The following is a 141,940-nucleotide window of genomic DNA, read 5'->3' as shown; positions in this document are numbered from 1 at the left end:
TCTGAAGATTAACACATCACATTCCAGAATGAACTATACTCTCTTGACCTCACAGTCTAATGCTAACAGAAGATTACTTGCTTTCAACTGATAGAAACTGACCAATTGTTCCCCCTTAGTCAGGTTTCCCTTTATTTTTTTTGTTCGCTTTTTGGCGGTACTTGGGTTTGAATTCAAGTCTTCCTGATGTTTGCCAGAGAAGTGTTCTACCACTTAACCCACACTCCCAGTCCTTTTTGCTTTATTTTTCTTTTCTCTCTTTTTTTTTGGAGGGGGCTGGGGATGGGGTGGTACTGGAGTTTGAACTCAGGGCCTCATGCTTGCTAGGCAGGCACTCTACCACTTGAGCCATTCCACCAGCCTTTTTTGTTCTGGATATTTTTAACTACTTGCCCAGGCTGGCTTCAAACTGTGATCCTCCTGATCTTCACCCCCTGAGTAGCTAGGATTACAAGCATGAACCATTACACCCTAAGTTTCCCTGTTTTTTTTTTTCAGGCCCATAGATTCTTGCTTGCCCTCAAATCTAAGCAAGCACTAAAAAAAGTAGAATATGCCCCTCCTGGGAATCTGCTGACCACAGTGAAACACCATTCTGTCTGATCCCACTAGTCATTTTCTTGCTTGTCCAGCTTTCCCTTCAAAGTTTGCTTATTTTTGCTTGCCCTTCTTTTACCTTATGAAAGAAAACCTTTTTTTTTTTGTTTGATTTTGAGCCCCTGAAAAATTTCTGACATTGGAGCTTTCTCCCTATTTGCAGTGGTCTTTCTAGTTAAAATCCCTCTCTAAGTCTGGATTTGTTTTTATTGGACAAAACCAAGCACAGGTACCAGGTCCCTTTCCTCATTATGGAATGCAGTCTCAAAAGAACCTTGAAATTGGATGCTATAATCCACACTTTTTACAGATGATGTTTATGAGGTCCAAAGATGTTAGATAACTTTCCAAAGTTCACACCACTAGAAAAAAAGCAGCCCTGGATTTTTTTTTTTTTAAGTTAAGTCTTTGGACTCCAGAACTCATTCTAGCTATTCCTTAACAAGTGTTTACATTAAAAACTATTGGAGTGCTGAGAGTGGTGGTGCACATCTGTAAACCAAGCCCTTGAAAGGCTGAGGCAGGAGGATAGAGAATTCCAGGCAAACCTGGGCTACATAGTAAGACTCTGTCTCAAAAAATAAACAAATAAAAAACACTGGAGAATATAACCAAAGATGGAAAATCAACCAAGAATGAAAAAAAAAAAAAGTTGCCCCAATAGAAAAATGAGTAAAACATAAGAACAAACCATTGACAAACTGACTAGCAAACACAGCAAAGTCTGTTCCTTCTCAATCCCGTAGTAATTTTTTAAAATCCTATTTTTGTTTTTGTTGTACTGGGACTTGAACTCAGGGCCTTGCATTTGCTAGGGCCCCCAGCCACTCCATCAGCCCTTTTTTGTGATGGGTTTTTTCAAGATGGAGTCTCTCGAACTATTGCCTGGCTGGCTTCAAATCACGATTCTCCTGATCTCTGCCTCCTGAGTAGCTAGGATTACAGGTGTGAGCCAGTAGTGTATTTTTCAAATACAGTTTGCAGTTATGCTTGGGCAGACCTGGACTAAGATCCTCCTATTTACACTTTGCATAGAGCAATGACAGGGGCACACAATCATATCCACCTTCTATTGGTTGAGTTGGAGTCTCACTAACTTCTTTTGTCTGGGCTGACCTTGAACTGTGATCCTCCTAAATAGCTAGGATTACAGGCATGAACCACTACTTTTGTGGGAAAGATGCAAAAGATTGATAATAGGTGAAATAGGTAATTCACTAAAGTTGATGAAGTATCAGTTGGCTCAACCATGGACAGTTTGGCATTACCTTTTGACTTAGAGGAACTTTAAAGGTATAATTGGACTGGTATCCAAAAAAGTATATATATGTCCTCATGCTTGCTAGGCAGGTACTCTACCACTTGAGCCATACCTCTAGCCCCAAAGAGGTCTATTCAAGATGATTCTTGGAAACCACTGGTTACAGTTACCAAAAAAAGTTGAAATGACCCAAATATCTATCCATAATAACAATAATAAATAATAGCAATGGCTGACACTTATTGAGTATTTACTTTGTGTGAAATACTGTTCTCTGTACTTTCCATGTTTTTTAATTTTTTATGTGGGTACGTGTGGTGCTAGGGATCAGATCCAGGGCCTGTACATGCTAAGCACACACTTTACCACTGACTACACTCCCCCACTCCCTACATGTTTTATCTTGTAAAATCTTTACAGTTCTGTGACATAGGTCCATTGAGGCCATGTTAGAGGTTCATTATACCCATGTCAGAGGCAAGGAGTCTTAAGGCCCAGAAAAAAGCAGCTAAATATATTATGATACATCTATACTGTGGAATACAAAATAGTCTTTAACAATGATGCATAGTTTAACAATTGACAAGAAAGAGGCTTATGAGATTGGATGGAAAAATTGGTTATAAGACAGTCTCATTTATGTAGCATTGCATATTATATAGATAAGTGGGCTATCCAAAATGTTAACAGTGGTTATTAATTAGAAAAATTTAAGTAAGTTGGTATTTTGTACTTTTAAAAAATATTGCTTGGACTTTTTTATACAGAATAACTATTTTTTAAAATAAATTTCTGCCACCAGTGGATGGTATTTTATTATGACAGCCTAACAGACTAGTACAGGATGCTTCAAGTGTTTAGTGGTAGAGACTAGAACTTGAGAAAGCCCTGTTATTTTATTTTCTTTGACAGTACTAGGGTTTGAACTTACGGCTTCACACTTTCTAGGCATGTGCTCCATCGCTTAAGCCACATCTCTAGTCGAATAACTATTTTGCATGATAGAAAAATACAAAAGATACCATTTCATTTCAATATTGTGTGTGTGTCTGTTTATACTAGGGATTGAACCCAGAGCTTCATAAGCCCTCTGCCACATGAGCCACACTTCTAGCCTTCAACTCTCTTTTTTTCTTTTAGAAAACTGCTTCCTCATTTTCTCTTGTTAACATCAGAAAGAAGGTTTTTCTTTGTGTGAAAATAGTCCAGAGTTATGATATCTGAAGTCAGAAAGAACTAGAATTAACTATATAGAAAAAGGATTAAAAAAGTATATCTATATATATATATGTATATATACTCATATAGATATATATAATTTATATACAAAACATGTATGTACATGCACAAAAATATATAACATGTTATACATACATATATATATATACAGGTATATATGTACGTGTATTAATATATATATGTTATGTATGCATATATGTACATATATACCTGTATATGTAACATTATACATATGTAAATATGTGCATACAACTTGTTCAAAACACATTGTGTGCTTTCCAAGGAGAGTTTAGAAATAAATCAACACTTTGGGTACTCCCCAGACAATTTATCCTAATAATTCTAAGAACAATAAACTTAAAGTTTCCTTCCCTACCCCTACCCAAGCCCTAGCTACTTAAAAACAGGAAGCTGCTGACCTGGCATAACCTCACGAATAACAAATCAGGTTTCACTTTACCATTTGTTATTGGCTTTTCTTGCAAATAATTTACATGAATAACTCACATTCACCTGATTTATCAAAAAATGCTTTTTGATTTAGTTATTTAATTAAGACTTTCCAAGTAGGAAGTCAAAAGTATGGTTCAGGATAGGGATGTAGCTCTGTGATAGAGTGCTTGCCTAGCATGTGTGAGGTCCTGGGTTCCATCCCCAGCGCCGCAAAAAATAAACAATAACAAAAACAAACCCCAAAACGACCATGAGCCAGTTTTTGAGCCCAGCTTGGTGGTGCATGCTTCTAATCCCAGCACTTGGCTGATGCAGGAAGATCTCAGAGTTTGAGGCCAGCCTGGGCTATGTGTGAAGACACTGTCTTTAAAAAAAAAACCAAATGAACGGTGTGGAGTTGCTGCTCTGTATTTGAGGAGAGTTGGTTCCAGACCTCTATCAGATAACCAAAATCTTCTGATGCTTAAATCCTTTTTATAAAATGCTATAGTATGGCGTCTCGGCCTTTTGTCTAAAATCAATTATAAAGTGGCATAGTATTTACTACTTATGGCAAATACCATGCTCAGCCCTATCTATAAACTTTAAATACCTCTAGATTACTTATAATACCAATATAAATGCTATATACATATTGTCATGCTTTATTTTAGGGAATAATGACAGGAAAAAGAAGTTTGTACATATTTAATGCAGGTGAAGTTTTTTCTGAGTAGTTTCCATCCACACCATAGATACAGAATCCATGACACAGAGGGCTGACTGTACCTCACCCAGTCCGTTGCCTATAGTGGGTACTTAAGAAAAAAATGATCTGGTGGGTTCAAATTGAAAAAAATTTAAAACGTATGTTATAAATAATGAATTTATTTGTTTTTGTTCCATAGAAAATAAGATCACAGGTTCATTACTGCCCTTTCTCGATGAGTCTCTTCTTGAAAATCTTGGAGTGAGGTAAGAATGTAATGAAACATTGTATTCACTTGTGAGAGATAAAGCCCAAGAAGATCTCCAATATTAGCTATCCTCAGTTAAATCTGCACAGTGTTTTAAAACAGAACCTGCTATTTGTTTGTGCTGTGCAAATCCTGTGTTTAATATTACAAATGATTCCTGTTTTAAAGAATTTTGCACATAGGCTTTCATGAAGTTCGTAGTGCCTGACGTTTTACTTTCAGATTCAAAACAATTAAATTATACACATAAGAAAATATGTGGGACACCATAGGAAGAAGAAAGTATTAGCAAGATAATGAAGGTCTTCCAAATCTGTCAGGATTAGAATCGACCCCTGCGTGTAAAATGTTGATTAACATTTAAATTAACCCTTTAAATTTATACGCACACACACTTAGACATCTGTGTGTGACGAGAGGGGCTGGGGTCTAAATTAGAGTGGGGCTACTGTAAAGATCTCATTTGAGCATCTGGTGTTTACATATTCCTTAAAATGGAGCTTTTGTTTCTGTTAAGGAATTGGCAACAGTGATGAAATATGGTCTTTTCTGCAGGAATTTCCTTTATTTAAATGTTGTTTGTGGCAACAGTAACCAAAGAATCAAAACAAAGGGTTATACTGAATTACTCATGCACTATTGCTTAGGATTTGATAATGAAAGTAGATTATGAAAAAAATACCGCTTTAGGATGATTAGAACTAGAATCTTCGGGGACCTCAAAGTCTCTCTTACTACCTATTTCTGTGGGTAGTTGTTGCTTACCACTTGAGCTAAATGGAATTTGTTCTGCTAGTCTTTTTTTTTTTTTTTCTCAATGGAACCATGTGCTTCTTTGGGGACCCAAACACTGTGGACTCATTCATCAAATATTTATAGCAGGCTCACTCTATGTTGGGCATTTTTCCAAGAACTTGGGGCACAAAATTGCAGAAAGTATACTGTATAGCACACCTCTGTGCCCTGCCTTCTGACTTGGATTGTGTAGGACTCCTTAAAGTTGTGTTATCCTGTATGGTAGCCACTAGCTACATGTTTAAATTAATTAAAATGAAATTTAAAAGTTAAATTCTTCTGTTAGACCTATATTTCATGTACTCAACTGCCACTTTATACCTGCTGGCTACTGTGTTGGACAGAGCAGATAAAGTCTTCTTCCATCATTTCAGAAATTTCTGCTGGACTCAGAGGGTGCCAGTGGAATCAGTCCAGTTGCTCACAGTGAAACCAGTGCCACAGCTTGTTGCTGTACAGCCTGAGCAGAATCGTATTTGGCAGGGATTAGCTCTCTTGTCCTGCGAGGGCACTTTTCCAGCTGAATAACAATGGTGTCTTTTAATTGTGAGTGTTTTTCTCTTGAGGGCCTTTCAGTCAGACCCTCTTCCAGGGAGATGGAAACTGGATACCATTATTTCCATTTTGAAGTTGGATAAACTCAGTAAAGAGATCTGCCTGGCCACAGAAGCTGTACTCTTACTCTTCCTAGCCTAGCAAGTGCAAGGCCCTGAGTTTAAGCCCCAGTACTGCTAACAACAAAGAAAATCTCTGTGTGTGCCTGAATGTCTTAAACATCTCTCCTGGCTAATTGTCATCTGGCTGATTTTCCCTTCTAGCCCCTGGAGAAAACAGGACTGGGGTTAGACCTTCCAGCACATAAGAAACTCTGGGTAAAAAACCAAAACCCTGCAAGTGTGCTGCTTTAATTATTTATCAGCTGTACTAATGGCTGTACACATCCCAAGAAAATCATCCGTAGATTTTGTTATCACCATGGATCTCAAACACAGAGGCCAGTTGTGGTGCTTCTGACTTCAAGTCCATGTATGTCTTTGAGCAAAAGTGTTGTTAGTTTGTTTTTTCAGCCTGATAAGTTAGTAGATCAGTAAAGGCTAAGTCCTTACCTGCTGGTTTTGTTGACACTCACCCAGGTGTTCAGCTAATACACCTTGACTAATGAACAATTGTAGATGAAGTAGGACACTGAATTACAAGATTATGAGCTGTTCATGTTTAATTCCTGTTATTCCTCAAACTGGAGCATTATGAGGAATTACAAACAATGGAAGATGAGTATAAAGCCAAAACCTTCCTGTAGACACTTACTTGAGTCATGCCTGGTATTCATAAATAAGTCCAGGACTGTGAAAGTAGGTATTGACTTCAGATTGGTTAAAATCTTTTCGATTCAGGCGTTGCAGTTCATGCTTATAATTCCACCTACTCAGGAGGATAGAGAGTTCAAAGCCAGCTGGGACAAAATTAATGAGACCCTAGAAACAAATACAAACAAAAGGACTAGGGGCATGACTCAGAGTTAGAGGGTTTGCCTAGCAAGCTGGAAGCCCTGGGTTCAATCCCCAGGACTGCACACTCACACAAAATTGTTTGAAATATAAACTGAGCATCAGTAGAGAGGGAGAAGATGTTGGAGTCTGAGTTTGCCAAGAGAGAAAGGAATCAAGAGTAGAACCCTGGGGTAGATCTCCCTTGATTCAGCGGAGCTTCTCCTAGGAGCAAAGGAGCAAAGTTTCCAGGAGGAGTATGTTTGAGTTATGATTGTTCTTCTAACTTAACCTCTCCATTAGAGTGGATAATATAGAGCTGATTATGTACTACTGTATACTCCTGGGGTTATTGTTGAGGAAATAATGATAGATTTGTCTATCCCATTCCAATTTTAGCTCCTTTGGGGAGAGGAAGAAGCTGCTTTATTATATCCAACAGTTGAGTCAAACTCACATTGAGATAATGAAGGTAAGAAGAATCTGAGTTTACTGTGTTTTTTTGATATAAAGTAATATAACTCAATCATGTAAAATTCATTTTAAAAAGAATAGAAGGAAACCTCAGCAATAGGATTGTGAGTAATAGAACTTTACTTTTCTAAACTTTCTGCATTTTCTAAGATGAGCAGTGTACTTAAATCAGAAGAAAAGCTAACATGTATTTTTATTAGCATATTATAGTTGTACTGGAGATACAGCATGACATTTACAAAAGTGCTTATAATATAAAATGCATTAAGCATCCAGAAAAGCATAAATAGACCTGCTCCTAGTTTGATAAATCTCAACATTTTGTCTAGTTTGTTTCAAACCTATTATTTTTAGAATAAAATATTACAAATTACTAATGGCCTCTTTTGCACCCCTCTTATATTCTATTTCTTTTTCTCAGCAGAAATAAACTTCATTCAGAAATTTGATATTTGTCATTTTCATGAATGTTTTTTAATTTCACTACATACTTATATGTATTTACCCATAAGCAATGTTTACTTTGCTGGGGATCAAACCCAGGGCCTTGCCCATGTTTAGGCAAGTGCTCCACCACTAAGATACATCCCCAGCCCTATTATATTTTTGGTAATCACCTACGTTGATACAAATAGCCCTTGCAGCCCACAGTCATAGGATAAGTTTTTTCTTTTTGGTGATGGTACTGGGGTTTGAACTCAGAGCTTCATGCTTACAAAGCAGGAGTTCTAACCCTTGAGCCATTCCTCCAATCCATTTGCTCTCATTATTTTAAGGATGGATTTTCAAGAACTAGTTGCCTAGGCTGGCCTTGAACCACGATCCCCTCAAGTAGCTAGGATTACAGTTGTGAGCCACTGGTGCTCAGTTAGTCATAGAATAACTTTTAGAAGGCAGAGATCAGGAGGATCGAAGTCCAGGCAAATAATTCTCAAAACCCTATCTCAAAAAAAACCTATCATGAAAAAGGGCTGGTGGAGTGGCTCAAGGTATGGGCCCTGAGTTCAAACCCCAGTACCACAAAAAAAAAAAAGTTATAGTAAATTTTGTCAGTGTTGGTAAGCTTTCTCTTAACTTACTAGTCCAAAACTAGATATATTCCTAAAGTCTAATCTATCAGTAATTCTTTATTCTCTCTTAATCCTATTCAGATATCAAAAGCCCTGTTTTTCAGACTGCAGTATCCAAAAATAACTTTAACAAACATTTCAGCTACCCAGCCTAGAAATTCTGATTCTGAAATCTTAGAGAACAGTTCCTAGAATGTGCATTTTACAAGCTCTTCAGGGTGATTCCAATATCATCTGAAAACATGTTTCTTGATTGGTTGGTGGCAGGAAATGCATCTTATTGTTCATCCTTTTGACATCCCTAGGTTAAGAAAACTTATTTTCAGACCTGGAAGACGGTCTAGGTAATCTCATTCTCCTTTTGTACTTTATTTATTTATGCAGTGCTGCAGATTGAACTCAGGGCCTCACACATACTAAGGCAAGTGCTCTACCACTGAGCTTCTTCTAAGCCCTAAGCCCTAGTCTTCTGTTTTTCCATTAAAAAGAAAGTTATTTAATCTCATTTGAAAGTTATAAATTACAGTTGTTGAAAATAGAATTTAAAGTTTTGAAGCATGTTAGTGAGTCACCATCAAGTAATGAAATCAGGGCCTTAAATCACATTAACTTCTTAAGCAAAACAATTGAACAAAGAACTGACCTCATTGTCCACTCAAATACAGCTCTCAAAGATTCTTACACTAGTTTACTTATCTTTTAATTGCTTTCTTGAGATATAATCAGAATATTTTAGGACATACTCATTTAAAGTATGCAAATTGAGCTGCAGAGGTAGCTCAGTGGTAGAGTGCTTGCCTAGCATGAGGGAAGCCCTGGATTTGATCCTCAGCATTGCAAATGTAAATAAATAGATAGCAATAAAGTATACAAGTCAGTTTTTTTAGATAGTTCACAGAGATGTTCAATCATTGCTGTAATCTAATTTGACTTCTAAGGATCCTTTATATATTCTGGACACAAGTTCTTTTCAGCAATATAATAGGCAGATATTTAATATTTATTTAGGGTGAAATAAATGTGTTAAGAACAGTTATCCTGAATTCTTTTTTATAAAGTGGTTTGAATTTATTTTGCTTTTAACATATTTAGGGTGCAATAAATGCATTAAGAATAGTTATCATCTGAAAAATTGGTGAAGGCTTTTAGGCTTTAAGTAGATTTAAAATAGATTATAGAATTTTTTTTGACAGTCTTTAATAATAAATAGGTTCTTATTTATTTGTGGTGGTTACATTGATATTTTGTAAGGGGAGATCATAGACCCAGACATGATTTTCAAATATGTAAAGATTGTGGAAATTTTTATCTGAAAAGTATATTCGCAGGATTTAATCATAACATTCATGGTTCATTCTAGTCCTAAGATGCTTTGACATCATTTTGGTGAATAATTAGAGGTGACCAAACTTGATATAGTTTGTAATAATTATAAAGTGGTTCTATAGAGCAGGATGAAAAATTGATACTCCCCAAACATCAACCAAATTTCTAATAATTGTTAATGTTGTTTCACAAAGTCATAAATTCTCACCATTACTTGACTGAAGCTAGCCAAGGTGAAATGTGTTGGGCTTTTGTTTTGTTTTTTGTTTTGGAAGCACTGGAGTTTGAACTCAGGCTTCACACTTGCTAGGGAGGTGCTCTAATGCTTGAGCCATACCTCCAGCCTGAGCTGAACTATTTTTAAAGGAAATTCATTCCTATTCCCATGTTCAAATGTTGGTCCAGATAATCCTGACCCCTATAGGTTTCTTTTCAGTACTGAGCTTCTGTAATTAATATTTTATATATTTCTCTGGTATTGATGTGGTATACTTTAAATATAATGGTCCAGCATGTTAACATATATTACTTTGCAATAACAGCTCAACAGTAGTTGTTCAGACATGTTTGAGTTTCTAGTGGGTGTCAGGCAATACGGTGTGTGATGGATTCTGAGAATATAGTAGTAAACCCACAGGGTTCTTCACCTCCCCAAACTCCATATACTTTGTTGCTGCTTTGTTTGGTGCTAGGGATCAAACCCAGGGTCTTCCACATGCTGAGCATATGCTCTATTACTTAGTTATACCCCCAGCTCCTCCATACTCTTTAAAGGAACTTGTTGAAACAATTTAAAGAATTTGCAGGTCATGGGTTAGATAGCTTATCAGATTTCTTCTTTATTCTATAGTCTTCTCTTTAAAAGGCAGTTATTGAGCTGGAGTGCATCTCAGAAGTAGAAAGCCTGGGTTACGCCCTGGGGTTCAATTTCTAGTGTGTGCACACCTGTGTGCATGCACACACACACACAAACACAAAAGCAGTTATTGTGGACAGATAAGAAATTTGTGTCTTTATTTAAACATTCATAGAAAACATAGAAAAGTATTAAATCTTCACCCATACTTAAAGCACATATTTAAGGCTGGATATGGTGGCTTATGCCTGTAATCCCAGAATTTGTGAGGCTGAGATAGGAGGATCACGAGGCCAGCCTGAGCTACATAGAGAGTCCCTGTCTCATAAAACAAAAACAAGCCAGTTGCAGTTGTTCACATCTGAAATCCAAGCTACTTCAGGGGTGGAGATCAGAAGGATTGGGGTTCAAAGTCAGCTGAGCAAAAAAAGTGAGACCTCTTCCCATCTCAACAAACAAGCTGGATGTGATGGTCTATAGTCCCAGCTATGCAGGAGATCATAGATAAGAGAAGGATCACAGTCTGAGGCCAACCCTGGGACAAAAACGTGAGACACTATTCAAAAAACAAGTAAAGAAAAAAAAGGGGAGGTGGAGGTTGGGACCTGGCTCAAGTGGTAGAGTACCTGCCTAGCAAGTGCAAGTCCCTGAGTTTAAAACCCCAGTACTACCAAAATTAAAACAAAACAAAACAAAAAAACCCTGTTAAAACTTAGAGTAATGAATAATTGTGAAATTTGAAATTTGTCTTTACTAAGTGTTTCTGAGTAACCCTTAAGTGCTATAGAAATTTGTCTTCCTGTGTAATTTCTTATATAATGAGAGGTTTTTTCTCTTTATTGTTTCCCTCCTTCCCTCCCTTTCTTCCTCCCTCCCTCCCTTCCTTCCTTCCTTCCTTTTTTTCCTTCTTTCTGTGTACTTTTCTTTCCAAGGATTTTAATAGTGGGCACAGTATAGACATGTTTAGAATAAAATTTAAGACAGTGCCAGAAGTAATACGGCTTACATGCTCTGAATGAATGTGTTTTTTTTTTTTTTTTATTCATATGTGCATACAAGGCTTGGGTCATTTCTCCCCCCACCCCCTCCCTTACCACCCACTCTGCCCCCTCCCTCTCCCCCCTACCCCCTCAATATCCAGCAGAAACTATTTTGCCCTTATTTCTAATTTTGTTGTAGAGAGAGTATAAGCAATAATAGGGAGGAACAAGGGTTTTTGCTGGTTGAGATAAGGATAGCTATACAGGGAGTTGACTCACATTAATTTCCTGTGCATGTGTGTTACCTTCTAGGTTAATTCTTTTTGATCTAACCTTTTCTCTAGTTCCTGGTCCCCTTTTCCTATTGGCCTCAGTTGCTTTTAAGGTATCTGCTTTAGTTTCTCTGCGTTAAGGGCAACAAATGCTAGCTAATTTTTTAGGTGTCTTACCTATCCTCACCCCTCCCTTGTGTGCTCTCGCTTTTATCATGTGCTCAAAGTCCAATCCCATTGTTGTGTTTGCCCTTTATGCATTTTTTAATTGGTGTTTTATTTTGTTTTTGTGGTGTTAGGGAGTCATTCGACCACTGAACTACTCCCCTCAGCCCAATGAGTGTATTTAATTGAATACAAAACTGATTTATTCATGGCTAATGAAATATGTACATAATGCAAAGATCAAAATCCTTATCTTTCTGTTGTTAAAATATACCCAGATCCAATATACTTGATATATCTGATACCTAAATAAGGTAATGATATTATTATCTTGTCATTTTTCTTCATATTATTCTTACTTAATTAGATAGCTCTGACTTTGTAAAGTACTTAGGAATAGCTACACAAATATTTTAGATGGAGTTATGTATTATTGTTGAGACTAATTTAAGCATAATTTTCCAGGTAATTAATGATCCTATCCATGGCCACATTGAGCTCCACCCTCTCCTTATCCGAATCATTGATACACCTCAGTTTCAGCGACTTCGGTATATTAAACAGCTGGGAGGCGGTTATTATGTTTTTCCAGGAGCTTCACACAATCGATTTGAACATAGCCTAGGGTAAGAAGGGAAGGGACCTGGGAATTTTCAGTTTTTAATTACCTCCTCTGTCTCATCAAATAGATGTCTCATTTTATTTATTGGAGAATAAACAGTTTTACGGTAATTACTATTATAATATCCTTTATTAATAAGAAAATTGTGGCTTTTTATTTACCTTACTATATTTTGTTTATTTTGTGTATGTTTTAAACCACCTCACATCCTTCCTGAAAAGGTAATGTCTGGGCATGTAGTTCAAAAAAAAGGTAATGAAAATATCTATTGACGGGTCAGTTGGATTAAATATTTGTCTTTAAATATTATTTATAAGCTAATAAGTTTGATTACTGATGTATCTAACTAACTCTGCAAACCTTCCTTCCTTTATTTAATTTTCCTGTAGTCCCTATTTAGTCTTTTCTGCTCATTTCTCTTCTTGCTGGTACTGGAGTTTGAATTGAGGGCCTTGCACTTTCCAGGCAGGTGCTCTACCATTTGAGCCACACCCCCAGCCCTTATTTCTTTTCTTTAGAGACAGGTGTCCTTATGTATTCCATGCTGGCCTCCAACTCTGATTCATTGTTTTCCAAGTGCTAGGTTTATAGGTGTGCACCACCATGCCTGACTCCTGTGTAGTCTTATACAGATTCACTCTTCACAACTATATAATTTTCTTCTCTATCAGGGAATATGTAAGTTAGAAAAGCATTCATAAGCTTAGAGAAAGTGGAGCCTCTGTTATGACAGTGACGTTGAGGCTTTGGTCTGCTTTCCCAATTATAAAACATAGAACCAAGAAACGTGAGCAGAGAAGCACTGGACAGTTTTCCAGATTTTCATGAAGTACTCAGTGTATTTATTACTGTGTGTGTTTTTGTTTGTTATATGGCTTTTCTTTTTCCCTTTCTTAATTTCTTTCCCTCCCTTCCTCCCTCCTTTCCTCCCTTTTCTTTAGACAGAGCCTCCATATGTAACCCAGGCTGGCCTTGAACTCATGATTCTGCTTCAGCCTCCTGGATTATAGATGAGTGCCACAATGCCCAGCTGTATATAAAATTTTTAATTAGCTAAAACTCAAGTATCTATACCCACAAGTCACAGCAATTATTTGTTGAACACGTACTAGACCCTCCTTACTAGACAAGGTAGCAGTTGTCTCCACCCATCTGGAGCTCAGAGTTAGAGAGGAAAGAGTATATTCCTTCAGGAGTCACTTTCAGAGGGAAGTGTTAAAAGTACATTTGACAGTTGTTAAGCACTTTTTTTTTCAGTGCCGGGGATCAAACTCGTACATGTTAGGCAAGTGCTGTACCACTGAGTAACATCCCTGTGCCCTGTTAAGCACTTTTTCTTAAGTCTGTGTTGTAAACATTATAAAGGCAGAGGTTTTTGTTGTTTTTTTAGATTGTTGTAAACTACACAGAAAATAAAATTTCCCATTTTTAAGTGTATAGTAGGGTTGAGTACATTTATGTTGTTGTGCAGTCAGTTGCCAGAACTCTTTTCATCTTCCAAAACTGAAACTGTATACAAACTAAACAACAGCTCCCTAGTTCCCCCTTCTTCCAACCCCTAGCAACCACCATTCTTTCTGTAGGAGTTTAACTATTCTAGGTACCTCATCTTAATATTGTGTCTTTTTGTGACTACCTTACTTCACTTAGCATAATATCCTTGAAGTTTATCCATGTCATAGTTTGTGTCAGAATTTTCTTTTTTAAGGGTGAACAATATTACATTTCATTTATCCCATTCATTCTTTGTGTGTGTGTGTGTGTGTGTGTGTTTTGGTTATTTTTTTCATACAGAGTCTCGCTATGCAGCCTAGACTGTAAATGAACTTGCTATGTAGCCCAGACTCTTTAAATTTGCTCTGTAGTGCCGCTTGGCTTTGAACATACTGTAACCCAACTGGCCTTGGACTCATGATCCTCTTGCCTCCAACACCATGCCCAGTTACTCCATTCATTCTTTGATGGACACTTGGGTTGCTTCTACCTCTTAATTATTGTGAAGATAGTACTGCTGTGAACATGCTTCAGCAAACATCTCTTCAAGACCCTAGTTTTGCACAGGTGCAGTGGCTCACGTCTATAATCCCAGTTCCTTGGGAGGTAGATAGCAGGAAGATCTTGGTTCAAGGCCAGCATGGGCAAAAAGTTAGCGAAATTCCCCCATCTCAACAAATAAACTCAGGCATTGTGGTGTATACCTTGTAATTCCAGCCACAAGGGATGAATAACTAGGAGGGGTTTCAGTCCAGGACCAGCCCAAGCAAAAAACATAAGACCCTATCTGAAAAAATAACTAAAGCAAAAAGGGCTGGAGGTATGGTTCAAGTGGTAGAGTGCTTGCCTAGCAAGCACAGGACCCTGGTTTAAATCCCAGTACCACCCCCACAAACAAACAAAAAACTCTGGTTTTAATTCTTTTGGTTATATACTAGAAGTGGAATTGCTGGATCATATAATAATTCTTTTTTGTTTTGTTCTGTTTTGGTGGAAGGAATTGAACTCAGAGCCTTGTGCATGCCAAGCACACACTCTGCCACTGAGCCCTCTATTTTTCTTTTCCTTTTTTTGGTGGGACTGGAGTTTGGACTCAGGGCTTCACGCTTGCAAGGCAGATGCTCTACCACTTGACTCACACCTCCAGTCCATTTTGCTCTGTTATTTTGGAGATAGGGTCTCTCAAACTATGTGCCTGGGTTGGCAAACCTTGATCCTCCCCATCTCAGCCTCCCAAATAGCTGGGATTACAGATTTTAGCCACAGCAACCAGCTATTTTCTATTTTTTTGTGGAACCAATAGTCACTGTTTTCCATAGCATCTATCACATCATGATTCCTATTAACAATGCACAGGCATTCCCATTTCTCCATAGCCTGGCCTACACTTGTTATTTTTCTCTTTTTGTATCTTAACAGGTATAAGATAGTATCCATTCTGTGTTTTGTGCTGCAGATTAAACCCAGGGCCTCACACATGTGAGGCCAGCACTCTACCTCTGAGTTATACCATGGGCTGTTCTCCTTCGTTTTTATTTGGTTTGCATTTTCCTAGTAATTAGTGCTGTTGAGGCAGAGGTCCTGCTTGTGGGATTCTGTTTGTAACATGTTCTAAAATAGACTGCTCTGTAAGTTTGCACTAAGATAGTTTGAGAAATCTATTGATTTTATCTTCACTTTATCTTCAATATGCTGTAAGCATAACAAAGTCAACTCAAAGAACTTTAAAGTCCTTAAGTTGCAGAGGTGTCACTTATCTTTCAAACTGAAGAGTGACTTTTTGGTTTTGTGCCCTACAGGGTAGGTTATCTAGCAGGATGTCTAGTTCGTGCACTGTGTGAAAAGCAACCAGAGCTGCAGATAAGCGAGCGAGATATGCTCTGTGTTCAGATAGCGGGGCTTTGCCATGATCTCGGTAAGCTGCACAAAGAGCCACAATTGTTATGTGAAATCGTAACATATGTCACTTCACTTTGAGATTTAAAACTCAGACTAACGAAAGAAACATCTAAGTTGTGTTTTAATTTGTTAATGACATTAATATAAAATGTGACAGTGCTTCTTCCTATAATGATTCATAAACACAGAACATTGCTTTTTACTTTCTTCTAGTATTTCAGTGAATTTCTCATGTTAAACTTTGCTATAAGTTATATGAAAGGGCTTTCTTTTTTGGCAGTACTGGGGTTTGAACTAAGGGTTTGCCTTTGGTAGACAGGTGCTCTACAGCTTGAGCCATGCCTCTATCCCTGAAAGGGCTTTGATAGTGAGTTTTTCTTACTACTGTATTTAGGAGATGTGGATTTGATTTTTCTATTTGATTTTGCAGTGCTGAGGATCTAATTCAGGGCCTCACACTTCTTAGATCAGAGCTTTACCAGAGCCACACCCTTCTCATCAACCAACATTGCCATTTTTCTTTTACTTCCTTGGTCAAATCCTTTCTTCTCATACCTAGAACAGATTTAGAGAATTCTTTTTCTTCCCTGATCCACATGAAGTCTTGGGCCATTTAAATTCAAATTCAAGTAGAAGAGTCAGCTGAGGTAGCTCACAGCTACTTGGGAGGCAGAAATCAGTAGGATTATAGTTCAAGACCAACCCAGCGCCCCACTCCCCCCAAAAAATAGTGAGACCCCATGTCAACAAATAAGCTGGGTGTGGTGCTGTGCATCTGTAACCCCAGCTATGTGGAAGGTATAGGTAAGAAGATTGAGCTCCACATCTGGCCAAACCCTTTCTCAAAAAAAACCAAAACCATTTCTCAAAAAAACCCATCACAAAAAACGGCTGGGAGCATGGCTCAAGTGGTAGAGTTTCTGCTTAATAAGCACAAGATCCTGAGTTCAAGCCTCAATACTGCTCCCCCACAAAGTAAGTAAGTAAATAAATAAATAAATAAAATTCAAGGATAATAATATTGTCCTTTTCCTTTGACAAAGAGAAAGGGACTGTCTCTGACCTCTTTATTAATCACAGAAGAGTGTTTCAATAGCTAGATACTTAAAGAATAGTGCAGGCTACCTCTTTGTTCCCCAGACATTTTGGTAGGACCAATACCACTTCTTAGGTGATTATTTTTTTTATTAATTTATTTTTGTGTGTATGAGAAGGGATCAAACCCAGGGTGTCGTATATCCAAAGTGCTGGCTCTACCACTAAGCTACACCCCCAGGTCTAAATAAATAAATTTTGATTTTTATTGTGAAAAAAACCCATAGCATTCCTTTTAGTTAACACAAAACTGTCCTTTCATCAAATTTATGTAAGCTCTGGTGACTGAAGACTTCCCTAAGGAGGTTTCCTATATGATTTTGCCTCTTATTTTATTGTTTTAGAAAATAGGAAGAACAAATTAGTTCCATTTTGTGATTTATTTATAGATTATTAGTTTAAATTAAAAACATTTTAAAACAATTCAGTTTTTTAACAGTTTACAAACATTTTTCTTGTTCTAAGGCTGCTCTTGTTTTTAAGGTCATGGGCCATTTTCTCATATGTTTGATGGAAGATTTATCCCACTTGCTCGCCCAGAAGTGAAGTGGACGGTATGTATTTATACATTCCATAGTCAGTAGGAAGAAATCACCATTTAAGTAGGTGATTCAGTTAAAATATCTGTTTAGTTCCCTGCTGTGGAACTTTCTCATTACGGTTCTCAGGGTGCTTTCATTGCTGTATATGTATATGTGTATATACATATAGTTATTGTGCATGTATACATGTATATGTGTTTCACTTGTTTGACAGTAGTCTATAAAGAAGAAATTCATTATCTCTCTTTTTATAAGTAAAGGAACTTGAATCTTTCAGAAGTATATTGATGTGCCAAAACAAAGCTATTAAATGACGGAGCCAGTACTAGAAAACCAGCTTTCCTCCTTGTCAATTTAATATTCTTTCTACTCAGTCACACTACTGTAAAATAAAACAATTAATGGCCATCTCCAGTTTTTGTTCATTTGGTATGACCATGAAATAGCTGATAGCAGCCAAGTGTCATCCTGCATATTAAGTGAACCATATTATAATTAGGCATTTGCAGGTGGCTAACCTATATTTTTTTAATCAGTTTTTTAGAAGTAAAGTTAGGTTAGCCTTCCATTTCCTTTCTTTTTTTTTTTTTTTTTCCAGTACTGGGGCTTGAACTCAGGGCCTTCACCTTGAGCTACTCCACCATCCCTATTTTTGTGAAGGGTTTTTCGAGATAGGGTCTCATGAATTATCAGTCCAGGCTAGCTTCGAACCGTGATCCTCCTGATCTCTGCCTCCTGAGTAGGATTACAGGCATGAACCACTGGCACCCGGCTCACTCTTTTTTCTTTTTTTAAACTGTGCTAGGGATTGAACCCAGGGTCTTGTGCACGTTAGGTAAGTGCTATACCACTGAACCACATCCTCAGCGCTGGCCTCCCAGTTTCTACCACACGGTATATCTGGAACCTGGAGAAGAAAAGGAGAGTAATATATATTGAAAGCTTCTTACATGTCAACCTCTATTTTTTCTCTCCTCCTTCCCCTTTTTTTGAAATATAATTCAGATATAATATATTGTACAGTTCTAAAGTGAATTTTGACAAATGTACCATGACATTCAGTTAGGATATAGAACATTTTCATTTTTTTTGGAAAATTCCCTCCCACCCATTTTTGTGTGATGCTGAGATGTGCTCTGCTACTTAGCTACACCTCCACACTTTCCCTCTGCCTCTTTTTAGTCAATTCTCACTCCTCATCCACCATCACCTTCTGATTTTCATAGGCAGAGGTTAGTTTTGTCTGTTCTTAGACCTGATAGAATCAGAGAGTAGGGACTCTTTTGTATCTTACTACTCAACATGTTGGCTTTGAGATTTGTCCATGCTATCAGCATCAGAAGCTGATCTCTTTTGGTGAGGTAGCATTCCACATAATGAATAAGTCACACTTTGTCCTTTTTCCTTTTGTTGGAATTTGGTTTATTTGCCATGTTTGGCTATTATATATATAAAGTTGCTATGTGTGTTATTGTACAAGAATTTTGTGAAAATTTTTTTTTCATGTCTCTTAGGTAAAAATACCTGGGACTAGAATGCATGTCTAAGTTTATAAGAAACTACTACACAGTCTTGCCAACATTTCGTCTTATGTTTAATTTATTAATTAACTTATTTTATGTATGTATGGTGCTGGGGACCAAATCCAGGGCCTTGTGTGTTAAAGCAAGCACTCTGCCACTGAGCTCTACCCCAGCCCTGACATTTTATCTTTTAGAGTAGCCCTCTGAATGTCAGTGGTACCTCAGGGGTTCAGTTTGTATTCCATGTCCTGTAGTTTGTATTGAACTTGTTGTTGATATATCTTTTATATGTATATGTGAGGAATTCTTCTAATGTTTTACCAATTTGAAAAAATTGGTTAGGGTTCTGGGGGTGTGGCTCGCTGGTAGATTGCTTGCCTAGCAGGTGAGGCTCTAGGTTCGATCCCCAGCACCACAAAAAAAGAAAAAAAAGGAATTTTTTCTTTTGATTTTTTTTTTGCCCATTTATTATTGTAGAAATTTATAGATAGAGATATAGTAAGATATATGCATTGTGAATTTTCCCCTAGATTGGGCTTGCAAATTCATTTTTTAATGACTTTGAAAAACAAGTTTTTAATTTTGAAGAAGTAAGTATTCTGATTCTTCAGGCCAGTAAAATGGACAGTCTTTCACCTGTTTTATTGCTTTGGGGTCCGCCCTCAGGTTAAGAGCCATAAAACTGGAATATTGCATGGAGTCTTTCTCATCCAAGTGTTGACTTTCCTCTAACAGCTGTTTGCTTTTGGCTGTTGTTCATTACCTTCTATTTCTCCAGATATAATTGTTTTCTCCAAAAGGGTTGATCTAATAGAATCTACTTGGCTGTTATCAAGTCTTTTTTTCTTTTCTTTTTTGTATTGCTGGGGATTGAACGCAGGGCCTTGTGTGTGCTAGGCAACTGCTCTACCATTGAGCTACATCTCCAACCTTAAAAAAAAATTTTTCCCTTTCACATTTAAGACCTTAGCTCATGTGGAATTATTATTATTATTATTACTATTATTTTGGCATCCTGAGGTTTTTTAACTTAGGGGCTCATGATTGCTAGGAAGGTACTCTACCACTTGAGCCACTCCGCCTTTTTTGCGTTGGGCATTTTTAAGATAGGGTCTCAATTTTTGCTTGGACTGGCCTTGTTCCTTAATCCTCCTGATCTCTGCCTCCCAAGTAGCTAGGATTACAGGCATGAACCACTGGCACCCAACTGGAATTAATTAATTTTTGTGTATGTAAATAGTAGAAATCTAATTTCTCTCTTCTCCTTTTTTTAATATGGGTAATTAAATGGTTGGGTTTTTTTTTTGGTTTGGGTTTTGGTTTTTTTAGCAGTGCTGGGGATTGAACCCAGGGCCTTACACATGCTAGGCAACCATTCTACCACTGAGTTACAGCTCCAGCCCAGCAGGGATAATTTTTTATTGAATAGTTCATCCTTTCTATTGTACCACTGACCTATTGTACAACTCCAGTATTTTTTATTTTTTATTTTTTTATTATTCATATGTGCATACAATGCTTGGGTCATTTCTCCCCCCTGCCTCCACCCCCTCTCTTACCATCCACCCTGTCCCCTCCCTCTCCCCGCCACCTCCTCGATACCTGACAGAAACTATTTTGCCCTTATCTCTAATTTTGTTGAAGAAAGCAACTCCAGCATTTTTAAACTTCCCATATATGATGAATCTTTCTAGATTCTATACCATTCCACACTTTCTTAACTGTTATTATTCTGTAATAAATCTCTGTACTTAGAAGTACAACTGTTCACACCATTTCACACAATAGTGTCTTTGGCCCTTTGCTTTCCCATTATGAAATTTGCAATTTTCTCCTAGAAAGTCTTATATATATCCTTTGTTGTATTTACTCCTAAGTTTCTTATAATTTATTTTGGTTTTTCATTAACTATGCTACTTTTATGAAACTTAAATTTTTTGGTACTAAAACATTTATAAGCCATTGACTTATGTATTTGAAACTACTATTTCACTAAGCCCTTATTTATTTTAAAAACTTTGTCAATTTTTTATTTATTTATTTATTTTTGTTGTTGTTTTGTTCTTTCAGAACAGAGTCTTGCTATATAGCCTAGGCTGGCCTCAAACTCACAATCCTCTGTAGATTCTTTTCAGTTTTCACTGTAGGTCAATATCTGCATATACTAGTATTAAAGTGTTTTTCTTCTTTTCGAATACTCGTGACATGTATTTACTTATTGCTTTTCCATACTTTTTGGACTTCCAGTAAAATGTCAAGTAGAAGAGAATATTAGATAATTTTATTTTATTGTTAGTTTTAAGGATAATACTTTTTCAACTATTAATTCGGTTTTATAAGCATTCTATTTTCACATAGAAAAACTGAATTATTATCACAGAAAATAATTCTCATAAACCCAGTTTTGCCACATGTTAATGTTTTGCTGTGTTTATTTTAACATACTTTTTTTTTGACAGTACTGAGGTTTGAACTCAGGGCCTTGTGTTTGATAGGCAAGCTCTCTACCAGTTGAGCCATGCCTCTAGCCCTTCTGGCTTTAGTTATTTTTCAGATAGGGTCTTGTGCTTTTTGCATCTGAGATTTTAATCCACCTACCTATGGCCTCCCGCATAGCTGCAGTTACCACCACACCCAGCTTGTTTGTTGAGATGGGGGTCTCAGTAACTTTTTGCCCAGGATGGCCTTGAGCAGCAGTCCTCCCTATCTCTGCTTCCCCAGTAAGCTAGGATTACAGTTATGTGCCACCACACCCAGTCTTGATGTGTCCTTTTTTTTTTTTTTTTTTTTTTTTTTTGTGGTACTGGGTCTTGAACTCAAGGCCTACACATTGAGCCACTCCACCAGCCCCTTTTCTTTCTTTTTTTTTTTTTTTTTTGTGATGGGTGTTTTCAAGATAGGGTCTCACAAACTATTTGCCTGGGCTGGCTTCAAACCACAATCCTCCTGTATCTCTGCCTCCTGAGTTGCTAGGATTACAGGCATGAGCCACCAGTGCCCAGCTGATGTGTCGTCCTTCTTAATGTATTGCATCAGAGGCACATAAAATTTATTAAGCCATTACTGGTAATATTAACTTTGATCACTTGATTAAGCCAGCATCTGTCAAATTTCTGTACTGTAAAGATACCATTTTTCCTCTTTGTAATTAATATGTATTTTGATTCAGTGTCCTAGTTCTAGGATCTTTCAGGTTTTGTTTTTCTTCTTGAGTCAGTTTTGTTAAGACCTGGGACAGAGCAGGTGTCTCCAGAGGGTGTTTGACCTATACAGTGATTACAAATGAGTGAGTGATCAGAGGCCTGAGCAAACGGGCCCATTGGAAGCTTCAACCCCAATCTGGACTTCAGAGCTCTGAGGAAGGTACTTGGCTCTATTGGGAAGATTGTGGTTACCCCTGTCACCACTAGATGGCAGTGCAGGCAGAGCTTTTAACTGCATGTTCCAACACTGAAGGAAAAAAACAGAACTAGATTTTAAAGTGATATTTGTTTAAGTGGAATCTTACCTGTATGACCTAGTAATATTCTTCTGGGTACCATAAATGATTATATCCTATAAAATTTATTTTATGTATTTATTTATGAAATAATGAGCATGGTTTGTAAAAATGTGGTAGACTGGGAAAATATCAACAAAATTTGACAGGTTTTAAAAACTGTCAAACTACAGTTGGAAACTAGGTAATTAACATTCAGCAAAACCCTATCTCTGAATTACCTAGAATCAAAAATAAGTTGCATGCAGGGTCCTGATGGGCTAGAGTCTGTAACAGGCCATATTGTCCTGACTTCTCCTAGCACGAACAGGGCTCAGTCCACATGTTTGAGCATCTCGTTAATTCTAATGGACTCAAGGATGTCATGGAGCACTATGGTCTTGTCCCCGAGGAAGACATTTGCTTTATCAAGGAACAAATTACAGGACCACTTGATTCACCAACCAAAGACTCTTCGGTAAGTTTGCTTTCATTCAAATTTGAACTGACTAGTGCTTTTCATTTCATCTAGTCCTTATAGCTACACATTTGTCTATTTTGTAAGGGCTAACTGACAAAATAAAAGTTGTGTATTTCTACCTTCTAATGCAAAAAAAAATTTTTTTAAATACTTTCCCCATGTCTTAACCAGTTCTCTAGACATTACCTCCCCAAATGTTGGTGCACATCTATAAGCCCAGCACTTGGGAGGCAGAGGCAGAAGGATCCATACATAAAAGTAACCATCTTTTGTTTGGTTTTGTTTTCTGTAATTCTGGCTACTTGGGAGGCTGAGATCAGATGGATCAAGATTCAAGGCTAGCCTGGGCAAATAGTTTGTGAGACTGCATCTCCAAAATAACCAGATCAAAATGGATTGGAGGTGTGGCTCAGTCAGTAAAGTGCCGGCTTTGCCAGGGCAAAGCCCTAAGTTCAAACCCCAGTACCACCAAAAAAGAATAAAAAAGAAATTGAAAAATAATTTCCTCTGAGATTTTTAGGGTTTTTTCCCCTTAAATGCATATTAATCTGGTTGTAAGATATAAAATAAAGAGGTGGATTTTGCAGTAAATACCCTAACTGAAAAAAGAAATCAAGTTCCAAAAATGCTATGAATAGTGATGTTATTTAGACTGAATATGTAGCTACTTTTAAAGATACTAGTGATTCTTTTGTTTGTTTTTTCTTGTTTTGTTTGTTTTTGAGGCAGAGTCTTGCTCTGTACCCTGGTTGGCCAGGAACACACTATGTAGTCCACACTGGCCTCTAACTTGCCATCCTCCTGCTTCAGCCTCCCAAGTGCTGGGATTACAGGTGTACATCACTATCCCCAGTGAAAGACAGTATTATTTTATAGCATTTATTCAAGTGTTATCATTTAACAAGCATTTTTACCAGTTCATAATTAAATACTGTATTTTCAAAAGCTTTTAAGCCAAGAAACAACAAAGTTGTTGATTGTGGGAAATGTAATATTGTTAGGATTCTTTCAATGGCACTTGAAGAGTTTGCATTTTATTTATGTACTATTTATTTATTTATGTGTTATTGTGGTAATGGGGATTGAACCCAGGTCCTTGCACATACTAAGCATACACTGTACCAGCTACATCCCCAGCTGGAAGGTTTAATGTTAATAGGTTATCATATATGTTGGCATTTCTTCTTCCTTTCTACTGTATAAGAATCAAGTGGAAAAAGAAAAAGTAAAATGTTCTAATTTATTTCTTATTCCCAATTAAGTATCTGTTCATAATTTGCAGATTAATGTAAATTGTTTTGCTTGAAATGGATTTAGTGTTTATCCTCAAACTTTTGATGGGTTTTCTTGTCTTCCAGTGGCCATATAAAGGACGTCCTAAAGAGAAGAGCTTCCTTTATGAGATAGTGGCTAATAAAAGAAATGGCATTGATGTGGATAAATGGGATTATTTTGCCAGGTATGCACAGAACACCTCAGAAAACTTGGTCCAAGTCTTTGTATAAGCTTAGTGTTAGTATTCAGGTTCAGTTTCCTTGTTGAAAAATTCCATCTCTCTGCTGTGGGATTTTCTAGGGACTGCCATCATCTTGGAATCCAAAATAATTTTGACTACAAGCGTTTTATTAAGTTTGCCCGTGTCTGTGAAGTGGGAAATAGGAAACATATTTGCACTAGAGAAAAGGTAAGCTACATGAGAGGAAACTAGAGGAGTATAATTCCTGGTCTGAACTACTGCAGTTGGAAAAAGTGGTAAATTGTTGATCTCTTTTCATAATGCTTAGCATTTGTCAAGTTTCTTAAGGCTCTTTTCACTTCTACTGCATTGTTAAATAGTTACAGTAAAATTTAATTCAACATCTATTATGTCTTGTGCTGGGCACTGTTTTATGTGCTTCAATCCTTACAATCCTATGAGTTAGAAACTAATTATTCCATTTGTCTTAAGTCTGTTTTCTTTTGCTATATCAAAATACCTGAGCCTGGGTAATTTATAAAGTCAGAGGTTTATTCAGCTTACAATTCTGGAGGCCCAAGAGCTTGGCACTAGTATCTACTCAGCTTCCGGTAAGAATCACGTGCTGCTCCATGCATAGTGGAAAACCAGACAAACAATAGGTACATGCTAAAGAGAAGGAAGAGAAGTGCCAGGCTAGCTTTGTAACAACCTGTTGTCATGTTAACTTATTCATTCTTACAGGAACTACACTCATGAGGGTGTCACCCTTCATGAGGGTAGAGCCCCATAACCTGATACGTCTTAAAGGTCCCACCATCTTTCATTAATGTTACTTTGGTGATTTTATTTTAACATGAGTTTTGGTGGGGACAGACAATAGCACCATTTAACATGTGAGCAAACTGAGGCACAGAGAACAGATACAATTAACAACCGACAGCTGGAGTTTCACCCCCATTGGGTTCTTGCTAGATGAGTCATGTAACTCAAGAACAGCATAGTATTATACTGTAGAAAGTCTGTCAATAATGAAGACATAAGAATAACAATACCTACTTCGTAGAGTTATTGAGAAGTTTAAAAGATATACTTGAGATGCCTAAAACAACCTGTGAACTGGAGATAGCGCAGTGGTAGAGTATGTGCTTAGCATGTGTGAGCCCCTGGGTTCAATCCCTAGCACCCCTCCCCACACATAAACCTAAAAAAGCAAAACCTATCCCAAAGTTAGAACATGCAGTAGATTTTACTAAGAATGAAAGTTGCATGCCAATAAATAGCTTTACCCCATTTTTTTGTGGCCTCAGGGATTTTAATAAAATAACCCCTTCCTATAGCCCTCTTGTCTGCTGTCATTCTTTTTTCTGTCTTATATGCTTGTCTCCTAACAAGGTTAAGACAGTCTGACGGTGCGTTATACCTGTTTCCTTTTCCTGCAGGAGGTTGGAAACCTGTATGACATGTTCCACACTCGCAACTGTCTGCACCGCAGAGCCTATCAGCACAAGGTTGGCAACATCATCGACACGATGTAAGAAGTTCCATTGCTTCCCCGCGAGCGTTTCTGCAGTGCTGGCCAGATTATCACATTTGGCCCAAATGGAGATTTCTAGATAAATTCAAGTAAATTTTAAATGAGTAATCTACAGTGGTACCTTAAACAAACAAAAATCTAGCATCTTAGTTGGAGGAAGAGGAAGGAAATGGGTAAGGAATAGGGTAAATGAGGAAAGAGAAGCCAGATTAGGCTAGACATAAAAAGGCAAAGCTTAAGTGGCCCAGGACCTCTGCACAGGTAGTTTACTTAAGTACAAAGGTAGTGAGAGGTAGGACTTGAACCACAGACATTTTGAAATTAATAACAAAAATTGATCTTGAGAGTTAAGATTGACTGTCCTTATCCTGTCAAATATTTGTCAAAAAATAGTAGCAAATTGTAAAACCAATAGGAATGCCACTTCTTTTTCCCTACTCCAAAGTATAGTAAAAAAGTACAGCAGTCTGAGAGAGTCCATGATGAGTTTTGACTCCAATCAAAAAATGAGAGTGAAACTATGTATCATGGCTCAAGCCTGTAATTCAAACTACTTGGGAGGTAGGGATCAGTAGGATTGTAGTTTGAGGCCAACCAGGGCAAAAAGTTCATGAGAGACCCATCTCAACCAATGGCTGAGTATAGTGGTGTGTGCCTGTCATCACAGCTAGGCAAAGAAGCTCAGATTGGAGGATCACAGTCCAAGCCATTCTGGGTGTAAAGTGAAACCCTATCTCAAAATAACTAATGCAAAAAAAAAAAAAAAAAGAGTGAGGAGACTGGTTCAAGTTGTAGAGCACTGCCTAGCAAACATGAGGCCCTGAATTCAACCCCTAGCACCACCATTAAAAAAAAAAAAAAATTGAGTCAGTTAATTCAATTAAATGTCTCTAAAATGGCTTTAATTTTATTATTAACCTTTTGTGTTCAATTTTATATTTGTGTTGTGGAGGAAATTTACTTTCATCTGTTTTTTTTAATATATCCTTTATCATGAACAGATTAATTAGAATGTATCATCTTAGTATGATTGATATCTTGGTAAATTTGTTTTTAAATCAGGAGTCAAAGAGGTCTAAGTTCAAAGCCTAGCACTGCTTGCTTAAAGGAAAATTGTATTATTTCATCATTTGTAAAATTGGAGCTGCCTACAGTTACCTTATTGTTGGAAAAAATAAATAAGATAATGTATCTGAAACCATGCCATCGCACCTGGAGCTACCTAAGCATGGAAGCTACAGGTCACCATGCACTTATTCAACACAATCAAGAAGCAGGTGTCTTTCGGACGTCATACCTCAAGATTTTATTTTCCTAAAGCAGGAAGACCCTTTTACATAGGACGTAAAGCAAACATTCACAAAATAACCTTTAGGATTACAGATGCCTTCCTCAAAGCAGACCCCTACATAGAAATCCAAGGTGCTGAAGGGAAAAAGTATCGAATTTCTACAGCAATCGACGACATGGAAGCCTTCACTAAGCTCACAGGTGAGAATGAGGTCACATGGATAGTCCATTTTAGATATGGTGAAGGGTGTCCCTGGATTGCAGGTGGCTGACTTTCCAAAAAGTATTTTAGCTTTCTGAACAATCGTATAAAGGTGACCTTGGTAAAGTGAGTTAACCTCTCTGACCTTACTTTCCTCATGTTTAGAAAAGCATGTATGTAGCATATAGTTGTATTTTGATGCTTAAATGAAGTACAGTGCCTAATACAGACTTGGCATGTATTCAGTACTCACTATTATTTAATTTATAACACAACTAAACTAATACTATAAAAAAAATTAGCATCATTTTCACTGGAAGACATAGGATGCTGAGAACATCTTACATACTTCTGCAGAAACAGGGTGAGAAGGAGGAGAATGAAGGCCTGGCAGCTGGTTCTTCCAACCAGGAAAGTGTAGACTGAGAAATAAAGATCAGAAAAGCAAAGGGAAATAGGACAAAAAGGATAGACCAGTTCTTAGTTGCAAATCATGAAACTGTTTAACTAAAAATGTAATTAGAAAGCAATCACACAGTACACAGAACTTCAGTGGACAGGCTGAAGCTCTAAAAATCGGCAAAGGCAACAGAGGCCAAGTGGGTGAGATACACCAGATCATACCACACCACACCATACCACAGCAGCTTCCTGCCTCATACTGCTCAAGGTCCTACACAGCTAGCTTCTGTTTGTGGCACCCTGCTAGAAACCTGAACAGATCTTCTCAAACTGTCTTTGAAGAACCAATTTAAAAAATTTCCAGGCTAGGGGCATGGCTCAAGTGGTAGAGTGCCATTGTAGCAAGCACAAAGCCCTTAGTTCAAACCCCAATACTGCCAAAAAAAAAAAAAATTCCAACCCCATGTAGATTGTAAAATAGGACAAAATTGAACTACTAGCAAGGGATATACCTTGGTGGTAGAGCACTTGCCCTGGATCAGCTCCCCAACATCACAAAGGGGAAAAAAAGTAAAATTACTAGAGAAATGAAACTGGGGGAGGGAAGACACAAAATATAAAGCCCAAATTTTCTTATTTAACTTGTCAGACTTAACATTACACATCAATAAATATAATGAGAAGAAATAGAGAAAATTTTTAAATTACAAAAACTGTACCTATTATTCCTTTTTCCCCCTCTTTGGTGCTAAGAATTGAACCCAGGGCTTTGCCTATTCTAGACAAGTGTTCTACCTCTGAGATACATCCTTAGCCCCATGTTGTTCCTTACAAATAGCTAGCCAGCATATCAGCAGTGCTCTCTATAGATTGAATCAATCACAGATCAAAAATATTCTGTGGTTACTCGCTAAACAATACAGTATAACTATTTGTATAGCATTTTCACTTTATTAGCTATAAGTAATTTCAGGATGATTCAAAGTATACAGGAGGATATACACAGGGTATCTTATGTAAGGTATTTGAGCATCCTTAGATTTTGGCAGCAATCCCCCAGAGACACAGGAGGATAAATGTATACATAGCAGGCAGTTAACCTAGAGAAATACTTTGGTAAAAAGGCATGAATTCTGTCTGGGTACCAGTAGCTCACACCCATAATCCTAGCTACTTGTAAAGTTTTTAGCCCTTTTCCAATCATAACTAAGCCAGAAATTAGAAGTGAAATAGTGATTCTTCATAGTAAATATCTTTATGTGCACTGTATAAGGTTTATAATGTGACCCCTGAATTTGTTCCTTGCTTGTTAATTTGTCTAATCTAGGTTGGATTGATGACAAAGTAACTAGCAGTAGATAATATATATCTGAGTTGTTGCTATGTTTGTTTTAGTAACAAAGTAGATAAGCTAGTCTCATCATTATGTTAATGGAAATGGATTTTTTTGTTGTTTTTGTGGGAGTGGGGTTTGAATTTAGGACTTTGCACTTGCAAAGCAGGTGCTCTATCTCTTGAGCCATACTCCAATCCTGCTGATAGAAATGGAAAAGGAGATTTTAAATCATTTTGAGCAATCTGGGGTTATTTATTCTTAACTTTTATTTGTAATGAAGCAAATATTTTGGAAAGTCTTCTTCAATCCTTCATTACAAGCCGGTTTCAGCAATTTATTCAGTTAAGTTATATTTATATTTAAACCATCTTTGGTAAAAAGTAATGAATTCTGTCTGGATACCAGTGGCTCACACCTAGCTACTCAGGAGGCAGAGATCAGGAGGATCGCAGTTCAAAGCCAGCCCAGGCAAATAGTTCCTGAGATGCTATCTCAAAAAAACTCATCACAAAAAAGGGCTGGTAGAGTGGCTCAAGGCGTAGACCCTGGGTTCAAACCCCAGTACCATAAAAAAAAAAGAAGAAAAAAAAGACATGAATTCTGGATTATAAATGCTTGGTCGACTGACAAACTAACATACATTCTAATGTGGATACTACATGCAGAGCTCACATTGCTCTTGCTCACAGTGAAGGTTCCATACACCTAAATTATCTGTTGTCCTGTGGGGGAGACCCACTTGGACATTGTAGCAATGTTGAAGTCATCCACTTGACTACTGTAGAAGGTGAAGCTGCTGAAAGAGGTTTCAGTGCTTCCCGTCCATGAATATACTGCCCTCTCAGGTTACTTAGAAGTTTTTAGACAAGCATGTCCTACATACCCCAGTTTGATACCACTTATCTAAATTCTCCTCGAATCATTTGCTGTAGGTAAAAAAATCCCAGACAAGAGATTGGGCACATATTTGTTCTCTGTTAGAGTGTGGGAGAACAAACATGGCCTTTCCCACTTTTGTCATTTGATACAGGGACAATCTTAACTTTTCTTGCATATTATTCTGAGCAGTATTATAATCCTTATTGTCCTTAACTATATGACCTTGACGGAATAGGACCAGGAGGGCCTTAATTACTTTTGCAGCTTTCCTAAAAGTCAGCTCATATTATTTCAACTTCCAGCCAGGCACAGTGGCTCACACTGTAGTCTCAGCTACACAGGAGGCAGAGGTAGAGAGGATCAAGTTCAAGGCTGGCCTAGGCAAAAAGCAAGACGCCATCTCAACCAATAAGCCAGGCATTGTTCATTGAGCTTTTGGTCCCAGCTGCAAGAGGCATCGATAGGAGGATCATAGTCTAGGCAGGCCCCAGGCAAAAACAAAAGATCCTGTCTAAAAAATCATCCAAAGCAAAACGTGCTGAAGGTGTGGCTCAAGTGATACAGCACTTGCCTAGCAAAAACAAGGCCCTGAGTTCAAACCCCAGTATCACCAAAAAAGAAAAGAAAAGAAACGCCTTAACTTCCTATTTTTTTGAAATTTTCTTTCACATTTTTAAGGAAGTACTGAAAACATACAGCAATGTTGAAAAATTTTACAATGAACACCTATGCATGCACCATCTAAACGTAGTATTTACTGAATTTGCTTTATCATGTGTCTGTCACTTAACATCCCCTATCCATCTGCTAATCCATTTTATTTTTATGCCTTTCAAAGTCAATTACAAGAACTGGGGGCATGGCTTAAGTGGTAGAGCGCCTGCCTAGCAAGCACAAGGCCCAGAGTTCAAACCCCAGTACTGCCAAAAATTTTTTTTTTGAAAAACCAAAGTAAATTGTCAATATGTTACCCTAAATTCTTCAACATTCATATGAACTAAAATCCAACAATTGTGTTTTTATTTTCTCTTGTTTTTTCTTTTGATGTAAAATTTGTGTATAATTTGTATGCATGCGTACATCTTGTGTACATTTGCTAGAGTTTTGACAAATACAAGACAGAACATGACCTTCTTGTCAGAAACTCCCTTGTGTTCTTTCCCAAGCTGAGGTAAGCAGCGTGTGCCTGTTGGAGAATTTATATCAGTGGAATCATTCAGTGTGTATTCCTCTGTGGAAGAAGACACATGACACCCCGCTTTGTGTCTTTGAGAGTCATCCAGGTTGTGCCCATTAGTAATTCCTCCTTTTCTATTGCTGATTAGTGGTCATCACATGAAGATACCATAACCTGCCTGTTCTCTGCTTCCTAAATCACTGCTTCTGTTTAATGTTTCTGGATGTAGATATGTTTTTTTGTTGGTTTTTTGTTTTGTTTTGTTTTTTTTGCAGTGCTGGAGGTTGAACCTCGGCCTGGAACATGAGAGTCAAGTGCTCTATCACTGAGCCCTAAATATATTGTCTTTCTTTTTTTTTTTTTGGTGGTACTGGGATTTAAACTCAAGCACACTACCTCTTGAGCCACCCCTACCTCCAACCTCTATAGCTATTTTAAGCATTGCAATTGTTATGACCACTAATTTAGGTTATCAGGTAATCAATCTCCCTCTGTGTGCCTACCCATCCCCCAGCTCCACAGTCATCAGTCCTGTTGCAGTTTTATTTCATCTCTCTCCTTCCCCATGTACTGGATTACCTTGAAGGAAATTCATGATGTTGACTGGACCATTTTTTAAAAGGTTTACTTCTATTAAAAAAATTCACATTGCGGGGGTGGGGAGGTGGCCCAAATAATGTAAATAAATGTAAAAATGATAAAATAAAATTGAAAAAAAATCCACATTGCTAAAATCATAATGTACCCAGATTTGTGAAACTGCTTCTCAAAACCATTTCAGGAGTATAGCAATGTATATGTCTTTAAGTCTTGTGTTTTCATTTTAATATAACTGAAATTTTGTCAAATTGGCAGATAACATTTTTCTGGAGATTTTGTATTCTACTGATCCCAAACTGAGTGTTGCACAGGAGATTTTAAGAAATATTGAATATCGTAATCTATACAAGTATGTGGGTGAGACCCAGCCAGGGAAGAAAGAAAAGATCCAAAAGGTAAGCTGAGTTACCTGGATCTTCCTGTTAATAAAATGTTACCACAGTCTGTCCTCCAAGAGATCCATTAAGGTCATCACAATACTGTTTATTCCCATCAACCTTCACAGCTCTGGAGTTAGGCCTGCTTCATAGATGAGAAACTGAGGCATAGTCAGCCAGGTCTGACTCCGAACCTCTGCTCTGTCATCCAGGAAGAGGGAGGGACCTCAAATTTTGACTAGATCCAAGTATGGGAAAATGAATAGAAGGGAAAGGGTGTTCCACATGAGGTACCTGTGTGAGCTTCAAGACTCTGAGGACCTGTTTTAACTACAGCTGGCCCTTGAACAATGTTAGGGTTAGGGGCAGTCAAAAATTGGCCTATAACATTTTTTTTTTTTGAATATGTAAGGTTTTTTGTTTTTGAGGTGCAAAATGGAAGGTTCTGGAGGAAAGCAGTCCAAGCCCAACTTACAACATTTGACTCCAAAAACATTTAACTACTAATAGCCTGCTATTGCCCAGAAGCCTTACCCGTAACATGTCAACCCACATTTATTTTGTATGTTGTATGTATTATATATAGTGAACTATACGCAAGACCAAGAGAGATCACTTTTTATTGCGATAAGTAAACTGCACACAGAGGTGGTTAGTTCACAAGTCATTTTGAGTGGGTACTTGCAACACTTGAACTCAACACAACAGCAGCAGGAGGTGGGAGGCCAGTTGTGCATTCTGTCCTGTAGTTAACCATTGGCAGTTGCTGTCTCATACTGCATCTCATGTCTGTTCACATTTCTCCCGACTTCAAACGGCATCGTATCAGGTCTATGTTTGGGTCTGTATGTTTTGACAAATTTTAACTTTATGCAGTAGATTATTATGTGTTTATAGTAGTAAATGATAAAATAGATTATTATTTACATATATTTTATACATTTATGGCATACCCAACTTTTTCTTATTTTCCACATTTCTAGTCTATGAGATTGTCTGCAAGTTTTGTCAAATTGTCACATATTAAAAAAAAACTCTCATAAATGGAACTGCACAATTCAAATCTGTGTTGGTCAAGAATTAGCTGTACTTCCTTCCTTCCCAGTCTGTCAGGTTCTCCCAGCTGCCATGTGTCTGTCTTTTCCAATCCAAATAACTGTTTTTGCCTCTGGCTTGTTGAAGATTTCTCTGTTTGCAAGAAATCCATAACACAAATAACCAACACTCTACTTCGTAATAATTTGGGGGGTACACTTTACTTCCTCCTGTTTTACTAATAGGTTAGTGCCTTTTTTCTCTCTCTCTCTCTTTTGAAATGTGAAACTGCTGTTACAAAAATCTCTCTATTGTTTTGAAGGATGGCATAGGCAGGAACAGTATTTTTCTTGGTGAAGAGGGAACCAGTTGGCACAAGTACTTAATGATGAAAAACCAGGATTCTAACATCGTGTGTCTTGTCTTTTCTAGGAAAACTATGAAGGCCTTCCAAAAGAGGTGGCCAATGCTAAACCTAAGGAAATATTACTGGAAGTTGAACTGAAGGCCGAAGATTTCATAGTGGATGTAAGTAGTCAGCCTAAGTATACACTAGGTGAAAATTTTAAGATAAAACCTACCCTCATTATCAAAGTAGTACATGTTCATTATAGAAATTTTGAAAAACATGGAAAGATGAAAGAAAGAAAGAGAGAAAGAGAATTCACCTATGGTCTCATAGGGAGAATCACCATTATTAACCACTTTTTAAACTGTCTTTGTGATGTTTTGCTAATGTTTTTAATATAATTGGTGTTAAATGATCAATAAAGCATTGTACATAGTGTTTTAAAATTTTTTCAGCTACAAAAGTAATGCCAACTAGTTTTTTTTAACTGTGTACATACATACACAATGGGAAACGCTAGGATTTTTTTGTTCTGTCTTCATAGAGGCTGCAGGGGCTTCTTATGCCCTGATGAGAAAGCCAAACAGCTTCTCGTGTTTTCTCCTGTTTTCTATAATGAATTCTTTTTAGAGTCCTACTCCTCTGAAGTCCCAAGACAGTGTTCTCCTTGTATATTTTTCCATAAGCTTCTCTTCTGTTCCCTTCTTGTTAACAAGTCCTTTTGTGAAGAGCATTCTCTCCATGGCCATTCTTTGGTAAAGGCTATAGTAAGTGGATGGCCATTGGGCCCATCTCCTGCTCCCTTGGCTGACTCTGGCGTGCCTGGGATCTACAGATCCAGCTGCAGTTTCCTGTTCAGTAGAGGAGGATCCACTGGAATAAAGGGATCTCTTATTTTGACTTTCTGAGACTCCAAAAGGCTTCTTTCCCCAGCCCCAGCATTTTCCCTGGGTTCCTTTGTGCTTGCCCTGGCCCTTGCTGCTTTACTGGAGGGACCATCTTGACCTCAGTGTAACAGTCAACCCCATTCAATCCCTTACCCTCCCAGCTGCTTTTTCTCTCACTCCAAGTGCAACCTCCAAGTGGATGTAGGATCAGAGGTACTTGAAGAGAATATAGTAGGAGAAAACATACACATGGCAAGTAGACATGAAAAGAAATTTAGCCTTACCAATAATCAAACAAACCCAAGTTGAGCAGCAATGAACATTTTTGTTTGTTTGTTTGTTTGTTTGTTTTTCTGTACTGGGGTTTGAACTCAGGGCCTACACCTTGAGCCACTCCTTCAGCCTGTCTTTTTTTTTTTTTTTTGGCGATGGGTTTTTTTTCTGAGATAGGATCTCATGAACTATTTGCCCACAGCTGGCTTCAAATTGCGATCCTCCTGAGTCACTAGGATTACAGACAGGTGTGAGCAACTGGCGCCCAGCTAGAACACTTTTTTTTTCTTAACATCAGACTTACAGGAAAAAAAGTATTACATAATTCTGTGTCGAGGCATGTGAAAATGCAAGTGTAAATTGGTACAAAAGACCAAATTAGAAGTATGTCCCAAAATTGTAATTGACCCAGCAATTTCAGTCTAGGAATTTGTCCTAAGGAGATAATCAGTTTTGCACAAATCACCTTGAAGTGCTTGAAGTTTTTGGTATGTCTCAGTTTTTCTCTCTGCTCCATTTCCTGCCATTATCCTGAGTGACTTCATAGTCCACATGGAGCCAACTCTGACATCTTTATTTTCATCCTGTTACCTTATGCACTTCACCTCAGCCAATGCTCTAGCAGGTTACACCTTAGACTTTTTTGTGTGTGTTATAGGGTCTTCCTGTGTAGCCCAGACTAGCCTGAATTTGGCAATATTCCTACCTCCGCACCCAGCTGTACCTTGGACTTTTATCAATATTTGAAACTACCTTCTCTTTAAAATCACTAATATATGCTAGACACCAGTGGCCCCACCTGTAATCCTAGCTACTCAGGAGGCAGAGATCAGGAGGATCGTGGTTTGAGGCAAATAGTTCTCAAGACCCTATCTCAAAAAAACAAAAAGGGCTGTTGGAGTGGCTCAAGTGGTAGAGTGCCTACCTAACAAGCATGAGGCCCTGAGTTCAAATTCCAGTACTATCACAAAAAAAAAATCACTGATATAGGCATCCTGTTTTCTGTCCACAAACCCCTCTTTATTTGCTTATTCTAGTTTATTGGACCTTATGCTTGCTAAGTAGGTGCTCTACCAATTAAGCCACACCCCAACCCTTTTGGCTTTAGTGATTTTTCAAGTAAGGTCTTGTGTTCATGCCCAGGCCATCCTGGACTATAATCCTCCTATTTATACTTCTTATATAGCTGGGATGACAGGTGCACACCACCACACCCAGCTTTTTATTGGTTGAAATGGGTCGCTTGAACTTTTTGCCTAGGCTAGCCTTGAACTGCAGTCCTCCCAATCTCTGCTTCCTTAGTAGGATTATCTACTTCGTCCGGCTGTCTTCTTACTTACAGCTTGTCAGTCCTATCTTTATTTTCCTCATAATCTAATTTAGATTTTGTGATTCAGTAATTCACTTATTTTCTGCACTCACCCTGAACTCCCTTCCCCTTCTTTGCATCTTCCTAGCAAAGGGCCAAATGACATAGATGAATTGAATCTAAGCTTCTTCCTGCATATACCGGGGCTCACACATGCTGCTGGAAACAGTCACTACATGGCTATAAATTCATGGTCACCCACCTCAGCTGAGCCTCTGTACTTTCTGGCAGGCTTAGTACAATTCTCTCAGTCTCCATAATGACTATTTCAAATCATCTTCACTCCTCTCTGGCCTCCATTCCTGTTCCCCAGCCCCAGCTGTATTCATCCTCAGTGAATAACCCAATCATGGCCCTGATTTCAGAGGTAAAATACAGAATTGGGGATGTAGTTCAATGATAGAGTGCTTGTCCAGCAAGTGCAAGGCTTTGGGTTAGATCCCCAGCATCACCAAAAAGAAACTGAGTTCCAGAGATAAAATACATGTAGACCGTTAGGTAAGAACTCCATCAACCTACATCACCACATAAGCCAGGTCGATTCCATCTGCAGGTGTATCCCGCCTTCCTGTTGTGTTCTAGCCACACTGCCTGGGAGAACTTCCTACACTGACAGAAATGGCCTATATCCCTGTGACTGGTGCTATTGAGCACTTAAAATGTGGTCTCTACAACTGAAAAATTGAATTTTTTTATTGCACCCATTATTAAGTAAATTTAAAAGCCTTGCTACCGGTGTGGCTTGCACTTGTACTCCCAGCCAGTAGGGAAGCCAAGGCAGGAAGATTGCTTGAGCCTCGCAACATAGTGAGATTCCCATCTCAAAAACAGACAAATAAATAAGTCACATGTGGTTAGTGCTACCACATTGGGAAGTACAGCGGTGGAGCCCATTCTGTATTGTCTCTTCTGTGAAACCCGACACTAACCGTTCTCTCCTCCTTCCATCAGACTTTCCCATCGGCAGTTACCTAGTCTTTGATCTTAAGAAAATCAGTCTCCACACTGCTCTTCATCCTCTCTTATCCTTCAGGGTCAAACTCATTGAACAGGTGTATCCCCTTACCTTCCTCAGGATCCATATCTCTCTCCAGGTACAGGTTGAGTGTTCCTTATACAAAATACTTGGGACCAGAAGTGTTTCGGATTTCAGAGTTTTTCAGATTTTGGAATATTTGCATAAACTTTATGACATTTTATTAGCACTTTTAATCCAAAATCCTGGAATTGAAAATGCTCCAAAATCCAAAAATTTGAGTATTATGTTGGCACTATAAAAGTTTCAGATTTCAGGACCAGGTGTGGTAGTAGACGCCTATAGTCCCAGCTACTCAAGAGATGTAGGAAGAGCCAGGTGCAAGGACTCATGCCTATAATCCTAGCTAGTCAGGAAGCAAAGATCAGGAGAATCAAAGCCAGTCCCCAGCAATAGTTCATGAGACACTATCTCAAAAAAACCCATCATAAAAAAGGTCTGGTAGAGTTGCTCAGTTAGTAAGAGGGCCTGCCTAGCAAATATGAGGCTCTGAGTTCAACCTGTATTTAAACCTCAGTACCACCAAAAAAAAAGAAAAAAAGAGATGAAGGTAGGAGGATCACAGTTGGTGAACAGCCCAGGCAAAGTCAGCATGAGCCCCTATCTAAAAAGCAAAGTGAAAGCAAAAAGAACTGGGGGCATGGTTCAAGTGGTAGAGTGCTCACCTAGTAAGGATGAAGCTCTGAGTTCAAATCCCAGTACTTCCAAAATAGTAAAAAGAAAAGTTTTAGGTTTGAATTTTCTGTTTAGAGATGCTCAACCTGTACTTCTTGCCTCTTCTTAACAGCCAAACATGTAAGAATTGTATTCTCTTACTTTTTATTACTTGTTTACTCCTGAACCTTCTTCTGTTGCCATTACTATGCAGAGCTACTTTCACCAAGATCACCAGTGACTTCAATGTTGCCAAATCCATCAGGCAGTTCCAAGCCCCTCTGCCTTAGAACTTTTTCTTCTGCCCAGACACCCTTCCTTCCTACCTAGTCCAGGTCAATTCCTGTTCACTTAGTAAAACCATTTTCCCAGGGAAACATTTCCAGTCATTCCTTGGCACCCCAGGCCACCTTAGGTCAATTGTTTGACAGATCAAAGCATGCTTTGCTTTTCCTTGGTAACTTTTTAAACAAATGTGGTTAGATAGGAATTTTGTAATTATTCAACTTCAGTCTGTGGTCTGTGGGCTCCAATTGTATTTACAAATCTGTATTTCTGGTGTCTACCACATTTTAGGTACTGATTCTAAGCCCCACTATGTTGAACAAACAAATTCATTTCCATTTTCCTCCCACCCCCAAGTTTCTAAACCAAAGCCCCATTGATGGCTATGCACTCGGGTTATTTTTATTCCACTATCTGGCAACTTCCTTGTGTTCTTACTTCTGAACCCCCAGAGGGCTGTACTCATTTCTTGTGATGCCCTGAATCACAGTCTGAATCCAGTTCTCATGGTTGTTTTGCATTGCTTTTATTGAGGTTATCAACATGGATTATGGAATGAAAGACAAGAATCCGATTGATCATGTCCACTTCTACTGTAAGAGCGACTCCAGAAAAGCAATCAAGATTAGCAAAGACCAGGTGACTACCTACACAAAACAAGTATATGTTAGTGGAATACATTTGGAAAGCCTTTATAGTAAATTTACATTTTACATGCTGATTAGAATGTAAAGTCAGTGTGTGTGAATTAAACAGAGACATATTTTGGCTAGAGCGTGGTTCAAGTGGTAGAACACTTGTCTAGCAAGCACAAGGCCCTGGGTTCAAACCCTAGTACTGCCAAAAAAAGGGCATATTTTGTCTGGCATGGTGGTACACATCTATAATCCCAGCACTCAGGGTGCTGAGCCTGATAGTGTTTAGTTTAGAGGCTAGGTTACAAATCTGGCGGGAACTGAGTGCTACATGATTGAAGCCCTACAAGTTAAATGGGCTTATTTGCATATCTTCTGTGTGAGAGTCTGTGGGCTGTATATAGTTATATAATATATTCCTTTCAGTCTTTTACTAATTAATACAAAATTGTGAGATATTTTGCAATGTGACAATTATCTTGATTTTTTTCTTTGGATTATGACTGAGATACGATCGGTGCTGGGAACTGAACCAGGGTTTTACCCATGCTAGGTAATGTGGTACTTTTAATACAACATAGACAATGGTGCTTAGGAGCCTGGAGGGCAGTTGGTACCTTCTGATGCATGAATTCAAGGGGATAATGTCATCTTTTCTTTTTTAAAAAGGTTTCACAGCTTCTGCCAGAGAGATTTGCAGAGCAGCTGATTCGTGTATATTGTAAGAAGACAGATGAAAAGAGTTTGTATGCTGCTAGACAGCACTTTGTTCATTGGTGCCTGATCAAAGACTTCACCAAGCCGCAGGTCGGTGTGGCCTCTTACGCACATACTGTGCACATTTTTTAATTCTTAAGGACAAAACAAAAGAGATACTTTCTGTCCCCTGAGTTCGTGTTTCTCTCTCTCTCTCTCTCTCTCTCTTTCTTCCCCCCTCCCCCCCTTTCTCTCTCACTTTGGCTTTCTCTCTTAGGGCCTTTCATTTGAACCATGCCCCCAGCACTTTTTCACTTCCCATGTTGCTAGGATGATAGGCACACACCACTTTTTATTGGTTGAGATGGGGTCTTGAAAACTTTTTGTTCGGACTGGTCTCAAACAATGATCCTCCCAATTTGTACCTCCCAAGTTGCTAGGATTATAGGCATGAGCTGCTGGAGAAGTTCTTATTTAAATTATAGCCATGAGCTTGGGGATTTAGCTCAGTGGCAGAATGTTTGCTTATCGTGCACACAGCCCTGGGTTCAATCCCCAGCAGTACAAAAAACAAATGAATGGATGAATTATAGCCATTTGGTTATGGTTTTAAAACAGTCTTTCACTTTCTTTCCTTTTAAAATCTATGTCAACCAGTGACTTCTTCCTATAGTACTTGGGAGTGAGTTCTCTATCATTATTGTACTACTGATCCAACATGATGGTGAGCATGTGACTAGTGCTTTATAATATTGTCACCAGTTGTCTTGCCCTCACAGTGTCCCTGGGAAGTGAGTCATAGTGTCCCAGTCTTTCAGTTAAGTCCCCAATCTTTTCAGTTAAGCTGAGTAGATAACTTATTTAAGGTCACATTCAACTGATAGCAAGTGTTTTGAGTTTGTTTGTTTTTGTTTTTTTTCCTTTTGGTATTGACGTTTGAACTCAGAACCTACACTTTGAGCAATGCCACCAGTCCTTTTTTGTGAAGGGTTTTTTGAGATAGGGTCTCGTGAAGTATTTGCCATGGCTGGCTTCAAACCTCGATCCTCCTGATCTCTGCCTCCTGAGTAGCTAGGATTGTAGGCATGAGCCATTGGTGCCTGGCTTGATAACGTTTTTGTTGTGTGTTTTTTTTTTTATTATTATTATTTGTTGTTTTTGTGGTGCTGGGCTGGAACCTGGTTATTTGGTATGTCAGTAAACTAAATTCTCTAGAAACAGTGTAGAGGGGCAGCGGTACCAAGCTACATTTGCCAACCCTGTAGGAAATGTTAAAATTGTCCATATTGGCTGCACAGAGAATGGCCATTTGATATGTGTTAACTGACTGACTGACTGAATGCAGTTGGCAGGCAGGTGGGCTACTGCACTTTACTTCCTGGACTTGTCCTTTCCCTTATAGCACAGTTGTCTATGCTCCCCTGTGCCTCAGATGCTAAAGGGAACAAACAAATGGTTAGGAAGTTAGCACATTACTAAGTGTCAGAGGCATGAAACAGGTGGGTTCAGGTAGCTTCCAAGGGCTGGTGAGCTGTGGGGAAAGTCTTGTGAAGAAGGAAAGAGCCGGTCAGGTCAGGCTGAGAAGAGGGAGAGGGATGGACAAGTCTGACAATGGAAGCTGAGCAAGCAAAGGCACAAGGCAAGCAATTTGAGAGCAAGAGGACCAGGAGTAGAAAATCCTAATTGTCCAATGGTGAGAGGGAAAGTGGAAGAGTGGACTAGATTATGGAGAACTTTGGCTAATCAGCAATGGAAGAGGACTTTTCTGATGTACGGAATACTTAAAACCTGCCTTTCTTGACACACGTGTGTGTGGTGTGTGTGTGTGTGTGTGGTGTGTGTGTGTGTGTGTGTGTGTGTGTGTGTGTGTGTAGTGAGACCCATGGAAATAAGGAAGTGTGTGCACCTCAGGAACTATAGCAGTGGAGGAAAACAAACCACTGAAACTCCAGCCATTAGAACTGGGGGAGGCCAGGGCAGAGTGAAGACACTACTAAAGCATGTGCATGTAGTATCAACCACCTTAAATCTAGGCACATTCACTCATTGACTGAGGTTTTGTTTTCTTTTTTTTTGTTTTGTTTTTTTGTTTTTGGGTTTTTTTAATTTATATGTGCATACAATGTTTGGGTCATTTCTCCCTCCTTCCCCCACCCCCTCCCTTACCCCCCTGTTTTTGTTTTGCAGGCCCTGTGTTAGGTACCAGGGATAGAACAGTACCTAAGATGGTCATAGTTCATTAGTCTCAAGGGTCTTACACTAGTGGGGGATAACAGTCACACATGTAAATAACAATTTCAGTAGTGTGGTAAGTGCTTTGGAGTGGGCTGGGTACAGAACCTTAGAGGAGCAAAAAGGAGAGAGATCTTGCCAGACTTCGTTGATTGGGAAAAGCACAAACCTAAAGAAGGACTTAAGCCAGATGTGGTGGCACGTGCCTATATTCTCAGCACTCTGGAGGCTGAGGCAGAAGAATCATGAATTTGATACCAGTCTGGGCACATAATGAGAACCCTGTCTCAAAAAACCAAGGAGGAGCTGGGAATATAGCTCTGTGGTAGAGCGCTTGCCTAGCATGTGCAAGGCCCAGCTTTCATTCCCCAGCACTGCAAAGAAGAAAGAGAGAAGGACTTAGAAGCTGAGAGCTGAAGGATAAGAGAAAGTATCAGCTCTGTAGAGGAAGTCAGTGGGCACAGGAGCTGAGAAGGGCAGCTCCCATAACAAGAGCAGTTCCCATGGTGCTGAGTAGAACACAGATGAAGAGGACCCCAGTGTCCTGCCATAAACATCTATTCTTTGTATAGTAAAGGTTGTCAAAGATCCTGTACCTTCATACAACCAAAGAATTTATCCTCAAGTCCCAGGATGGTTCAAGACAGTCAGGTGTAGGAAGGCCTTGCTGCTGCTGCTCTCTGCTGGCAGATTGATGTGTCACTTTGCTTTGAGGCCAGCTCAGCCCTCATTTTGGGTACAGGAACTCATTTGACTGGATCCAAAGTCAGAGCTCTGATTGCAGAGGAAAATTCAAGTTTAGCTTATGATCCATGAAGGTGTATGGAAGTGGAGATCAGAAACCTGGGCAGCAGTGCACTGTAACCAGTCATCTTTGAAAAGAGGTCTGGTGGCTTTTCCCCTGAAAACCCTTATCTGCTACCACTGTGCCACGCCCCCAGCCCAGGACTATGGTATTTCTAATTCGATCCAAGCTCAGGACATATCTAGTTTGAAGTTTCCCAAAAGTAAGTGTATCTAGAAGCAATCTTATCTGCATAACAAGAGCAGAAATAAAAATGGAAATTGACTTTTCTCCATTCCCTGTTTTTCTCTCTTCCTGATAGGATGGTGATATCGTAGCCCCTCTTATCACACCTCTGAAAAAGGAGTGGAACAACAAGGAGTCAGCCCACAGCCCAACTCGTTTACGAGAAGCCTCCAAATTCAAAACCCAGCTTAAATTTTAAGTGAAATTTGCAAGTGGTTGTTTACAAAAGCTCTCTTAACAATTAAGTTAGGGAGTACCATAGAGTTCCATAAATGTACTAACTAGTGCTTTTGATTTTGTATTGTGAATGTATACACATGCTGAAGGTAAAATGGTTTTTATTCAAAGCAATGGAAAGGTATTAGGTAAATCTTGCTGTACATGCTATGGAAGCATGACCTTGTTTTACATTAATTAAAGCCTCTCTCCCTTAATAATCTATTTTCTTAGAATAATAGCTGTTTTTATCCATTCTGAACTCCTATGACAGTTGATTGTTTTTTTTGTTTTGTTTTGTTTTTAACTTAGAAATTGAGACAAGGGTACAAATTAGAATTCAAAATTGTCACTAACAGACATGGTTGAAAATAAACAAAGTCCTAGCCACCTGAGTCTGGGATAGCACTTTTCAGGTGATCTAAATGCCAGTGAGAGACACCTGTCCTCCCCTCCTGCCTCCATAAGCTGCCAGGTTGGGCATAGAGAAGCAGGTGTGGGCTGGGACTGGGCTTCCACTCTTTGGTGAGAAGTTCTGAGGGCTTCAGGGCTCCGTTTTTTGTTCTTTTTTCCTGGTGCTGGAGATTGAACCCAGGGCCTCTCACATGTTAGGCAAATAAATGCTCTACCATTGAACTATATCCCCAGCCCTGGTGTTCTCTGAAGTGGAGCATAAACTTCCCTTTAGAAGGCCCCAAGGCAAAGGAATGCCTCAAAGTGGGCTTCTCTTTGACTCCCTTGCCCATCCAGACCAATCAGTTCTTCCTTTCCTGAGCCCTCACTGCCCCAGCCCCAGGGCCTCCACTACTGGTCCTGGAGATGAGGTTCCTCCCCTCCCCCAACTCCCCACCCTCTACCCCCCCACACCCCCTGCCTCCCACATCTGTCTGGTGAACCACTCAGAGGTCATCACAGGCACAAGCCTTGGGGCTCTTTGTACCTGGGACTTGATTTTTGCTGCTTCTGTGCATTTTTTGGGTTTCAGAGCAGCCTTTGCTGAGACTGCATCCCAAGGACCCTGTGTAACCTGATGTTCCCAGCAGTAGAGTGGGTGTCACCATGGTTGAGCAGTGCTCCTGTGCTAAGGGCACCCCCAACTCCAAAGTGTAGTTCATTGAGAGCAATATCTGGAGTTGGAGCCAAAGCAGTGGTGACCAGAGGGTGCTAGAGATGCAGGACAGTGAGCCCCTAACATCTTAGCATGATGCTTCCTTGACAGAACCTCCTTGGTGGTCTGGGAGTCAAGTGGCTACAATGGCTGTGGGCAGCCAGAGCAAGTGAGGGCAACTCACAGTGGCCTCCCCACACTGCCACTTCCTCAGGGTAGACAGGTTGTGTGCCATCCACTCAGGTGAGAGGTATATGGAGTGTCTGCCGTCCTGTATTATCACTCCTTCCCCCACGATGCATATTTGTGGAGGAGTATCACATGTGAGCTCACAGACGCACAGTGAGACTCTGGCTCCTAACTGCTCAGCCAAGGTGCCTCTACAACATTCAGGAGAGAGAACATAAGTCTCAACTTCCTGTGCCCAGATTCAAGGCAAGAATGTAATTTCTTTCCACTAAGATTGCTTTATTTCTGCCATTTTTTTTTTCAGTACTGGGGCTTGAACTCAGGGCCTACACGTTGAGCCACTCCATCCGTCCTTTTTTGTGATGGGTTTTTTTGAGATAGGGTCTCGAGAACTATTTGCCCGGGCTGGCTTTGAACCGCAATCCTCCTGATCTCTGCTTCCTGAGCAGCTAGGATTAAAGGCATGAGCCACCAGTGCCTAGCTGCCAATCTTATTTTTTAATCACTGTGGTTTACTCTGGAATTTTGTAGTCCTGACATTGTATCATTGTGCTCTCTGAAAAGCAACTTGAATCTCTTTTGTAACCATCTTCTGTTACATGAAAGACAGCTGCATTTTATGCTGTTGGAACTGTTGTCATCATGAGAACCATGTCTGCTTCTTCAGAAACATCTTGACTATAAAAATGAAGATTCTAACAGCTTTGTCTCCAGATTACTGAACACCGTCACCTTGAGACTGTAAATAGAACTGTAGGGCAAAGTGACTGGGATCAGTTGGGTGAGGGGAGCAGCTGCAATACAATAAAGCTCATGAATGTGTCTCTATCTTGAAACCAAAGGTGTGCTTCTTATCCTGTGCATGTCTGCCCTTGACCCTTCCATGCAAAGGAATGTGTGCTGTCTAGGATCCACCTAGACGCTGAGTCCGCAAGAGAGGATGGCATTGACAAGGTCTTTATTAATTCACTGGCTAAGTCCAGGTTTCTGAGGTTTGACAATTTTTTTTTATTTTTTATTTTTCTTTTATTATTCATATGTGCATACAGATAAAATTCTTAAAGTAATTCCTAAAACACACAAAGCAAGAATCTCATTCGTGTGTGTGTGTGTGTGTGTGTGTGTGTGTGTGTGTGTGTGTTTTGGGAGGAGGGGTGTCAATATGCCTCCATGGGAATTTGTTTAGAAGTATATACATGAAAATGTTACTGTTTGGGAGCTGCTAATTTTTAGACAATTAAAATTTTGGGGTGTCTTCTGGGTTTTCTACAATGAACATTTACTATTGAATTCCTGTAAAAATAGTTTTCATGAGGGACTCTGCTTCTTGGGTAAGGTGTGTCTTTCACACCTTCAAAGTCCCCTCTGTGGATTAGTGCCTGCCCAGTCCCCAAATTAAGTCCCCAGGCCACAAGGAGGCCATCTGACAGCTGTCACCATGAGGGTCCCTCGCTGTCCTGTTTCAGACAGAGTGGCTGCCCTGTGGAAGAAAAACCTGGACAGCATCTGGGAGCCCATCTGAGCACCTGTTGCTCTGGGAAGCTGACAGGGGCATCAGCTAAGAACCCAGGCCTCCAGCTCTTTGATGCAGAACTGCTCCTGCCGGGCCAGCACCTCATTGTTGAAGGTTGCACAGGGGTGGCTTCCCCCACGATACAAGTCTCCATCCAACCACAGCCCGAACTGGCCACTAAAGAAAAGAGAAAGTCTTGGGATGACTCCTACCAGTGAGTTAGGCTTTCAGGATCTACCACCATTGGCAGCCGTTGGCCACCCCGTCAGGGCAGCCCAGCTTGCTTATCTTCCCTTAAATCACCTTATCCTGAATTTGAGGAATTCCACATGTGGTGCCCTACAGGGTTTAAAGCACTTTTAAACAATTAAGTAATTTTAATAAATAGAGACAGTGGTGCAACCATCATCACAACCCTGTTTGGAAACATGTGGAACATTCTAGTCCCCACATTTGAAAATCCAGGCTGGAATCTGGCTGCAGTGAATCCCTGCACCTCAGCTATGGCCAGGCGGCTCTCAATGGAGGCTTTTCAGGCAACAAGCAAGGCAGAGAATTTGCGTGGGACTAATCAAGCCATGTTTCCATCTTCACCCTCAGGGTAAAATTTAGTGTGCCTGAACTGAAGGTCATAACCAGGGCAAAAACCAACTTTTCTTTTCCTAACTGGCTCCACCTCCTGTCCACACACACAGGCTGGATTCTGGGGCAGATGCTGGTTCCTCTAATGAGATTCATCCCAGAGGACTCCTGGGCTGACCAGTAAATCTGGGTCTTGCTCATCTCTTGCCTCTATCCTCAACTGAACTAATGGTTCACCTCCAGGCCAATGTCATTGTCTTTAAAAAGCATCACTGTCCATTCTCCCCGCCAGCCCTCTCAACCCCCCTACACCTAGAGGTGAGGAGAAAGGACACATGAAATCCCACTACCAAATGGTTTATGGCTGACAACAGCTTGGTCTGAAGTGATGTAACTTTGGGAACATCCAAATAGCCTCCCACTTCATGAGGGGTGGGCACGCCCAGAAGTTTGGAGAGGGTACAGGGACCAGGACACAGACCACCCCAGAACCCAGGAGGAACCCAGAACCACGCACCTGCCACTACCAATCATCAGTGAGTCCAAGTCCCCTTTCACAAAGAAGGAGTTACTTCCTGTCCACTTGAAGACCTGGGATGCAAGGGAAAGACAGGGTCACTTGGCCAATTCTGCCTTTGCAGTCTGACATCAAGCCACTGGGGGTCAGTGTTGTGCAGGGAGCAGCTGGAAGGACTGACTCTTGAGATTTCTTTTTAAGTCTCCTCAGAATGGAATTCCCACAGCCTAGCAAGGCCTTCACTCCAGAAATAGAATTCAAACCTCTGAGGCTTCCTGCTTCCAAAGCTGGAGAGAGAAGAAAAGTCCATGCCGGGATTCAGTGGTTAACTAACTTGCCATCACTCGCTGGAGGTCTCACCCAACCACCTGCCCCCCAGTGCTACCTCACTGCCAGCTCATCATATGTCCTGTGAGCTCTAAGAAACCCCAGAACTTCCACCACCTCTGCTCCTCATCCTTGCCCACATTCACCCCTTGCCTGAATCACAGCTTCCCAAATGGCCTTGCTCCCGCCATCTGCTCCCACGGCCCGTCTCCCCACTGCCACCTGACTGGTCCATCCCAAACTGAAATCATACTGTCACTCTTCTGCCTGAAGCCTCCTGATGGCTCCACACTGCCATGGGGATAAAGTCCATCTCCTTACCTGCCTGCCCTCACCCTTGCTGTCCTCTCTGGGCTCCCTTCCCCCTCCCCTGCATTGACTGCACCTCAGCCACACTGGCCTTTCTGCCCCTGGACACCCAAAGCTCATTCCTGCCTCAGGACCTTCATGCTTGGTGAACCCTCTGCCAAGAGCACTGTTCTCCTAGGTCTGGAAGCCCAAGTGGTATCCCAGAGAGATTCCTGGACCTCCTATTAACAAGCCCCTCCTCTCAGTCATTCGAGTTCCCTCACTTTCTGAGATGACTCCATGCCTTGCCTGTATCCACCCACTAAAATGTAAGTTTGGTGAAAACCACTGAGATTCCTGGCACTTCATACAGAAATTGGTTGAATGCATACATTATTCAAGAGTCAAATTAGGCAATAAGAGGACATTTAAAGGGCCACAAAAATGTCATATATTATTGCCTGTAATTAGTTGCCAAAAGTGCTATGAGCCACCAAAGAGTTTTTAGCAAGAAAGAAGACTAATAAAAAGAGAGAGCCCTGGACTGAGAAAGAATGAGATAATAGTAACAATCACTCACAAGAAGACTGTTCAAGGACGTGACCTTGCAACTTGAAAGAGTAAGATAAATACTGCCACAAAAGAAACCTAGGCGAAGTTCACAGTGCTGGGAATTCATGAAGAACACAAGAAGTGGCAAAAGACCAAAGACAGGCAAGAATTAACCAGTTTTTTAAAAGATGGGATTCCATAACATTAGGTTGAGAAAATTAATAGAGATTTCCTGAAAAAAAAAGATTTATTTCATTCAATAGTTTTTTTTGGTTTTTTAGCACTGTGCACCAGGCACGGTTTAGACACTGGGTAGAATAATGAACAGAATAACAAAAATCCCTGCCTCAAAGTCTAGTGAAGGAAGCAGATAAAGAAGAGAAATAGGTGTTAGATAGTGAACATGCTAGGGAGAGAAGTGAGACGGAGAAGGACAATAAAGGTTTTCAGGGAATGAAGGGTGGCCACTGAGATGGTGACATTAGGACAACCGTAAAGGAGGTGCGTGTAGATCCAGTGGAAGGGGAGTTTGGGCAGAACAGCATGTGCCAAGGTCCTGAGGCTGGAGGACGCCTGCATGGTTGAACTCCAGCCCCAGCAAGCATGACTGGTGTAGAGGGAGGGAGAGTGTAGGGAGTTGAAGATGATTGTAGAGACTATGACTTTCCCCCAGTTAAAAGGAGGCCAAGGAGCAACATGCTTCTCGGTTAGAAGAGGGTCACTCCAGCTCTGAGGACTGAAGGTAGAAGCAGGGAGACGGTTTAGGACGCCAGAGCGGCGACACACATGAGGAATGGTGGAGGGCTGAGCCAGGATGACAGCAGTAGTCCTTGTTACAAGTGGTGACTCCTGCACATAGACATCTGTCAGCCCAGATGTGAGAGAGAAAGAGGCAGAAGCATCCAAGATTTTTGGTCTCTGCAGGAGGAAAGATGGAGGTGCCAGTTCTAGTTTTGGAGAAGAGTAGAGGAGCCAGATTTTATGGGGTGTGTTAAGCTCAGAGTCCCTGGGTCCAAGGGGAGATGCTGGGTCTGGAGTCCAGGGATGAAGCCGTCAATGTGCGGATGGCACACAGAGTCACCAAGGAAGTGAATGTGGTTAGAAAAGAGACCCAAAGCCTGAGCTGTGATGTTAAATGAGGGGGACCCAGCAGAAAGGGCTGACATGGAGGGATCGGTGCAGAAGCAGGAAAACTAGAACTGTGGAATCCTAGCATGGAACACAGGAGGGCACATGCTGAAGACAGCATCCACACTGGCTGACCCGTCTCCTGAGAAGGCTGAACGTGCTGGCCGATGGCAGATGGCAGCAATGCACTAGGTGGGTGTCTCCTGCCTTCAGCAAGGCAGCCCACACCTCCTTGCCACTTCCTTGGCTTAAGGCCAGATGGTATGTGGGAGGATGTATCTGGGAGTGTCTGCAATGCGGGGGGTCTCCAATAGCAAACAAAGCACCTGCACCTAGTTCTGCATCCATTGAACTAAATGTGAACAAAGATTTCTGGATGGTGACAGATGCCAGTACAAAGCCAGAGCCCTACCTCTCACACTCTAACCCCCCTCCATCTTTTGGGGTTCCTAAAAGTGCTTCTCTTCTCCCACACCCTTCACCACCTGATGGACTTGTCAAGATCCAGCTCCAGAAACCCCTCTTCTGGGAGGCCTCCCTGGATTGCCCTGCTGATCAGCTGTACACCTCTGTGTTTCTTCTCAAGCCCTTGAGACTCTGTTGTGATCACCTCTCCTCCTCTACGGAGAGAAGGACACCAGGCATCCCAGCGTGGAGGATGGAGCTGGGGCAATTAGGACCTGGGGCTATGTCCTGCCATAGACGCCCTCCTCTCCTCCCCCCATGGAGGGCGGGAGACATCACCTTCAGCTGTGGGGAGAAGGAGAAGAGGAATGTCTCGCCAGTACCGTAGAAGCCTTTGCTGAGTCGGAGAGCCGAGGAGGAGAAGGCACCGAATATCTGGAAAGCAGAAGCCCGTGTGGTTTGCTACTGGAAGGGCAGCCCAGTCTCCAGCCTTGTAATGTGGCCTCAGCCTTGAGGGCACCAGGGCAGCTGGGGCAGTGCTGGGGACCAGGAGCCCCTGTGGCCCTCCACCTGCACCCTTTCTTCATGCTCCCCAGGAAAAGTCCTTGCCAGCCCTCTGGTTGTCAGGACCCTCCCTCTCTTCCCCAAATATACTTCCTCTATACTAGTCACCCTTCTAGAAAAATTACAGGTTATAGACAAGCAAAAAGGAAAGAAAGTAAAATAATCCCCAAACTCCTTCTTCCTCCCCAAGATGACTTCTCTTAACATCTTGGTGCCTTTCCTTCTGGTATTCTTAGTGCCAGTGTTCAGACTTTTATGCAAAAAGAGAGCCCCAGCTGCTTCCCCCTCACTTTTTGTTTTGTTTTGTTTTGTTTTTTTGAGACAGGTTCTTACTATGTAACCCAGGTTGGCCTTGAACTCTCAGTGCTCCTGCTTCAGTCTCCTGAACACTGGCGTGCAACACCACACCCTGCTCCCCTGGCTTTTCTTTACCAATTTCAAACATAAAGAAAAGTTCAAAGCACTGCACACATTCCCTCCGCAGACTCGACAGTGGTAAAGGAGTTCACTCTGTTTGCTCTCTCTCTGTATTTCTCTGACCCATTTCAAAGTAAGTGGCAAATATCGTGACCTTTCATCTCTAAATAATTTAGCTCCTTAGAATGGGGGACTTTCTCTTATATAACACAGTCCCATTATCACACCGAAGAGAACTAAGAATAAATTCCGTGTTATTGCTTAGTAGCCAGTCCATACTCCATTTCCCCCAGTCGTTCTAAGAATACTGTTTATAACCCGCTTTAAAGAGAAACACTGGGCCTGGCACTGGTGACTCACGCCTGTAATCCTAGCTACTTGGAAGAGAAGCACTTAGCACGTTTAATACCCAGGCTTCTACTTCAGGTTCTTGCCTGCCCAGTGTTTCACTGAGTGACTTCGCCATCTTCCTCCCGTGGTTAGCTGGGGTGTGGATTTTCACCAAATAGTGCTAAGTGGCAAAGGGAGGGTCACTGGGGCAGATAATCGTAGGAGAAACTTCACTGTTGGTGGAATCTGTCACAAAAAAGGCTCCATCTGAAGGGCGTGAGCTTCCCAGCCCTCTTCCATCAGCATTTTTAGACAAGTACTCCTGTTCAAGTGGGGGTTCCTCTGGGACCCCTGAGATCTCTCCAGCGCTAGCATGTTTCTTTTGCAGAGCAGTATTTGAAACCAGTTCCCACCACACTTCTGCCTGGAGAGCCTACTTGAAATTCTTGAAATTCCACCATTGGCGAGACTGTGGGCTTCAGGCATAGCTATCTCAAGGTTTCTCTTGTAAAATGTAGGAGCCATCAGTGGCTGCTTCTGACCATTTCATTATTACCTGCCCCCCAATCTGTTCTTCTCCCATCAGAAGGGGAGATGTTTTCAAAACTACACTGATCATTAAGGTGCAGATCACCTACTTAAACTCCCTCCATAAGAGTTGGGTGATTCTTATGACTCACATCTGTAATCCCAGCACTTGGGAGGCTGAGGCAGGAGGATTTCAAGTTCAAGATTAGCCTGGGCTACATACCAAGACCTTAACTCAAAAAAAAAAAAAAATCCCTTCATAGCTCTTGTCTGTCACAGTTTTACATTTATAGTAATGATAATTTGCTTCAGGCCTGGCCCCTCCCCCCAGTAGACCCTGAGCTCCAGAAGGGCTGGGACAGGTTCTGGGTTATCCTTACTCCACATCTAACCTGGCTCACCAAAGACACGTAAGATATGTGTGCCAGGTGAACAAATGAGTGCCAGGCTCCGGGGTGGGGGGCGGCGGGAGTGTCTCAATCCCATCCTCTGGCCTGTTAGGATAACTCAGTCAGTTACCTCTGCCCTCTCATCCTGATACTGCTCTGGGTGACCCAAGGGTCCATTGGGACGACGGAGCCCCAGAGCCTGGCCCAGCTCACCTGCCCATCCTGGTCTCTGAGCAGCAGCAGCACTGGCCCGCTGTGACCCTCCATCTGCCGGTACAGGCTCCGCAGACTGAAGCCGTCTCTCGATGTGCAGAAGACCAGGCTCCAGAGGCCACTGGCGACTCTCGGGGGTAAGTGGAGGCTCAGCTGGAGGTAGGGCTGGAGGTGAGCAAGGGGGTGGGGAGATTCACCTCCCACTCCCTCCTTTCCACAGCAGCCTCCCGGCACCACTCAGGCAAGGCACTTTCCCATGCCTGGGGGTTCATGCCCATCAGCCATAGCCCTTGAAGACGGTTTTTCTTCCCATTCTATAGATGGGGAAACTGAGGTTCAGGGAGGGGGAGAGTAAGTGGCAAATCCAGGAAATTGAAACCAAGACAGATCTCAGGACTCTTCTCCTGGTCACCCTGGTCCCCAGAGGCTGGAGAACAGATGTCATGCTGAACCCTTCTTCCTGGTGCCCCCCTTCATTCTCCCACCCTCACCCAGGCTTTGCCTTCAGTTCCCAACAGCTTAATCTGCCTCTAATTGGAGTCTTTCACTCACTGTATCCTCAACCTCCCTGCCCAGTGAGGAGCATGCTAGTGGCACTGGACTGGTTCTCTAGAAAGGAAAGCCGGGAGAGATGTGATTTGCCCAAGGTGTCACAGTGAACTAGGGACAGAGCAGCTGTGGCCCCAGTGCCCTGGGTGTGGCTGCTGTAGGGAAGAGACTCAGGGCTGAAGTCCTGGTGCATGGGCTGTGCCCGAACCTGCCTGATCTCCAAGGTGCCCAGGACCTGGCTGGCTTCTGTCAGCTGTGGCTCCACAGGGTCTGCAGGCGGAGGGCCAGGGGCTGCCTCTGCTGCTTCTGCCTCCTCCACATCCTCCTCCTCATCCTCCTCCTCCCCAGAGAAGGCGTCCTCCATCTGAGTGGGCTGTGAAGACCCAAAGAAGCCGTGTAGATTGAGGAACAAAGAGGCACCAGTTGGTACCATCTCACAGGGAGTGCCCTGGCCTGCTTCCTCCTGGACCAGCAGAGGAAGGTGGCAGGCACATGTCCCCTGGCCCACGGTGCTGTTCATCTGAGGCCTGTCTGCCTGTTTCTCTGGACCAGAGTGGGTCCCAGGCTTCAAGTTCTAGGAGGGCAGGTGGCAGCCAGGCCCTGGGAGCTGCAGCTATGTGTGTTTGTATGAGACACAATGACGATACAGCAACAGTAGTCAGGACAGTGGCTGACACTGATGCAGCCCATACTCTGTGACCAGGCCTGTGGCCTGCTTGCCATGCATGATCTCAGAATTCTCCCCACAGTCCTGAGGACGGGCTGCTGACTTCTCAGTCACACAGGAAGCCCGGGGCTCACCTTCAGCCTATGAATGAGGCCTAAGTGTGGTCAGACGTGAGGCCGTGCACACAGGTCCATGAAAACGTGTTTGTTTGTGTGAATTGTGTGCTGGCTTGAAACACAGTTGTGTAGGCCAATCAGTATGAAAAGGTTCAGTGTGGATTTGAGTGCTCTGTGTTAGTGTGTTTTGACTGGGGGTGTGTAAATACTCATGCATTTATGTGTGGGCCTGCACACTAACTCATATACCTGAGCTTCCACTGTGTACCAGGGTGTGTTTGACTGTGTGTGTTCACGCGTGTGTACTTATCTATGCAGGCTTGCACACATGACTTCAGGCTCCTCATAAGTAGAGACTGCTCTAAACAGAAGAAACACACGGGATTCCCTCTCCTGCCCTCCCCCCATTCTCCAGACCCAGGAGTGTCACTATGGCACCCTCCAGAAGGGACACAGACAGTGGTCTGTCCCCCTGGAGTGTTTCAGGACCACAGGGCTGGGGGCTCAGGCCCCAGCTTCCTGAGTCAGCCTCTGCTCTAAACCCCTGGCCAGCCAGGGAGGAACCTAAGAAGGACAAAGCACCCATCACTTCCTGCTCCACCCAGGCCCCTCCCTCATCCCCTTCCCAATGTTATCCGGCCAAGCTGTGCCCCTTACCAGTCGAGTGTACTGCCAGCGGAGACCTTTCATTCTCCTGTCTCACAGGTGCCAGGTCCTCAGCCCTGTGGGAGGAAGGGCTGGGAGACGGACGAAACCAGGAGATGAGAGGGAGGGGCCTGGGCACACCCAGCTGGCTTCGTGCCCACCTGGCTGCCCTTTGCTCCCTCTCACCTGTCAACCCTAGACCAGTGGCTCTGTGCCTTGGCATTCAAGGCCTCGTTTGCAGTTAGCACCTGACATCATTAGCTATGCACAACACATCTACCTGTGCCACCACCCTGCTCCTCTGGCTGCCTGGTCCCAGGACTGTGGCTCTTTGGGAAGATGGCTAAGGTCTAGGCTGTGGGTCCAGGGCCTCTCATTCCCTGTGTGACCATGGATTTGTACCTCTGAGCCTCAGTTTCTCCACATATAACATGTAACATGTTAGACCAGCTAATCTCAGAAGCCCTCCCAGGACAGACAGCCTGTAATTCAGGTCCCTCTCAAAATGGATGAGTGCGTTATAACAGAAGCCAGAAAGGGTGTGTCCAGACTAAAAGAATAGATCATTCATACACAATATTTTGGACTGGGGCATTGCTCGGTGGTAGAGCACTTGCCTAGCATGTGCAAGACCTTGGGTTCAATCTCTAGCACCAAAAAAGGAAAAGAAAAGAAGGGAGAGAAGGAAAGTGGAAGGGAGGGGAGGAGGATGAAAAAGAGCATAGATGGGCCAGCTGGGTCGGGGGTAGCTCAGTGGTAAAATGCTATGCCCCCACCCTCACCCCCACAGTGCACACAAGGCCCTGGGCTTGATCCCTAGCACTGCATAAATAAATAAATAAATAAATAAATGTTTTTTAAAAAATTAAAAGAGGCTAGAGGCATGGCTTAGGTGGTAGAGCTGTTGCCTAGCAAGCACAAGCCCTGAGTTCAAACCTCAGTACTGTCCTCACCACAAAAAAGACCACAGGCTCTCGAGTCAGGGAATTCAAATCCTGATTTGCTACTTATTTGGCTGTGTGACCTAGAGGTTCCTTAACATCTCTATGCTTCACTTTCCTCATCTAACAGCTAACTCCTAAGACTGCTGTAAAAATAAGTGAAGATGTGGTGCTGCATCCCTGTAATCCCAGCTATTTGAGAGGCAGAGGTGGAAGGGATCAATGTTCCATCAATCCAGTGAAAGTTAGTGCAAGACCCTATCTGAAAAACTAAAAATGCAAAAGGGTGGGGACATGGCTCAAGTGGTAGAGCATTTGCCTTGTAAGCAATAAGGCCCTAAGTTCAACTCCTGTCTGAAAAAGCAAACCACAACAAGAAAAGATAAAAAAGCAAAAAAAAGAGTAAAGAAGCCTGAAGAACAAGGCTGCTAAGCCAGGCCTCTATCCTCAAGGATAACCTACCGCCCCTCGCATTTGGTACTCCTGGATAAATGACAGTGCTTATCACTGTCCTCTACACTGCCTCTCCAGGAGCTCCAAGGCCCAAATTCCTAACGACAGCACTTGGGTGCCACGAGGCAGGCCATCCCTCAGTCCCTCACAGGGTGAGGAACTCAGTGGGGAAAGGAGAGTTGGATACCGAGGAGAAAGGTACTCACCTTGCCCAGCCCCGGGCCCCTCGCCACCTCCTGCAGCTTGATGGTCTGATGGTTACCCTCACACACCTCCCTGGTCCCCCAGAGAGCAGGCTAAGCCGCCCAGAACCAACCCTACCCACCTGGCCTTCTGTTCAGCTTTGTCTCCTGCTCTTGTTCTCAGCCAGTGGCTGGCACCTCTACCCAGCCCTGGCTCCAGGTCCTCCTCCCTGGCTCTTATACCTGCCCAGAGGTGGCAGACCCTGGCCCTGTGCCAGGCCAGTTCCAGTTGGGAGGGCCTGTCAGTGATTATCGCACACCAGACACTCAAGTCTCAAAAGTACACACAAACAAGACCTTGTCACCCCTCTGGTCCCCAACTCTGTCCCCATCAGCCCAAAGAGGTGAGGGGTACTGGGCTCCTTGCTCCTACCTGGAGCTTCTTTCCAGCACGCAGGGACCCACTGGTGCCCACCATCGAGGTCCCTCCCTTAAGGTGTCTGTGATGTGAATGTCATGGGGAAAGGCAATACTGGGGTTCCCCATCAATTGTGCTGTGCTGAGGGGTGCCCAGGCCTGGGCTCTGGCCCTGCTGGCTTCCCCTTATAAATGGGGTAAGGGCTTTCCTCATAGGTCCCCGTGTGCACTTGGTGAGGCTGAGCACAGGAAGCCCAGGGTGTGGCACATAGTCGGTGCTCTGTCCTTGGGGGTTACCTCTCTGTCCCTGCTTCACAGTAGGACCTCAATGACTGCTGTATGGTTGAATAGCAAAATTCAAAGCTGTGTGGGACTTCACTGAGCCCCAAAGCAAGCAGCCCTCCACCCAGGGCAAGACCCCCTGGGAAATAAGTTGGGCAGGTGAGCTCACTTTCTCTCGGGTAGCTCACCCCATCTTCACACAGCTGAAAGAAACCCTGGCCTTGATAGAGAGGATTTGGGTCCCCAGATACCTTGCCGATGGCCAGGTGTCCTGGGGCAATGTTCTCTCCCGGAAGTGTGGAATGCCAAAAGGTCTTGTATTATGGGGAAAACAGGCAAGTGAAGGGCCCTGTTGCCACCTCAAACATGGCTGTTGCAACGTATGTTTAAGCTGTAAACTGCCAGGGGTCACACTCCTGGCACTTTCTGCCACCCCTCTCCCTGTGCCTCTCCAACTCCACTCCCCATGCTCAATAACTGAGCTTGAGTACTGAGCACGGAGCACTCAGAGAAGCCAGGGAGGTTTGTCTGGCTGTCCAATTCTTTGTCCTCAGGTCTAGGAAATCTGAGTGTGTGACCTGGCAAGGGGACACCCCTGGCCAGATAGCAGTCCTCCAGAGCTGCCAGATGGGACCATAAGCACCAGGGGCCTGACACTCCCACTGCTGTGCCTTCTCCTCTCTTCTCCACTAGACCTCTAGCTTCCTCTTTCAGAACCATAATATCATCTCCAGGAAATGCTAGGGATGGAACCAGGCCTTGCTCACAACAGGCAAGTGCTCTACCACTGAACTACATCCTCAGAGTTTGGTTTTCTGAGTCAGGGTCTTGTTATATAGCTCAGGCTGGCCTTGAGCTCTCCATCCTCCAATCTCAGCCTCCCAATGCTGGCATTACAGGTGTGCACCACTACGTCCAGCACCTCCAGGAAAGTTTAAGTGTCCAAAAAAAGGGAAAAATAAGTGACCCATGGAACATCAGCGTGTGGATTATTTCCCAGCATGAAAAGTGAGGTTTGCAAGGAGTTTAGAATCATGAAATGAGAAATGATTCCACTACTTTGTCAAGTGGAAAAAACAGAGTAAACAATTTTCTATGTGGTAGAATTTCAGCAATGAGAAAGGAACTTGAAAACATCAAAACTTTAGAATTTTTTTTTTTTTTTTTTGAGCAGGGTCTCTATCTCTTGATCCTGCTGTCTTAACCTTCTGAGTACAGGGATTACAGGTATGCACAACTACACCCAGTTCAAAAATAATCATAAGAATTTTGGGTTTTTTTCAGTGCTGGGGATGAACTCAGTGCCTTGCACATGTTAGACGAGCACTCTACCACTGAGCTACACTGCCAGCCACTTCTCTTCTCCTATAGATCCCTCCCTAAGGGATCTCACTTGCTCTCAAGGATTTGAATATTACCTACCACCAAGTACACTTTATGGCCTCAGACCTAGCTGCTACCCTGGGGTCCACAACTGCATGCTTATTGCCTATCCACTTGGATATCTCCTTAGACACCAAGTTGAACACGTCTGAAAAGAAATCTTCATTTAACTTCTGAACCGGGGCCTCTCTTCTCCTATCACCTCTAAGCTGGTCTTTCCTGCCACAGTAAATGGTGCCATCATTCATTTCATTGCTAAAGCCAGAAATTAGGGAGTTGAACTTGGCTTTGTTTCTCTGAATCCTTGCTTCCAGGCAAGGGTGAAGGACACTGCAAAGCTCCAGAACACATCCCAAAGCTGCCTTCCTCCTTCCCTCCCCACTGCTTCTAGGCCCACTGGTTCTGCAGCCCCTTCTCTGCCTTCCAGCATCTGTTCTGGCCAGCACAGAGCGATCTAGTTTAGTACATAAATTAGATGGCTTATCACCGCATCGAGATAAATCTCCTGCCCATGGCACGCCCTGTTCCTGCTCCCCACCCCTCTCTGTCTCTTTCTCCCTCCACTATGGAGGGGGTTGGAACTCAGGGCCTCATGCTTGCTAGGCAGGTGTTCTACCACTGAAGCCACTTGACCAGCCCTTTTCTGTGTTGGGCTTTTTGAGATGGGGTCTCTCAAACTCAAACTATTTGCCTGGGCTGGCTTTGAACTTCAGTCCTTCTGACCTCTGCTTCCTGAGTAGCTAGGGTTACAGATGTGAGCTGCTGGTACCAACTATTATTCAGCTTCCGGTGCATTTGTTATGTCATCTTAACACACAGATGCAATGTGTTTCAATATTTCTCACTGCCTGTCATTCTCTTTTCCTGTCCTGCCTCCTCATCGTCCCCTCAGACCCACTACTACAATCACATCCTCTCACTCTCATATATGAATTTATGTCTACGTTTCTCTTTTAGGTCTAACCTCCACCTATGAGGGAAAACATGTGACTTCTGTCTGTCCTTCTGAACCTGGCTTACTTCTCATAATATGATGATCTCCAGTCCATCCATTTACCTGCAAACAACATAATTTTTCTTTATGGCTGAGTAATACTTCAGTGTGTGTGTGTGTGTGTGTGTGTGTGTGTGTGTGTGTGTGTGTGTGTATTTTCTTAACCCACTCATCAGTTGTAGGCATCTGGCTATTGTGAATAGTACTGCTTCAGTAAAAATGGGTGTGCAAGTGGCTGTTGTGTATCGTGGCTTACATTCCTTTGGGTGTATGTCCAGGAGAGGTACCATTGAATCATATGGTAGGTCTATTTTTAGTTTTTTGGGAACTTCTATACTGCTTTCCATACTGGTTGCACTAATTTACATTCCCACCAACAGCATCCCTGCCCCCATCCTCTCCAGCATTTGTTCTTTGTGTTCTTTGATGACAGCCATTCTTTCTGGGGTGAGGTGAAATCTCTGTTGTTTTAACTTGCATTTCCTTTATGACCAAGAATGTTGAGCCTTTCTTTGTGTATTTATTGGCCATTTGTACTTCTTTTGAGAATTGTCTGTTCAATTCATTTGCCATTTATTCATTCAGTTGCTGATTCTTTGTAGGGTTAGTTTTTTGAATTCCCTATATATTCTGGTTATTAATGCCTTGTCAGATGTGTAGCTGGCAAAGATTTTCTTCCACTTTGTAGGGTGTTTCTTCAGTCTGGTGATCATTTTCTTTGCTGCACAGAAGCTTTTTAGTGTGATGCTTTCCTACTTGTGAATCCTTTCTCTCTCTCTTTTTTTTGGGGGGCACTGGGATTTGAACTCAGGCCCTCACACTTGCTAGACAGGCACTCTTAGCACTTGAACCATGCTGCCAGCCCCTGTCAATCCATTCTCTTAATCACTGAGCTATTGAGTTCCATTCGGGAAGTTAGTATCTATGTCTGTATGTTCCAGTGTATTCCCTCTTCTTTCCTGTAACAGTTTCACAGCTTCAGATCTTAAATTAAGATCCTTGACCCTCTGCTACGTAATTCTTACAGTCATTTAGTGCTTCATCCCTTCTCTGCCAGAGATTATGCAGTACACACTGGGTGTCTGAACTAGACATTTGTAGCCTGGTAGCACAGTAGTAGGACATTGGGCCCTGGAATTTGGTCACCCTGAGTTCAAAATTGACTCCAGTCTAACCATTTCCAAGCCGTATCACCTCAGGTATGTATTCATTCCAGCTGCCCATTGCTGTGTAACAAATGGCCCCAAAACTAGTTGGCTTAGAACATTTGTTTTGCAATTTGGGCTGGGTCAGTGAGATAGCTCACTTCTGCTCCACTTGTCAGCTGGGTGACTCCAGGGCTAGGGGATGAATCATCTGAAGGGTCCCTGTCACGTGCCTGTGCCTGGTGACTAGTAAGACCAGAGCTGGAGTTATTGCCTAGAATACCTTCATGTGGCCACTCCATGAGGCTTAGGCTTCCTCACCACATGGTGCCTGGATTCCAAGGGTGAGAAAAGAGAGAGAGAGAGAGAGAGAGAGAGAGAGACTGGACAGAAGCCATACCGTCTTTTTATGATCTAACTTTGCAAGTCACAGAGTATCACTTTCACCATACACTATTGGTTCAAGGGCAGAGAACATAGACCCTGTTGCTGGATTGGAGAAGTGTCAATGTCACATGGTAAGAAGAACAGCTGGACAGGAAAATGCAATCAGCCATAAGAAGTTCCTTGACCTCCCTGAGCTGCTGTGGTGGCACTAGTCTGTAGTTTCAGTTACTCAGGAGGATTGCATCAGCCCACCAGTCCAAGGTCAGCCTGGGTAACATACAGAGACCAGTCTTAAAAAAGAAGGAGGAGGAGGAGAGAAAGAAAAGAAAAGAACAAAAGAGAAAAGAAGAGAAGAAAGCACGTCATTCTGAGATTGTTTACTGAGAGGCTAAGTGTGACCTGTACACAGTGAGCTTGGTGAGCTTGCAAGGGTCGGAGAGCTGTGGAGCTTGCTGTCAGTGGAGCAGCGTTACCTACCCACATATAGCCAGCAAGCTTCACCCCCTTTGCAGTATAGCTGGTCTGATCTGAGTCCAGAGTCCCTATCTCTGCCCCACTCAGACCCTGAGCCTCTCCCAACCAGGACCTGTTTTTTTTTCAGCCATCCCTAGAGCTGCAGGATAGATTCTTGGCTCCCCAAATCCAAAGAACTTCAGGCCAGGAAGGACCCTCAACCATGAGTGTGGGGTCCAGAAAAGACAGGTGGTACAGCCAATACTCAGACCCCAGTCCAAGAAGGGAGGTGCAGGCCTCTCTGATCTCAGTGCCATTGGTGTGGCTAAGAGTGTGTTAGACCTGGCTGAGCCAGCCTGGTCTGGTATGTTCCTTACATGGACTTACAACATCCCTCCAAGCCCACTTTCTGCATAGGAGGACAAACTGAGGCACAGAGAGGGCAATAATTTCCAAGAGTTACATAGTATCCCTTGGTGCCTACCAGCACCAGCCTACAAGAGCAGGTGCATCAGAGCTTAAGGACCCTGTTGTCTGGTACACTGGACAAGGCCAGGCCGGGACTGTGAGGCCCAAAACTAGGAAGGCCTGCCCTGGTCACTAACACAAGTCTCTCACATCACTGCTCAGTACCCTTGCCCCAGTATCCTGTGACTGCCCTGCCTGTGATTTGGGGTACATTGCTCCCTATACTGTGTGCTCCCTGAGGCCAGGAACCCACCAGCCCACCATTGGGGCCCTCAGTGACTCACCTGGCTCCTGTGCTAGAGTGGACAGGGGGGAGGGAGTGTTTTGCCAGGAGGGGCTGAATTGAAGAAGTGCTTGCCTAGAGCCTGCTGGGCACCATGGCTGCTCTCCTGACTCCAGGGGGACTCAGAAGGCACCCTGGAGGACCTGGGGGTGAAGGAGCACTCACCCGCCTCAGGTGAGAGGGAAACCCCCCCACCTCCAATGTATTCCCAGCATGGGGGTGGGAAGGAGCCAAGTGAACTTAGTGCCAGTTGTGTTGTGTGTCATGTTAGGGGAAGAGATGAAAGAGGAGGAGGAGGAAGGAAAAAATGGGCAGGGGGAAGAAAAGGGGAAAGAGGAGCAAAAGGAACATATGAAAAAAGAGGGAAAGGAGGAAGAGGAGAAGTGGAAGAAGGAGGGGAGAAAAAGAAGGAGAGGAACCAGAGAAGGAAGAAGAGGCTGAAGGGGGGTAAACAGCCACGCTTTTCTGAGAGGCAAAGGGGCCACTCTGAGGATGAGCGTCTGCTATGAGGCAGCCAAAGATTTAATCTGGTTCTGCCTCGCAGTGGCTGGGGTGGAAAGAAGCAGAGAGGCGCAGTGGAGGGAGAGTGAGGAAGGTGTAATAGATTCAGAAAAATAAACCAGTGGGAGAGGAGTTGTGGAGTAGCCAGAGAGGGAAAGAAACCACGCCCACCAGAGCCCGCGCTGGAGGGTGGGGGGCTTCCAGAGCTGTTGGGTGGAGGCCTCGGATCATGGGGTGCTCAGGGCCGTTCCAGTCCGTGCCAGCACCAACTGGGGCCAAAACCTGCTAAAGCATCTCCTGGTCTGGGCTAGAGGTGTGGCTCAAGTGGTACAGCGCCTGTCTAGCAAACGCGAAGTCCTGAGTCCAATACTGCTATACATAACAAAAACAACAACAATAATAATACCATCCACTGGTCATCTCTATTTAGTCGTAGAGAGTCTGAGATTGTCGCGGAGGGGTAGGTCTGCCTGGGATCCAAGACGGTCAAAGTGCACAGAGCCGGGCAAGCACCCAGGGCAGCGGGAGGGAATTCGAGGCAGAAGCAGCCTAAGCTGAGGTGTGAGGTTTGGCTCCTATCCGAGTTCTACCATGGACCGTAAACTGATCGTTCGCCCAGCCTGACTTCAGTTTACGGGTCTGTAGGATGGGATGGTTGGTTTCGCTGTGCCAGGTTGAAGGGGGCGGAGTTCGCGCACGCTCAGCACCAGCGAGGGGCGAGGGGCTAGGTGCTGGGGTGTGCATGGATGCTGGTGCGGGCGATCTGAGGTCCCCCCGGCCTCTGCCCGGGAATCCCCCCTCCTGCCGCCCGCGCGTCCCCTCCCGGGACGCCGGACGCCGGGGCGCCCCAGCGGGGTACGATCCCCCGGCACGCAGGGGAGGGGGCGGCGGCGGAGCAGAGGAGGAGAGAGCCGGGGCCGCGGCTGCCCGGGCCCGCCTGACCCTCGAGGGGGTCGCTGTTGCCTCGCACATCCTTCCCTTGCTCCCTGCCTGCGTCCCTCCCCGCCGCTCCCGCCGCGTCCGCCTTTTGTTCGCGGAGCCGCGCGCCCCCGAGCCGAGGCGGCGGGGCGGGGAGCTGGCGGGGCTGCGCGGGGGGCGGGCAGCGCCGGGCGGAGCCGGGGCCCGGGCCGCAGCCGGACTCGGAGCCCGAGGCAGCGATCGCTGTGCAAGCAGCCGAGGCCCGGGCACGCTCCGGGGGCGCGGCGAGGCCGAGGGGGCGGGCGCCGGGCGGAGCCGGAGTCGGAGCCGGGGCGCCTGGAGGCGATCAGGCCGCTCTCTCCGACCTCAGAGCAGCGGAGAGACCGTGCGGCGGGGCTCGAGGCCGGAGCGCAGTCCCCGGGTTGAGGTGGGCAGAGAAGAACAGCAGCCCGAGCGGCCGGAGTCGCACTCGGACCCTTCCCAGGGACGCCGAGGCCGGGCGGGCCCGGGCCATGCGCGCCGCTCACTGAGGCCGAGGGAGGCCGCGATGGAGGCGCCGGCGGGGGAACTCCCGGCGCGGGGCTGCGGCCCCCCGCCCGCGCCCGCCCCAGAGAGGAAGAAGAGCCACCGCGCGCCGTCGCCAGCCCGGCCCAAGGACGTGGCCGGCTGGTCTCTGGCCAAGGGCCGCCGCGGCCCAGGCCCGGGCGCCGCTGCCGCCTGTAGCGCCGCGTCCTCAACGCGGCCGGACAAGAAGGGGCGCGCGGTGGCGCCCGGAGCGCGGGGCGCAGGGCCGCGGGTGGCTGGGGTCCGCACCGGGGTGCGCGCCAAAGGCCGTCCGCGCCCGGGTGCGGGGCCGCGACCGCCTCCACCGCCTCCCAGCCTCACGGACAGCAGCTCCGAGGTGTCCGACTGCGCGTCGGAGGAGGCGCGCCTGTTGGGCCTGGAGCTGGCGCTGAGCAGCGATGCCGAGTCGGCGGCCGGGGGCCCGGCGGGAGCCCGCACCGGGCAGCAGCCCCAGCCCGCGCCATCCGCGCAGCAGCCTCCGCGGCCGCCTGCTTCCCCGGATGAGCCGTCGGTGACCGCGTCGTCGGTGGGCAGCAGCCGCCTGCCGCTCAGTGCCTCGCTCGCCTTCTCCGACCTCACCGAGGAGATGCTGGACTGCGGGCCCGGCGGCTTCGTGCGCGAGCTGGAGGAGCTGCGCTCCGAGAACGACTATCTCAAGGTGGGGTCGCTGAGGGGAAAGGGAGGCGGCGGGGGGGCTCAGTGACTCTCACGGCCCCGCGGGCCTGAGACACTAGTCGGCCACTTTCCCACTGAACAAGCTGGGGAAAGAGACCCGAGGTCGATCTAGGGCTCCCTCACAACCCCTCTCCACTTTATTTGGGAAGCCCTCTCCTGGAGGGGGGGGACTTGCATAGCATACTGGTCAAAGTATTTGGGGCGTCGATTTGGGGAGAGGGGCCTTGGAAAACCTCTCTGGAGGATCTTAAGTGGGTGGGGGTGGGTATTTAGCAAGGGGCTGGGTCCCTGCTCCGGACCCCGCCCCCAGGCCGGCGGGCCTTACAGGCTCTCCTTTCTGGGATGGGCACCAATGTGCATGGCTGGCAGGGAAGCCTATGGCGATCCGCTGGCGAGGAGAGACGGAACACCACCCTGAGTCTTTACCCAAGGCTTCCCCCTGGTCTGGCCTGTCCCTGCCTGCCTTTCGGGGCGGGTCCAATTTGAAAGCATGACATCTGGGAACATCCCCTTGGCTGGAGTCCACTTCCGCCCAGTCTAACGGTCCCACAGCCTGGGAGGATGATTTCGTGGGAGAACCGGTTCAGAGGCAGCTTCCCCAATCCCAGCATATCACAAAAGGGCCCAATCGGCCCTCTGGCCATTGCCTCCTCCTTCCCATGTTCTACCTTAAAGTGGCAGTTCCCTCTGGGCCCATGGGGACTGAGAGCTGCCCAGAGGAGTGGGTTTGCTTTGGGTCGCTCAGTAGACATGAGCACCTCTGGGTGCAGGCCAGGCTCCGTCCGCCCCCTACCTGGCATCATGGCAGCTGTGGGCCCAGCCCAGCTCTGGTGTGTTGACCTTGGCCCAGGAGGCTGGAATCTTCCTGGGCTATACTGCTGCTGCTGCTGGGCATGGTTTGGGAAGAGGCTGCCATGTTGCTTGCACTTGTCAGTTGATGGCCTGGCACAACACCCAGTGTGCCCCTGGCGGGAGCCCCTCAGCTAACAGCACTCTGCTGACTTATGCCTGCCCACAGCTCTTAAGCTTGCCTTGTGGCTCTGCCGGCCAAAGGGGTTTCTCCCTCCTGAAAGTGTTGAGGGCTTTCTCAGTTGTGTCCCTCAGTCCCCATCTTTTCTCAGGATTTGTTCTCCACATGTGTTCAAAAAACACTTGCAGACTACAAGGACAGGGTCTGTCTGAAGCAGGATAACCTGCTGCTTCAGCCTTGACCCTTCCCCAGGACAGGCCCCAGTTTTCTTTTCTGTGACATGGGAGGATGAATCTTCCCAAAGGCCCCCTTCAGTGTTGACAATAGGGATTCAATCAGTCCTTATAGTTTTCTGAAGATGGTGGTGATGAGAGCGCAAGAGGAGGGTGAAGGAAGGAGGGAACTGACACGCTTCAAAATGGAGTCTTTGGGGCCTGTCCTGTGGATGCTCCAAGCTGCTTCCTATACTCCCTTTCTGTGCTGCTCCAAACTTGGACCTGAGCCCCTTACCCCAGCTGCTCCCAGTGACAAAACAGGAGGGTTCACAGTGCTTGCCTCAGGGTCTCCTCATGCCTTACCCCTGTGGACTCCAGGGCATCCCAGGAAGTCAACAGGCAGAGCCTTGAAGCCCATCTCAGCTGCTCATGACTGTTCTTATGGGAGAGTGGTCCCAAGAGACTAGGGGTTGAGCCTAGGGTTTCCTAGGGCCCAGCTGGGGACTTGTTGGTGCCTGGACCAGGGCTGAGCCTCAGTTTCTACCATCCATTCAGTAGTTCAGGCTCTATGCTCAAGCCTCAGGTCACTATTGGATCTTCCTCTAGCCTCCTGACTGTGTGATCTTAGGCAGGTTACTTAACATCTCTGGACCTCAAGTTTTTCATTTGTAAAAATGAGAAATCACACATCTTTCAGCCTTGAGGAGTAAATGAGATATAAGATCTGCACACGCCAATGGGAGGCTGGTGTGTAGTAAACCAATGGCAGAAGCTGAGATCACTGCTATTTTCCAGAGACAGGGGACATGTTCCATGTGCACCTGCCACATTCTCTCGTGAATTCTCTGGTATGGGGTCCCCCCCTGGTGCAGGCTGGGCTGTCTCCTGGCCTTTCACTCATTCATTTGCCCAGTATTTGTTTAGAGTGTGCTGCATACTGGTGCAGATGTGAGGATACAACTGAAGGAGGGTGTCTGTTCTCATGGACCTTTGGGCAACTGGGATTAAACAACAGTCATATGATAAAGCAGGGTGGAGAAGGGTAAGTATGCCAAAGCATGTGAAGGTGGGGCCTGGGGCTCAGGGAGGCCAAGAGCTGAAGGATGACATGAGCCGACTGAGTAAGGAGGTGCAGTAAGAACGTTCTAGGCTAGTGGAAAAGGCTTGTTAAGTTCGAGAACAACACAGAGGCCAGGGAGGGGAAGCAGATTGGTGAGGAGGTGTCCTGTGTGCACTTGGGTCAGGCCCTCTCCTCTTCTGCAGGTTCATTTACCACAGCTGCCAACCTCACAGAGCCAGGGTGGAGATGTTAATGTGGACCGTGGTGTAGGACTTAGTATAACAGGTGTTTTCTTCATTCTGCAGATGGGTAAACTGTGGCCAGAGAAGGGAAGGGTCTTGCTCCAGGTCTCAGAGCCAGAGACTCTAGGCAGCCAGGGCTTGGGGTAAGAGTGTTAAAACACCTGACCTGTTCCTGCCTCTCTGGGCCACTTTGCATCTAAGATACAGAAACTGGGGAACAAGAAGGACTCCAGAGCCCCAGCATTTTCACTGCAGGCTGTCTGATTGGATTTAAGGAAGTGCCCAGTGTCCAGAGGATGGCCACTTTCACCTGCCAGTGGTGGTGGTGGGGTACTGGGAACTGTCAACTAGGGGGCCCAAGTGAGGAAAGTGTAAGTGTGACAAGTCTCTCCCATGCATGAACAGACAAAGGAGCTCCACGGAGAAGGTAGTGAGCTCACTGTCAATTCAGTTATTCAAAGAGGCCAGGTGGCCTCATGTGCTTGGACAGAGCACAGGGTTTGTGGGAAGCACCCTGTAAATGGTCTGAAGTGTCGGTGATTGTGATTATCTAAGGACCATGGGGGTGGATTTGTGTGATGGCTCAGTTGAGCTGCCTGACCTTGGGTCCCTTCCGGCCAAGGAAATCTGAAGGTTATTCCAGGATCCCGACAGCAGGCGTGTCAACTGTGTTCCACTTTCTAAGGCTCAGTGGTCTGAGGTCACTCATGACCACTAGCAGTTGCTATGTGGTGAGGACAGGCTAGGAACCCTCTGGATTTAGATGGAAGACTCAGAGAGCTGGAGCCCAAAGACCTGACTTTGAGACCTGACTCCCCCATTTACTGTGTGGTCATGGGAAAGTCACCTGGCCTCTCTGAGCTGCTTTTTTCCTCATGTATGTAATGGAAATGACGGAGCCTACATTAATAACCTTAAGATTGTTTTCAGCAATCAGGGAGGTATGAGTAGACACAGCCAAATCCTCTATCTCCTTAGGAGTAGTTATGGTTCTTAGCCAATGAGCAGACAGGATGTCTGTGTGTTTGTTCTTGGAGGAACTGGGAGCAGCCAGGAGGGTGGGTTTCCTTAGCAGTAGAATGTTAGTAAGTCAGGGGCTGCTCCAGGGACGGCGGGAAGGTGTGGTCACATTTCCTGGCACACATGTGAGCTCTGGGGAGCCAGGCCTCCCCGCCTCCTGGGAGGTTCTAGCTTTGAGGTGCAACCAGTTCACCCTTAAAGGACCCAGAAGTGTCCAGAGGAAGCCTGCACCGACCCCCAGTTGCCACTGTGATAGACAGATGAAGGCTCCAAGTCACACAGCCAAGATTCCTGCCTGATTGGTCTAACGCAGGCTCCTATTCTTTCTGCAGTGTGGCCAGAGAGAGCAGTGGGCTTCTATGGCTACCCAAGTGTCTAGTCTGGGCCGCAGGTAGTGAGAGGGATCCTGTCAGGGGCTAGGCATCAGGCTGAGATTTGCTGGGGGCAAGTTGTGAATAGCACAGGCTGGAGGCCAGAGACTGTAGGTGGGATGGGGACTGTGCGTGCGTCCTGTGTGGGGCCAGCTTTTCTGTTAAGCTGGGGATAAGCACGCCTGCCAGGTCATGGGGACCCTTTGGTGTGAGAGTGCAGGTGGAGTGCTCAGTAAATGTTGTGCTCTGCCCCTCCCTAACCTGCCCCTGTGGCTTCCATTCATTTGTTCATTCATTCATTCAGCACATATTTTCCCAGAGCCTCCCCAGTGCCTGGCCGCACGGTAGTCACCACATGTAGCATTGCATAGCTGTAAGGGGAGGGCTCTAGTCTATCACGGGATAGGAAAGAGAGGTGATCACCACACTCAGCAAAGCCTCATGGTTGCTGGTGAGGCCAGCCTCCCAAGATAGCTGAGAGGGGGCCTCAGGGAGGACTCAGAGATCTGGGTCTCCAAGCATCCTGAGCTGTTGGTGTGCACACATGCACGCGTGTGAGTGTGTGCGCATGTGTGCATATGAGTGTGTGTGAGTGTGTGTATGTGGGGGGGCAGCTCCTGTGGGTTGGAAGATGAAGTGGAAAATGTGAGACAGCAGCTGCTGCTGCCTGGGGAAACCACAAAGCTCCCAGGACCACCAGTGTTCCCTGCTGAGGGGCCAGGCCTATGGCCGTCCCTGGGCATACTCCTGCACACACACACTGAATGTGTACACACACAGTCACAGCTCACGCTGAGACCTGAAGCCACTCAGAGTTGGATTCATATACACATCCAGTGACACGCAGATACTGTGTGCTTTCAGAAGGCTGCTGTCAGCCATGGCGGAGAGGACCCACACGGAGAGCAGTACATAGATCCTTGTGGACACACCATCTCTGTCTCGTCACACCACACATTACAGACAGACACAACACATGCTCACACCATCAAGAGATCCTAGGCTCAGAAGCACACCCTCAAACACACATCTCACACCCTTAGACACACTTGGACAAGTTGCAGAGATGGACACACAACCTGGAGACACCCTAAGACCTGTCAGAAGTCTGCCTATACTTGCAGATGTGCACACAAAGCCAGGCAGATGTTATCCACCCATGGAAATCCTCAGGTTCACCCTTGCCAAGTGGCACAGATACCTGCTTACTGCCTGAGGTACCCTCCCCATTTCCACAGAGAGCAGCAGACTTGCACACTCACCAGGGCGCAACAGAAACCCACCAAGGAGATACCCACAGACACATTTGCACAGACATGGCATGCAATCACATATTCATAAGCAGGGACACAAGCACAAGCCATGCAAATGTCAGGTATGTGGTGTTTGCCAAATAGCACACACACATGCACACTTGCGCACACGCTGTGACATTTCACCCCGTCCATAAACACAGGAGGTCCTGGTTGCCATCTCCCTGGAGCGAATGTGTGCATACCCCTGCTGCCCTTGGCAAGGCTCCCTTCACCAGACTGCTGGGAGCAGTGAGAAGGGTGGCCTGGGACTTGATTTTGTAACTTTCTGGGTCTGGGGATCCAAGAGCTTACTGGCGGTAGATAGGGGGCTGGCAGGTCTCCAAGTCCAGAGGAGCTGCACCAAAGGCCCCCACCCCAGGCCCCTGAGGCCAAGAGCTTGGGCCAGGCCCAGCAGGGCTGAGGGAAAGAGGCAGTTGTCAGGCCTGCTCACAGAGGAACATTGCCCTGGGGCAACTCCTTTCTCATCTGGAATTTCCCACCTGCCCTAGCTCCCCTTCTCTTCCTACATTCCTTTGTAGAGGGCCATAAAGAGCCATGCCACCCCCATCTGAAAAGGGTGCCCACTTCTGGCCTGGAAATGAGGGAGCTCCGAGGAGGTATGGGCACTTGGCGGGGCCAGGCGGGCTTCCTGAAGGGGGAGGCATCAGAACTGGGGGCTTACATGAGTGGCTGCCTCTATGCTCAGCTCCTGGAACAGGGCCTGCTGCTTTGGAGGGGCTCAGTAAATAGGTGGGTGTGACTGAGTGAAAGGCAGGGGTTCCCATCTGGAGGCCAGCTGTAGGTTTAAAAAGGAGAGCTATAGGGAACAGTGTGGAGTTGTGGGGGGATGTCGCAGGAATGGGTGGCCCTGCTTGGGCAGGGCACTGAGGCACTGTGAACACTTGGCTGGGAGGGGTCCCTGTTGATTTGTAGCAATAGCAGGGATGAGGGCTGTTTCCTTTCTGTGTGTCTATAGCACAAGGCCTGGCCTGTCCCAGAGGCTCAATGAGGGAGGGAAGGAAGGCTGTGGGGTCTCAGACAAACTCTGTCTTTGAGATTAGGTCTTAAGCCAAGCCTCATCCTGTCACCTCCTCCCCATGTGTGATTCCCCTGTGCAAGTCCCCTCATCCAGCCTCAGTCTTCCTGTCCGTAATTTGGGAATGTAATCTATTTTTTGCAGGCACTTGAGAAGATTAGAGTTAGAAGTTCAGGCATACAGCAACCCAGCACAGTCCTGGGTACAGCAGAAGGAACAGAGCCCCACACCCTTGTTTAGTCTCTGGGGCAGAGGGAGAGCAGCAGTCACATTTCTTACTGTGATGCTTCCCTCATCCTTTACACACATGACCTCATCCATAGTCATATCACTGCCCTGTGGGGCCGGAAGAAGGCCCTCACTGGAGGGAAGGGGCCAGGACCTCTGTGTTAGTTGGTTAGCTGGCTACCCTGAGGCATTGCAGGGAGTCAGCCCTCCCTTCCTCCAGCCCAAGGGGACTAAGAACCCTATGGTCTTGAATCCTGGCTCTACCTTTTTTCCTGAGCTTTTTCTTTGGGAGCCTCAGTCTCCTCATCTGTAAAATGGGATCTGATAGCACTGACCCCGCAGGGTTGCTGTAAGGACTAAACAGGAGGAAGCAGGTACGGAAGGGGATTGGCCCTCCCTCCCTGTTCATCTCTTACTCAGGCTCTCAGCCCTCACCCCTTATTATCATGAGGCTCTGGTGACCCCCTGAGAGTTGTGGGACTGTGCCTGACTCCTGGTGTGCCTCTGTGGACCGGGCTGGGGTGGCGCTCTGGGAGTTGAAATGATGCATTGTGGGTACCCCAGACCTATTTCTCCCTGCATGCCCTCCTTTTCCCTTCCATTCTGAGTCTACTGTCCCTGTATTGCCAAAGTCAGTGCCTCAGACTTATGACCTGGTAGTGTTTCTTTGCAAGTTGGAGGTCCACTTTTGGGGTCCCTCCTTTTAAGGTAGAGGTGAACTGTCTGCTTGTGCCTAGGCCACACATAGACGCTTTCTCAGGGGGAGATTTTGGGGTCCCCCAGCTAAGCCAGATCAGTTTTGCCCTGCTTGGCTCTTTTAGGCCTGTTCAGTTGCACTGGCCTCTGCCCTGTCCACCCTGCCCTGTGGCAAGTGGCCTGTGTGGTCCTGCCTCCCTAGCCTCCCCAGCCTGCCCAGCCTCCTCATTCTCTCCATCCTGGCTCCACCCAGGCTCCCAGACTGTTCTTGTTCTGTATCCCCAGGCGTCTGTCTTCACAGTTCGCGGTTCTTTACCTTGGTTTCTCAGCCCCACCCCCACTGCATTCAGCTCAGCAGGCCAGGCTCCAGGCTGCAGCACCTGGAGCTTCCTGGTGTCTCCTTTGAGACATTGCCCAACAATGACTAGATTATTAATCAGGTAATTACAGTTTCATGTAAGCCCCCTTTCTGCGTGAGAGCAAGGACCTCCCAGAGTAGTTAGTCTCATCCTTCTACATATGTGCAAACAGAAGCCCAGAGAGGTTAAGATCTTGTCAGTGGTCACACAGCTTGAAAGTGACAAGAGGCAGAAGGGAGGGATGCTCTTGTGATGCTCTTTCCAGGATGCCAGTTTGGGGTGTCCCAGAGGGCAGACTGGATGACCCTGAGCCACTGTCTTGACTCATTCTTGCTTTACATCCTCAAAGATCTCAGCTCCCTGTCTTCTCCCTTTAGAGATTTAACTACAGTCCAGAGGCCGTTTGGGGCATGTTTTCAACATATCCAGATCCAAAGCTGCCTTCCTTCCTGTTCACACAGAAAGGACGGGAGGGACACTGTCTGGTGATTTCCTCTGTAAGTGTCCCCAGAGGCACAGGGCCTGCTCTGCCCTGTGAGGCCTTGAATGGGGCAGTGGCTGTGGGGCCTGCCTCTTCTCCAGCCCTGTTTGTGCCTCTGTAAAGTGGAGAGAAGACAACCAGTGCCTGCCTGGAAATGCTCACCACTGAGCAAGGGTTAACAGCTGACTAGTCAGTCTCTGCCTGGTATCTGGCACATGCCACACCCCTGTAAATGTCGGCCGGTATAATTTTCATTGTTCCATTATGGAGACCGCTTAGTCTAGTTTACAAGAGCTCCAACTAGACTTTCTTCCTGTCTGTGTCACTTTGCATGTGACCTTGGGCAGTGTACTTGACTTCTGTGATCTCAGGTTCCTTATCCATTGAGGCTGCTGGGGATGCAAGGAGAGAGCACGTACTGCCCACCATGTGCCTGGCGTGGGGTGTGTGTGGGGAGGAGCTGTGCTCAGGGTGAGTCTGCCTGTTATCTACTGCATTAGAGAGACAGGTTAGGGACCCTCGTCTTCCCTCAGATTCACAATCAGAGAAGCAGGACCAGGTGGATCTCTAGGATCAGGCAGCCTCCTTGTGGGCTGGAGCATCTTGTAACACCCCTCCATGGGTGTGGCTCTCCTCTAGGGACCTTTGACCTAGACTCCCCCAACAGTGGAGTCCAGCTTCCACCCAAGGAGGCTAAGCTGGATTGAACTCTGGGCTGGAAGACAGGGACCCAGAGTCCATCCCTGGACCCTCTGGGGAACCATAGAAAACTCAAACCCCACCCCCAACCCTCCCAACCCCCCTGCAAGGGATGGAGTCTTTGGGTTCCCCTCCCCCTTGCTGTTGTCCCTGGAGTGTTTGCATTTGAGCTAGAGGGAGCCTTTTCCTGGTCCCCTCTGTGAGGTCCAAGTGCAATGATCTCATCTGGAGCCTTGACAGATCCCTGGGGACTGGCAGAAGGGACAGCAGATGGCTCCCTTGGCCTCTTGGGTGGGGCTGGCATCCGCCCCTGTGGCCACTGCTGGCCACCCTGCTGGTCAGCCCTTCCTGGGTTGGAGTGAATGGCCAGAGCAGGAGACAGATAAGTGGCCCAGAGCCAGGGTGGCAGATGGGCAGGCAGCCTGGGCCATGGCCCAAGGGAGGGACCATGGTGGCCAGGTGGTATGGGTGGAGGCAGGCCAGGCAGGGGCTCCTGATCCTCCATGGTTGCCGTAGCACAGAGTGAAGGTTCTGGTCCCCTGGCTCAGCTCTTTGCTCTTCCCGGGTCTGCCTGCCCTTGGCCAGTGGGTCCCTTGGAGCTGGGGAGGAGGCGTTTCATTTGGATAAGGTTTGGAATCTGGCAGAGCTACGGCCTGGGTATTGATGAGTTGGAGTCTGAGCCTCAATGGACATTAGCCTCAAAGAGTCAAAGATTTAGATCCACACCTGCACCCCCTGGAAGTGGTTGCTACACAGAGTACGGTGGGAGGGTGACCTTCGTCTTAGGCTGGGTTATTCACTTCCACAGTGATTTATTAAGCAAGTTCTGTGTATCATGCACCATGCTAGGCTGCCCTCCTGAAGATGTCCTAGTGGTAGAGACTAGCCTTCCACAAGCAGTCACATAAATAAAACGAGTGTCCTGAATAAGCCTGTGATGTGTACCATGAAAGAAACAAAGGGATACGATGGAGATGAGAAGTCTTGATGGAGATGAGAAGTCTGGTAGGTGTGGAAGTCTCCTTAAGGAGAGGCATTGTAGACTACCTCAGGCAGGAGGCAGAGCAGCAGATGCAGGGGTGGCAGGGAGCCCAGCAGAGGAAATGACAGGGCCAAAGCTTAGAGTGGGAAAGGAGCTGCTGTGGCTTCTGGGGAAGGCTCTGGTGGCTGTAGTATAGCCAAGGAGAGGAGGAATTGAGGGAGGAGAAGGTGAGAGTTGAGGTGAGCAGGGGTCAGGCCAGATGGGGCCTGTGCCCTGGGACAGATTGGGGTTTCACTGAGTGTGGAGAAAAGTCCATCAACATGGAGGTTTTGTTTTGCTTTCTCCTCTCTACCTCAGGTCAGGTGTACTGAAGCATAATTCCTTCCTTCTTTTTATTTATTTATTTTTATTTTTTTGTGGTGCTGGGGATGGAACCCAGAACTTTGGGCTAGATGAGTACTCTTAACACTGAGCTACATCCCCAGCCTCATGTTATAATTTGCCTACAGTAAAATGAGACAAAGACACCAGTTCTGTAACCATCACACCAATCTATATCTTGTTCTACACTTTGATCAGAATGATAGCCTACAAAACAGGATGCCTTTGTCAAAACACACTTTGCTGTATGCAAGTTTTCCTCAGGGTTGGAGATGTCACTCTGTGGCAGAGTATGTACTTAGTATGAGTCTCTGGGTTCAATCCCAACGCACACACACGATACAGAAGAGTCTATCACACCGCAGAATTTCTTCTTTGAGGTCAATCCCTTCCTCTGCCTCAGGCCCTAAGAACCACTGACCTGTTCTCTATCCTGGTAGCCTTGCTTTCCAAAATGTCCTGTACACAGGTCACACAGCAAGCAGTCTCCTAAGTCTTGAAGGATTTCACCAAATCACTCCACTGAGCACCCAGACCTTGCTGCATGTTTTCATGGAGGTGCCACAGTTTAGCCATTCTCCAGGAGGGACATTTGGGTTTTCCAGGTTTTGGTGATCATTGGACAGTTTTAAGCAGGAGAGTCTTAGACAGTTTTAGGCACATTTTAGCCTTTTTTTTTCTTTAAGTAACTCCTTGGATCTGAGGGTGTGGCTTGGTGGTAGAGCACTTACCTAACATGTGCAAGGCTCTGGGTTCCATCCCTAGCACTACAATAAACAAAGAAGAAAATTAATAAGTAAGTAGAATTACTTCTTGGACTGAGTGGGGAGCAGGGTGTGAGTATTAAATCCAGAAATCTGGCCCTGAGTCTGTGCCCTGGGGCAGCCAGGGAGATTTTGGTAGAGATGGCCTTTGAGGTGGAGAGGCCAGAGTGGGAGACAGAGACAGGAGGAAGGAGGCCTAGGCAGTGCAGAGTCCCTTGGGAGCTGGGTGGGCCGAGACACCAGCTCCCAGCTCCTGACCCAGCCAGGGTCCACAGGGCGCATTTCTGAGCCCTGTGGCAGCACTGGGAGCTGACTCTTGTGGGGAGGTTGCTGGGCGACCCCTGCTGTAGCTCAGACTCTGCCTTGCTGGTTGGAAAGAGGCAACCTGCATCTGCCTTCAGGAACCTCAAGGCCCCTTGGTTACTTCCCTGTCCCTTTGGGACCAGCTGGAGCTATTGCTGGGTTCTGACCACCCATTTCTGCAGAGGGGCCACAGTTATTTTCATCCCCTTATAGACCAATTCCATCAGGCCTGAGCAGTCTGCAGTCATGTGAAGGGCTCCAGAGCACTGCAAATCTAGACTTCTCTGTCCTTGCTGTACAAAGGTTTGCCATTGTATATCGTGTAGGTGTCTCACAGAAAGGAATACTGCTTAAAACATTTAATTACTGTAGATTTTTTCTTCTTGGCTGCTGGAGTTTGAACTCAAGGTCTTGTGGTTGAGCCATGCTGCCAACCCAGAGCATTTAAAATGTGATTTGAGTCTGGGTGTATTGGTACATACCTTTCATCCCAGCGCTTGGGAGGTTGAGGCAGGAGGATCTCGAGTTCAAGGCCAGCCTGGGCTACATATAGAGACCCTGTCTCAAAAAGCAAAACAAAACAGACAAAAAAATGTGGTTTGAAAGTGTAACTCTGGTCAGGCACCGGTGTCTCACACCTGTAATCCTAGCTACTTGGGAGGCTGAGATTGGGAGTATCCAGGTTTGAGGCCAGCCCAGACAAATAGCTTGGGAGACTCCTACCAAACAATAACCAGAGCAAAATGATCTGGAGGTGTGGCTCAAGTGGTAATGTTCCTGCTTTGCAAGTGTGAAGTTCTGAGTTCAAACCCAGTCCTACCAAAGAGAGAGAGAGAGTGCAGAGCTCTGCTTCTCCCCTTTATGCCCGGGGAGTTGGGGTCTGAGGCAGTGACCCAGACCTCACAGATGCAGCCTCTGGAGAGAACAGGGGCTCCATCGTATTTTATGCTGTGGACCCTTAAGCCCTCTGTTGAGAATAATTCTAGGTTAATATTTACAGTGTTTAGTTTATTTTTAAATACAATGAAACCAAATATACTGAAGCACATTATTAAGATATGTTCTACAATTAAGATATAGTAATATGTGTGTTTATTAACTCATGAGTTCTGGTGACAGGTCTGTTAACCACTATAATTTCAAAGTTCTGATGAATGTAAAGATATTTTGACATCTCTGCAACAACTGTTATGAGATATGAAATATCTGCGATTTCTTTTGGGGGCCAAGTCACAGGTGCTGCTAACACAACCCTGGTTTGTTCCATGACTCCAGAATAGAAGGAAAGGCTAATTTTTAGTTAGAGATTGGTAAAAATAAAGATATGATTTTCCAAGTTCATGGTCTTCCTGAGTAGTGATGTAGAGAAGGGATCCTGAGGGCAGCAGCTGTCCTGCCTGGAGGTCTCTTATCTTGTCTGGGTGGGCTTGGGCACAACTCTCCCTCTCTGTGGCTCTTTGACTGCCCTATGGGGCTTCCTGGCTTGCCTGATGCGGCATTTTTCTGTGAGGACCCATGGGATGATTCACTGGAATGTCTTTGTAAACTGTGGAGCCCTGTGCCACTCAGCAAGCCTCCTATTATTAGCAGCAGTGTGAGCTCATGTGGGGCCATCCAGCCCAGCCTGGGCCACTCTTCCTGGCCAATTCTGGAGGATGGCTGAGAACTGACCATCACGGGAGCAGCCTCACCTCTTAGGCTGCTTACTGCAGGCTGCCCTTGTGGATCACAGGGTCGACAAAGAGGCACCTGTGGTCAGAGAGTAGGTGGGGAGCAGAAGGCAGTCCACCTTCCTGGGGTGGCATCAGGGGCTGAGACCAGCCAGGGCTACATAGGCTCCCCTTACTCCTTAGCAGCTTGGCTGCAGAGAGAGACTGAGCAAGGCAGCAGCCATATTCATCCTCTCATTCATTCATCTGTTCATGGACCATAAAGAGTGCCTGCTCTATACCATGTCCTGTCCTTGGTGATGCTGGGGACCAGACATGGGTCAGACTCAGCCCTACTCTTCCTCCAAGACAGACTTGAAAACAAGCGATACAACCTCAAGTTGTTAGTACTAGGGAACATGAAGTTCAGAGTGTGGGGGTCTGAATTAGAACAGGGAAGGAGAGAATGTTCTAGAAGAATGAGATAGTTGGGAGTTAGCTTGGTGAAGGCCATTCTAGTCAAGGAAACTGCCCTATCGAATTTGGAAGAAGACACAGTTCATGCTATGGTCCAGGGCCACCTGCCTTGTTTGGAATCCGGTTCCACTCCTCCCTTGCTTGAGCAGCTGTGGGAACATTTTCAGCACCTACCTCACAGGGTTGGTAAAAGGATTAAACCAGCAGCCAGGCCTGCACACACCTGGGCTGGGCCTATGTTCGTAAGTCTCCTGGTAGGCAGGTGATGGCCATTTTTTTTTCAGTCATGGCATATCTAGGAGCTGGGATCAGGGACAAGACAGAGTAGGGAGGAGACGAGGTGATGGCAGGTGATGGCTAGGGGGTCCAGGTTGGAGGGCTTAGACAGAAGCAGAAGCTGGTGGAGACAAATGGATGAGACAGCCAGCCACCTGCTTTTTTCAGATTTCCTCCAATAAACAGATATTGCCTGCTAGTCAGAGCAAAGGGAACCTGTTGAGAAAAGGAAGTGCTGACTGTCTCAGAGGCAGTGTGAGTGCCTGTCACCAGCCCTATAAGCTACAAGGACCTCACAGGAAAGAGACTACAGCTTGAAAACTGTGATTTGCACTTTTCCCAGGCTTTGGACTTCAGGCCTTCTACATACACCTTTCACATAGCTGGCATTACAGGTTTGCACCACTAGCCCAACCAGTGTTACCTTTGGCATCTGTGGTAGAAGATGAGATTTGGGTTCCCCTTATGTTGGGAGGGAGAGACTCAAACACCCTTTGTTCTGTAGCCACGAGACCTCCTGGGTTGGTGGAATTTGACCCCTTCCTCACTACTTCTAGTGTGACTACTAGACTACTAGACTTCTAGACTACTTCTAGTCTAGAAGGTGGGGGGGTCCCTGGGCTGTCTGTGAAAAGCTCCCCCCTTTCTGTAGAATCTGTCACCTGAGAGCTTTCCTAGGGTGCAGCCACATCTGCAGGACTGAGGAACCCAGAAGATTTCTGGGCTCAATGTGCACTCTGAGCCTCTGTGATCCAACAGAGTCCTGTACTCCTGGGGCCCCTCCCCATGCACAAGCAGCCCCTTCCCTGCCCCCAGCTCAAGCCCAGAAGCCCAGAGCCCCAGCCTAAGTCCTTCAGTCTCCTGCTCTGCTGCCCACGTCCCAGCCGTGCAGACCACAAGCCCGCCTTTGTCAACTCACCCACCACATGGGGCCGTGCCAGGAGGGGCTGGCCGGCATTCTGCCTGCACCTGGGATGAGCCCCCAGAGGCCTGAGAGGCCTGGACCCCTGCCCCCCACAGACAGACAGAGCTGGCATGAACACAACAGCCTGTGCCATCAGAAATGGATTGTAATGAAGGCAGGCCCCAGGGAGACAGCTGCTCATGTCAGAGATCCTTCATCCATTCACTTCTCCAGTAGGCCCAGGGTTGGGGACGTGTGCTGCAAGATGGGACTCTTGCCCTTTTAGGGATACTAGAGGGGAAGGAAATGCCCAGCATCAGAATCACTTGGGGAGCCACCCCGAGAGTTTCTGATTCGGTAGGTCTGGCTTGGGATGTGAGAATTTCTAACAAGCTCCCCGATGACGCCAATTCTGCAGTGAGGACCACACTCGGGTTTTTATTTGTTTGTTGAATGCTAGGCAAGTGCTTTACCACTGAGCTGCATCCCCAACCCCAGAAACCATACTGTTAGAGCTGCTGTAATTCAGGTGAAGGAATTATGCATGATTTATGTTTTCTGTATTTTCAAAACTGGCCAGACGTGGTGACACACAGGTGTAATCTCAGCCCTCCAAAGTCTGAGGCAGGAGGATCGAAAGTTCAAGGGCAGACTGGACTACATATTAAGACTGTGTCAGGGGGATGGGGGAAAAAGGGAGGGGGCGGGGGGAAAGGGGGAGTAATGACCCAATCACTGTATGCACATATGAATAAAGGAAATTAAAAAAAAAGAGACTGTGTCAAACAAAACAAAACAAAACAAAAACTTTGTGTGACCATGTCTTACTTTCATACATAGAAAAAAAATCAGTTATTTTAAAAGCTAAATGTGTGGCCCCCAAAAATGACACCCAGTGCTCTGGATGTGGTCCTATGTGGAAGGAGGTCACCTTCCATGATCTAAATATCATACATCTGTTAATGTAGCCCGGCGTCATGAACTTGTGTGTCCCTGCATTTCCCCTTGGCTCATGTTGAGCTTGAGGTTCTCTCAGACCCTCATATCCTTCCCATCACCAGGTCCTGCCAGTACAACTGCAAGGGGAGTAAGTGAGGTGCACGGTTGGATTTGAATGCAGGCCCATGTGGCCTAGGCTAGCTTGGATTGAGCCGCCTGCCTGCAGTTCCTGAATGCTCTTACTTCAGGCTGGCGCAGGGACTCCTCACTTCCTCATTCCTCCCCAACCAGTGTGACCATTGACTGCCCCACTTCTTCCTTTCCCACTTCTGGTCTGTCTGCTTGGCATGGTGTGGTGGTGGCTCTTGTGTATTTTGGGATGTGGTGGGGGGAGCGCCTTTAGGAGGTGACTGTCCCCCTGCAGCTGCCAGCATGATCATCCAATTTGGGGTACTGCTGAATGCATCCCCAGGAGAGGCTGCTGTGGCAAGTGGGGTTAAGCCCCTCTGTTGGGGTGGAGTGAGACAGTACTTGGTGGGGTTGGGAGAAGCCATCCGTCACCTCTGTCTTCCTCTCCTGGTCTCAGAACCTTCTGAGAGGTGGTCCCAGGAGCCAGTGCATGAGTGTGAAGACCCCAGTCAGCTTCTAGGCCGCTGAGAACCCACCTGGAGGGCACCGGCTTCCAGACAGGCCTGTGAATCAGACTCAAAGCCGTACCCCTTGCCACAGGGAACCACAGCTCTTCCATTTGGAGCCACAGTCTGCTCTGGCCTTGCAGGCAAGCAGGTGTGAAGTGAGGGCCCCCCTGTGGGTTCCTTCCCAGGGGTGGGAAAAGGTAGAGGAGAAGGCAGGAGTACACCCCTGAGGGAAGTAGAAGGCATATTCCTCCTCACTGGTGTAGCATGAGGAGCAGAGATCCAAGACCTCACCTTCCAGGCCCTCCATCCCCCATTTTCTTGGGAAAAATTGGGGTTCTGAAGGTTGGGTACTCCAGATCTTGTCTCGCCTCCAGAGCCGCCTTTCTGCTCCTGAAACCCGCCTCCTTGCTTTCATCAGCCCCAGCCATGGTGTCTGCCTCCTCAGGGACGCCTTTGGCAAGTCCTCATCCCTTGTGACTCAGTTTCTCAATTTTATATGAACTGAGAAGGTGTTATTCCTACTGTGACTCAGTTTCCACATTTGTTATGAGACATAGTAGTTAGGCCTTTCTTCTGTGGGGTCCCCACTCTCCCCTACACATAGTGTCTAATGACCACTTCATGTCCGTGCGTCCCTCTCCTTGTTCCTTACCTAAGTGGACCTGCATGTGTTTGTTCATTCAGTTAATATCTGGGCATCTGCAGGAGGATTGGGGGCAGGGCAGGCAGGTGGCCCTTCAGACTCTCACAGTCTCTGCAAATAATTAAAGAGGTGCTAATGACTACAAAGAAGTGAGAGGCCACTGGGAGCTGGTGGCAGAGGTAGCAGGAGCTGCCCTGAGGAAGTGAGGTCACTTCTGACCCCCCTCCACTTAAATCCCAAACCCATACCTTCAAGGTCCCATATGGCTGGCTGACCACTGTTTCCCTAGCCTCAGATGACCCTATAGCTGCTCTGACTTCCTTGCTGTATTTTGATCCACTGAGTTCTTTCCTGCCTCTAAGCCTTTGCACACACTGTTCCCTCTGCCTGCAACAGTCTCTTCTTGGCTCTTTCTTCAGCCATGTAGAAAGAGTCTCAGCTTGCCTCAGCTTAAATGTCCCTTAACACAGAACCTTCCCCTGTCACTCTCTCTCTCTTTTTTTTTTTTTTTTTGGTGGGTCTGGCTTGGAACTCAGGGCTTTGTGCTTACAAAGCAGGTACTGTACCACTTGAGCCATGCCTCCAGTTCACTCCCATCATTCTTATCACATTACCCACATTGCTGTGTTTTTTATTTTGTTTTTGCCTTCATAGCACTTAACAGGATCTGAATTTTTAAAACTTCTTTTTGTTTACTTTGTGTTTGCCCAATGAGGCTTGGGGTGGAAGATAGAGAAGGGGCTAGTCACCACTGTCCCTCCCTGGCCATGTGCTGTGCATGGGATCTAGTACATAGTCAGCACTCATAAATGTTTGTTGAATGCTTCCTCAGTGTATTAGTTTCCAATTGCTGCTGTAACAAGTCACCACAAATTTAGTGGCTGTGTCAGCTTTCCATCCCTGTGACAAAGTGCCTGAGGTAATCAACTTAAAAGGAGGAAAGACTTATTTTGGCTCACAGTTTCAGAGGTTTCACTTGACTCCACAGCTTTGTGCCTGTGACGAGACAGAACATAATGGTGGGGAGCACGTGGTAGAGGAGGATGCTTACCTAGTATAGCCAGTAAGTGACAAGAGAGGGGGACACCAGGGTTCCAATATCTTCTTCAAGGACCTAGGGTCCTCCAACAACCTAAGGGCCTCACCTCCTAAAAATTCCACCACCTTCCACTAGTACCACAAACTGGCAACTAAGCTTGGGGACATTTAAGATCCAACACATAACAATGGCTTAGTTCCAGATTATCTCCCAATTATTTATTTATTTTGGCAGGGCTGGGACTTGATCTCAGAGCTTTGCACTTGGAAAGCAAGTCCTCTACTGCTTGAGGCACACCTCCAGTCCATTTTGCTGTGGTTGTTTTGGAGATGGGGTCTCTCAAACTATTTGTCCCAGCCAGTCTTGAATTACAGTCCTCCTGATCTCAGCCTCCCAAGTAGCTAGGATTACAGGTATGAGCCACCGGTGCCCTGCTGTTATCTTCCAATTTTGAAGTTCAGAAATCTGCAAAGCAAGATGCTAGTAGGACTGTATTCCTCCTGAAGGTTCTGGGGGAGAATCCTTTCCCTGGATTTCTCCAGTTTCTGGAAGCTACCCACATTCCGTGGTTCATGGTCCCTTCTCCAACCTACAGAGCACATCACTCACCCTGTGTATCCCTCTTATGCTGCTTGCTCCCAGTTGCCTCCCTCTTATGAGGACTCTGAAGATGACATTGGGCTCACCCAGATAATCTCCTTCCCTCCAGATCCTTATCACATCCCCAAAGTCCCCCCCCTGCCATGTAAGGCATGTATTTTCAGATCCTGGGAGTTCAGATGTGAGCATCTCTGGGGGTCTGCTACATAGCCTACCACTCCCAGACCCCAGTGCTGGTTCAGCATTGGCTGTGGCCAGGGACCTAAGCACTCCTTCCCTCCTTTTGCAGGATGAGATCGAGGAGCTACGGGCAGAGATGCTGGAGATGCGGGATGTGTACATGGAGGAGGATGTATACCAGCTGCAGGAGTTACGGCAGCAGCTGGACCAGGCCAGCAAGACTTGCCGCATCCTGCAGTACCGACTGCGCAAAGCCGAGCGCCGCAGCCTCCGTGCTGCCCAGACTGGCCAGGTGGACGGCGAGCTCATCCGAGGTCTGGAGCAGGATGTCAAGGTCAGCCTGGGCCCCTCTGTCAAGCCTCACAGGTGCACTGGCTACGGGATGTAGGTGAGCCTTAGTTGGGGGTCCAGATCAGCTCTGTGGCTTCATCCTACATGTCCTCAGGCAAGTTACACTGCCATACATGGACCTCAGTTTTCCAGTACGCAAAGCAGGGGTCCCTGGTGAACTAACAGGCCTTCTGTCAGGGACACCCAAAGGCGATATCATACTATGAAACCTCCAAACAGCAGCTTCTGCTTGTTTAGTTTCAGCCCCATACCTGGTGTCAGGTTCCAGTTGTCCCTGTGTATGTCCATGGAGATTTCTCATTATGCTGATGACAGCAGGGAAGGCCTGGAGTTGAACAGAGCTGGCTCTGATCTTGGCTTCAATATGCCCAGATTTTGTGATTTTTGAGCACGAACCTATAACTTATATTTCAGTGTAAAGTGGGTGTAAGCACAGCCCCTACCTCTCAGGGTTCTGTGAGAATTGAGTGAGATAATACAGATAGAAGGCCACCATGAACACTCAGCCCAGTGTGATCAGGGGTTATAGGAGCTGGGGCTGGAGGCACCCGATATAGTGTGGGGGTCCTAAGGAGTCTTTCTGCTGAGATGCCTTATGAGTTGAGGTCTGAGGAAGCGATGGTCCAGAGCCAGGAAGGGGGAGGCCTAAGGGCTCAGGGGAGCAGGCAGGATAAGGAACCCCTTTCCCACTCACCCTCCACCAGAAGGTGCTGGCAAATTCAAGCCCTACAAGTGTAGTGTAAAAGACCCTGAGATTTGCTGTCAGGGGTCTGCAGGGCCAGGGTAGTCAATAGTGAGTGCCAGCTCCACGTAGGCCTTTGCATCTGCTGTTATCTTGACTGTCCCCAGTGGGATCACGGGGAGGGCACTGGGTACAGAATGGGCCACCTCTGCCTGAGGGGGCAGATCAAGTGATAAATGGCTGCACAAATGTTCAGTCCTGGAATGGGAGTGGGAAAGGGAGAGGGTAGGAGAGAGGTGGAGAAACTCAGACGAACCTGCAAATTTGTGTTTGGGTCCAGGTTGTTGAGGATTTCTGGGAGAGACACAAGAAAATCTGACTGAAGACAGACAAGGAAGGGGACCTTCAGGGGCAGAGACAGCAGCTGGGCTGCCTGCACAGCCTGCAGGGTGGGAGGGCCCAGAACATTGGAGAGGAGGGGAGTTTGGGAGGGACTTTCAGGAGTCGGGATGGAGGGAGGGCCCCTTCTGTTGGGATTTGAACTAGCCAATCAGCATCAACCCCTTCTTTCCTCCCTCCCCTGCCCACCCCTGCAGCTGCAGCGCTGAGCTCATCTGCTGGCCCAGCCTGCACTGCTGGCCACCTCTGGCCACCACCCTTCATCCCAATGTGTTGGTGCCTTTTCGGAGGTCTGCAGAATACTGTGTGCCCTAGCATCATGAGGTTTACTCAATGGGCTCAGGCGGGGAGGGAGCTGCCTGGGAGAATAGCTCTGGGGACCGTCTTCCTCTGCCAGCTCCTTGGCCCATGCATGCCCTGATTGGCCCCTCTGCTTGGGGACTCAGTTTCCCCTTATGTTAATGAGGGACGTAAATTGACTGAATCGTCAGGGCTTTTGTGCAACAGTGGTTTTATTGAGCAGCTCAGTTATTGGTTAGGGTGTTGTGAATGAAACTTCAGCAGGGACACTGCATAGGATGAGAAACCCAGGGGCCAGTGGGCAGAGACATGTCCTGCCACTTGCTTGCTGTGTGGTCTTGGGTAAGCTTCTTCACATCTCTGAGCCTGTTTCTGCCTGTGGTAAATGGAGCTAATACTAGGTCTTCCCTGTAGAGATTATGAATAGAAAATAAAGTAGTTCAAGTGAAGACAGTGCTGAGCCTTGGGTGTGGCTACAAGTGAGTGCTCACCTAGGAACTGAGCACATGGCGGGAGGGTGTCATGTCCTAGCACTCTGGGGTCTACATTCTCATCTGAAATGACCCCTATATAGGAGGCCCTGGGACCATCAGAAACACATTCCTCTCCTCAGATGCAAATGTTCCTGGAGAAAATGTTCTGGCCTTGGCTTTAGTTCCTGGGTGACCTGTGCAGTCTTGCTTCTCTCTCTTCCTTGAGTTTCAGTTTCTCATCCATAAAACAGGAGTGACATTCCCATCTTCCTGGGTGTTTTGTTTTATTTTTGGTGGCACTGGGGTTTGAACTCAGGGCCTTGTTGCTGGCTAGGCAGGTGCTCTACCACTTCAGCCAAACCACTAGCCCTTTTTGCTTTGGTTATTTTGGTAGTAGGGCCTCGCTTTTTGCTTGGGCAGGCCTGGACCTTGGTCCTCTATTTACACTTCCCCACAGTAGCTGGGATGACAGGCATGAGTCACTGTGCCCAGCTTTTATTGCTTAAGATGGGGGTCTCTCAAACTTTTTGCTTTTGCCTCTGCTGGCTTTGAACCTAGATTTTACTGATCTCAGCCTCCCAGTAGTTAGGATTACAGGCTGGTCCTAGGGCTCTTGGGAGGATTCATCTGCACACTGTCCAGAATGCCACCTGGCCAAGGGGTGCTTCTTAGCAAGAGTTCCCATCTCTGTCCCTGAGGATCAGTGTGACAGGGCCCTGGAGCCCAGAGGTGAGTGTGCCAGGGAGCTGGAGCTGGAGGCTGTTGATAGGGGTTGGCAGGAGCCAGCCGACACTGTAAACAGTGATCTCATGGCTGAGCGCATTTGTTTGTGCTTTGGGGATTTGCCCTGGTTTCCGGCAGCCGCAGCTGCCTGGCCTCTCTTGGTGTCTCTGTCCCCTACTTTGGGGGTAGCTGAAAGGATCAAATGAGACAGGCACGCAGAGCCCTTCAAGTGCCTGGCATACTGAGTCCACTGTTGGGGATTATTATAAAGACATGTATTGTTGGTAGTAATATAATATGTCTTTAAGCTTCCCCCTACGGCAGCAAGGTCAGGCTGAAAGAAGGAGTTGACTCTCCTGCTTTCAAATCTTGGTTTGGTAGCTTTCTAGCAGTATGACCTTAGGCAAGTGAACTTTCCCTCCTGAGCCTCGCAATGGGGATAATAATCAAAGTGCTCCTCCAGGGGCTGGAAAGCATGGGTCAGTGCTTAAGAAACTGCTAGGCTCAGGGGCCCCAGGACCTCCAGGATTGGGGAGAGAAAGAGCCAAGCCAGGCCACCCGCTCCAGCCACCCTGTTAGCACAGGTGCTTTGCTCCCATTGACCTCCATCAGGGCCACCAGGTGCTGTAGAGATCTGAGCTTTGGGCTCCTTGTACACATTGGAGATCTACAAGCTAGCTGGGGTGGGCTTTCTTGACATAGCAGTCCCAGGGGTGGGGAGCACTTGGGGAAAGAGTCCACGAGAAAGGAGGAGAAGGGACTAGGACTCAGGAATCACATGGGTCATCACTTCTTGGCAGGGACTGAGTGGCCTCTCCAGGTAGAGTCCATGGTGGAGATGGAGTATCCCCTCAAGTGGAAGAGAACTGGCCCAGATGGGAGCAGGCTTTGGAGTGGAGCCTTGGCCCCAGAAACCTTTCCTTGACATTGGTTGGTGGGCAGTGGAGAGGCATGTCCCTCACCCTGTCAGAGCCTACGTAGCTACCTATACATAGCTTTTCACTGATTCACCTCCTCCCTTTTCCCTTGTTGGAGTCTATTTGCTTGTTCATCCAACAAGCATTTATTATTCACTTAGTGCATCGCAGGCCCTATTGGAACACAGAGATGTGAATGAACCCAGGCGTGATCTGGGTCTGGTATCTCTGTACCCCCTCACTCTTGCCCCTAGTTCCAAAGCAAGATGAATGAATGAGTGGACTATTGATCAGAACAGGGGCTTCCTGGGTGACTTAATATCCCCAAACTGGGGATCATAGCCAGAAGCTTGGAGGCTGAACATGTCCAGCAAAAAACCTTAGGGTTGAGCCAACATGGATAAGATCACTGTACAGAGGCAAAGCAGTAATCTCGATACCACATTAGAAATCCTTGTAGTAATGATACTTTGAATTAGTGGCCTTTGAGCAGCTCTGCAAAGCTCTTAAGTATTTCACAAAATCAAAACTAGGTCAGCCAAGCTCATGAAATGACCACACTTTTATAATTCACTAAATAGGGTTAATTGTTAAAAAGAATAGAAAATAAAAATCCTTGTGTTTTTTGAGCACCCTGTATGTTCCAGCCCCGACTCAAGCATTATGTCATTTATTCCTTGCAGCAACCCTTGTGAGTAGACTGTCAACCATTGCTGACCAAACTCTGTTAAACAACTTGTCCTGAGTCACATAGCCAGTAATGCTGGAACCAGGCTCACATCTGCCTTTCCCCTCTTCAAGCCCTTGCCTGATACAGAGAGACTGCTTACCCCACTTTGTGAATGAGGGAAGTTGGGCAGCCCAGCGTGGGCAAGGGTGGGCCAGTGTCTGGCTGTGCTTGAACTTCGGGCCAGAGGGGCAGTGGACAGTGGAAGCAGGGGAGAGAGTATTCAGTTTCCTCTCTGGCTGTTGTTTTTCCTGGCCTGCCCTGTACACTGCCAAGGGGTCTATGCTGAGTTGGGCTTGGGCTCAGGCAGAGGGCAGAGCCAGGGAGGGCCCTGTTCCCTTCCGGAGGATGTAGCACCATGGTCACTTCCCATGCTGGCAGGCAAGGGCACTGGGCTGTCTACCCCACACATAGGTCCTGCTGCCAAAGCCTTCAGACCCCCGGGGGAGCCCTGACTATACTGGCTCCTCCAAACTTCTGGGGCTCCCAGCCCAGCTCAGCCACAGCCATAGCCACAGAGGGTGACCCGGAATAGGTCACTTCCCTGGAGCTTTAGTTTCCTTGTCAGTAACATGAGGACAGAACTAGGATAGAGATGAATGAGTCTGGTGCCCAGTGGGTATTCAGCAGGCAGTGACCAGCCTGCCCAAGGATGGAGTCTAGTTGCAGTTTACCAGGTTAGAATGACTGTTCTCATCTCCCCAAATCCCCATCTCCTGGCTTCCCATCCTCAGCTAGCAAGAGATAGGACAGAGGGTGTCTTCCAGGAAATGGGGTGCTGTTGCTGCAGCATCCTGGAGCTGGTATTGGAGACTACAGCTCTGTCAGTTCCTTTTTGTAGGGATGACTTGGACGTCTGCCCAGCCTTTGTCATTTCAGGCAAGTTCTATATCCCAGACAATTGGAAATAGGCCTCAGGGTGACTGTGACCTCCAGCAAGTCATGCTCTCTGGCCATAAGCTCTTGGAAGCGGCAGCCACTGCTCACCACTCACTGTGATGGCACTGAGCAAGGGCTTGTGTATGAGAGCTGATTTGATCCTCTCTCGGCAGTGAGGTTGGTCCTGATATCACTGTGTCCATTTTATAGCTGAGGAGACTAAGGCACATAGCTGGAAAATGACTTGCCCAGGATCATGTCTCCTATCTTGCTCTGGGCTTTCACTCCAGACCGCACCCTCTACCAAGGTTCTTATGAGGACAGGACCAGAAGGTGCTAGATGAGTTTTGGGGGAGCATTAAAAGCCCCAGGTAAGGGTTGGGTGTAATGACTCATGCCTGTTATCCCACTCAGGAGGCAGAGATCAAGAGGATCATGGTTTGAGACCACCCTGGGCAAAAAGTTAGCAAGACTCCATCTTAATTAACAAGCTGGGTGTGATGGTGCTCACCTGTGATCCCAGCTATGGGGAGGCATAAGTAAGAGGATCCAGGTATGAGGCCAGCCCTGGGCAAAACCTCATGACTCTGTCAGAAAAATAACTAAGCAAAAATGGACTAGGGGCGTGGCTCAAGTAGCAGAGTGCCTGCCTAGCAAGTGTAAGACCCTGAGTTTAAACCCCAGTAGGAAAAAACCCAAGTAAATGAAAGATATTCCTTAAAACAGACAGGACGGGTACAGCTTTTGGGTTAGCTCACTGGGAGCCTGGGGTGTTTGGCTTTGGGCTTTGAGTCTCTGCCTCGTGGATGCAGAGATTCAGGTCCTTTGTGCCTCAGTTTCCTCATCTGCAAAATGAGGTAAGAATGGGCCTGTCTCCTGTTGCTCTGCAGCTGAGGTGGGACAGTCAGTGGGACTGGCAGTGTCTGCATTGCTCCCTTCCTGCAGCCTGCTCATGCCCTTCTCACCCCTCGCCCGGTCCAGGTCTCTAAGGACATCTCCATGAGGCTGCACAAGGAGCTTGAGGTGGTGGAGAAGAAGAGGGCACGGCTGGAGGAGGAGAATGAGGAGCTTCGGCAGCGGCTCATCGAGACGGAGCTGGCCAAGCAGGTGCTGCAGACCGAGCTGGAGCGGCCGAGAGAGGTGAGGGTCGCCCGCCCCCGCATGGTGGCCTAGCGCAGGTGGTGGGGCAGCCCCACCTATTGTGGGCCTTGCTGCTTGTAGGAAATGGGCACAGTTACACCTCCCTGGCAGGGATGTTTATTCACTCATCCCTCTAGCATGTATTTCCTGAGCAGCACCTACTGTACTGTGTTACACTGTGCCAGACATGCTAACTGAATGTGACCCCATCTTTGCTCCTGCACACCCTCTCCTCCTCCGCCTGTATGTTTAGCAACCAGTGTGTTAGGCACCACACTAGACAAGAATTTTCATAAAGGCCCAACAAGATAGAGACCCATTTTCTGGATGAGCAAACAGCCCCCAGGAGAAGGAGGGATGTCCTCAAGGTCATGCAGGGCCCACAGGGCTCTGCAGAATGAGGAAGAGAACCCATCAGCCTGGGTGACCTTTAAAGGCTGGAACTTTCTGGATTCCAGAGGTCTGCATTCCAGACAGCCAGGTGGCCTCAGGTGGTTGGCTGCCCACGAGGCATCTCAGGCTCACTGGTACATTCTTCTGAGGCGCCCGCCTACTTCTTAGGGGGCTGGCAAGCCAGCAGTCCGGGACCAAGATGCCACAATCCCCAGGACAGAACAGATCTTTAGTTACCCACCCTGCTGGGCATGCCAGCACCTTCTCCACGATATCTAGGGTGGAGAGAGGAGGATTTGCTGGTCAGCCCTGCCTTGCTTCAGGGCTGGGCAGGAGGCTCCCTCCCTTCCTGTGGCCTCCTGCCCTCCATGGCTATCATTTTCACTCTGTCTCATGCTGTTACCCAATGATGAAAAGGGGAGACACTTTCAGAAAGCATTTTAGAGCTCAGCTTGTTCCTGTTGTACAGGTGGGGAAACTGAGGCCCAAAGAGGAACAGCTTAGCTGGATGCCGGTGGCTCACACCTGTAATCCTAGCTTCTCAGGCAGAGATCAGGAGGATCGCAGTTCAAAGCCAGCCCAGGGAAATAGTTCCCAAGACCCTATCTTGAAAAACACCATCACAAAAAAAGACTGGTGGAGTGGCTCAAGGTGTAGGCCCTGAGTTCAAACCCCAGTACTGCAAGAAAACCAAAAAAGAAAACAAAGAGGAACAGCTTGCTAGTTCACCCAGCCTTTCCTTAGCAGAGACATGGCTGCAACCCTGAAGCCACTTCCCCTCTCCAAGTCTCAGTTTCTTCTCTGTGACATCAGGCTGAAAACAGCACCCAGCTTAAAAGACTGTTTCAGATCATTAATAAGATTGAGTAATCAGAGAGGTTGGGGGTAGAGCACGTGCTTGGCACCTGTGAGGCCCTGGGTTTGGATCCTTAGCACCAAAAAGAACCTCAAAAACAATAGGGCTGGAGGCATGGCTCAAGTGGTAAAGCACTTTTCTAGCAAGTATGAAGCCCTGGGTTCAAACCCCAGTACTGTAAAACAACAACAAAAAGCAAGCAATAATTGAGTAACCATAGAATACTACACAGAAGTTAAAAACAATAAGGTGATATAGTAGTTCTTCAAAAATGAAACACAGAATTACTATATGATCCACCAATTCTGGGTATAGACCCCAAAGAATTGAAAGCAGGGACCCTAAAGGAGGGACCCATGTTTGTAGTAGCATAATTTACAGTAACCAAAAGGTAGGCGCAACATACCATGGACGGATGAATGGACAAATGTACGTAGAGTGGAATATTCAACAGGAAGAAGGAGTGAATCACCGACACAGGCTGCAACACGGATGAGCCCTGAAAACCATATGCCAGGCTAGACACAAACCGCAAGACTCCGCTTGGATGACACACCTTGAGCAGCGAGATTCAGAGACAGAAAGCAGAACAGAGGTTACCAGCTATGTGGGGTGGGAGTGAGGAGTCACTGTTTAGTGGGTACAGAGATTCAGTTTGGGAAAATGAAGGGTTTAAGAGACAGACAGTGGTTATGGTTGCACACTGAATGTGCTAGTGCCCTTGAGCTGTGTACTTAAAAATGGTTAAGGCTGGATGTAGCTCAGTGTAGACTATGTGCTTACTGTACTCGAGGCTCTGGGTTCTTTCTCCAGCACCCAAAACAAAACAAAACCAAAGCTTAAAAATAGTGCATTTCTTGCCATGTCTATTTTGCAACAATAAAGGAGAAAAATGGTTAAAATGATAAATTTTATAATTTGTATCCTATACCACACATATATCAGTATATAACATATATATCTGTAGATATGTATATATATGTCAATATATATATTGTATATATACATTTACTCATATGCTCACATTTATGTGTATATGTACCCATTAATTGTGTAGTTAAGTTCTTTTTGTTTGTTTCTTTGGTTTGGTTTTGGTTTTGTGGATGGAATGCACGGCCTTGCTCATGATAAGCAAGCACTCTACATTGAGCTTCACCCCCAGCCCATGTTAAGGTTTTTGTTTTGCAAAGCAGGCACTTTGCAAATTAAGCCACACCTCCAGTCCATTTTGCTCTGCTTATTTTTGGAGATGGGGGTCTCATGAACTGTTTATCCAGGCTGACTTTGAACTATGATCCTTGGGTTCTCAGCCTCTCAAGTAGCTAGGATTATAGGTATATGTCACCACCCTGGCTATGTAAGTGTTTTTTAAATAATAAGAATGTAGGTTGGGCGAGGTGGCATACATCTGTAGTCCCAGCTTTTGACAAGGCTGAGGCAGGAGGATTGTTTGAGCCCAGGAGTTCAAGACCAGTCTGGGCAATATTGTGAGACCCTGTCTAAAAATGAATGAATGTACGTAGGTATTATTTGTGAAATTTCAAATTTAAATTTTTAAGTATGAAGAGCCCTATGTGGAACCATGCACAGAGTAGGAACTAAAGAAACACCGTTTCATTCCCCTCTGAGGCGTTTGTAGGAGAGGCTGGTGGAGCCCTCCTGATGTGCCCGTGGTGTCTCAGGAGCCTGTGTTTACTTGCAGTTTGTCTTCTGCCTCCTCGCTCTCCTTCCTGACATGGTTTCTATGGAGACGAGGGTCCCTCAGCAATTCTTCTGCCAGAGCTGCAGCCCCATCATTGGGATCCGCCTTTGCCATCCTGACAGGTTGCTGAGGCGATAGTCACCCGACTGGGAACCCGAGCCTCTGGCCTGAGCTGATGTGGTTGCCATGGAGATAGCTCTTGGCGACAGAAGAGAGGATGGCACGCCCTCACTGCGTTCCTTGTTGGCACTATGGCCCAGCTGGGATGCTGCTCAAGAATCTTAACGCCACCCCCACCTCTCACTCAGCCGTCGATGTTCGTCCTCCCCCCTTGCATTTCAGGCAGAAAGCCAGTAAGAACATTGCAGTGATTTCTTAGAACATAGCTGCTGAGTTTGAGTGTTCACGCTGTGCCCGCCCCCTCCCAGCATTGCGCATGCGTCGTCAAGGGTGTAACGTTCCAGGGCCTCTCGGCGCCCATCATCTGACTGACCCCATTTCGTGGGTGCTAGACTGCTCTTGGCAATTTTTAAATTGTGATTTAATTCACAGACCATGCAGTTCATCATTTTAAAGTACATGATTCCGTGATTTTTTTCCCCTTGTATCAAACTGTCACCACGATCTAATTCCAGAACACTCCATTGCCCTCAAAAGAAACCCCGTACCTTTTAGCAGTCGCTCCCCACCCTCTCTTTCCTCTGGCCTTTGGCAACTGCTAAGCCACTTTCTGCCTCTGGATTTTTCCCATTCTGGACATGGCATTCCAATGGAATCATGCAGCGTGTGATCGATCTTTGGTGACGGCTTCTTTTACTTCACGTAAGGCTTAGGCGATCGACATTGAAGATTAGCCACTCATACTGAAGCCTGAATCAGGACCTTCTTCCTTTTTATGGGTGGATAATAATCCATTTATGGATAGACCATATTGTGTTTGTTCATCCAGCAGTTGTTGGGCATTTGGGTTGTTCCCACTTTTCAGCTTAGTAGGACTAATGATGCTGTGAACATTCACATCCAAGTTTCTGTGGTTATGTGTTTTCACTTCTCCTGGGTACATAGCTAGGAACAGAACTGCTATCTGTGGATGGGCCTGAAAGATAGGATTTAAACCCTGGACTCTGGGTCTTCCAAACCCACACTGACTCCTACGGGGATGCCCCTGTCCTTGTCCTGTCCTGCAGGAGCTGTCCAAGCACCCTCTTGTGTTTCCAGAACTTTAAGAGTCTGTTGACTCCAATGAGCACCTCCCTGGCACAGATTTCTCATCAGAATTTTCCACCTGATGGGGTAGAAAGGACACCAACCATGGCGTTGGACCACTTGAGGTCAAATCCCACTTGTACCATGGTCGTTCAGTGCAGATTAGCCTTGGTCTGTGTGTTGTGGGGCAAACTCGGACTGGGAGCCACACATCTGGATTTTAATCCTGGCTTTGCCATTTATTCACAAGTGAGTGCAACCTTGGGCAAATTTCACAACTGCCCTAGTGCTGTTTGCTCATTTATAAAATGGGAATAGTTCACAATAACCAAGTTATGGAAACAGCCAAGATGCCCCACCACTGAGGAATGGATTAAGAAAATGTGGTATCTACACACAATGGAATTCTATGCAGCCATGAAGAAGAACAAAATGTTATCATTTGCTGGTAAATGGGTGGAATTGGAGAACATCATTCTGAGTGAGGTTAGCCTGGCCCAAAAGACCAAAAATCGTATGTTCTCCCTCATATGTGGACATTAGATCAAGGGTAAACACAACAAGGGGATTGGACTATGAGCACACAAGGGAGGGGTGAGGATAGGTAAGACACCTAAAAAAAACTAGCTAGCATTTGTTGCCCTCAATGCAGAGAAACTAAAGCAGATACCTTAAAAGCAACTGAGGCCAATAGGAAAAGGGGAACAGGTACTAGAGAAAAGGTTAGTTCAAGAAGAATTAACCTAGAAGGTAACACCCACGCACAGGAAATCAATGTGAGTCAATGCCCTGTATAGCTATCCTTATCTCAACCAGCAAAAACCCTTGTTCCTTCCTATTATTGCTTATACTCTCTCTACAACAAAATTAGAAATAAGGGCAAAATAGTTTCTGCTGGGTATTGAGGTGGGGGAGAGGGAGGGGGGTGTAGTGGGTGGTTAAGGGAGGGGGTGGGGGCAGGGGGGAGAAATGAACCAAGCCTTGTATGCACATATGAATAATAAAAGAAAAAGGAAAAAAATAAAATAAAATGGGAATAGTAATCCCTACTTGTCGGGGTGTTTGTGAGCATTAAATGGGATGAGCAGGTAGATGCTCAGCATAGAATAACATTACTAAATGGAGTACTTAGTATTATCATACCACAGCTAGCCTTTCACGGGAGAAGCCTGCACTTCCTCTGAGTAGGCCTGTTTCTTCAGCCTCTTGCAAAGGGCCCCCTCATCAGCTGCTGGTGCCCATGAAGCAGTTACATTGCAAACCATCACCTGCCGTTCACACTATCCCAATGGCATTTGATTTGGGGTACTTGTCTAAACTTCTCTGCTTTCTCCTCCTCCCAGTTGTCTCCTCATATGTAACCAGGAGCCAGATGGCCTGTGTGCCTGGTTGTTTTGGCTATTCTGGAGGGGGCAGGCCTCAGTCTTGGAGATGCACCCCCTACACACACACCGGAGGTCCCTGCATTTTCAGTGAGACCTCTCTGAACATCCTTCGTATGTGGTGAAGATCTGTTCAGCTATTTTGACAGGGAGTTCACTTAGTCCCAGGAAGGTTGGCCTTTGTGTATTGGCAGAGTGGAAGCACAGAAGGAGTTGGGAGTCAGAGGGCTCCTCTAGAGCTGTGCTCAAGTAGCTCTGTGTTGGGCTGCAGAGGAGTTCTGGGGAGGACAGAGCTCTGCCATCCACTAGGAACAGTTGGACCAGGGATGCTCAGAGGCCTTGTGATTGGCTGTGGGTGAGGAAGGCTCTGCTGCCTGCCAGGCCTGAGAGTGTGCCCTTGGGTTGGGTCCCTCTGGTGTTCTGGGCCACCCACCAGGAGCCCAGGGTCAGAATTTCTGTCTCTTGGGCCAGGACTGGCTCCAGCCCCGGGGCTCCACAAAAGGCCTCTGACAGGCTGCGGTTCCCTTGAGGGGCATGGCAGCCCCCAAGCTGCCTGGCCAGCTGCTGCCCTGCAGAGGAGAGGGAAGTTCTTATGCTCTCTGGGTCTGCCTTGTTTTCCCTCCTGAGGTGAAGGGCAGTGCAGGAGAGTCCAGTCCAAGCTTGAATGGCTGGAACCACGCTAGTCTTGAGAGAGGTCCTCCTTTGTGTGAGGTTCAAGCTACTCAGCCCTGTCGCTCCTGCTCTATGCCTGCTGGAAAGGCATTCAGTGACTTCTTAGGGACAGACCATTTGAAAAACATGCAGACTTTCCCTTCCCCCAGCAGGTAGTGGTGCACTCTTAGCAGGGAAAGATTAAAAACACAATAAGCCATAAGGAAAAGGAGCTCACCTGTCATCCAGTATCAGAGGGAATTTTTACATGGGTGGGGAGCATATACTTGCAGTAAGGTTTTCTATGTGTACATACACACGATTTAAAGTATACGTGGCTGGGCGCTGGGTGGCTCCACCTATAAGCCTAGCTACTCCAGAGGCAGAGATCAGGAGACTCCTTAGTTTGAAGCCAGCCCCAGCAAATAGTTCATGAGAGCCTATCTCGAAAACATCCTTCACAAAAAAGGGCTGGTGGAGTGGCTTAAGGTGTAGGCCCTGAATTCAAACCCTAGCACTACAAAAAAAAAAAAAAAGTATATGTGTGTGTGTGGGTTTCTTTTTAATCTAAGAAAGTAATATAAACTTAATGAGGCAAAAATCCCATTGCAAAAGCACATAAACGCATGCCTAGCATACCTCTGAGGGAAGCGAGAGCAGGCTCTGGTTTCACTGCACCTGGGGCAGGAGAACTGGGGACTGTTCCCCCTCTTCCTCCTTTTTTTTTCCTCTTAGCATTTTGAACCATGTGAATGTGGCATCTATTCAAAAAAAGATAGAGCTAATATTAAAAAACCCCAAGCCACCTCCCTCCATTCTCTCCTTGGCCTCACCTAGGATCATTATCAGCCATGTGCTTTGTATCTTTCCAGATCTTTCTGTATGCTCAACAATGAGCATTTCTTTGTATTAAAAACAACACATGGGATTATATTATATACTTTGTTCTAAAATGTACAAGATGGATGTAGACTTTTTAAAATGCTGGATGTTTTGGAGTTTTCTTTTGCCTCAGGTGCTTATTATAAAAATCAAAGATCACAGAATCAAATAAACAAAGGAAGGGAAAGTCCCAAACAGCACCATCTATTTCAGTCTTTTAAACACAGAGCCAAAAGTCTAAAAAGAGCCCCAGAAGAGTGAGGGCTGGGGCCCTCAGAGAGGGGAGGAGGAAGGGGGAGCCACAAAATGGGGGAGGGGGCTTTGGCTTTATCTGCTTGTCATACATGTTCTATAATGAAAATGCATTTTTGTATACTAATTAATTTTTTTAACAATATTCAATATTTTTAAAGATTTTTTTGGAGGTACAGGGGTTTGAACTCGGGTCCTCATGCATGCTGTACCTCTTGAACCATACTCCCAGCCCTTTTTGCATTAGTTATTTTTCAGATTGGGTCTTGCATTTTTTTGCCTGGGCCAGCCTGATCCTCCTTCTGACGCCTCTCATGTAGTTGGTATTACAGTGGTGTATTAGCATGTTGGGTTTTTGTTGTTATTGTTGAGATAGAGTCTTACTAACTTTTTGCCTGGGTTAGATTTGAACTCTGATCCTCTAATCTCAGTCTCCCCAGTAGGGGATTACAGGCTTTCAATACCATGCCCACCTTAAAAAATTTTTGGGGGGGGTTAGTATTAGGTTTTGAATTTAGGGCCTTGTGCTTGCTAGGCAGGTATTTTGCCACTTGAACCACACCACCAGCTCCCAGCTAAGAAATTTTAAAAAGGAAAAAAATTGAAAGACTATGTTCCCTATCTTTTCTCTTAAAAAAAAAAATAGAAAGATGAGGGGAAAAGTGGTAGGTTTAAGCCTTGTATTCTCACTGACAGATCTTCTCTCAGTGCACATTCTGTAACCACATACAAACACATACATATTTTTGTTACAGTGGAAATATGCTGTCTATTTTGGGTTGGTTTTTTTTTTTTTTGGCAGTACTGGAAATTGATGGTTTGGGGTTTTCAGTAAGAGTTTTATTGAGATATAATTTACATATTATGAAGTTTGCTTTTTTGGGGCAGGGCAGTGCTAAGATTGAACTCAGGGCCTTGCACATGCTAGGCAAGTGCTGTACTACTGGCCCACACCCCCAGCCCAGGTTTATCTTTCTGCACAGTTCAGTGGCTTTTAGCATATTCACAGGATCACGCAGCCATCACCATTGTCTAATTCCAGGACATTTTTGTTACCCCACAAGAAACCTCACACCATTAACATTGCACACCCCCCACCCCACTTCCTCCTTCCCCGGCTCTTGACTGTCATTGATGTACTTTCTGTCTTTGTGGATTGACCTGGGCTGGACACTTCATGTAAATGGAACTGTGCTGTGTGTGGCCTTCTGCGTCTGGCTTCACTGCTTGGTGTGATGTCCTCAAAGTGCGTCCATGCTATACCGTGTGTCAGGCTTTCATTCCTTTCCTGGCTGGATAGCTTTCCATTGCATGAACAGGCCACGTTTTGCTCCTCTGTTCCTTAGTTGGTGGCCATGTTTGGGTTATAGATTTTGTTTTGCAGACACTTGTTCTTATGAACTGGGTATCTCAGGGACTTTACATGTCATTGACTCTCATGATCCCTCAGTCCTTTCTGATGGCTTTACGTTACCTCACTATGCATGTAGGATGCTTGGGGTGTCTCAGTGCCTCTTGAGACCCATGGTTTGCCTCCCTGTGACTTTACTTACTTCCTCCAGAGAGCCAAATGGCAGAAGGGAGTTGTAGTCATCTAACCCCTGGCCCAGTTTTATAGATGAGACAATGGAATTGCGTGAAGAGGAAGGGGTTTCCCCAGTGAGTGAGAGCCCAAGAACCTCTCCCACCTGAGACAGCAGCCTTCCCACGCTGCTGGTGATGGTAGGTTCAGATCTGTAAGGCTGATGGTCTGACCAGACCCCACCTCGCTGCACCATGGAGAGTCTGCCTTTGAGCAGCCCACTGCAGGGCCCATATCCTGGTACCCAGACTCTTGTGAAGGCTCATTTTGGGGCTCCCATCCCCATTCCCCCTTTTCTTCTCCATTTTGAAAGATCCCAGTCTCCCCGCTCTTAGTACACCAGCCATATCAGTCTCCACTTCCTGCCTCATAAGCATCCCAAAAGGTCTCTAGGATCTGATTGACCTTTAATTTTATTTATTTATTTATTTATTTTGGCAGAACTGAGGTTTGAACTCGGCTTCACACTTGCAAAGCAGATGCTCTACCACTTGAACCACACCTCTAGTCCATTTTGTGTTGGTTATTTTGGAGATGGCGGGGCGGGGGGGAGGTGTCTTGCCAATTATTTGCTTGGGCTGGCCTAGAACTGTAGCTCCCAAGCAGCTAGGATTATAAGCATGAGCCACTAGCACCTGGCTTGATTGGGCTTTAAGATAGATTTAAATGCCTCTCCTGCCCCAATCTCTGGCTTTAGAATCACCTGGGAAGTTCTGTTATATCCTGATGCCTGACACCTATGTACCCCAGACTAATTATATCAGAATCTTTGGTCTGGGGCATCAGTATTTTTTTTAATCCTCCCAGGTAATCCTGATGTGTGCCCAGGTTGAGAACCACCGGGCTAGCTCCATGCTGTCCCTCATTATAGGCACATTTTCTCCTACTGAGTCTTTGGGACTTGATCAAGAATTATGTCAAGAATCGGTCCTAGAGCTGTGTGCCTGTGGCTTGTACCTGTAATCCTAGCTACCTGGGAGGCTGAGATCAGGAGGGTCATGGTTTGAGGCCAGCCCAGGCAAATAGTTCCAGAGACTCCATCTCTAAAATAACCAGAGTAAAATTGGTTGGAAGTGTGCCTCAAGCAGTAGAGTGCCTGCTTTGCAAGCATGAAGCCCTAAGTTCAAACCCCAGTCCCACCAAAAATTTTTAAAAAGTTAATAAATATTTAAAAAAAATCAGTCCTTCAGACCTAGGTTGGCGATGGATTTGCTGTGGGTCCTTGGACAAGTCCCTGCCCCTCTCCTTTTTGGTTTCAGGAAAATGGGCCTTGGACCCAGTCACTGGCTCTCACCTTCAAGGATGGAGTGTGAGAAGTGAGGGTTGAGCTGAGCATGTATCCATCACCTGGGGGTATTTCCAGAAATATAGCATCCCTGCCCTGCTTGCAAAGTCCAAGCAACTTCAGTGTGGTTTCATACACCGCCAGCACGAGTCACTCCTCTTCTGGGAGGAAGTGCTCTGTAGAATCTTGTGTCTCAGTGAATGACTTTTTTAAACAGCAACAAAATCCAGTACTGATACTGCAGCATTTCCTCTGATTCCCCGACACAGGGCTTGTGCCATTTGTAATCTTGCCAGCAGTACATGGGCGTTCTTGTTTCTCCACAGTGTCACCAATAGTATATACTGTCAAATGGTTTGGGTTTTTGCCAATCTCAGAGAAGTGGCTTAGTGTAGTTTTTATTGGAATTTCTCCACTGTGAGTGGGTTGAGCACCTTATAGTGCTAAGATCCATTTTTCTGTGATTTCCTGGGAACTCTTTCTATTTCTGTAGCCCTTCTTCCTATAGGTTTGTTGACCTTTAAATTCTGTGTTTATGGAGCTCTTTATATATTTAGAACACCAAGCCTTTCTCAGTGTTATGAACTACAAATCTCTTTCCCAATTTTTTATTTATGTTTTTATTTTCTTAAGGGTGTTTTCCCCCCATGCTTATGTAATCAAATCATTGATTTTTTTTTTTCCTCTAGAGATTGTGGAGTTTTCAATCCTTGTCATCATTCCCTTGTGATCGTTTCTGAGACCCCTGTGTAATTTTTTGATTTTTTGTATCCACATTCACTCCATCTATTAGTATTCATTTTGAATTCAAGTTCCCATGAAATGACAGTCCCTGTGAGGTGAAAATTTGCATGCAGACATTTAGGGAAGCATCCCCTTGGCTTTAACACCACCAGGGGTGAGGCAGAGGTAAAGTTGAATCATACCGACAGCCTCAGGGATCCCATGAGGAGCTCTGGAGGTCAAGTGGCCCTTTGGAGTTGAGGCAGGAGACATGGACTAGGCTTTAAATGAGGGCTCTGTCCGGGGAGAGCACAGGCCCTTAGAGAAGATGGCTTCCATCAGTTAATAGTCATCACTGGAAAGCTCATGAGCTTGGAGGTCTTTTATTTATTTATTTGTTTTTGAGAATGGAGTTTGAACTCATGACCTTTTTTTTTTTCAGCAGTACTGGGGTTTGAACTCAGGCCTACACATTTTGTGCAAAGGGTATTTTCGAGATAGGGTCTCTCGAACCTGATCTCTGCCTCCTGAGTAGCTAGGATTACAAGTGTGAGTCACTGGTGCCAAGCTGAACTCATGGCCTTATGCTTGCTAGGCAAGTGCTCTAACACTTGATTCATGCCCCAGCTCTTAAGGTCTTATCTGGGGAGTGAGGATCTCAGTCCTGAAGGGGGTTCTGGGCCAGGCACCATAGCAATCTCCCTGGCACCCTATCTGTCTCATTCACTGCTGTGTTCTCTACACCTGGCTGTGCCTGACAGGTGCTCAGGAAATGTCTGACAAATGAATGAAAGACAAATAAGAACAGAAACCCAGATTTCCAGCTCTTGGTCCAGGCCAACAGCTCACGATGTGGGTGGCACAGAGTGGGAGGAACCCTGGGTATGGGGGTTCAGAGTCATCTCCTAAAGTGCTCTGGCCTGCCCCCACTTTGCAGCTTGCTTGATGGTATTGAGGGCCATCTGGCTTGGCAGTGGGTGAGGGTCAAGGCCTGGACTTGGCTGGGTTGGGCTGGGGCCCTTATTGTGACTTCAGGCCTTGTGACTACTGTTGGGAGGTGCATCAGCTTTCAGTTCTGACTTTCTTCTCTCCCTGCAGCATTCCTTGAAGAAAAGAGGAACCCGCTCCCTGGGGAAGACAGATAAGAAGCCTTCTGCACAGGTACTGCCAAGCAGTCCCACAGCAGGTTGTGGTTTGAAGGCTGGAGCCTAACTCCATGTGGTGGGGGATCCCCAGAGGTGTCCAGCCCTCCCCAGCATCTACCCTGTCCTCCTCTGTTCAACTGCTCGTTTCACTGCTGACTTCCCAAAACCACCCTCCGAAGCGTGATTTTTACATACACAGACTCCCCCAAGACCAGCAATGGCTGACTTGCCAAACAGACACCTTGAACTTTGGGTCTGCCTCTTGATTGCCATATGATTGGGGCAAATCACTTCCAACTTTCTGCCCTCAGTTTCCCCATCTATCACTATCTTGTGGGTTTAAGAATTAGATAAAGTGCTCTGTGTTGCATGAGCCTGGCACCAAATACAGTGGTATTTTGATGCTAGTGGTCCCAGAATGCCGGGGTCTCATGCTCTTTTTATATATCATTTTCCAGGCGGGAAAAGTGTAGTAGGAATGGTGGTAGTAGCAGCAGCCACAGTCGTCCATCAGATTATCTCTTATAATTCCAGATTCCTAGGCTGTGGGTGGTGCTATGTCCTGGCTGCAATATCTATTTCCCTGCCTACTTTCTCTGGATCCCCAGCTCCTCATTGAGGGTTGGGCTGTGCCTGGTTCACACCTATGTCCCCAACACATAGTTAGTGCTCCCCCAAAATGCTGTCGTTGGTACCAAGCTGACACTAACCTTCCTGCGTCCCATCGGTCACCATGCCCATCTGGCTCTAGGAGGACAGTGCGGACCTGAAATGCCAGCTGCACTTTGCAAAGGAGGAGTCGGCCCTCATGTGCAAGAAGCTCACCAAGCTAGCCAAGGAGAACGACAGCATGAAGGAGGAGCTGCTCAAGTACCGCTCGCTCTATGGTGACCTGGACGCTGCCCTGTCCGCGGAGGAACTGGCGGACGCCCCTCACTCCAGGGAGACCGAGCTCAAGGTACACCTGAAGCTGGTGGAGGAAGAGGCCAACCTGCTTAGCCGCCGCATTGTGGAGCTGGAAGTGGAGAACCGGGGCCTGCGCGCCGAGATGGATGACATGAAGGATCACGGTGGCAGCTGCGGAGGGCCGGAGGCCCGGCTGGCCTTCTCTGTGCTGGGCAGCAGTGGTGGCGGCGAGTGTGGGGAGAGCCTGGCGGAGCTGCGGCGACACCTGCAGTTCGTGGAAGAGGAGGCCGAGCTGCTACGCCGCTCCTCCGCCGAGCTGGAGGACCAGAACAAGTTGTTGCTGAGCGAGCTGGCCAAGTACCGCTCCGAGCACGAGCTGGACGTGACGCTGTCGGAGGACAGCTGCTCGGTGCTGAGCGAGCCGTCGCAGGAGGAGCTGGCTGCGGCCAAGCTGCAGATCGGCGAGCTCAGCGGCAAAGTCAAGAAGCTGCAGTACGAGAACCGCGTGCTCCTCTCCAACCTGCAGCGCTGCGACCTCGCCTCCTGCCAGAGCACACGCCCCATGCTGGAGACGGACGCCGAGGCTGGGGACTCTGCCCAGTGTGTGCCCGCGCCGCTGAGCGAGGCCCACGAGCCCCACGCCGCCCGGCTCTGCAGGACCCGCGACACTGAGGCGCTGCCCGGGCTGCGGGAGCAGGCCATCCTGGTCAGTAAAGCCATTGATGTCCTGGTGGCTGATGCCAATGGCTTCTCGGCTGGCCTACGGCTGTGCCTGGACAACGAGTGTGCTGACTTTCGGCTGCATGAGGCCCCTGACAACAGTGAGGGGCCCAGGGACACTAAGCTTATCCATGCCATCCTGGTGCGGCTGAGCATGCTCCAGCAGGAGCTCAACACCTTCGCACGAAAGGCAGATGTGGTCCTGGGGGGCTCTGGCAAGGAGCAGCCAGAGCCCTTCTCCACGCTGCCCTCCTTGGGCTCCCAGGGACCCTCTAAAGAGATCATCCTAGCCAAGGACCTTGGCTCAGACTTCCAGGTAAGATGCCCAGTTTCTCATAGAAACTTTGTACTGAGCTGTCCAGGTGAGGGAAGGGCACAAAACACACATGCATAGCCTCACAAACTTTCCCACGGTGAATACACTTGTGTAATCATCACCCAGATGGTGACCAGCACCCTGGAGCCCCTGCTCATGCACCTGCTCTCACTATCCCCCTTCCCAAGGTCATCCCCTGTCTGAGGTTAGGTCAATTGAATCATACAGGACAGGCTGTCTCTGCCTGATTGCTTTCACTCAGCAGTCTGAGCCCAAGTTCTCTCCTCACTAGACAGGGGCCCATTGCTTGAGTGAATCACAGGTCACTTCTCATTTTCTATGGATAGATGCTGATGCTGAGGCCCTGTCTTTTTGCCAGGTTGCCCTTTCATCTTTTTCTTTTTTTTTATCCTTCCTTGCTGGGGATGGAACCCAGGGCCTTGCACATGGTAGACAAGTAAGTGCTCTATACCCTCCACTCCTTGTTTCTTTTCTTATCACTTTTGTAATTTTGTATTTTAAAATAAGTATTGTTTTTTAAAAGTCTTTGATCAGTTTCTCTGCAAAGGCAAGGCTCTCAGCTTTCTAAAGATAATGAACTTCCTTCCAGCCTTGATGTCTGTAAAATACTACTCAGAAAAATTAAAACGGCAAAAGCACTTGTCCAAAACACACACACACAAAAGGAAGGAAACAGAGAAAAAACAACTCTGCAAAAGAGTTTCAGAAGGGTTAGAGGTAAAAAACTGAAAAACTCCTTTTCTCCCACTTCTCATTGGTACCACTGTTGACAGTCTGCAGTAGCAGTGTTCAACACAGCAACACTGCCACACACGAGTGGGAGTGGAGCCCAGTGGGAGAGTGCTTGCCTAGTATGCACAAGGCCCTGGGTTCCATCCCCAGCACTGAAAAAACAAAGAGAAACAAAGAAAGAAGAAGGAGAAGGAGGGCAGGGAGGGGGGAAAAGAAGAAATTAAATAAAAATTAATAGGATCGAAAATTCAGTTTCTCATTTGCAATAGCCACATCTTAAGTGCCCAGTTGTCGCATATGTCATCTTGCATAGATCTAAACTATTTCATCTTTGCAATATGGCCTTCTAAATCTTTCCACATATACCCTCATGTTTTCTTCACCCAGATTGTTTCTGGTTGTACCCATGGTTACTATACAATATATTTTTCTCACTCACTCTATCCTTGGGCTGTGATGCTCTGTTTACTGTTCACACCCTTTTTGTGCTTAGTGCTGGAATGGTGGTTTTAAGCAAATCTTCAGTTAGGATTCCTGCTCCCAGGGCCCTTACTGTCCAGTGGGGAAGAAATCATTGAAATGTCAAGCCAGTAAATGTGAAATTAAAAACCCAGAGGAGAACTCTGAAGAAAAGGCACATGGTCTTAGGAACAAAGAATTTGGCCTATACACTGGGGACAGTTTAGAGGTGGAAGGAATACGGTGGAATGTGGCATGTCCAAAGGACTGAGCAAAGAGGCATGAGGCTAGACTGCAGACAGTGTCAGAAGGTTTCACCCTCATCCTGAAAGTAGAGCAGGCATCTTTCCATGTCTGTAGACAAATTTACTCTTTCTTTTTAACCATGACACAGTGATACTGTGCAGTAATTTCTTTAACTCATGTCCTATAGCTCTTGCTTGATCTGACTTTTTCTTTGTTATTGTTTGATGGGACTGGAGTTTGAACTCAGGGCTTCCCACTTGCAAAGCAGGCTCTCTACCACTTGAGCCACATCTCCAGTCCATTTTGCTCTGGTTATTTTGGAGATTGGTCTTGTGAACTCTTTGTTCAGGCTGGCCTCCAACTGTGATCCTCCTGATCCCAACTTCCTAAGTAACTAGGATTACAGGCATGATCCACCAACACTTGGCTTGATCTGGCTTAATTTTTTTTTTTTTAATTTTTTATGGTGCTTGCATGCATGGAACCCAGGGCCTTGCTCATGTTGGGCAAGTGCCCTACCACTGACCAACACCCCTAACCCTTTGATCTGGCTTCTTTTTTTAAACCAGCAGACAGCCCCATGTTGGGTCTCCTTCTTAGTTCTTCTTGAGGTGAGACCACACAGGTGGTAGGGCTGTCTCAGCAGGCTGTACACAGGACAGACATGCACAAATGAGTGTTTTCACACACTTACTTATCATTCATCTTTTCAATAAATGTTTATTGAGTGGTACTCCCAATCAAGTCTGAGTCTAGGCTGCAGAGGTGAATCCACCTGGGTAACGCCCCCATGTAGGTGGTCAAAGCCTCTTTTGGAGCCCAGAGGCTGCTTCTGGCATCCCGTGGGCATCTCCCCATAGTTTTGTTTATTCTCTTCTGCCTGTGCGTCTCGGTATAGCCGTCTGACTTTAGGGACCTGCCGGAATGGGAGCCCAGGATCCGAGAGGCCTTTCGCACTGGTGACTTGGACTCCAAGCCTGATCCCGGTAGGAGCTTCAGGTCTTACCGAGCTGAAGACAATGATTCCTATGCCTCTGAGGTAGGTCTAGCACTCAGGAGGTGGGGTAGGAGGAGAGTAGCTGTATCCCCCCGAAAAGCAACGTGATCCACGGAGGGTGATGATATGTTTTGTTCTGTTTTGTTTTAATGGTCCTGGGGCTTGAACTCAGGGCCTTCACCTTGAGCCACTCCATCAGCCCTATTTTTGTGAAGGGTTTTCAAGATAGGGTCTCAGGAACTATTTGCCTGGGCTGGCTTTGAACCACAATCCTCCTGATCTCTGCCTCCTGAGTTGCTAGGATTACAGGCGTGAGCCACCGGCATCTGGCAATGATACGGTTTTTGAGCATTCTATTTGATTCCAAGTTTCCTGGTAGCCAGGGCAAAAAGGAAAATAAGGAAGTTTGGCTTAATCAAAGGAAGTTGATTTCTTTTATCTGTACTAAATTCCATAGGGAATTCAATAATTTATGTCATTTCACGGAATACTAATTTATGTAGCAAGGGGGCTCCATGGTCAGGCTGTCTGGGTTCAATTGTAGACTCACTTTGTAATACTGGCTGTGAGATCTTGAATGAGTCACTTCACCTCCTTGAGTCTCAGCTTTCTCACCTATAAAATGAAGGCCCTGGCCTGGTGTGATGGCGCACTCCTGTAATCCTAACACTTGAGAGGCTGAGACAGGAGGATGGAGAGTTCCAGTCCCCTCACAGGGCTGGTGAAAGTCTTAGCTTCAGTTTGGTCCATTAGTGAGAATGAGGATGAAGACATATCACTTAGATTTAAGAAACCCCAGTACAAGGATCTTTTCTGCCAGTGTGGCTCCCAGTGTGGCTGTGTGACCATAGTGGCATTCCCACTGCTGGGCCCAGTTTTCCCTCTATATAAGATAGTAGGGTTAGACTTGCTAGGATTCTCTGATCCTTTAGGAATTCCTGTTGGAGCCCCTTCCAAGACTACTCATAAGCTCTTCAGCACTTGATCGTGAACCTGAAGCGGGAAAAGGCTCATGTGGATGGGGCCAGGTATCACTGAGACACCTCGTGTGGGAACTCTAGTGTGTGCCCAGCCTGTGTTCTGGCTTGTGAGTGTTCCTGAGAACAACTTTTTCAGAAGCCCCCTTCAAACAGAAGGATCAGACTCTCTAAGTGAGGTGGTTTGAGCTTCCTATTAGCCAGGGTATAAAAGGGGGGAAAAAGGGAGCTGGGATGTAGCTCAGTGGTAGAGAGTGTGTTTAACATGTGTAAGCCTTGAATTCAGTCTCCAGCACCCCAGAAAAAAGAAAGGTTGGAGATGGAGTTCAGTGGTAGACCACTTGCCTAGCATGCACAAGGCTCTAGGTTTGATTCTTTGCACTGAAAAGGAAAAAAAAGGGGAAAAAATGAGACACTTAGTAATGATTTTCTAAGAAAAGGGACAAAGCCTGTTTCTTTTACTTATAGAGAAGATTACTTCCTGGATGCAGTTCATTGTTTCCTTTGGCTACTCTTTATTGAGCAGTTATAACTGAAGCATTGGGTGGAACACTGAGTTCAAGGATAGGAGAGAGAGCAAAGCTTCTGATACAAAACAAGTGTATAAGACCTACCTTAAATCAGTGAGCCTCCCACAAAGTATCACTTTAGCTGGGCACCAGGCTCACGCCTGTAATCCTAGCTACTTAGGAGGCAGAGATCAGGAGAATTGCCGTTTGAAGCCAGCCTGGGGAAATAGTTCCTGAGACCTTATCATGAAAAACCCTTCACAAAAAAGGGCTGGTAGAGTGGCTCAAGGTGAAGGCCCTGAGTTCAAGCCCCAGTACTGCAAAAAAAAAAAAAAAAAAGTGTCACTTTATTGGTCACATAATGACTGATTTCTTTCAAGAGGGATATCTGCTATGCCTGGGACTGGCATTTCCTTTTGGTTGTTTTTGCTTTTCTGCTTAATACAGCAGCATAAATATAAACTTTGTGTGTGGGTGGCACTGGGGTTTGAACTCAGGGCCTTGCACTTGCTCGGCAGGTGCTTCACCACTTGAGCCCCTCCACCAGCCTTAATCTGTTTTTTGAGTGGGGTCTCACTGTATTGCCCAAGCTAGTCTTGAACTTGAGTGCTCAAGTGATCCTCCCAGTATGCCCAGCTGTCTTTCTTTTTTTGGGGGAGGGGGTTTGGGTACTGGAGATTGAACCCAGGGCTTTGAGCTTGCTAGGCAAGTGCTCTACCACTTGAGCCACATCCCCCAGCACTTTTTGTTTGTTTGTTTTATTTTTTTGTTTGAGATAAGGGCTCACTAACTTTGCCAGGGTTGGCCTTGAACTTTTGATCCTTTGTCTTCTGCTGTCCCACCCGCATATTGGCTGGCTAAAGTTATTTTACTGATGTATACCACACAAACAGACAAGGTCATGGGCCTGGGATGTGGCTCAGTGATAGAGTACTTTCCTAGCATGCATGAGACCCTGGGTTCAAGTCCCAGCTCTGCAAAAACAGAAGAAAAAAGTGTTTATGGCTTTTTACCAACTGGCCACTCCTGTGATGTAATTAAGCACCTCCAATAAACAGAGAGCATGATACCCCTAGAGTCCCCTGTGTTCCCTTCTAGTCACCATCTGGACTTTCAAAAAAACAGATTAATTTTGCTTATTTAGCTATAAATACTTTTAAACACCATTTCCCCAGAAAATGTAGAATTTTATTATTATTATTATTATTATTATTATTTTTGCAGTAGTGGGGATTGATCTTAGGACCTACTCTGCCACTTGAGCCACACTTCCAGGCCTTTGTGGGGAGGGCATTTTGGTGTTGATGTTGGGTCTCAATAACTTTGCCTGGCCTGCCCACCTCCTGCCAAGTAGCTTGAATTATAGGCATGTACCACCACCCCAGGCTATCTTTTTCTTTTGATCTGATTACATAGTCATTGTAAGCAACAAATAACTACAACAAAATCTCTAATCAACATTGCATAAAGATATAAAGAAGAAAGTCAAGATCCCAAGATGATCACATAGTTAACCACTGTTTACACTTAGTTTATTACATAATGATATACATATGACAAAGGACAGTACCCTTAATTATACAGTTGGGTGGACTTTTACATATATGGGCCCATTAAACACATGTTTTAACCCCATTATTTATCATTTAAATTGTTTCTAAATTTTTGCAATTATAAACAAGGAGACAGCTGGGTGTGGTGGCATGCACCTGTATTTCCACCTGCATGGGAGGGAGGCTGAAGCAAGAGGATCGCTTGAGCCCAGGATTTCAAGGCTTAGACCACAAAGAGAAACCCTTCTTAAAAATTAATTAAACAGCCGGGTGCCAGTGGCTCACACCTGTGATCCTAGCTCCTCAGGAGACAGAGATCAGGAGGATCATGATTCGAAGCCAGCGTGGGCAAATACTTCCTGAGACTCTGTCTGAAAATACCCAACACAAAAAAGGGCTGGTAGAGTTGTTCAAGTGGTAGAGCACCTGCTTTCAAGCCTGAGGCCCTGAGTTCAAACTCAGTCCCACTAAAAAAAAAAGCAAATAAAAAATAAGCAATGAGACTATGAACATATTTGTGAATCAAACATAATTTTCTGCCTCTTGGTACTTACCACAGGCTGTGTTTTTGTATTGACTATATAGAAAGAGGAGGCAAAGTAAACCTACCCTATATACACCTCAGCCTAGGCCCTATGCCTGGTCTGAATTGTGAGTGATGAGACATGGAATGGGGTTTAAAAAAATACTTAATTTTCATAATAACTTTTTTCATATGAATTTCAGAGAGAAATTATGTTGAAATCAAAACAGTAGTTAGATTTGATTTATACTGTTTTATTTAATCCACACAACAGCTCACTGAGGCAGGGCCAGCCATTCTGGCTGATTTTGTACTTGAGGGACATTTGGGTCCAGCTTACTGTTGATCCTCTATCATGTCCACCCTTGGATCCCCCTCTCCTTGTCTGTCCCCTGTGCCCACCACAGATCAAGGAGCTGCAATTGGTGCTGGCCGAGGCCCATGACAGCCTCCGGGGCCTGCAAGAGCAGCTGTCACAGGAGCGGCAGCTGCGCAAGGAGGAGGCCGACAACTTCAACCAGAAAATGGTCCAGGTGAGTGATGCTGAGGCGTCCTGCACCTACTCCAACTTCTCCCAGAACTGAAGACAGAGGGTTAGGGGTGTATCTCAGAGGTAGAGTTCTTGCCCAGCATGTGAGAGGCCCTCGATTCCATCCCAGCCCCACAAAAACAAGCAAACCAAACACCTGAAAGCAGGATCCCTAGTTCCTAGAAGGTGAGTGTCTGAGGAAACCCAAGTCTTCTAGCCCTTCTACCCTGTACCACTCATCAGCTTTACTGGGCTGGAGTCCTGGACTTTGCCATTGGCCACTTGCTTGGCCTTGGATCCATTCTGTTTCCTCCTAGGGCCTCAGTTTCCCATCTCTGACATGGTGCCCCCATCAGGCCTGTCTGGCATCCATCTGATAGTTCTGTGATAGCATTTATTAAACCTTACTGTATACCAGGCCTGTGTAACACACTTTCCACACTTTCCTTAAGGCTATCTTCATTTTACAGATGGGGAATTCGAGGCCCAAAGAGCTGGAGTTCTGGACTCAGGGCTGCACAGTGCAGGTCTCTGGCTCTCTTAGCCATGATCCAAGCTGCTTCCTAGGATATTGGGTATTCACCAGAGCCTTCCATGAGCCCAGCCTGCTTTTGCTCTCCCTGTGGGTCAAACACCTCCCCCCCAACCACCACCATCACTCATCCTCACAGGTCCCTCATTCAGCATGAGTTCATGGAAAGTATCTAGTGCTCAGTATGTAGTGTTTTTAGTCAGACAGAGCTGAGTTCAAATCCCACACAGAGCTGGGTTCAAATCCTATCTCCTTCACTGATTCATGACTGTGGCACCTGCTGCTTTTGTGAGTTCCTCTTCCCTGATAGAATGGGCTGCTAGTGGTGGAGTCCTGGAAGTAATCACCAGCAGGCACTTCCCAGTTTTCCCCCCTGCCCTGGGGAAATGGAATTATCTTGGCCTGGAATGAGTGAAGAGAAGGGAATACTGAGCTGGCCTGGCTCAAACTGGCATCCCCACAGCTGAAGGAGGACCAGCAGAGGGCACTGCTGAGGCGGGAGTTCGAGCTGCAGAGTCTGAGCCTGCAGAGAAGGCTGGAGCAGAAGTTCTGGAGCCAGGAGAAGAACACGCTGGTGCAGGAGTCCCAGCAGTTCAAGCATAACTTCCTGCTGCTCTTCATGAAGCTCAGGTGGTTCCTGAAGCGCTGGCGGCAGGGCAAAGTCTTGCCCAGTGAGGGGGATGACTTCCTGGAGGTAAGCTTGGGTCTGGGTTCAGGACTGGGGGGCTGAGAGGGACACAACACTTCATGCTACTATTGGCATGTTTGTAGGGTAGTTCTGGTGTGAGCTTGGGATGTTCCTTCAGACCCTGCTGGGGCTATTTGATGTCCTCATTGTGTGTACCATGTTCTTTCTAAGTCCTGAATCACAAACATGTCTGGGGCAGGGGATGGCCTAGTGGTAGATGGGTGCCTAGCATGTGCTGGGGCTATCACTAGCATCAAAAAGCAAACAAACAAATGCTAGGGCCCAAGGATTTCAGAGGAGGAATTGCATACCTGTCTATGTACAGATCAAGAGACTTCGTAAGGGTCATTGTGACCAGTGTTGGGATTAGGGTGTTGATTCCTGCAGACCCGCTCACCACATGCTTCCTTTCCTGGATGTGTGACATCTGGACCTCTTCTCCCTTTGGTTTCTAGGACACCATGCTCTTGGTTTTCCTTCCACCTCCCTGTTCCTTATCTCCCTGACCTCACCTGGTTTTCCTTTGGCAGTGCCTGATCTCCTTGCCCACACCCTCGCCTTCCCACAAGGCATCTTGTATTCAGAAGGGCACCAGGGGCAGTATGTAGCTCCTGTTCTGTGTGGACACGCCCTGCAGTTATTCAGTATGGGCTGGACTGCCACCCCCTAGTGTGTCTCCACACAGCAGCCCAAGTGAGCTGTTGAAACTGAAAGTCAGCTTGGTGTCACTCCTTGGCTCACAGTTCTCCCATGTTTCTCATTTTCCCCAGCATCAAAGCCAAGTCCCTAATTACTCATACCTCTCTCACTTCCTCCCTGACTTTCTTGCTATTCCTCAGACAGCCATTCTGCCCCTTCAGGGCCTTTGCATGTGCTGTTTCCTCTCCCAGGAGTTCTCTTCCAGGTGTTCCCATGACTCACTTACTTATCTCCTTCAGGACTTTGCCCAAGTGTCACCTTCTCTGTCCACCTCTGTTGATCGCTCACATGTAACACATCCTCACTTCTTTCCTGTCTCCTTTCCTCCTGCCACTATGTGACATTCTATCTATCTAACAACACTTCATACCTTTCACTTATTTGTCTGTTTTCCTTCTACTGGAATATACAAGGTCTGGGGCCAGGGTTTTTGTCTGTCCTGCTCACTGATGTGTCTCCAGCTCCTAGCACAGGGTAGGTGATAGGTGTTCAAGGAATCATTGTTGAGTGGACAAATGAGTGAGTGAGTGATGAATGAACAAATGATGGATCAGCACTGCAGTCAGGTGGCTTCTGTCTTCTTCACTCCCATCCTCATCTCTTGGGAGGGGCTGGACTCCAGCCCAGAATCCATCAGCAACATATCCTCCCTCCCAGGAAGGGTCACTTCCAACCACCAAACCTCCAGTCACCATTCCCCACCACCACAGTGGGTTCTTTGGCCTCTTTGTTCCAACCACAGTGCTAACCTGGCCCAGGCTGTCACCATGGTTACTTGTGGGTGACTCTCAGGAATACCTCCTGGTCCTTGGGGGCAGAAAAGGGACTTCCAGTTGTGCTTCTCAGCCCAGACAGTGCCCAGGAGTTGAAGTTAAGATCTGGGAAGTCGTGCTGGCTATGAACTCCTCCCCTCTTCCTTCGTCCATAGCTGTTCAGGGCTACTAGCCAGTGTCCCCTCTTCCTGACAGCTGAGCCCCATGTGTGACATCTTCCACCCCCTGTTGAGTGTGGTTTTTAAACACAGGTAAACAGCATGAAGGAACTGTATCTGCTTATGGAGGAAGAGGAGATAAATGCCCAGCATCCAGATAACAAGGCCTGCACGGGGGACAGCTGGACCCAGAACACGGTGCGACCCCACCCTTCCCTGGTCCTGCCTTACCCATTCCCTCCATCAATCTGTGATCACTTCCTGTTGCCTTCTAATGCCAGATCTGCACTGGGCACTGGGCCTGCAGAAGATTACTGCCTGGTCACTGGCCCCCAGTTGCTCAGTGCTATGAGGTACATAAGTTATTTCAGGACATGGACAAAATGCCAGAAGTGACAGATGAACTGTGAGGTCATAGGCAGGAGAGCAGTTAATTCTATTTGAAGCTGGGCATGGTGGCTCATACCTATAAATCCAGGAACTTGGGAGGCAGAGATTGTGAGGATTAAGGTTTGAGGTCAGGTCAGGCAAAAGTTAATGAGACCCCCATCTCCAATAAGCTGGATAGTGGTGCTCACCTGCAATCCCAGCTACAAGGGAGGCATAGCAAAAGGATAACAGTCCAAGGTTGAGCCTAGGTAAAAACATGATACTTTATCTGAAAAATAAAGGGCTTGGGGGTGTGGCTCAAGTAGTAAAGCATCTGCCTAGCAAGTGCAAGGGCCTGAGTTCAGTACCTTGAAATAAACAAAACAACAACAAAAAGAGGCTGGGGATGTAGCTCAGTGATAGAATGCTTGCCTGGACTGTATGTTCAAGATCCTGGGTTCCATCCCCAGCACTGAAAAATAATTCTATTTAGAGGATAGGGGTCAGTATCATAGAGGTTTTGAAGGATGAATAGGAGCTCGATAATAGAGTATAGAAAATAGACCTAGAGGACTGTGTGTGCAGAAGTGCAAGGGGGCTGGCAGAGTGACTCAAGTGGTAGCGTGCCTGTCTAGCAAGTGTGTGGCCCTGAGTTAAACCCCAGTACCATCACAAAAAAAAAAAACAAAAAACAAAAAACAAAATGTGGCAAGGCATTCTGGGACTGCCTGTGGATTGGGATGTGCATAGGGGCGTAATTCCATCAAGCTAGGGTCATAGGAAGAGGGGCCTCTATGGTCTGGATTAAGAACTCAAATCAGGGTGAATGGAGGAATACAATGAATATATTTTAATTTAAAAAAAAGTAAAAAAAAAAGAACTCAAGTCGTGCCAGAGGTCAGTGGGGTCAAGAGACAGGAGCTGGAATGGAGCAGTTAGTGCGGCTCCATGGAGGCCTGGCTGGGGCAGAGGCAGGTCCTGAGCAAGGAGGGAGACCTGTGGCCTGTATTATTCAGCTGGATCCTGGGAGAACAGATATTGCTGCAATGGTAGGAGTCCTGGTTTAATGTGAGGCTGGCACTTGGGCCAGCCTAAGAGGCAGCCAGGACAGGGCAGGGTCCCAGCTGTTCTCCCTGGTGAAGCCCCTGACCCAGGCCTTGCCCCATCTACAGCCCAGTGAGGACATCAAGACGCTGGCTGACATGAAGGTGACGCTGAAGGAGCTGTGCTGGCTGCTCCGGGACGAGCGCCGAGGTCTGACCGAGCTTCAGCAGCAGTTTGCCAAGGCCAAGGCCACCTGGGAGACTGAGCGGGCTGAGCTCAAGAGCCATGCTGCCCAGGTGAGTCCCTATCTGGCAGAGACATTGTCCTCCTTGTTCTCCCAAGCCCTTAGCAGTAGCTCTGAGTGCAGGGTGCCCAAGCCTTGCTCCTGGAGGCTTAGGAACCATGTCACTTCACCTGTGGCCCAGAGAAGGGAAGAGACTTGTCTAGAATAACATAGCAAGATCTTCAGAGACAGTGGGGAGCAGGAGACAGTGGACATTGCAAGAAGTGGAGGCTGGGCAGGTACTTCTCCTGCACTGTGGGCTCATAGGTGAGGCTGGAATGCTTCCAGGCCTGCTCATGCACCTGTCCCATATGTCTGAACTCCCATGATTTGCTGTCCCCATTTGTTCCTTCCTGTCCTCATAGGAGCCCCCCAGCTCCTGCTGCCTGGCTCTGTTCTTCTCCCCTACTCAAATCCATCTGACTGAAGAGACCTTAACCAGGATCTCTGGGAGCTTGGTGTGTGCTGTGTACCTGGGAGCAGTTGCTGCCCCACTCTGGTCTGAAAAATGAGAAAGTCGTCACCTAGTTCAGGAAGGCTCTGAATCCATGGCTCTTCTGGCCCTCCTTTGCCTCAGGTTGCCTTCTGGGCATCACTGGCCCTGGGTAGTTGTACTCAGTGATCTCCACTGGACAGATGACAAAGCAAGCACAGAGCAGTTCAATCTTTCTCCAGTGTCACCAGTCCATAAGCGGCAGACCTGGCATTGAATGTCTCCTCCCTGCCACTCCAAGGCCTGGCTCAGGAAAACCATTATGCTGTAGTGATTCTGTGCCCATGTGTGATGTGACTGCAGGTGCACCTGTGTGTGTGTTATCCTGCTGGTGCCCAGCTGGTTCTGTGCAGCGCAGAGTGCTGGGGCTGCCCAGGGCGCTTCTTTTTGCAGATAGAGCTGAAGGCTGGGAAGGGTGCCCTGCAGAGGGAGCGGGAGGAGCAGCAGCACCTCCTGGCTGAGTCCTACAGTGCAGTCATGGAGCTGACGCGCCAGCTGCAGGTCAGCGAGCGCAACTGGAGCCAGGAGAAGCTGCAGCTTCTGGAGCGGCTTCAGGGTGAGAAGCAGCGAGTGGAGCAGCAGGTGAAGGATCTCCAGAACCGCCTCAGCCAGGTGAGCCCGGCTCCAGCCTGTGCTTGTTTAACTACAGGGAAAATGTCTAGAAGTAGTGTCTCCTGCAGGTATAGCTGGATCCGGGAGCTCAGAGATTGCAGTCAGAACGAGGTCTTTCTGTCTCAATCTCTCCAGCCCATTTTTTTCTGTATTAGCTTTAATCTTTAAGCAACTGATCTCCAAAATATGGCCATGGTTAGTTTCATGCTCATATTTTATAGTTTGGCAATTACAAGGGGAAGAGTACCATTTCCACAAGGTTCTGATTGGCCAAGTATGAGTCATGTGCTCAATCCTTGGGCCTACTAAAACTCAGGAGCCAAGAGTGATTCCCATGGGAGTCCTCTGACTAAGTGTGTGTGTGTGTGTGTGTGGGCAGGGGGTGGGGTGGGAATGAAAAGCTGTCATTAACCATTGCCCCCTCTACAGTTCCCATCATGCACCCACCCTTCTTTTATTTCTATGTTCATGCCAGCAGTCAGGGCTTCATCTTATATAAGACTCAAGTATTACAAAAGCATATTCTAGCCAGCTCCCTCCCTTTCTCCCACCATGTTTTGTTTGGTTGGTTTTTATCATTGATTAAATCATAATGTATGTGTTATTTATACTTTGCCTCTTTTGTGGGAGCCTCATTCAGTTCAGCTGATGCTGCCCTTCCTAGTATGGGGTCTCCACAGTTATGATTCCATGTTGACAAAATCTGAATTGTTTCCACTTTTCCCTTTCTAACATAGTGCCCTAGGCTGAGCATGGTGGTACATGTTTGTGGTCCCGGATAGTCAAGTCTGAGGCCAGCCTGGTCGAAAGCGAAAGTCTTTTCTCCATTTCCTACATCAGGAACAGGAAATGTTTCTCCCATTTACCTCCCACTTCTCCCTACTTTTATGTTCTTATACTAAAATAAGTCTTTGCTAAAACTTCAAAGAACAAAAAGTGAAAGACCCTACCTAAAAAACAAACTAAAAGGAAAAAAAAAAAAAAAAAAGGCTGGTGTGTGTGCCATAGTGGTAGAGTTTCTGCCTAGCGAGCTTGAGGTCCTGAGTTCAAACTCCAGAAACTACAAAAAACAAAAAAACAAAAACACCTAATACATATGTAGCAGTGGGTTTCCTCACATGCCACCTGGAGGTAATAGAGCTCCAGGAGGGGCAGGAAACAGAGGGCACCTCAGGGCTCAACAGGAAGGAATCTTGATAATTGGGGTCCCTAGGTTTCAGGTTTGCTGCCATGAGGTGATATAGCTGCTGCCTGGTTGGTCTAGCTGTGTGTGACTTGTTACTGTGTCAGATGCAATGACATTCCTAGGATGTCTGCAAATAGTTGCTTGTATTATCATTTTCCAAGTCCACCTTGTGGGTGGCTCAAAGCTGCTACCTGCTAAGAAGCCTGGTCCATGATGAGGGTCCTCCAGACTGCAGAGTGGAGCCTGCGAGAGGCCCTGCTCAGAGCTGTCCTCGCCCACCAGCTGTGTCCATCACTGATGCACTGTCTTTCCCTCACTCAGCTTCAGAAGGCTGCTGAGCCCTGGGTCCTGAAACACGCAGACCTGGAGAAGCAGGACAACAGCTGGAAAGAGGTGAGAATGTCACTGCCACCATGTTCTCTTGACTCCTGGGTAGGCTGAAAGTTCCCTACTGCGGGGACATGACAGGGTCCCACAGGCACACTCCTGCACCCTAGGCTTCTCTGGGGGCACTACCCCATGGCTCCTACCCATGGTTTGAGATTCGGGAAGGGGCTTCTGCTAGGGCCATCCTTTCATGCCAGGAAGAAACCCCAGGCCTCTCTTGGATATCAGGGCCTCTACAAAGCTGTGTGACTACGGATGAGTCACTCCCTTTCTTTGGGCGCCATTTGCCTCATTGGTGAACGAGAATCAACATTCTGCCCAGGCAGAGCCTTGGGTGTAAGTTTGCATGCACGGTTCACACTGTCTTTACAGCAACTTGCTGGATAACTGTGTCGTGCCCAGGCCCTTCACGCCCAGTGTTTCATCACCATGGCAGCCTGGGAAAGCGGTGTGTCATTCAGGAGACCAAGTTGCAAACAGCAAACACCAATCCTGGGGAACTGAGGCTGGAGGATTTTATTGGGTGCTCACAGGGCTGGTGATGCAGTTCTGATAGCTATGGACATCCTGGGGGCTGGGCCTCTAGAACCAAGGTGGGACAAGCCCAGAGCAGGAGCTGCATGGTCACTGCTGTCACCACAACTGAGCAGCTGGCCATGGGGTGCTTCGTTACTGCCACCACACGTGGAGTAAGTTCTAAATGGACTGTCTTTTCCTTGGAGTCACTGTAGCCGCTCCAGTTGGCCCAGCCTGTATCACTTTCCTATTGTGCTCGGGTGTTAGAAGCAGTGGGTCCAGAAACTGACCAGTGGGCGTTCTAGCTGTTGCTGACGTCATCCTGCTCTCCAATGGAGGAGACTCAGGATTGGGGGGCCGGGCTCCCCCACCACACTGCCCTGATGTCACTTTCCTTTGGTGCCCTGATGGCCAGAACTGACCCTTCCTGTCTCCTCTTCCACAGACGCGCAGCGAGAAGATCCACGACAAGGAGGCTGGGTCTGAAGCCGAACTTGGGGGAACTGGCTTAAAGAGGTGCCCCGCCCACAGCCCCGCCCATGACCCGGCCCCGCCCCTTTGCCTGTCTTGTCTCCCTGCCCCTCATCAGAGTTGGGAGAGCACCCAGATGTGGTTTCTGTGAGTCTCTCAGGAGCTGGAAAGCCTGGGGCAATAGGGATCCCACCCTTCAACTTAACGTTTCTTGATTTGACGCTGGACATGGAAACTTGGGCCCCCAGATTAGCCTCGTATCCTCACTGGCAAGGAAACTGGTAGCCTCTTTTGGTACTTTTTTCTCCTGTCTCTAGAGTCAGGATCGTCGTCATGGACACCCATTCCTGGAGTTATTGAGCAACACCCATTGAGCCCAGCCCTGTGCATGTCGCCTTCAGGAAACCTAGAAAAGGAGGGAGGGAAACCGAATCCCATGGGAGTAACCCAGAAGCAAGGGGGACTGCGGTGGGAGTCGACACTGAAGCTAAGGGGCCCTGTTCCAATTCCACCTGTGCCATTTCTAGAGCTATGACCTTGGGCTCCCCCCTCTCTAGCTGGATAATAGAAGCTGCCCTCTAGAGCTGTTGGAGTGACTGGCATGTGCAAACTCCCACCTACCTGCCTTAACTCCTTCAGACGATATGCACCCCGTCTGTGCTGGATTATTTATGTATTTATTTATTTATTGGCAGGGTCTCACTCTATAGCCCAGGCTGGCCTTGAACTGGCAGTTTTCCTGCCTCAGACTCCTGAGTGCTGGAATTACATACATGGACCACCATGCCTGGCTCTGTGCTAGATTTCATGACATTTAAGTTTGGGTTCCCCCAGAAACAAGCCCTGAGACAAGGACTTATGGGTCAATGGTTTATTTGGGAGAGGATTACAGGAAATATCTGAAAGTGAGACACAGAAGGCAAAGCAGATAGTCAAGGGAGTTACAATCAGGTGACTTTGTGGGCAACTGCAGCTCAGGCTTATTGAGGAATTCTGGGATGCAGGAGAAAATGTGCCACTCAGAGTCACCCTATCAGAGGGACAAGGAGGCTGGGGTGTTTGCCAAATCCTGCCATTGATTGTTGGAGGTTTTGTTTAGGAGCTACTCCCTGTGCTGTTTGTAGTCTCTGTCTAGAGGTCAAGTACAACCTCATAGCTGTCAGGTAGTGAACAGCAGGTGTTGGGAGCCTGCAGTTTAGTGTGTAGGTGGGAGTGTGGAGAGGGGGTGGGGAAGGCACCAAAATGTTATCTACTAGAAGTGAACAAGGCCGGCCTGGTCCAAGCAAATAGGCTCCAGAAGTAGACCAGAGTGTGTGCTTGGTGTATGCAGTCTTCCATGAATCTTTCTTTTCCTCCTCTGCTCTTCTCAGGACCAAGTCTGTTTCCTCCATGTCTGAGTTCGAAAGCTTGCTGGACTGTTCCCCTTACCTTGCTGGTGGAGATGCCCGGGGCAAGAAGCTGCCCAACAGCCCTGCCTTTACTTTCGTTGGTAGCGAGCCGGTGGAGCCAGAAAAAGACACCAAGGAAAAGCCTGGGCTCCTACCACGGGGCTGCAGCCGCCTGGGCTCCCTGGCCTGCCAGGACCCTGCAGGGAAGCAGATGCAACGCAGCTATACAGCTCCGGACAAGACAGGCATCCGCGTCTACTACAGCCCCCCAGTGGCCCGACGCCTGGGTGTCCCTGTGGTCCATGACAAGGAGGGCAAGGTCCTCATTGAACCTGGCTTTCTCTTCACCACAGCCAAACCCAAAGAGTCAACTGAGGCCGATGGGCTGGCTGACAGCGCCTATGGCCGGTGGCTCTGCAATTTCTCCCGGCAGCGCCTGGATGGAGGCTCTGGGGGCAGCCCATCTGCGGCTGGGCCTGCCTTTCCAGCGGCCCTGCATGACTTTGAGATGTCAGGCAACATGAGCGATGACATGAAGGAGATCACCAATTGTGTGCGACAGGCCATGCGCTCGGGCTCGCTGGAGAGGAAAGTGAAGAGTACATCCAGCCAGACGGTGGGCCTGGCCAGCGTGGGGACGCAGACCATCCGCACGGTCAGTGTGGGCCTGCAGACTGACCCACCACGCAGCAGCCTCCACGGCAAGAGCTGGTCACCCCGCAGCTCCTCGCTTGTGTCGGTGCGCAGCAAGCAGATCTCCTCCTCCCTGGACAAGGTCCACTCGCGCATCGAACGGCCCTGCTGCTCCCCGAAGTACGGCTCACCAAAGCTGCAGAGGCGATCCGTGTCTAAGCTGGATAACACCAAGGACCGCAGCCTGTGGAACCTGCACCAGGGCAAGCAGAATGGCTCAGCGTGGGCCCGTTCTACCACCACACGGGACAGCCCCGTGCTGAGGAACATCAACGATGGGCTGTCCAGCCTCTTCAGTGTGGTGGAGCATTCAGGGAGCACTGAGTCTGTCTGGAAACTGGGCATGTCTGAGGCCCGGGTCAAGCCCGAGCCTCCTAAGTACGGCCTCGTGCAGGAGTTCTTCCGTAATGTGTGTGGCCGGGCACCAAGCCCTACCTCGGTGGTGGGAGAGGAGAGCTCTAAGAAGCCAGAGCCCCTCTCACCTGCCAGCTACCATCAGCCAGAGGGCGTGATCAGGATCCTGAACAAGAAGGCAGCCAAGTCAGGCTGCAGCGAGGAGGCCAGACCCACCATCGCTCTCCAGGTGGGGAAGGATGGTGTCCTTCGGGATGGAGACGGAGCCTCTGTCCTTCCCAATGAGGTAGTGGGTGGACTTTGCCCTTTTCCTTGTGAGGGGGATTGGCTTAAAAAGATTCAGCTCTTTTCTTTCTTCCTTTTTTTTTCGTGGTATTAGGGTTTGAACTCAAGGCTTTGCACTTCCTAGGCAGGTGCTTTGCCACCTGAGCCATGCATGCCACCAGATCTTTTTTGCTTGAATTATTTTTCAGATAGGATCTCACGTTTTTGCCTGGGATGGCCTCAGCTGGGATTATAGGCACGAGCCACCATGCCTGGATTTAGGTTCAAACTCTTGGTGGTTAAACTTGAGGAATACAGCCATGTGTCTCCAAAGTTTTTAATGGAGGTCTGGTATGGGGCTGGAAGTCCCAGACCTGGAACAACATACACTTGGTGGTTAGATAGTATGAGTGCCATAGAACAGTGAGTGTGGCTTAATTGGCTGCTTTCTCAGAACACTGCATGATCACCAGCACCTGCTTCAGGGGAGGGGCATGCCTGCTGCTCTCTTGCCCTCGTTGGTAACAAGCTGAGCATCTCACTGGGCCGTGAGAGCCAGTCATATACATTCTGTATTTAGTAATATCGCCTTGGTACATTCAGGAGGCTTGACACCAGAAAAATTAGCAAAACTACAATCAGGGCTCCTCCCCCTCACTGCTAGAAAGCTGGAAATTAAACATAAACCAGCCTGCCACGTCCCCCACCCCAGCAAGGCTTCTCACCCATGTGCTCACATTGTTTCAGTGACTGTTTGCTGCAAACCCCACTCCTGGTAGCAATTCTGATGAGGTAGAAATTATTTGAATGTTATTAAAGAAATGCATGTAAGTTAGCATTGCAGAAGGGGAAAAAAGGTCTCAAGGTTGATGGAGCAGTTTATGGAACCCAAGAGCAGAGTCCAGGCTTTGGCAGATTCTCCCTGTCTCCTTTCTCTTGAGTTTTATTTTTTCTTGTGTCCTCGTCCTCCTTCTCAGTCTTTCTGTTGCATTTCCATAAAGCCCAGGTGGGCTGTTCCAGCTCTGGTTTTCTTCCTTTCTTCCTTCTCTCCCTCTCTTCCTCCCTCCCTCCCTTCGCTCCTTCCTTCCTTCCTCTCTTTCTTTCATTTGGTGGTACTGGGGTTGACCTCAGGGCCTCCTACTTGCTAGGCAGGTGCTCTACCACTTGAGCCTTTTTTTTTTTTTTTTTGTGGGGAAATTGAGGTTTGAACTCAGGGCTTTATACTTGCAAAGCAGGTGCTATACCACTTGAACCATACCTCTAGTCCCTTTTGCTCTGGTTATTTTTGGAGATGAGGTCTCATGAACTATTTGCCCGGGCTGGCTTCAAACCTTGATCCTCCTGATCTCAGCCTCCTTAAGTAGCTAGGATTACGGACATGAGCCACTGACCCCTGATGCTCCCAGCCCTTTTTGCATTGGTTGTTTTTGAGATAGGATCTCACTTTATGACTGGGCAGGCCTGGACCACAATCCTAGTCCTTGAGCTTCTCCGTGTAGCTGGAGTGACCGTGCCCCACCATTGCTTGAAATGAATCTCTCAAACATTTTCACCAAGATGACCTCAAATCATGATCCTCCTAATCTCTACCTCCTGAGAAGCTGGGATTAACAGGTTCTACTGTGCGTGGGCTCCAGCTCTGGTTCTATAACCTCTTCAGTTCAAGAACTTAAGAAACACTGACTCAAATCCCTGTCTTGATCCCATATTTTTGGGAGAGAGAAAGAAATTCTGATTGGTTCAGCTTAGGTGAATTGTACCCCCTTAGTCTAGTCAGCTGTGGCCAGGGGGAGTCCCTGTGGTCTGCTGTGGACTCAGCAAGGGCTGTAGGTTGGGGGCACAGGGAAGTGAGGAGGGCTGTGTGAGGGATGGACTGAGATTGACTCCAAAGGTCTGCTTCCCTATTACTTTATGTTTACATAGGCAGTTTCTCATTTCTATGGTTAATAGTGCTGTGGCGAGCAGCTTGATGCAAAAACATTTCTGTACATTTCAGATTATTTCATTAAGTTTGAGTTGACTATAATTTTTTTTTTGTGGGACTGGGGTTAATGGTTTAGTCCAGTCTAAAAACTGGCAGCCTGTGACACAGAAAGTACCCATGTTTCAATTTAAGTGTACAGGCAGGAAAAAATCCAGTATCCCACTCTAAAGGCATGAAGATTTCACTTTTTGTTCTACTTAACCCTTCATCTGATTGGATGAAGCCTTAGTCTACCAATTTAAATGTTAGTCTTATCCAAAACACCCTCACAGAAATTGCCCAGAATAATATTCAACCTGATGTCTGGGCTCCCTGTGGCTATAGACACATTGACACATAAATGAACCATCACCTCCATGAGACCAGCAGCACATCAGGAAACAACAGTACAAAGCTGAGAATCTAGTAATGGGGCTAGAGTGCTTGCTGGCAGGTGGGAGGCCATGGGTTCTATTCCCAACACTGTAGAAAAAAAAAAAAAAAACCCAGGCACTGATGGGCCTGTAATCCTAGCTACTCAGGAGGCAAAGGATCAGCAGAAATGCAGTTTGAAGCCAGCCGGGGCAAATAGTTCATGAGACCCTATCTCGAAAAAATCACAAAAAAGGGCTGATGGAGTGGCTCAAGGTGTAGGCCCTGAGTTCAAACCCCAGTACTGCAAAAAATGAAAAAGGAAGAGGCCATTTTGGTGAATGTATGTATTTGCATGATGCTGAGAATTTATCTTTGATGTGTGGGACTTTGGACAAGGTCCACTTTTTTTCTGTGTCTTCCAAACCACTGCAGAATGAACATCCATTACTACCCTAATGGGAGAAAAGTGATAAAAAGGAAAATTGGTCCTGAGAGGGGCTGTGGCCCATGGAAACTGGTGGTGGGTGGGTATGGCTGAGTCTCAGATCCTTACCTGGCTGGCCAGCCAGGTGGTGGCAGTCAATGCCTTGGGGCTCCTCTTGACTTCCTCCCTCCCTCCTTCTAGGACGCTGTTTGTGACTGCAGTGCTCAGTCTCTCGCCTCCTGCTTTGCCCGGCCATCCCGCTCTGCCATCCGCCATTCACCTTCCAAGTGCAGGCTGCACCCTTCCGAGTCTGGTTGGGGTGTGGAGGAGAGGGCAGTCCCCCCCAGCGAGTGACAGAGCAGCATGCTTTCCACATCAAGCAGCCCAGTCCCTGGAGATGCTGTGAAGAGTCATGCCTTCAGCCTTGCTGCGCCCTGGAGGGTCAGCAGCTATGCCACTGCCAGAAAAGAGCTTTCACACCAAGGTAAAGCAGGGTCTCCAGTGACCGGTGTCCTCTGACTTCTGGGGGATGGCAGTGAGCCGGAGAAAGACCAAGCCTGGGTGACCAAGAGTGGGCCTTAGAAACTTCCCTGGAGAGCTCCGTCAAGGGCTGATCCTTGGGTCCCGAAGGAGACCGTTCCCTGGCTCCACCCACACCCACTTCTTGGAAGAGCCCAAGAAGGGAGGCACTCCTGGCCATTCCTCGGGACAGGAGCCCACAGTGATGTCTCTGCCGACCACACACCCCTTCGCTGGGGAGGAGACACCATTGAGAAGAACAGGTCCAGCTTGGGGTTCCTGGCAGCGTTGTGCCGGGCATATCACCGTCGCCCTGTTCCCTCCACTACCTGCTCCTCCCAGCCCTGCTGCTTGGGTTGCTGGGACTCTTGGGGGTATGATAGGGCAGTAGCCAGGGCCAAGTAGGCTTGGAATCCTGGAGCCCTGGATCTCCCTGTCCTTTTCCTGATACAGCAAGAACTGGGAGGCAAGTGGAACATGCAGGGCTTAAGGTTGGGAAGCCATTAAGAACTGCCTTCCTTGCCAAGGTGAGTTGGGAAGCCCAACCTTCCCAGGAGGCTCCGTGAAGACAGAAGTGGGTAAGGTCCATCTCAAGACCTAGTCCCCAGATAAATGCCTCCATGCTATGCCTTGATCTCTGGAACCTCTCTCTTATACCCGGGAGGGGCCCTATATCTCCACTGTGTTCACATCCTGCAGCTGGTGGAGGGCAAAGACACTCCCACTGAGAGACTCCTAGGTAGTCAGTCAGGCCAGGGAGAACTCCAGGAGGCCAATGTCCCAGGACACAGCCCAGGACTAGGGCTAGAAACATATTTCTTGCCTAGATTGTTTATTTGAATTTTTTGTACTTTTAAGTATTTAAGGTGGTTTACTTTATTTTAATAATTTAATTTTCCCCAAAGCCCGTAAGGTAATTTATTGGAGGTTGAGACATGTATTCTTTCCACTAGGACAATGTGGGGCTCCTAACCCCACGGATAGGCATGTGGTCTCCTGTGTGAATGAGGCAGCTCAGTTCCAGCTCTGGATTCCTGGTTACTTTGAGAGGTTCCCTAACACCACCAACCTCAGACCACCACTTTTATTTAGCACCTGGTACTTTCCTGGCCCCTGGAGGTCAGTCTGTAAATGCTCCAGACAGGGTGGTGAGGTGGACTGACCTCACCACTCCCCAAATGTCCTCCCTTTCCCTTCTGATATCCCCCATCCTCTGACACCTTCTTTAGTGAGTCAAACATGGATGACTATAGCTCTTATCAAGAGCACAGAGACCCCTTCAAGCTCCCCCAAGTGAGAACTTGCAGGAAAACAGGATGGACTTCGAGAATGTTGTTTATTGCAGCTTTGCACATGGATCTGAGAGTGTCTACCAGCCTGCCAGCCTTTTCACCAGCCTGTCTCCTTAGCCTTATGGCCGTTCATGGCTCTGCTCTGACCCCAGCTCTACTGCCTACCCTTCCCATGCTCATGGGAGCCTCTGGGCCCATCCAGTGGACTGCAGCATGGTTCACTTCAGTACAGTGAGGACGGCCTCACTTGGTGCCAATGAACCCATTTTGGTTGAATACCCCACACACATATGCCAGATGTGCAGCCCTCCTGTCATTGGCTGGGGTCCTAGAGTCACGTCCCAGGATGGATGGGCAGAACTCCCCATCAGAAAGGCTGAGAGCCAACAACATTGCTGGTTTGCCCCCAGACTCAGGAGACACTCTGCATTCCCACCTGTCACTTCCCAGTCCATCTTTTCAGGGTCGTCTGGACCAGTTACTCAAAGCCCTTCATCCCCATTCCCTCTGGGCACCACATCAGTGTCCTGTCAGTCCTACCAGCTGCTGCCTCATGCCCTAGTGACTTGTATGGGCAGAGCCACAGGCCGAAGGAACTGTGGGCCTTCCCTGTGGGATGCCACTGCTCCTACCCAAGAGGTCATGGGCCCCTCAAAGGTTATCTCCAAGTGAGGGGATTCACACCAGGCCACAGCCAACAGAGGCCTTCTGCCACTTCCCAGAGCTGTAGAAGGCCAGGGAGGCTGTGTTCTCAGCCTTGGGGAGAAATCCTCATAAGACCCAACCCTTGGGGCCCACGGGCCACTCAGCCTTACCATCGTTAATTGAGATTTTCATGTGTCCTTGTTGTCTCAGCACCTGGCCTGTGGCCCCAGTGGGTGTCGGAGACCCCTGTTTCTACTTCTTGCATCCACTGTGCAAGGCTACTCATCACTGTTCCAACAGAAGCCTCTAGATGTGGGGCTTGATGGGGTTGAAAATGTTATGTGTAAATATTGGTTTGGTTTTTAGCATTACTTGGTAACTGGTTGTTTTCTTTTTTGGGGGTGGGAGGGTTGGTTTGTAAAAACTCTCTACTCTTTTGGAATGTAATTTCTAAGTTTGTTTCTTCAAATGCCTTTTATGTCTTGGTAACATTCCCAAAGCAGAAAACTGCCTGTCCTACAGTGGGGACTCCCTGGAGGACTTGGCTCCCAGGAAGAACACTGCCCTTGTCCCTTTCTTCCCCTTCCTACTTCCTTCCACTTGTTGCTCCCCTAGCCATCTTCCTCCTTTTCTCCTCCTCTCTTTCTTCAACCAAAGTCCCAAGGTACCCTGGTATTCCACACTGCCTGGCTTGGACCCATGGGGTTGGCATCAGTTGTTTTTGGGGGAAAGGGAGGCAGTTCCATGGTTGAACCTAAACTGGGTCACTTCACATTTCTTATGTCTGATCTCTTCCAAGAGCCAAATTTAACTCTTCTGGGGGCAATGGTGACTGGCTTTGGAAATGAAAATTAAACCACTTTGGTGCCACCAAGGCTTGAATATACAAGGCATCAGCATCCAGTTTCCTGGCCCCTGGCAGACTTCATCTCCATCCTTTCCCCACCAAAGGCTGACCTCTAAGAAGTCCTACTTCAAATGGGCTCCACCCTGTGGCCTCCCAGAGATGCCGTTCTACCAGCTGTCATCCAGGTGTCAGTGCTGGGTATCAAACCCTAGCATAGCCCTGTGCAGCCAACATCCAGCTAAGCTATGCCCTGATGCCCTTATGGCTCCACCATGCCACTTCTGTGTATTGTTTGTGGATTTGCTTCCAGCCTCTTTTCCTCCTGCCTCCCTTTCCTTACCCATACAGAATGCCCCCCCTTCCAACCTGTCAGCCCCAAGCTCCCACTACCTCCTCACTAATGATAATAGGCCCTTCCTGGGCACTTCACTAATTAGAGGTCACTCCCCTGCCCCATCTCCTTCAGATCTTTCAAGGACAGCTCTGGGAGGCAGCCTTGGCAGGACAGGGTTGGTGCATCCATTCTGCAGGTGAGGAAACTGAGGCACAGGTTTTATCTCAGAGCCCCCAACTGGATGGTCATCAAGTTTGGATGAGCACTTGGATCTTGGGTCCCCCAACTCTACTTTGTTCTGCTTCCTGTGCAAACCCACTGTCCCCTTGGGGCACTGGCTAGGTACAGGACAATCAGAATATGCCATTACCAACCCAGATGGGAAACAAGCCACTCAAACCGCTGGACCGGTGTGTTCCACAAGGTAGGTCAGGGACCTCCTGCATCAGACTTCCCTGAGGGTCTGGTCAAAATGCAGATCCCTGAGTCCAGCCACAGCCTTCTGGACTGAGACTCTGCATCTTTAACCAACTCCCTGGGGCATCCTAAGCACCCTTGATCACAGCATTTATGTTTCCAGCCCTGACCATTAGGCAAGAGTTCTTTTAAACAATAACCCCAGTGCTGTATTTAAAAATAAAAAAAAATTTAAAAAAAGCTCTGAGCACTGTGCTGGGATCTAGGAAACCTGGCCCTCAACCAAGCTCTGTTTGGGTTTAGTTACTCTGAGGGTTTACAAAAAGCATCAGAGGCAATTTACAATCTTAGTCATATGTATTTAATAAGATAACAAAAAGAGAAAGTCAAAAAGAAAGGTGACTTATTTCCCAAATCTATGTGAGGTAATTCAATAATAATGCAATTAAATTTCACTCTCGAGTTTCCTAGTAGTCATGGTAAAAGGACAAACACACCAGGATTTTATAACTTTCATCATTCAATACAGGGAAGTAAGTGTGTCTGCCATGGGAAACAATCTCTTCTGCTACTAACTTAGAGCATGGCTCCTTTCTCCAAAGGCCATGGAGCCTGTTTTAACAGGTTGACCTTAGATGCAAGAATGTTTTTCAATTGACTGTTTACAAAAATAAATTAATAAATAAACTGTCACCAGCTTGAATGAACTTGGCCAAATTATGTGACTAATCTATGCCTCAGTTTCCTCAGCCAAAAAGTGGGAATGATGTCCGACCTTGCGTAGCTCTAGTGAGGATGCTTGTAGTCTACTTGGAAAAGTGGGAGGTTCTGTGCACACGGAGGTGATCTGAACACATTCAGTGTCCCCATTCAGCCCCTCAGTGCCTTGGCTCAGGATGACACCCATCTGACTCCCTTATTAGTCTTAAAAAATAGAAAGTGGGCTAGTGGAGTGGCTCAAGCAGTATGAGCACCTGCTCAGCAAGCATGAAGCTCTGAGTTCAAACCCCATGTTGCCAAAAAAAAAAAAAAGTTCTGAAAAAATAGAAAGTGGGCCATCAGATAGTCTAGAACAACCTTGTCCCTTTTTTAATTGTGGCAAAATATAACATGAAATTTTCTATTGCAACCATTTTAAATAGCTTTTTTTTTTTTTTTGTCAGTGCTGGGCGTCAAACCTTAGCCTAGCCCTGTGCATGCTAGGCAAGTATTGTACCACTGAGGTACATCCCTAGTCCTCAAATGGGGAGCAGCTCATCCAAGGTCTCACAGCAAACCAGAGGCAGAGCCAACAGCAGATCCTAGGACTCCTAGCTCCCTGCAGGTCTGCAGTCCAGTGACAGAAGACCAGATCCTGCCTTTCTGTGGTCTTGACTGAGCCCCTGCTTCTCTGGGCTCAGTCTGCTTTCTTACACATTCTTTCTTTTATCATCTTCTTCCAAAGCTTCCCCTCCCCCTACCTCCTCTTCTCCTTAGCTGGTTCCTACCAGCAGATGGAGTGGCCCTGGCCCATGGCCAGATTTTACTGTGGCACCAGCCTTTAGCCCTGCTACAACTCCCTCCCTAGCACTGCTCTTTCCTATGGATTTTCCTATAATCTCAGCTCTCCTTCATGTCCTGCAAATCACATTCTCATCCCATTAGGGAATTGCGTGTGTCTGTTGTCCCAACTCTAAGGTTTTCTTTCTCTCAGATCTGGTAATATCCTGGCTTCTGTGTTTATTTATTGGGGGTTTCTCACACTCAAGGGGTGCCTTTTCCCAGATGCATCAGGCAAAATCAGCCCTACCAAGCCCTTCTCATTGGCTCATCCCACCACAGCAATCCCCGAGTCCAGAAAGATATCCCTCAATCCCACTCTTGAGCCATGCTGTCTTCTCTCTCCACAGCTTTCTAGCAGCAGTCCCAGCACCTTCTACTGGGTGGGTTTGTCTAGACATGGACTTGGCTTTTGGCTTTGGGCCTCATGTGCCCTGGTATAAAGCAAGTACAGCCTGCCTTAGGTCCTTTCCCCCCCCTCTCTAGTCTTCTGTCCACCTATCCCTTTTGTGTTCCCCTGGGCCTCACCACCTCCAGAACATCTACTCCTGGCAGAACCTATAGCTCACCCACCCAACCCAATGCCATTTGAAGTTTGCAGAGCCAAGATCCAAAAGGCACTGAGAATGTGATGCTGAGCTGGAGCTCCTGCTTGGGGCTCCTCCACCTCCTGTCCTGCCCACTCCTCCCTCAGCCTCCTGGAACCATATTCTTCCCCCTTCTGCATCCCTCAGTCCTGCTCCTATCTTTCCTGCCCTTCACCAGCAATCTGGGAACCCCAAGGAAAGGAGTGTTGGTTTCCTCTGAACATCCTGAAAGGGCTAAAGCAGTCAGGGCCTGGCTACCTCCATTCTGAAGCCACTCCAACCTATTCCCATTAAGAGGGACCTCAGCCAGCAACTGAAAACCTGACAAGTCTGAACCAATCTATTAACTTCTCTGACCCCATTTTTGTGGTCCTTTGATGAGCACCAGGATGAACCTTCAGGCTTCCAGCACCTTGCATGTTTTGGGGTCCTGCAGCCCATCCTTTCTCCACTAGGCCCTGGTGTTCTGATTCTTCTCTCAGCTCTGCCACTGATCTCTGTGCCTTAGTTACTTCTTCGCACAGGGTGCTCAGCCACCATAAGACCATTCTCAGAAACATTCCAGATCCTTTGGTGCCTGGCAGTCTGGGCCCTACCTAGAGGCATCAGGTTACCCAGGTGCATGAGGGCACTATTCCAAATTAGGGGTTCTCAAACTGTGTTCCATCAATAGGAGGACTTGACAGAAGTACAGATTATGGGCCCCACCCAAGAAGACACATTGGATTAGAAGTGCAAGATGGGGTTTGAAAAAGCCTCCAGGTTGTTCTGATTTACACAAGTTTGCCATTACACAACTAATGACCCAGGCTAGTGGCCAGTGCAGCCTGGAGAGTGACTGGGGCTGGCTCAGCCAACAGCACCCATGTCATCTAGACTCCTGAGATTGGACACTCCTCCCCTCCAAACTGAACCTACTCTGTGGTGTCTCCTCTTCCTGGAAGCTGCAGGGCCTGGAAAAGACATGCGTTCCTTTCCCGGCCCCTGGCTCCCTTCCAGCCCTGCTCACCTCTCCCACTTGTCTGGGTTTTACAAAAGGCTGTGGAGGTGGTGGCACAGGGAAGAGTGGGAGTCCTGTGAGACAGGAGGCAAAGGACCCTTTTATCTCCTGGGACTCATCATAGCCAAATGGCTTCTCCCTACATGGAAAGAAACCTAATTCCACAAGAAAAGAATCCAAGCCCCTAGCCCTTCCTCCTCTCCCTTGTCCTCCCAACACTAGGGAGACTTTGTAGACAGTGCCAAAAATAGCTCCAACTCCAGAACCTGGTGAAGAGAGCCAGAAGCTGTCCTTCCTCATCATCCTGGCCCCCTCCTCAACCCTGCCAATACTGTGAAGCCCCTTTCCCAGCTCAGCTTGTTTTCCTGGTGGAGGTCCTTCAGTCCTGCAGTCATGGGCCCTGAGGGACCTCTTAGGAGGGAAGGGACCAAGAGCATCCTTGGGCCAACTGTTTGCCTCTCCCTTCCACTGTTCTTTCCTCACTTCTGTCTTCAAAAGTCTCCTTCCTAGGATGCAGTGTGCGCAAGGAGGACTGCAGTCCAATCCACCAGCTCTCCCAGCCCTGTGTCTTAAATTCAGACATGAGAATAACTGTACAGTGTAAACTTACAAAGTGTTTTTAATGGTTATAGATTGGAAATAAAGTATGTCATATGAACAGCTGCCATCGACTTGGCCTCTTCTCTGATTTCTCTAATGGGATGTGTGGGACCCCAGGAGATATGATTCCTGATTCCACCTCACCTGCAAGTGCCTGGGAACAGGGGGAAAGCGATGGTCAGCTGGCTGGTTTGGTGGAGTGACTTGGGAGAGACCACCAGGTGTTCTGGCTGCTACTTCTGGCAACTCAGTCTCCCACAAAGTGTATCCTGGCCACTAAGAAACAAATGCAGAGCATTCAGGAGAAGAAAAATAGAGCTGGGTGTGGCAGTACACACCTGTAATTTCAGCAATCAAGAGGCTGAGACAGGAGGATCACAAGTTCAAGGTCAGCCTGGGCTCCATAGTGAAATTCTGTCTCAAAAAGCAGAGTGAAGGGAAGGTGAAGAAAAATAGAATTACATTTTTCTACAAAAGAATCTATTATGGAAAAAAAGACTTTAGAAATTGCAGTAATTATCCCCAAACATTTATTATAGCCCATAGATGTCGTGGATCAGGAATTCAGGAACTGAGTAGTTCTGATTCAGGGTCTCAGGTTGCAGTCAGATGTCAATTAGGCTGAAGTTGTCTTCACATTTTGTTTTTTCGGTACTGGGAAATCAAATCCAGGGCCTCACATATGCTAGGCAAATCCTCTACCACTGAGCTATACTCCCAGCTTGTGCTGCTGTTGTGGGATGTTGCTAGCTGAGATACAGGACACTGAGGCAGTTTAGCAGGAAGCAACATTTTATTGTGCCGGCATGGACCCAGCGGACTTGTGTTCAAAGGCTGAGCCCCGAGAACAAAGGTGTCTCACCTTATATACCCTTGCAGGCATGTTACAGAGGCAATAAAATTTAAAAAACAAGGTTTAACCCATATATGGTTCCATGCAGTTCTATAGATTACTTTACCATAGTGCTAAGTGCCCTTCTACCCCTAGTGCTATGTGACCTTCTTTGCCTTTGAATTCTTTAGGTTTTATCTCTCTGCTATGCCCTCCCTTCCCCACTGCTACCTTATCGGAACTCGGGCCTAGTTCGTTTTCTGATCCTCCTCCCTACTACATTATTCCCCCCTTTGATGCTCGGACCCAACTAGGGTCAAAGAGCATCATCGTGATCTAGGGGTTTGTGTTTCCATAGCATCATTACATGTGAGGCCGTCTTCCTTTCTATAATGGCCTCCATAATAGTCCTGGTAGACCACCGTACCTGGGGGACCAGGCAGGGCAGTATTAACCATGCTCCTAGGATTAGGCCCATTGCCTCTATCAAAGTTTTGAATCCACCTAAGACAGAAACCACCCTCCAAATGGGTCATTGGGATCCCATCCTCTCCAAGTCTGGATGGGGACGTGGGCAAGCTTTCTCATTCTGTCTGTGATCTCTTCTATGACCTTTCCTTCATCATCAATCTGTAAGCAGCAGTTGCTCAGGTTGAATTTTCCACAAGCTCCTCCTTGAAAAGCAAGCAGATAGGCTAAAGCCAAGCAGTTTTGATAGATGGCATTTTGCAATTTAGTGCTTCGTTTTGCCAGCAAGTTGAGGGCTCTTGCAGTTTCATTAGTTATAATTTCAACAACAGCCTGCAGCATGATGATGCAGTTGAGCACATACATAGGAGTGCAATAGCCCCAGGACCCATCTTCTGCCCAGGTGGCAGGACCATAGCACTGGATGATTCGCTCAGGAAGCCATTCGCCCTCTTTCCAATTACCAATTTGTAAGGCACCCCGTTTTTGTCTACTTAATCTTTCTTCATATGTGGGGACTCCCAGTTTCTCAACTTGTCTGAGGGGAAGCAATAAGAAGGATGGTCTGATTGAGCCTAGTACACAAGACCCAAACCAGCTTTTAGGTAGCACTGTATAAGCTTGCTTTCCACAGATCCAATATAGCCCCCTGGGTGCCCGCCGATCTATGTTTGCAGTAAGATCATCCCACACTTTCTGGAGATTAGAAAAGTTGGCCAGTGGGTGGAGCTGGGGTTCTGTATGGTTAGGAGCTCCCCACCACTGGGTCTCTTGGACAGTGTCATTGTAAAACTTCTGTCCTAAACAAGTTAAATCCCCCACAGGGGTGGAGAATTGGCCTCCAGGGTGGGAGATAAAGTCATTTCCAATGATGGAAGTTTTTAAGAGCCAGACATCTTTTCTGTGTTTTGGGATAGCAGTCTCATTAAAAGGCTCCTGTGGGTCCAGTTCCATTGCTTCCCAAAGCCAGTGGTCTTCCATGTTGGTCCCCCCACAAAGTGACATTCAGTGTCTGGGCTATAGACTCAGCCAGTGAGAGGAACAAGTTTTTAGCTTTTGCAGGGATGGAAAATCTATTCATTTCCTCATAAAAGGAGTGGAAAACTTGGTATGAGGAAATTTCATGGGTAATAGTTACTACTTTGAGGTGCATCAGAGTCCCAGGGTCAAGGCCCTTTCCATCCATCCTTATGCCAATTACATGTCCCCGTGTGCAATCAGATGGCTTAAGTATAGTGAAATTTTACAGGATTACAGGTACCAGGAGTGCACTTTGGGGCAGCTGTCCCCTTGCGTGTTTTGTCCTTTCCCATGTGGCCCATGAAACACAACTCCAGTAAGGGCAATAATAAGAACCCACATCATCACGTGGCCAAGAGCTGTCTCTCGTGCACATATACTTAGTATAGGCTCTCTCCCAAGTTAGGCCCCCACAGCCACAGCCACAGCTACACCCCCACATCCACCTGGTCTATGGCCGCACATGCATCAAAGAGCATTGACACTGGTCTATCAGGGCTAAACACCTGGGAGAAACTGACGAGCTTCCCATGGTTGCGGATGCTCTGGATCTCTAACCATTGCTCCTGGGGGCGGTAAGTGGGGTTGAAGCAGATATGCTGATTACCGTGGGAGCACACTAGATAGGTGGTATGGTTGTGAGTGCATGACCCAATGACAGAGCCTGAACAAGAATAGTAAATATGGAAAAGCAAAGTCCTAGTGACAACATTTCCTGCCCAGGTAGTATGTATAATAGGTCATAGGAGGAGGGCTCTGGGACACAAGGGAGATCATGTCATTAACAAACACCCTGCCCAAAAGAGATAGAAGAGAGCTAATAAATCCAATCCGCAGGAGCAGTTTCTGGCAAACCTATGGCAAAGACTAGGGTGAGAACTACAGCAGCAGATGCAGACAAGGGGTGAAAATACATTACAGTGCAATAACTGTGTGGAAAACAGTCCGTTTGTCCCGTTGGAGAGTTGACTCTTCAAGCTTCTGCTGTTCGTAGACTAGTCAGCTTCTGGGGCTGACTAGAGCAGGGCAGTTGATACGCTGTTCTTGATCCCGCTGTTTCCTGGGAAGTGGAGTTCTACCCAGGGAGGGCGCTCAGGTTCTGGAGGGTGATGCACTCCCACTCAAGAGAAACTGGCTTGACTTGACTGTGGTGGATCCAAGGAGCAATCTCTGCTACTTTAACTGTAGTGGGGATAGACAAGACAACAACAAAAGGGCCCCTCTAATGTGGTTTTAATGGCTGGACATTTTATTCTTTTACCCAGTCAGTATTTTTTTTTACTAAGTAGAATTACCTTGGCAACAATATACTGTCAGTATATATGTCCAAGAAAACTCGTTTAAAAAGTTAAAACCACCATCTTTAAGTATAAAAGGACATGTTTAGAGTCTGTAAAAATAGTAATTTTGTCTCTAAGTAGAAGACCCTGTCTAAAAATATGAGTTTGTGTTTGGAAGGGCTTTAAAGGCAGATAGCCACACATGCATAAGAACCATTTCTTTAATCCTCTTGGCCTTGGTTATTTTTGAGAGGTCTGGCACCAGTGACTCCATTTGAACTTTGATGGCATTCTCCCCTTGTCTCCAAACTGCTTGTCTCTGAGCAGTCTCTTTTGAAGATCTGTCTTCCATCCAAGTGCTAACGAGGCCCGGCTCTGGTTAGCTTTTGAGACCAGACAAGATCGGGTACATTCAGGGTGGTATGGCTGTAGACTGAAGATCTTTTTTGATTGGTCATTTTCTTTTTTCATCCTGAGGATTTGTTCTTTCCTGGATTTTGTTTGGTTGGTTGGTCTTGGTCCCACATTGGAGGGGAAATAATGAGCAGATCAGGAGGGAGTCAGTGCCAACTAGACCCTTTTGGCCAAATTGAAGCAACAAAGAGGCTTAGAAGGAGTGGCCGTTAGGCAATGGATTTTTAGACAAGGACAATATAAAACAAAATCCAACAAAAGCAGATGTCAAAAAAGCTAACCTGGTTGACACATAAGTACTTACTAGAGTTATTTTTCATGGACTTGATTGTAAATGCCCCAGAAGGATCAGAACTGCAATGACAAAAACTTAAAAGTCTCATGGTTGAAATTCTGATGGACAATTTAGCAACTAACAGAACAGTATATTAGTACCACTAACTTTTGTTACCGTATTCATCTAAATTTTGTATTTTAGAAGGTTTGATATACTTGAAAAACATAAATACATTTAGTATAAGGAACCAGCAACAGCATCATAGCTCTATAAAGGTTATACATACATTTTAGTTTAGTTGTTGCTCTTGAAGTAAAACCTTAGATTTTTCTCATCAGTTGTTGTTGATGGGGAGCAGACACATACAGGATACCATCTGCATTACAACCACCCAAGACTACAGTAGTTTAACCATGAGGTCATATTGCTGGTGGAGTGGCTCAAGTGGTAGAGTGCCTGCCTAGCAAGCATGAGGCTCTGAGTTCAAAACCCAGTACTACCAAAAAAAAATTAAAAAACCATGAGATCATCTAGAAAATTTTACATAAACCAACTCTTAAAATGAACATGACTCAGTTACCCTATTAGACAAAATCCTAACAAAAATCACCAGAGAACACAGGTAAATATTTATGGGGACTAAGTGTGGAGTCAGGAAACAGTGGCCAAGAATCATGGGTCAGTTGATAAGGGATTGCATCCCAGATTGTTGATATTAATACATGGCTCATGACAAACAGCAGGATCCCACTAACCTGTAGTTAATGGAGCCCCCCCTAAAATAACAGGCCCATTCTGGCCATCCCAGGCCAAAATTCCCTCTGCCTGTCATGTGGAAGGAGCAGGACTAACATCTCCACTCTGTTGAGTCCAATAAAATAAATACTAGAGGTCTTGACTTCCAGTATAGTGCTCCTTTTTGAGGTTTTTTTTTTTTTTTTCTTTTCTTTTCTTTATCCTATCTGGAGGGTGCACTTCGGCTTTTTTGTTGTTGTTTTGTTTTTTTGGTTTTTTTTTTTTTACTTTACTTTACATAAGTAAATCTGTCTCAACCCTCATATCAGTGCAGCAGCACTCCCTGTGCTCAGCTGCCTCTTGTCTCTCTGTGTTTTAATAGACTCTTGTCTTGATGAATTTGTGGATTAACCTGTAGCACCAAAAATTCCTGACAGTTATCTTGACAAAACAAAAACCATTTTTAAGACAATTTTTTTTGTAAATGTTATCAAGAACAATACAATATTTTAAGATAGCCTTATTAGAAAATTAAGATTTAGTTTAACATCAGTACATTAAATTTTGACCTTACTAAACCTTTAATGTAACTGGGATTTTAGTTAACCTAATCAGCAACTTTTTTTTTTCATTTTTCTTTTATTATTCATATGTGCATACAAGGCTTGGTTCATTTCTCCCCCCTGCCCCTACCCCCTCCCTTACCACCCACTCCGCCCCCTCCCTCTCCCCCCCCAATACCCAGCAGAAACTATTTTGCCCTTATTTCTAATTTTGTTGTAGAGAGAGTATAAGCAATAATAGGAAGGAACAAGGGTTTTTGCTGGTTGAGATAAGGATAGCTAGCTATACAGGGCATTGACTCACATTAATTTCCTGTGCATGGGTGTTACCTTCTAGGTTAATTCTTTTTGATCTAACCTTTTCTTAGTACCTGTTCCCCTTTTCCTATTGGCCTCAGTTGCTTTAAGGTATCTGCTTTAGTTTCTCTGCATTAAGGGCAACAAATGCTATCTAGTTTTTTAGGTGTCTTACCTATCCTCACCCCTTCCTTGTGTGCTCTCGCTTTTATCATGTGCTCATAGTCCAATCCCCTTGTTGTGTTTGCCCTTGATCTAATGTCCACATATGAGGGAGAACATAGGATTTTTGGTCTTTTGGGCCAGGCTAACCTCACTCAGAATGATGTTCTCCAATTCCATCCATTTACCAGCGAATGATAACATTTCGTTCTTCTTCATGGCTGCATAAAATTCCATTGTGTATAGATACCACATTTTCTTAATCCATTCGTCAGTGCTGGGGCATCTTGGCTGTTTCCATAACTTGGCTATTGTGAATAGTGCCGCAATAAACATGGATGTGCAGGTGCCTCTGGAGTAACAGTCTTTTGGGTATATCCCCAAGAGTGGTATTGCTGGATCAAATGGTAGATCGATGTCCAGCTTTTTAAGTAGCCTCCAAATTTTTTTTGAAGAGTGGTTGTACTAGTCTACATTCCCACCAACAGTGTAAGAGGGTTCCTTTTTCCCCTCATCCTTGCCAACACCTGTTGTTGGTGGTGTTGCAGATGATGGCTATTCTAACAGGGGTGAGGTGGAATCTTAGCGTGGTTTTAATTTGCATTTCCTTTATTGCTAGAGATGGTGAGCATTTTTTCATGTGTTTTCTGGCCATTTGAATTTCTTCTTTTGAGAAAGTTCTATTTAGTTCATGTGCCCATTTCTTTATTGGTTCATTAGTTTTGGGAGAATTTAGGTTTTTAAGTTCCCTGTATATTCTGATTATCAGTCCTTTGTCTGATGTATAGTTGGCAAATATTTTCTCCCACTCTGTGGGTGTTCTCTTCAGTTTAGAGACCATTTCTTTTGATGAACAGAAGCTTTTTAGTTTCACGAGGTCCCATTTATCTATGCTATCTCTTAGTTGCTGTGCTGCTGGGGTTTCATTGAGAAAGTTCTTACCTATACCTACTAACTCCAGAGTATTTCCTACTCTTTCTTGTATTAACTTAAGAGTTTGGGGTTAATCAGCAACTTTTTATGACAACTTACTCTGTATCTTTGTGACAACTTATTTTGTATCTTCTGGAAGAGCTTGTCTTCATTTTTCATTTAAAAGCATTTTTTATCTTTTTATTTTAAAAACGATATCTTTAATATCATATATATATATATACACACACATACATACATACATGTTACTTGTTGAAGTTAAAACCCTTTAACTTAGAACCTTATATTTGTATGGAAAAAAAACAGAAAGAAAGCAACCTTAAAATTATTTTTGTATAAAAACAATTTATAGAAAGCCCATTTGTTAATAGACCTATGTATTATAAGAGAGAATTAAATCCCGGAATTTATTTATGACAAAATGAAACAGGCTAAGGTCATTTTTAACTACCTTTTTTTGTTTGTTTGTTTTTGCGGGGGGGGGGGGGGGGCGCCTAACCCAGAGTGTTAATCCCTGAATTCTTGCATCCTAGTAAGACCTGATTGAAATAAGTTTGAAAACCTGTTTTTTTTAAAGTAGCAGTAGAACAGAATAATAATTTTTACATTTATATTATAATAAGAATCATCCTCAAGATGTTTACATATTTAAACATAAAAAGACTAAGCAGTTTATAACAGAGATCTTCAAACACAAATACCCTGTTTTTTGATGTTGTTGTTACGTTGAGTATCATATTAACCTTATAGCAGCAGTTTAAGAACCATTTTGAAGATGCTTACGCATACACACACAAAAAGTTATATAAATTAATCATGCCAGAAAAAATGTCAACTTAAGTGTACATAAGATGAGCTGGAATTCTAGGAGCAAATAAATTTTGTCCAGTGCTTTAAACAAATTCACACACACACACACACACACACACAATTAGCATGCACTCTCAAAAAAAGAAAAAAACTTTTAAATTATACCCAGAGGGCTATCTGGTGGAATGGCGGATGATGCATTTGTTCTCTTGGGAGTCTCCCCCTTTGGATCTGAATTTTTTATTATTCATCCCTTAACCTCAGTTGTAACTATTTCCCAGGAAAAGCTCAACTCCCCGTTAACTCTTGGAGGTGTCTTACACACTTTTGCTTAGCACAGTACCTCTGCCCTACTCCCCGAACCTGAGAGACACGCCTTCATCCCAAAAGGCTGTTACTAGCAGTCTCTGGGAGGTGATCAATCTCCCCTTCTGCCTCCTGAGGCAGGCCTGAATTCGAATCCGGTTTCTTACCAGTCTGATGAGCGTTGCTCCCCTCCCCTCACTGGATCCTGCACCTCACTGGGTTCATTGTGCATCTGAGGCCCTCCCCCCAACTCCCCTTGAAGATGAATCCCCCTCTGGATCAAGGTGTCCGTTGGCGCCTGGTGGGATTCTCCTCCTGGTGGAAGGGTGGGGAGGAGACACACACCCCCGTGACAAGGGAGGTGATAACTCACCGTATCTCCACAATCCTGGACAATGAGCCCCCAAGAAATGTTGCAGGAGGTTGCTAGCTGAGATATGGGACACTGAGGCAGTTTAGCAGGAATCAATGTTTATTGTGTCAGCACAGACCCACAGAACTTGTGTCCAAAGGCTGAGCTCCCAGAACAAAGGGGTCCCACCTTATATGCCATTCCAAGCAGGTTACAGAGGCAATAGAATGAAAAAACAAGGTTTAACCCATATATGGTTCCATGCAATTCTATAGGCTACTTCACCCTAGTGCTAAGTGACCTTCTTCACCTTTGAATTCCTTAGGTTTTATCTCCTGCTATGCCATCCCTTCCACCCTGCTACCTTATCAGAACTCAGGCCTAATTTGTTTTCTTCTGATCTTCCTCCCTGCTACACTGTGGTTATTTGAATGCATGACTTGGACTAGCAGACCCATTTGCAAGGTGGCCAGTCACATACTGGGCAAGTTAGTGCTGGCTGTTGGCAAGAGGCCTCAGTTCCTCCAAATGTGGACCTCCCCAGAAAGCTGTCTGTGTGTTCTTATGACATGGTGGTTAGCTTCCCACAGAGCAAGTGCTTGTGAGAAAGCAGGGTGGAAATCACAACATCTTTTATGGCTAAGCCATAAAAGTCACACACTGTCATTTCTACAATGTCTTATTGGTTTTACTAACACTCCTTTCCAATGTAGGAGAGAATTACAAAGGCATAAGAACACTCAAAAACAGGGATGTTGGGGGCTATCTTGGAAGATATTTTTTTCTAAATGGAGCTAACAGTATCCAGGCCTTTACAGGCATTTAGGATACAATAGATGGCCCAAAAAATGGAATATCAAATGGCAGGAGGAAGTCTCAGGAATGAGGAAAGTCTTCACAGAGGAAGGGACATCTGAACTGACACCTAAGGTTGAGATGTTGACCAAATGAAGGGGATGGTAGTGGATTATAGGCAGGAGACAGAGGAGATGATGCAGGAGGACGAATATGTGGAAGCCTGGGGCAAAGAGAGCAGAGCAGAGCTAGAGAAATGAAAGAAATCTGATGTCAGTAGAATGGGGAATGATGAAAGAGCACTGCATGAGAGCACACTGCCTTACAGGGAAGGGGTTTTTTATACCTCCTGTGGACAGGAAGAAGCCATGGAAGAACTCAAAGCATGAACAGGACATGGTTAGAGGTTTATTGGGTCTGGATTCCATGAAGCAATGTTCTCAGTGTTCCTTAGCATGGCCAGCTCTGGTTTGGGCGTTCTGTTCTTAGGATATTCACAAATGAATTGTTGAACTGGGTACTCAGCCCCAGAGCAAATCTTTGTTTTGCTGGAATGGCCGTGTGGAAATTTCAGGAAAGCAGATTTCTGCCTTTCACCAGAAAACTTTTCCAAGGACTACAACTGTGATGGAAGTGAAGCAGACTAAATTAGGGACATTAAGGCATGGGAACCAAGAGCCAGGAGCTAAAAATAAATACTGTTAATAAGTAACTTGAAGGAAGTCTCTCACTCCCCATTAGGCAATAGCAGCTGGCCATGCTCTTAACCTTGCACTAATGATTTGCCCAGAGTTCTGGGTAAGCATGCTCTGAGTGAATATCTCAAGAAAACATCTAGTAAAACTCATTCTTGGACTAAAAGGAGACCATGTTAAAGGAAAATAAATATCTCTTAATGATGGGCTTTCTGCCCTAAATAAATTATCTTCTAAAAGAAAGATTCTCAAACATGTATCATCTATGTCAATTTAAGGAGACTTTGTCAATGGGAATCCCAAAATTTATCAGTTCCAAAACATCAGATGCAATTAGAAGAGAACTGAAACAGAAAATGGTTAACATGCCAGATGGTCAAAATGAGGAAGCCTACACAGAGATAAGGACCTATAGTTCCCTAGGCTGACTTGAGCGTTATAAAAATGCCTACACAAAGGACTTGGTGCTTCTCCTGTGCCCACATCTCTAGCCTATTGAGATGGGCTGTTTCCTGCTTTTCTGTTTTGTGAAATAAAGCTTTTTATAAACTCATCTAACTAGACTGTCCTTTAATTCTTTGCTGTGACAATGTCAAGAACTCAGTTTACTTCAGGGACAAAAATACAACACCATGTGTCACAAGCTCAGCATGTGATACTGAGGTTCATGCTCTCTGGAAAGCTCCCTGGGTTTTGAGTGATGCTGGTTCCCTCAACAGAAGGATGACCCCAGTCATGCTCCAGCTGCCTTTCTCCAGTTCCTCTTTTGGACTTTGTGGACTGCTCAACATTTGCAGGTTTCAGATCTGAAAGAACTGCACTCATGCAAGGGGACATTTTGATGGCACTAGACTGGGTTTTGAGGAAGAAGCC

At 46.2% G+C, this 141,940-nt stretch overlaps 3 protein-coding genes and 1 non-coding gene across 8 annotated transcripts in view; 3 read left to right on the top strand and 1 right to left on the bottom strand.

The window, feature by feature from the left end:
* The window catches only part of Samhd1 (SAM and HD domain containing deoxynucleoside triphosphate triphosphohydrolase 1), a 46,836-nt gene extending 1,666 nt beyond the window's left edge, over positions 1–45,170 (top strand). The window contains exons 2-16 of the mRNA XM_020175261.2: positions 4,438–4,504; positions 7,188–7,260; positions 12,397–12,557; positions 15,847–15,962; positions 17,525–17,595; positions 22,907–23,062; positions 24,424–24,524; positions 24,641–24,749; positions 25,964–26,055; positions 27,434–27,549; positions 32,200–32,339; positions 33,789–33,884; positions 38,744–38,848; positions 39,514–39,651; positions 42,879–45,170. Coding sequence (XP_020030850.1) covers positions 4,438–4,504; positions 7,188–7,260; positions 12,397–12,557; positions 15,847–15,962; positions 17,525–17,595; positions 22,907–23,062; positions 24,424–24,524; positions 24,641–24,749; positions 25,964–26,055; positions 27,434–27,549; positions 32,200–32,339; positions 33,789–33,884; positions 38,744–38,848; positions 39,514–39,651; positions 42,879–43,001 — 1,664 coding nt within the window. The 3' untranslated portion in view covers positions 43,002–45,170. The remainder of the gene's footprint in view (positions 1–4,437; positions 4,505–7,187; positions 7,261–12,396; positions 12,558–15,846; positions 15,963–17,524; positions 17,596–22,906; positions 23,063–24,423; positions 24,525–24,640; positions 24,750–25,963; positions 26,056–27,433; positions 27,550–32,199; positions 32,340–33,788; positions 33,885–38,743; positions 38,849–39,513; positions 39,652–42,878) is intronic.
* A 103-nt stretch (positions 45,171–45,273) lies between these two features.
* Positions 45,274–55,860, bottom strand: Tldc2 (TBC/LysM-associated domain containing 2). 4 transcript variants are annotated; one of them, XM_074074718.1, is made up of 7 exons: positions 55,765–55,844; positions 54,058–54,122; positions 52,826–52,990; positions 52,069–52,233; positions 49,967–50,062; positions 46,928–47,001; positions 45,274–46,005 (listed from the first exon to the last, which is right to left on the bottom strand). In XM_074074718.1, the coding sequence occupies exons 2-7, from the start codon at positions 54,088–54,090 to the stop codon at positions 45,870–45,872; spliced, it is 669 nt and encodes a 222-aa protein (XP_073930819.1). In that variant the 5' UTR covers positions 54,091–54,122; positions 55,765–55,844; the 3' UTR covers positions 45,274–45,869. The 4 variants fall into 4 exon arrangements, with proteins under 4 accessions (XP_073930819.1, XP_073930818.1, XP_073930817.1 ...); XM_074074717.1 differs by having other exon boundaries at positions 54,058–54,137; positions 55,646–55,775; XM_074074716.1 differs by having other exon boundaries at positions 45,275–46,005; positions 54,058–54,137; positions 55,765–55,860.
* A 7,262-nt stretch (positions 55,861–63,122) lies between these two features.
* Mtcl2 (microtubule crosslinking factor 2) lies at positions 63,123–131,193 on the top strand. 2 transcript variants are annotated; one of them, XM_020175262.2, is made up of 15 exons: positions 63,124–64,074; positions 82,648–82,872; positions 88,971–89,129; positions 101,142–101,204; positions 101,940–103,130; positions 105,487–105,627; positions 109,555–109,680; positions 110,672–110,902; positions 112,620–112,724; positions 114,068–114,235; positions 115,109–115,327; positions 116,835–116,906; positions 117,862–117,932; positions 119,258–120,608; positions 123,550–131,193. In XM_020175262.2, the coding sequence occupies exons 1-15, from the start codon at positions 63,400–63,402 to the stop codon at positions 123,700–123,702; spliced, it is 4,950 nt and encodes a 1,649-aa protein (XP_020030851.1). In that variant the 5' UTR covers positions 63,124–63,399; the 3' UTR covers positions 123,703–131,193. The 2 variants fall into 2 exon arrangements, with proteins under 2 accessions (XP_073930816.1, XP_020030851.1); XM_074074715.1 differs by lacking the exon at positions 105,487–105,627 and having other exon boundaries at positions 63,123–64,074.
* LOC141423736 (small nucleolar RNA SNORA51) lies at positions 109,162–109,293 on the top strand. The gene has a single exon (XR_012448555.1). It is a non-coding gene; the product is annotated as a small nucleolar RNA SNORA51 (small nucleolar RNA).
* Positions 131,194–141,940: the final 10,747 nt, after the last annotated feature.

This window comes from Castor canadensis, chromosome 5 (assembly GCF_047511655.1).
Source record: "Castor canadensis chromosome 5, mCasCan1.hap1v2, whole genome shotgun sequence".
NCBI lineage: Eukaryota > Metazoa > Chordata > Mammalia > Rodentia > Castoridae > Castor > Castor canadensis.
Note: the sequence above shows the minus strand (reverse complement) of the source record. Positions and strands in the feature narration are given on the sequence as shown.

Coding starts and splice junctions, on each gene's coding strand:
- Tldc2 (XM_074074716.1), bottom strand. CDS start 54,090: ATGAAAGGTCTCCGCTGGCAGTACACTCGACTG. Junction 52,991..54,057: donor GCTGGCAGTACACTCGACTG/GTAAGGGGCACA, acceptor GGGTCTTCACAG/CCCACTCAGATGGAGGACGC. Junction 46,006..46,927: donor CTGATGATTGGTAGTGGCAG/GTGCGTGGTTCT, acceptor TCTTTTCTTTAG/TGGCCAGTTCGGGCTGTGGT.
- Mtcl2 (XM_020175262.2), top strand. CDS start 63,400: ATGGAGGCGCCGGCGGGGGAACTCCCGGCGCGGGGCTGCGGCCCCCCG. Junction 103,131..105,486: donor ACCTTGGCTCAGACTTCCAG/GTAAGATGCCCA, acceptor GTCTCGGTATAG/CCGTCTGACTTTAGGGACCT. Junction 105,628..109,554: donor ATGATTCCTATGCCTCTGAG/GTAGGTCTAGCA, acceptor TGCCCACCACAG/ATCAAGGAGCTGCAATTGGT.